Source organism: Patella vulgata, chromosome 1, assembly GCF_932274485.2.
Source record: "Patella vulgata chromosome 1, xgPatVulg1.2, whole genome shotgun sequence".
In the NCBI taxonomy this organism is placed as follows: domain Eukaryota; kingdom Metazoa; phylum Mollusca; class Gastropoda; family Patellidae; genus Patella; species Patella vulgata.
Window position 1 is genome coordinate 15,825,105 of NC_065879.2, and position 133,004 is coordinate 15,958,108.

The 133,004-nt window shown below is 37.7% G+C and overlaps 5 protein-coding genes and 3 long non-coding RNA genes across 19 annotated transcripts; 4 read left to right on the forward strand and 4 right to left on the reverse strand.

Moving 5' to 3' along the window:
- Positions 1-805: 805 nt before the first annotated feature.
- Positions 806-16,202, reverse strand: LOC126820902 (coadhesin). Of its 3 annotated transcripts, none has more exons than XM_050549115.2 (9): positions 16,104-16,202; positions 11,980-12,060; positions 11,558-11,589; positions 8,620-8,805; positions 7,161-7,349; positions 4,520-4,708; positions 3,039-3,227; positions 1,965-2,156; positions 806-1,327 (listed from the first exon to the last, which is right to left on the reverse strand). In XM_050549115.2, the coding sequence occupies exons 1-9, from the start codon at positions 16,166-16,168 to the stop codon at positions 1,005-1,007; spliced, it is 1,446 nt and encodes a 481-aa protein (XP_050405072.1). In that variant the 5' UTR covers positions 16,169-16,202; the 3' UTR covers positions 806-1,004. The 3 variants fall into 3 exon arrangements, with proteins under 3 accessions (XP_050405072.1, XP_050405157.1, XP_055954275.1); XM_050549200.2 differs by lacking the exon at positions 16,104-16,202 and adding an exon at positions 15,679-15,824; XM_056098300.1 differs by lacking the exons at positions 4,520-4,708; positions 7,161-7,349; positions 16,104-16,202 and adding an exon at positions 15,679-15,822.
- A 14,416-nt stretch (positions 16,203-30,618) lies between these two features.
- LOC126821937 (uncharacterized) lies at positions 30,619-38,775 on the forward strand. The gene is made up of 10 exons (XM_056098275.1): positions 30,619-30,712; positions 31,387-31,479; positions 32,003-32,156; positions 32,587-32,623; positions 33,310-33,468; positions 34,016-34,071; positions 35,455-35,592; positions 37,951-38,122; positions 38,528-38,632; positions 38,767-38,775. The coding sequence occupies exons 1-10, from the start codon at positions 30,688-30,690 to the stop codon at positions 38,773-38,775; spliced, it is 948 nt and encodes a 315-aa protein (XP_055954250.1). The 5' UTR covers positions 30,619-30,687.
- Positions 38,776-40,017: 1,242 nt separating this feature from the next.
- Positions 40,018-43,526, forward strand: LOC130014297 (uncharacterized). Its single transcript, XR_008789251.1, has 3 exons — positions 40,018-40,229; positions 41,557-41,770; positions 43,439-43,526. It is a non-coding gene; the product is annotated as an uncharacterized LOC130014297 (long non-coding RNA).
- A 1,617-nt stretch (positions 43,527-45,143) lies between these two features.
- LOC126821932 (uncharacterized) lies at positions 45,144-70,204 on the reverse strand. Its single transcript, XM_050550580.2, has 19 exons — positions 70,076-70,204; positions 69,711-69,847; positions 68,814-68,963; positions 67,720-67,791; positions 65,459-67,567; positions 63,662-63,749; positions 61,942-62,141; positions 56,843-56,977; positions 56,310-56,420; positions 54,252-54,575; positions 53,559-53,665; positions 53,103-53,171; positions 51,403-51,580; positions 49,753-49,863; positions 49,118-49,296; positions 48,755-48,877; positions 47,753-47,864; positions 46,646-46,742; positions 45,144-46,062 (listed from the first exon to the last, which is right to left on the reverse strand). Exons 1-19 carry the CDS (start codon positions 70,201-70,203, stop codon positions 45,882-45,884), a joined length of 4,611 nt encoding a protein of 1,536 aa, XP_050406537.2. The 5' UTR covers position 70,204; the 3' UTR covers positions 45,144-45,881.
- A 2,109-nt stretch (positions 70,205-72,313) lies between these two features.
- LOC130014299 (uncharacterized) lies at positions 72,314-79,362 on the reverse strand. The gene is made up of 3 exons (XR_008789252.1): positions 79,216-79,362; positions 76,783-76,957; positions 72,314-72,420 (listed from the first exon to the last, which is right to left on the reverse strand). It is a non-coding gene; the product is annotated as an uncharacterized LOC130014299 (long non-coding RNA).
- Positions 79,363-83,772: 4,410 nt separating this feature from the next.
- LOC126816066 (uncharacterized) lies at positions 83,773-108,006 on the forward strand. Of its 8 annotated transcripts, none has more exons than XR_007678231.2 (12): positions 83,773-83,842; positions 95,367-95,492; positions 95,680-95,793; positions 97,665-97,785; positions 98,598-98,737; positions 99,818-99,910; positions 101,028-101,166; positions 102,430-102,470; positions 103,232-103,301; positions 105,257-105,293; positions 105,668-105,725; positions 107,442-107,997. XR_007678231.2 is itself a non-coding variant. In XM_050542251.2 (11 exons), the coding sequence occupies exon 1, from the start codon at positions 93,248-93,250 to the stop codon at positions 94,205-94,207; it is 960 nt and encodes a 319-aa protein (XP_050398208.1). In that variant the 5' UTR covers positions 92,732-93,247; the 3' UTR covers positions 94,208-95,492; positions 95,680-95,793; positions 97,665-97,785; positions 98,598-98,737; positions 99,818-99,910; positions 101,028-101,166; positions 102,430-102,470; positions 103,232-103,301; positions 105,257-105,406; positions 105,668-105,725; positions 107,442-108,006. The 8 variants fall into 8 exon arrangements, 3 of the variants coding, with proteins under 3 accessions (XP_050398208.1, XP_050398199.1, XP_050398216.1); XR_007678227.2 differs by lacking the exon at positions 83,773-83,842 and adding an exon at positions 84,204-84,304; XR_007678229.2 differs by lacking the exon at positions 83,773-83,842 and adding an exon at positions 91,186-92,723.
- On the reverse strand, positions 88,328-90,415 carry LOC126816093 (uncharacterized). The gene is made up of 4 exons (XR_007678239.2): positions 90,263-90,415; positions 89,427-89,469; positions 89,106-89,270; positions 88,328-88,582 (listed from the first exon to the last, which is right to left on the reverse strand). It is a non-coding gene; the product is annotated as an uncharacterized LOC126816093 (long non-coding RNA).
- Positions 108,007-110,107: 2,101 nt separating the features above from the next.
- Positions 110,108-119,335, forward strand: LOC126819581 (uncharacterized). 3 transcript variants are annotated; one of them, XR_008788747.1, is made up of 5 exons: positions 110,116-110,137; positions 114,658-114,799; positions 115,368-115,546; positions 116,730-116,819; positions 118,044-119,335. XR_008788747.1 is itself a non-coding variant. In XM_050547708.1 (4 exons), the coding sequence occupies exons 1-4, from the start codon at positions 110,127-110,129 to the stop codon at positions 118,670-118,672; spliced, it is 909 nt and encodes a 302-aa protein (XP_050403665.1). In that variant the 5' UTR covers positions 110,108-110,126; the 3' UTR covers positions 118,673-119,335. The 3 variants fall into 3 exon arrangements, 1 of the variants encoding a protein (XP_050403665.1); XM_050547708.1 differs by lacking the exon at positions 114,658-114,799 and having other exon boundaries at positions 110,108-110,137; XR_008788746.1 differs by lacking the exon at positions 110,116-110,137 and having other exon boundaries at positions 114,289-114,799.
- The last annotated feature ends 13,669 nt before the right edge of the window (positions 119,336-133,004 follow it).

Consider the following 133,004-nt stretch of genomic DNA (forward strand, 5'->3'; position numbering starts at 1 on the left):
GGAGTCTTTAGCTGTCGGAGAAAGGCGGAAATTAAATGTGGTTTAACGTCCTACTCTTCTGTATCGAACTGGGCTAATGAAGACGGGCATACGCCATACAGTGTGCTATGAGGCAAATTTTGCCCGGACAGCGGCACTACGGCCTACTCTTATATAAAATTCGAACTGTCAAGGGATCTTTTACGTGCACGCCAATGTGTACACATACCTGACAAGGAGAACCACGCCGGAAAATCTGGATGAAGTTTCTCGGCTAATGAAAGGATCAAACACCCGACCTCCGGGCTAGCGAGCCAGCATTTTACCTGCTAAGCTAGGTGAAAGGCGGAGCAACTGGTTAACACGTACAAACTAGGAATAGAAACTACGCAACTAATTGACTCAATGGCAGCAGGAGGCTGTAGCAGTCGGAGAAAAACAGAAACCACGCCAATAAATGACTCAATGCCAGACCTTATGAAATAAAGCTTAAGCTTTAGACCATTCTGAACCAACCCGGCAACAAATTGAAATGAAATGAAATGAAGTTTAACGTATTACTGTTCTGCTCCGACTGGGTTAATGAAAACGGGCATGCGCCGGATAGCCAAGGGATCTATTTTACGTGTACGCCAATGTATACACAGGGCCGCGTTTGTTCGTCCCATCCAAACGACTATACGTTGTTTCTTGCCAGACACTCCGTCCTGAAACACTGACAAGGGGGAACCAACAGGAAATTCCTGATGAACTTATGGCCCATGCAGGGATCGAAACAGTTGCAATAAAGCCATTTAATGTCATAATACATATTAAAACTCAAAACAACAATTATTTAATTTTATTGAAACATTTCCAAAGGAATTCAACTTTAAGACTGTCATTCAATTTGGGCTTCTCGCGTATCTCGCCAAACTCAACGGAATAGAAATTACAATAAAAGAAAAAGAGTTTAAAACTGAATGTATATGTGTTTTTCTGTTCAGTTAAAATATTTTCAAAGGAATTTAACAAGATTAATTAGATTAATTACAGTCAGGGACGTTTAGCTCGTGGTCACAGGCCTTAATAGCGGCGTTAAAAGCACTACCAGACCCACATGATACTGTCTTATATTGGCCTCCGTCACATATTCTGTAGTTACGGCAATTATCTGGATCGGCAACAAGACCATTCGATGCATTACATTCCGTGGGTACAGGTAAATTAATACAAACCGTACGCTCTTGGCTCCACATGGTTCCTACAGCACAATCTCTGAGTCTAGCCACGTCGTTGTCACACTGATAGAATCTGTTCTTATTACCATTATGAGCGATGTATGTAACATGACCGGAAGGGCATTTGTCTGCAAAAAACAGTTGAACATTTTGTTTTTAGAAGTTTTAAACGCAAATTCAGTTTCTTTTGTCACTCATCATTTTTGTATATCAAAATAGTTTTGGCTCTTGGCCTTTAAATGGCAACCTGTTGATATTAAGACGGCTTTAACAAAATATTTTGAATGATACCATATTCAAAATTGCCTTTCTGTATGATAAACTCATGGGTGGATTGGGTTTCTTTTATCACGTATACATACTGTACATGCAATATACACAACTCTGTAAAATCTGTGATTGGTTATTTAAAGATACATTATGTGGGATTTAGATAACGAGCTGGCCGTTCTGACTATAATAGTGCCAAATTAGATAACAGAAAATGAATATATTGAAACTTTCAATCAAATTACGCGTTTCTGAGCGCAGTTATTAGTCTGTGAAGAACCGATTGTCAAACACCATCATTACGATAATAAACACAGTTGCGATTAATCATTTTTATACTAAATCATTGATCGTGTTTCAATCCATTAAAATTAAAAATTGCAGCCACCCGATGTTCTAGAGAGTTGATTATGGGCTTGCAATGTGAAGAAATGTCAGCCCTGTTTTTAATTCTTACATAATGCACCTTCAAGCATGAATATTGAAGCTACTTACTACCGCAAAGTTCAGTATTACAAGTCACGTTTCGTACTTGGCTTAGTTCACCATCACAGTCATCACCTCCATAAGCTGGAGTTGGATTGGTGCAGGTTCGGTCACGCTGTTCTTCCTTGATACCACCACCACAAAGGGAATCACATTCGTTGATCTCTTCCCATTCTGTGAAATCTGTCCAACCACCATTAACTGAGATAAAGATTATAACCCGTTGTAAAAAAGCAATAAGTATTCAATGAACCCGTATTTCATAACCCTAAAATCGGGTTTAATGTCCTGCTCTTCTACACAAACCGGTATATTTTGCCCGAATCTACGGCCTACTCTTTTTTTCAAATTCCAACTATCAGTGTTTCGTCCCTTACGGCTATATAGAGAATCTCCTACCAGTCTTTTTTGATATCAAAAAATATCAACACAAGTTGATAAAGTAACAAAAAACGAGGCTCTGTCGAGTTTTCTTTTTACTTTATCAACGAGTGTTGATATTTTATGATATCAAAGAAGACGAGTAGGAGATTTTATTTATCACCCAATCCCTTCTTACATGCACAAATAGATAAATATAATTCTTTGCTGTAGATTTCACTTTTACTGAAAATTACGGCGTATTAATACATCATTTTTTGACAGCAATCCAACCATTGCAAAGTACTTTATATTGACCCAGTGTTTCCATCAAGGTCAATTGAATAACAATAGTTCATTTTTAATTGTAAAAAAGTTACTTTTAATAAGAAATGAACTGTTCTTTGAAAATAAAAAAGGAGTTCCTTTTCACCTGATCAATCAAATTCACTAGATTATGAAATATATCACACAAGCGATATCGACTGTAGAATGTATTATTGGGTGATAAAAGCTGTTCCTTTCCAGACCCCAAATCCTGACATGGGGAAACCACACCAAACAATCCCGAGGAACCAAACACATCCTGCATACAATCCTTCCACCTTTCTCTCTGTCCCCTACCTCTTGCTTTTTGTCTCCCACCCCGTCTGTCTGTCTCTTTCCATAATAGACCTTAGGCTGTAACGTATATTACCATAGATATTTAACCACAAGTATTACCTGGGCAGGGATATTCATTGCAGGTCTCGGTATCAGTACTTTCGGTATCACCAACACAGTCATTGCCACCATACATAGGAGATGGGTCCGTGCATGATCTGGTAAAGGTCAGAATCTGTTCTCCTCCTCCGCATGTTGTTGAACAATCACCAGTAGCAGATAATTTATACTCGGTCCACCCTCCATGAACTTTAAAGAGAGTACGGAAGCATTCTTTAATTTACTTAACGGATAATGTAAGCTTTTAAAGTGCCCGAACAAACAACGTTGCTAGTATTCTAATGTATAAATAGGCTGACTAGATGGATATTTATCATTAACTTGAAAACGTGACCTGTATGTTTTACGAAACGTCGTTATTAAATAATAGAGAAATAGTTACATCCATCTATACCTTGTGTTGTGTTTTGTTATGAATAGTTAACCGTGCTTCTAGATGGCATTTAAAGATTTAAAGATTTAGTATTCTAATAGCAAAATCGTCCACAAAGGCTTGATCATTAAAATATATAGTTAACCGATCTGGTAATGGCTAGAATCTTTCCGCCACCTCAACATGTTGGGTAGCCGATAATACAAACTCGGACAACCCTCCGGGAACTTTACTTATACGTGGAGTGGGCGGGGCATTATTTTAGAGTAATTTACAGACGATTTAGACTATAAACATGTGCAACAAAGCATAGCCCGGGCAGCGGCACTATCGCCTACTCTTATATCGAATTCCAACTGCCAGGGGATCTTTTACGTGCATTCCAATATATACACGGGACCTCGGTTTTTCGTCTCATCCGAAGGACTAGACAGCTGTCCTTGTCAGGCCCTCCGTCCTGCATCACTGACAAGGGGGAACCATGCCGGAAAATCTGGATGAACTTTCTCGGCCAATGCAGGGATCGAACACCCGACCTCCAGGCTAGCGAGCCAGCGTCTTACCTACTTAGCCACGTGATCCCCTCTCTTGAACTAACGTCACTACCCAAAAAAATGAAAACGTTAAACAGATTTACACATTTGCATTGCACACGTGTAATAAAATGGACGCAGAATTAGCCCTTAAATCCAGCAAAATCAAGATGCCTAAAGGTCTAGAGTGTCGCGCTTCGAGCTCCAGCTGACCATTTATTTCTTACTTGCGGTCATGGTTTCGAGGTCTGATGTAAGCATATGTGGCTTTGGGATAAGGGCGCCTTGTCAACCTCGTGGACACTTGACAGATCTCGTTGTTAGTGAGCTACAATGGCTCTCCCCATTATTATTTTTGCGGGGCATTCTTTTAGAGTAATTTACAGACAATTTAGACTATAAACATGTGCAACAAAGCATAGCCAAAACAAACAACAATTGTGTATTATAACAGTCTAGACATTATCTTCCTTGACTTGAACCGAAAGCTGGTAGAGATTGAAATCTTGCCTCGTCACATAACGTAAAAATAAAATTACAAATATAAAAATAATATATTCAAGCTGATCACTCACTTGGGCAATGCTGAGTGTTGCAGGCCTCCTGTGTATCTTTAGTACTTGCGCCGTCACAATCCTCACCGCCATATTGTGGTCTGGGGTTTGAACATGTTCTGGAGTAGGACAGAGTCTTATTTCCACCTCCACAAGTTACACTACAGTCACCTGTATTATCTAAGGTATAGTCGGTCCAACCTCCATTGACTGCAAAACAAAACGAAACAAAAAGGGAAATGGGGTTAAACGCCATACTTTTTCTGCACAACATTATGAAGACTGACATAAGCCATGCAGTGTGCTGTGGTGGAAATTTTGCTTGGGCAGTGGCGTTTCCTGGCACAGACCTAGGTCTTTCGGGGTTTTTTTCGTTAGCGTCCGACGAGCAAAATTGTCATTTCATATATACATATTGCTTATCGGGTAAACCGAGACTATGAATGATATACACCACTATTAGTCAGGTTCGTATATTCAATAGTGATGGATATTAGAAATAGTCACGCTTCTACACAAGTTGTACACAATTTCTAACCACGTGTTTTATATATACTTGTACTTGGTCTACTTTAATATATATATATATATATATATATATATATATATATATATATATATATATATATATATATAAAAAACAAGCCAACAGTGAGGCTGATGTCCCCCGCCGAAATAGGAAAATAATTAGAGGACACATATAAATTTATCACAAATTATCTTTTACAAAGTATTGAACAATCAAACAGTATATCTTTACTTATAGTCTAAGCATACAATGTTTTTGATGGAATAATTATAGCATATTAAGGGGAAAACATGCTCTATGCCTACAGATCTAGAGTTTGGTTGTATCAACGGGTCTATTTTCCATCTTGCTGCAAGTTGTGCAAAGTTCACTGTTTTCTTTCTGTCATTAAATGTCAATTCATTATTGCATACTACATATTTAATTAATTTATAATAGTTTCTTTTTCAATTTGTTTTTTCCATTTATTTGTTTATTTACCTTGCCTATATTCATTGTATTGGAATTGCTCAATTGATGCTCAATTATCAAACTTAGTCAAGGTATTACTGTAATGAAACTATACACCAAGTTTCATCAATCTCACTTAATTATAACTAAAGTTATCGTGTCCCAAAGCATCAACCAATCAAATTGCTTATCTCTGCTTACCCTAAGCGGAAAATGCTCATCTTCGAACTCCATCAAGGCATTGACCTAATCAACACATACACCAAGTTTGAACATTCTAGCTCAATTAGGAAGAGAGTTATCGTGCCCCAAAGTATCAACCAATCAAATTGCTTATCTCTGCTTACCCTAAGCGGAAAATGCTCATCTTCGAACTCCATCAAGGCATTGACCTAATAAACACATACACCAAGTTTGAACATTCTAGCTCAATTAAAAGTTATCGTGTCCCAAAGCATCAACCAATCAAATTGCTTATCTCTGCTTACCCTAAGCGGAAAATGCTCATCTTCGAACTTCATCAAGGCATTGACCTAATCAACACATACACCAAGTTTGAACATTCTAGCCCAATTAGGAAGAGAGTTATCGTGTCCCAAAGCATCAACCAATCAAATTGCTTATCTCTGCTTACTCTAAGCGGAAAATGCTCATCTTCGAACTCCATCAAGGCATTGACCTAATAAACACATACATTAAGTTTGAACATTCTAGCTCAATTAGGAAGAGAGTTATTGTGTCCCAAAAAGTGTGACGGACAGACAGACGGACAGACAGACAGACAGACGGACGAACCCATTTTAATAGTCCCCTGCTTTCTTCGAAAGGCGGGGGACAATAAATATATATATATATATAAATATATATATGTATGAAGACGCCTATAGAGGACAGACAGCTAGCTTATATGATTTAATGTATGTCAGTATAAAGTAAAGTGGAGAATTTTTTTACCTAGACGTATTTTTTATTTATTCATGCATTTACCTACCGTAAACAAAGTACAAGTACTTCTTTGTTTACGGTAGATAAATGCATAAATAAATAAAAAATACGTCCAGGTAAAAAATGATCCACTTTGATCCAATTTGGAACTCTGTTTAAAGCGCAATCATTTTGTTAATCGGACTATTGACCAGTCATAATTTGGAACAGAAATTTGCTTTCGTTATAGCAGTGTTAAGTGGGATTAGCTCTAATCAAACGAAACATTGCGAGGACTATGTCACAGATAGGAAAAGTCGAAAAACTTGTTAGTGGAATAGTGACAAATGACAAAAGTGATTGGAAGTCTAATATATATTTAATAAAGATTAGTTTAAAATAATGATCATTTCTATGATTCAATGACAAATAGATCATTAACAAATTAGTAAATCCTCTTGGTTCATTGGTCAATGGTATTAGGTTAACAGTGATATGATTCAATGACAAACAATTTCATTAACAAATTAGTCAGTGGTATCAGGGCAACAATGATACGAGGTGTCCAAAAGAGAAAAGGATAAGCTGTCCAGTGTATAAAATCCATGGATATCTAAGGCTAAATGGGTTGAAGTAGGACATTAAACGCCGTTTTTTTTGCATTACACCACTTAATGGGAGATAACCTGAACCATGGAAACTTCCCAGAGATATAACCATCCAACATCAAATATGTTATTTGAAGATACTGGTACTTACTTGGGCACTGCTGTGTATTGCAAGCGCTTGGCTGGGTTTTAGTAGTTGCACCAACACAACTTCTTCCACCATATTGTGGTGCAGGATTAGAACAGGATCTTGTGTAGGTCAGTTGTTTTACTCCACCACCACAAGTCTTACTGCAAGCTCCTGTATTAGTTAATCTGTAGCTGCTGAAACCGCCATCAACTGGAAAACAACAAGTAGAAACTAGAACTGCGATGCAATGGTGACGGGTTTCACCGGTGCCACGTTACTCTTGAACTAACGAAATGAAATGAAATGAAATGGGGTTTAACGTCCTACTGTTCTGCTCCTATACTGGGCTAATGAAGACGGGCATATGCCATACAGTCTGCTATGAGGGACATTTTGCCCGGGCAGCGGCACTATCGCCTACTCTTATATCGAATTCCAACTGCCAGGGGATCTTTTACGTGCATTCCAATATATACACGGGACCTCGGTTTTTCGTCTCATCCGAAGGACTAGACAGCTGTCCTTGTCAGGCCCTCCGTCCTGCATCACTGACAAGGGGGAACCACGCCGGAAAATCTGGATGAACTTTCTCGGCCAATGCAGGGATCGAACACCCGACCTCCAGGCTAGCGAGCCAGCGTCTTACCCACTTAGCCACGTGATCCCCTCTCTTGAACTAACGTCACTACCCAAAAAAATGAAAACGTTAAACAGATTTACACATTTGCATTGCACACGTGTAATAAAATGGACGCAGAATTAGCCCTTAAATCCAGCAAAATCAAGATGCCTAAAGGTCTAGAGTGTCGCGCTTCGAGCTCCAACTGACCATTTATTTCTTACTTGCGGTCATGGTTTCGAGGTCTGATGTAAGCATATGTAGCTTTGGGATAGGGGCGCCTTGTCAACCTCGTGGACACAGGACAGATCTCGTTGTTAGTGAGCTACAATGGCTCTCCCCATTATTTTTTTGCTGATCATGTTTGGCCGATCATATTTATTTAAAAAGTCCATCCTTTTCTCACTGAGCTACAATGGCTCTCCCAATGGATGTTTTGCCGATCAGGTCCGATCATATTTATTTCAAAAGTTTACCCTTTTCTCACTGAGCTACAATGGCTCTCCCAATAGATGTTTTGCCGATCATATTTATTTAAAAAGTCCATCCTTTTCTCACGTAGCTACAATGACTCCCTAGATTGATGTTTGCGAATGTTATGCCTATCACAATTATTTTAAAAAGTCCACCCTTTTCTCATTGAGTTACAATGGCTCCCCAAATTGATGTTTGCGAATGTTATCCCTATCACAATTATTTAAAAGTCTAACCATTTCATAAAAAAATCTGTAAACACTGTATCCTGTCCATGATGGAGATCCAGATTCAATAACATTGTATCTATCTGAATAACGCCAGGGAGGGTTGTGTGGGTGTTAACGTACTTAAAACTGAAGTCTGAAAGAACCTGTATGCAATTACCTGGACACGATTGTGTGTTACAGGTTTGTGTTGTATAACTGTAGGATGACCCAGCACATGGGCGACCTCCTCCTGAAGGCGGTGGATTGGTACAGTATCGTTTCTTGGTAACACGCTGGATGCCACCACCACATGTTTGAGAACAAGTGCCATAGGTTGTGGACCAACTCGAATAGCCACCATGTGCTGTTAAGGAAATACACACAAAATTAATAAACACAGAATTCATACTAATATTATAAGAATACTAACCCATGTTAATGTAATATGTCGTCTTATTCATTATATTTCAAGTAACCATTTCCAATCTATCAAAGTAAGTATCCATTATCGAAAGTAATTATCCATTGTATGAATTATTTATCCATTTTATAAATTGGTTATCTATTATATAAAGTAGTTATTCATTTTGTCAGGTATCTCTCATTTGAAGAAGAACAAAGCATCCGCCTCTGACAATATTCCAAATGAATTTCTAATATATTGTAAGGGTGAGCTCCTACCATGTTTGGTAATATTATTTAATAATGTTCTGGAGTCAGGGCTATTTCCAACAGAATGGGCCAAAGACAATATTGTTCCACTTTTTAAGAAAGGAAATCCTTGTAACACTGACAATTACCGCGGAATAACAATAGTCTCATGTTTAGGGAAATTATTCACATCCATTCTAAATACTCGCCTCCTTGAGTTAGATAAACGCGAAAAGAAGATCTCTGATTACCAATTTGGATTTCGGAAGAACTTGTCAACTGTTGATGCCATTTTCATTTTGCAAACTATTATTAATCGATTTCTGAAGTCCAAACGTAGGATATATGTCTGTTTTGTCGATTACCGTAAAGCGCACGATTTTGTGATTTTAACAAATATATGGTACAAGCTCATCCAAGTAGGAATTGGGGGTAAAATACTAACTATAATTAGGTCATTGTATGATAAGGTTATCTGTAATGTAAAATTTAATGGCGATGTTTCTGATTATTTTGAATGCAAGACTGGCTTATTTCAAGGTGAGGTATTGTCTCCCTTGCTATTCTCGTTCTACATCAACGATTGTGAGAGGCACTTTATATCCGAGAATTGTAAACTAATAGATATGGATATGCTAAAGATATTTCTCCTGATGTACGCAGATGACAAAGTTCTATTTTCGGACTCCCCAGCGGGACTACAGGATATGCTTAATTCTTTATATACATATGCAAATAAATTGGGTCTTATTGTCAACACTGATAAAACCAAGATTTTAATTTATAGAAATGGCGGCAAATTAAAAGCATTTGAAAAATGGAGTTATAATGGTGTCAATATTGAAATTGTGAACAATTTTAGTTACTTAGGTATAAATTTCAATTTTATTAACACAAAAAACCTTAGCAGATCATGGAAGAAAAGCCTTATTTTCTGTCATGAAAACCTGTAAAGTAAACAATTTTAATCTGGTCTCTAAGCTATCTGTATTTGATACATTTGTATCTTGTATCTTTAACTATGCTTCCGAAGTATGGGGCTTCCATAGTGCCCATGATATCGAATTATTGCATCTTTATTTTTTTAAAAGAACCCTTGAAGTCAGACAAAACACGAACACGTCTATGGTTTATTTTGAAACTGGGCGATACCCTTTAACTATTCATCGAAAATTGCGAATATTTAAATATTGGTCTCGTTTAATTAACACTGACAATATTGTCCTTAAAGCTTGTTATAAAGATATGTTAACTAACAATGATAAATGGATTATTAATGTAAAGTCTGAATTATATAGTATTGGTTTGGGTTATATATGTGAGAGAAATTTTCAAGCGGGAATGTTTTTTAACTCAGATATTGTCATTATCAAACAACGACTATGTGATAACTTTAGACAGAAATGTGTGGAAAATTTAAACGAATCTTTTAAATGTATTATTTATAGAAATATTGTTAATCACTTTGTTGTCCAGTCCTATTTGACTATATGTATTGAACACAGTTAAGATTATCTAGTCATAAATTGAGGATCGAAACTGGAAGATATGAGTCAATACCGGGAGAAAAAAGAATTTGTACACTCTGTGAAAGTGATGAAATTGAAGATGAATATCACTTTGTACTTGTATGTCCATTCTTTGCTGAACTTAGGTCAAAATTTATAAAGAAATATTACTATACTAGACCAAATATGGAAAAATTAATAGAACTACTAAAAAGCCAAAATTGTTTAGAACTTTTAAAACTAGGTAAATATCTATACTTTGCTAATAAGTTAAGAGGCAATACCCTTAATAGATTGTAGTTAATATCATATTATAGTAATACTGTAATGTTTAATTCGTTTGTTTGCTCTCTATTCACTGTATATATTGTATATAATTGTATTCTTATGTTACTATGTTTACCGATGAAACAGTGGTTCAAGGTTAATAAAGATTTGATTTGATTTGATTCATTATATAAAGTAATCAGCTATAATATGAAGTAATCAGCCTTCATAGGAAGTAATTAGCCTTCATAGGAAGTAATTAGCTTTCATATGAAGTAATTAACCTTCATATGAAGTAATTAGCCTTCATATGAAGTAAATACTTATTATATAAATGAATTATCCTTTATAGAAATTAATCATTCATACATAAATTACCCATTATTTAAAACAATTATCCATAATATAAAATAATTATCTATTATATAAAATAATTATCTGTTATATAAATTAGTTATCCATTACGCAAATCAGTTATCCATTACATAAAGTAATTATCCATTATATGAAGTAATTATTCATTGCATACCGTAATGATCCATTGCATAACGTAATTATACATTATATGAAGTAATTATGCATGACATAAAGTAATTATCCATTATATAAAGTAATTATCCATTATATGAAGTAATTGTTCTTTCTATAAAGTAATAATCCATGAATGAAAGAATACAAATGATTACTTACTGCATGTTCTGTAGCACGTACCAGTACGATACCTGTAAATAAATTATATAAATTACACAAAACGTTCTGATGAAGTGTAACACATTCAAATATAGATTTTTATCATATTTTGTTTTAGCAAATTCTCACGATATCTTGCTCGTTGTTTTATCATCCTAATGATTTATGTAATGTAGAATCTCGGTTAATTATGATTCAGTATCACTTATCTTAATAGATATAATATAATTGCAATGAACCAGCAATTTTATTGACAAACAATACAAATAACAAGGGTGTAGAATTCATAAATCCTCAATTTACACTAAATTAAAAATTATGTATATCAAGAATCTTTCCATTACATTTTTTTTCACGAAATGTTCCATATTAAAATGTGCTTTCCTACGTAACATCTAAAAATTAAAATAATATTTATTTACGCTGTTGATTTACATCTACTCCATCCCCAGAAACCACATTTGTAAGAAGTTTCGTAAGATTTGCGACAGGAATACGAGCAACTGAAAAAAGAAAATAACTACTTTACAAGAAAGTTTAAAAAATGAAATGAAATGGGGTTTTACGTCCTAGCGTTTGCACCAACCGGGATAATGAAGACAGACACCCGGCATGCAGTGTGTAATTAGGGACATTTGGTCCTGACAACGGTATTTCCGTATGTTCTTCGTCGAATTCAAACTCTCATGGTTATTTCACGTACACTTGAACTTGGTTTTCGTCCCATCTGAACGACTAGACGCTGTTCCTTACCACACACTTCTTTCGGCACCACTGACAAGGATAAACTGCGCTGAAACTTTCTCAAATCTGATAGAACGGTAAATATAAATGATAAATAGTTTTTCTCGTGGTAACTTTCAATGTAGCGTAAATACGGACATAGTGTTGTCTCTCACAACTATGTCACTGTCACCAAGCTTTTTGACAGGTTCCCCGGGAATCCGCACGATAAGTTATGAAGTAAGTTCAGTATAAATAGAACTGAGTGGGTTTAAAAAATACTCGTCCAAAAACGTAGGGAATATTGAAATGCAAATACCTATGCAGGTTGTGATATGATAAATAGTCATGGACACTTAACATGCTTTAAGAGTATGTTCACAGATGAAGAACTTATCGCCTCAACAGAACCACTGAGCTGTACATGCGACACGCAATAGTGCCATACACGTGAGAGGGCTTCATTGTCAAATTTGACACTTCAAGGAAGGGTTGATAAAAACTGCCGCTTGCTGGTTTATCCTATCCATGTTTGCTTTCCTATAGGTTCTTGCATAAAATTTACTGTTTAGCGTATCTTTGCTTTAGTGTATTACGTTTAATTTGATCCGGAAACGTGTTCGTCAACGTCAACGTCAACCGACAACACTGCAAGAATTGGCCGTGGCACTGCAAGAGGAGTGGGTCAGATTGCCCCAAATCGTGATTGGACGGTTGATTAGGAGCATGCCACGACGAATTGCTGAATGTCTGAGGATTGGTGGAGCAATTACTCATTATTAGGACAAAAATCAAAAACGTCCATTTTCACTTTTGACAGTGTATCTCTTTGCGAGTGAAATGGAGCCGTCGGATAAGCCGTCCCTATGAACTGTTTATGTTCATGTGTAGGCTATTGGCCAGGTATTAACATACACCGGTTACCTCTAATAAAAACAGCAGTGCATTTTCGTAGTTTTGTATTGTTTCTGAATATCATTTGCTTGAAAACGTTGAGAGAACCCTCAACGAAACGTCGCTTTAATTAAAATAGTAATTGTGTTCCATATTATGTTTTTGTATGACGTATATCAGTTGCTAAATGCCGCCCAAAGAAGAGCATACAACCAGTTGACAACTTTTCATTGAGTCGCCGAATCAATCTATTATATTAAAGATACATTATGGGAGATTCGATAACGAGTTGGCAGTTCTCACTATAATAATTAAAAACTTGATAACGTAAAGGCAATTTGCTGAAAATTTCATCCAAATTGATCCACTATGAACCGAGAACTAAGCGAATCAAATTTCTGCCTAGCCTCGGTCATCATTACTAAAATCAGTACGATAAACAGCATAGTCTCGATTATCCAGTTAATCGTTTAATGGAGAAGGAAAGTTATGCAGTAAATCGGCTCACAATCCACCATAGATCGCAGGCTAACGATGCCATCTAGAGTTGATTATGGTCTGGATGGGTTAATTAATGTATAATTAATAATTTAGATAACATTTCAGGCCTAAAGAAAGACCTGCAATAGACAGATTTAGCTCTTGCATAATGCATGTTTAATCATAACACAATGTATCTTTGTGTCGCCCACGCATTTGTCATACTTTTTTTAAACTCTCATTTTTATCTTAAAGCGAGAGCCTCAACCGGAATGTGAACCATGTCATGTTCCTTTGACAGTTAAGCACATTCAGACTGAGTACAAGCACCCCAATCATACTAGATCAAAGTATTACCGTTGCCAATCTTGCATTGTAAAACGTTAGACTTTTTAAAGGAGACAAATTTTTATCGAAAATATTTGTATATATATATATACATTTTTATATGTTTCATATTTTAGATATTAATATAGGCCTACATTAAATTTTATGTTATATAAATCTAATTATATTGACTGTGATACATATTGATGTATATTAATGTGATATTACTATATTATATACTTTTAATTATATTGACTGTGATACATATTGATGTATATTAATGTGATATTACTATATTATATACTTTTAATTATATTGACTGTGATACATATTGATGTATATTAATGTGATATTACTATATTATATACTTTTAATTATATTGACTGTGATACATGTTTTATTGATGTAGATTAATATATTAATGTGATATTACTTAATTTGTCTCGAGATGTCACCATATTTTGGCGCAATATAGCCCGGTTGGAGCTGACGTACCATAAAACCACATGCCCTTTCATTTCATAACACAATATTTACAAAACGCACATCCTTCGCGCAAGTAGTAAAGATGCATTGTGTAAGAGTTATATCTGCCTATTACAGATCTTCTTGAAATTTTAATTTAGAGAATTATTCACATGTCAAGCCCATAATCAACTTCCTAGAACTTAGGATGGTTCATATTTTAAGTAAATTATAACACGGTCGTTATTTAAAGGTTTAACGACGTATAGATAACTGGGACAAAGTCTCGTTTGTCAAATGCCATAGTTACTATAATAAACAATCTACGCTGAATTTGACAAAACTTCAATAGCCCATAACTTCGAACAGAATAAAGTAATTTGAGTGAAATTTTTAATATATTCATTTTTCACTCTCTAGTTTTTAACTATTATAGAAAGGACGGCTATTGCTTTATCTAAATCTTACATCTTTAACGGCACTCTACAATAAAAAGAAATGAAATGAAATGAAATGGGGTTTAACGTCCTACTGTCTAGTCTAGTGTGCGACATTTTAGTAAATGAAATGGGGTTTACCGTCCTACTGTTCTGCTCCTATACTGGGCTAATGAAGACGGGCATACGCCATACAGTGTGCTGTGAGGGAAATTTTGCCTGGGCAGCGGCACTATCGCCTACTCTTATATCGAATTCCAACTGCCAGGGGATCTTTTACGTGCATTCCAATATATACACAGGACCTGGTTTTTTCGTCCCATCCGAACGGCTAGACAGCTGTCCTTGTCAGGCCCTCCGTCCTGCATTGCTGACAAGGGGGAACCACGCCGAAAAATCTGGATGAACTTTCTCGGTCAATGCAGGGATCGAATATCCGACCTCCAGGCTAGCAAGCCAGCGCCTTACCCACTTAGCCACGTGATCCCCCAAAAATAAACGAATGAAATGCCCTAACTTTAACTTACGTGTACAAAAGGTGAGTGGAAATGGAATATAAATTCGGTAAGCAAAATGTTAAATATTAAATTAAAGACGTAATTTGTCAAAAAAAATATTTAACAATAAACGCAGTTATGCACTTGCACCGAAGCAGTTCAGATGCGGTGTACAAAAATGCGTCAACTTTAAATTTCGTGTACAAAAGATGAACAGCAATGGAATATAAATCAAACACGAAAAGCTTTACGTTAAATATTAAATTATAATAAATTAAATTAGCAGTTATACACTTACGTGGAAGCAGACGATTCTTGCCACAGAATAGCAACAAGTGCGAGCACAATGAGCAAGGGCTTCATATTGTCTGAACAGCTCAGCTATCAGTGAGCGACCACCCTCCAAATCTGAGTATTTATGTCATTCTATACGCCTGCGCTAATCCCAGGTATATTAAACCTTTCAGTGACACATCTAGAGGCGTAGCCGTGAAACACGAGACTGTGCGATAGGGAGCGCGATAGGGAGAGTGTGGGAGGGTCATCCTACAATAAACGCAGTTATGCACTTGCACCGAAGCAGTTCAGCTGCGGTGTACAAAAATGCGTCAACTTTAAATTTCGTGTACAACAGATGAACAGCAATGGAATATAAATCAAACACGAAAAGCTTTACGTTAAATATTAAATTATAATAAATTAAATTAGCAGTTATACACTTACGTGGAAGCAGACGATTCTTGCCACAGAATAGCAACCAGTGCGAGCACAATGAGCAAGGGCTTCATATTGTCTGAACAGCTCAGCTATCAGTGAGCGACCACCCTCCAAATCTGAGTATTTATGTCATTCTATACGCCTGCGCTAATCCCAGGTATATTAAACCTTTCAGTGACACATCTAGAGGCGTAGCCGTGAAACACGAGACTGTGCGATAGGGAGCGCGATAGGGAGAGTGTGCTGGTGGGGGGGGGGGGCACCCCCATAAACATTTTTTTAAAGTTCCAGTCTTCTGTAAACACTGTTTTGTCATAACACCAATACAATGTTTATCATGTTTAAGTCAGAGGGTGCCGTATTCATATTTTTTTCATGACGTTTACATATTGAATGTTACGCTTGAGGACAGGCTAACTAGACACAATTTTATGGAACACAGTTACATTTTACTTCACACATGTCTCCAGGATGATTCTCTCTGTGTTTTATTTTAGCAATGTAAACCATATTAGGATATATACAGGTTTTATACAGATAGAATCTTAACTACTCGTAATAATTGTTGTAAATAAATAGGAGTTAGGGCCTACTATGTAATTTTTTTTTTGGGGGGGGGGGAATCCTAGTATATTCAGACCCCCCCTCCCGCCCCCCCCCCATGTGTGACGCCCCCCCATGTGTGACGCCCATAGACACATCACATGTAATAAATCTATGCTTTTCATATATATTATCTGAACATTTATCTAATTTTTTTTATATCATTTCTTAGAAATTTGAAACGGTTAATCTAATAAATTATAGTCTATTTACAATGCGCGGTTTCCATGACTAAGCATGGACAAAGCGCAGTCTAGAGGTTGGGTTCCCACTGTCGTGCGATGCGTTACGATTGGCAAGTGTAAATTCCTTGTCCGTATCGCGTATCCGTATGGATTTTGTGCGTGACGTCATCAATGTATGTGTATGTCTCATACGAGATACGGCACACGGATACGGCAGCACGTATCGAACAACTTTCATACGGAAAAGGTCCGTATAACATTGTCGTCTTTTCGCCGTCTTTTGTGCTACTTTTAGACGCTGAATTGTATCGTAGCGTTTTTATGAACCAAGATATATATCCTAGAACACGAAGACCTATATATGATTTGATTTAACCATGATAAAGATTGGAATTTAATCATTATTTTTATACTTCTCCTGCCTGCATGCTGGTTGATCTACATGCTAAATTTAGGGAGGTTGGACTTTGTAATCTGTAAATGATTTTATTCTATAGTAAAGGGGTATAAGGTTTCTGAAATGATACGTTAGTGAAACCCAAAATTGCTGTCGAAGATCTTTTAAAATAAGATTCGACATTAAATTTTTCTTAATAACTTAGCGACTGTCGAGAAATTGTAGGCTAGGTACTTGATTAGTACTGATGGTGATCTTGGTAGATATCTGCCATCATCCTGTAATAGAACTAGGCTCAACTCAGCGATGCATACGTATGCGACGCGAAAATCTGCCAAAACTCTAAAACTACATTGACGTAACGTATCACGTATATGTTAAGATACGTTCAGATACTTTTCGATACGAAACACGATTGCCACGACTTACCTCAATATTTGATAAGACCTGATATGATCACCACGATTAGTCCGAGATTTCAGTCGTAGCGTAAATCGTGACAGTGAGAACCTAGCATAAGTGGGCGTAGTAAACGACTGTCGTTGAATTTTGATTGTTCACGTATTTCACCAATCTGATTAAAATACAGATCTCTATTTCGTATCGTTTTTTATACTTTCGATGGCCTACACTACATGAAGATCTGACCGGTTGTTGCGATAGTTCACGTCAGAGGTCATACGAGCAGCCTTTGACCCTACGACATCAGACATTTGATTAACCAATCAGCATTGATGTTACTAGTGGGTTACCCACAGTTCCGTGCAAAACACGCCTAAAGCTGACCGTAACAGACCGTTTCATTGGCTTATACCTCACACCATTCAGAACACGTCAATAATAACAACTCTTCCAGGGCCCGATTCCTAGAAAATTCTTAAGCACTTTCTTGTGTTTAGATTTAAGTAGACTTTGCATTTAAGTAAACTTACCTTATTTTGTCTTCCCAGAAAATTCTTAAGAACGTTCTTGTGCTTAGATTTTAAGTAGACTTCATTGTAAGCACAAGAACGTTATTATGCGTTCCAAGAAAAAACTTAAGCACAACTTCGTTCTTAAACATAGTCAATCTAAGCACAAGTCCGAAGCAAGGTATACGGCTTGCTTACTAAGCTTAAGTCTGTTTCTGCTTCAAAAAGATGGCTGACCGTAGAGTTATTCGACGGCATTTCCGACACCTTTTGATACCATCGTAGTCTCAGTTTATGGTAAACTTTACCAGTCACAATGTGCTTAGACTTATACTTGACTTGTGCTTTCGTAAGAATGGTCTTGAGAATTTTCTTACGTAAGAAAAAGTGAAGCATGACTCTGTGCTTACTTTAAGAATTTTCTAGGAACCGGGCCCTGATCCTAGTGTAGTAAAGACATGTAAAACGAAATTTTGAACTATAAAAACGAAACGAAATAGGATCTGTGTTTTAATCAGATTGGTATTTCACCGAACATAAATGATTACAATATTGACAAAATTAAATGTAAATCAATATATATCAATTCATACAACATTTCATTACAAAATTGAAAACAGTGATATAAATCACTTTATATACATTCATATTACATTAATATGGACTTTTAGACAAATTTTGGTCAATTTTAAAGGAAACATCCCTGTCTGTGTACGTATGACATTTAAGCGCCACAATATTGAGGAATGGTGTATTGGCCATGTCTGAAAATTTCAGCTCAATATATTGTGTCATTTAAGGGGAAGGGGGTCACGGTGCCTAAGTGGGTAAGACACTGGCTCGCTAGCCTGGAGGTCGGGTGTTCGATCCCTGCACTGACCGAGATTTTCCGGCGTGGATGGGTCGAAAAACCGGGGTCTCGTGTACACATTGGCGTGCACGTAAAAAAATCAATTCACAGTTGGAATATGATATAAGAGTACGGCGTAGTGTTGCTGCCCGGGTAAAGTTTCTCTCATAGCACACTGTATGGCGTATCCTGGTCTTTATAATCGAGATTGGCCCTTTACGGTTCCAAAGAATAGAGCCATACGCCATTTAAAGATATTGAGATTAGGGTAAAAAACAAGACAATTGATTTGTTTCCTGGAGGAAATGGGTTTAACGCCCATTTAACACAGTCGTTTATAGACTAACATTTTGTACAATTTTATTTTGATAATGCGATTGGCCGCATGAGTCTTCAGCAGAGGGGGAACTCGAAGGTTACTCCTTGTAACGTTCAAGCTTGGGATCGAAACCACAACACTTGACTCAATGGCAGACCGTATGAGATTTAAGGCGCACGCATTAGACCACTCAGCACCCCAGCACGCACACCCATCCCCAGTCAAACCAGGTTTTAACCATATGATCTAAAGCTAACGTTTTTTCAATCTGTTTCACAGAGGATTACGAAAGTCTTCTAAGATCTCTGTAAAAGATGACTACCTTCAACACGTGACTTTTCATCACGCGGCATCAATCATTGGCTCAATGGCGCGTGCATTGTTTACATATGACCTTATTGGTTCGGGCGGAAAGGAGCCTTTTACTCATTTTAATACCCATTTACACTAAATAGGAAATAATTTTACCTACTAATACGTGAAACGTCTTTATTTATTTTTCTAATACATAAATAATGTTTTAGAATTTAATTTATCGGAGGAAAAAAGTTAATATTTGTGGCTAATTAAATCGCATCGATGTCATTCTTATCAGTGGGGGGGTGGGGGTGGATGGCTGAATGGTTAGCGTGCGCGCGCTGTATCATAAAGTCTGCCATTGAGTCGACTGGCGTGGTTTCGAATCCCCGGTTGTACGTGGCAAGGAGTAGGGTCGCCTGTCCAACCTCGTGGGTTTTCTCCGGGTCCTCCGGTTTCCTCCAACTGCTAAAGACCCCTACGCGCAAGCAGATTATGTAAATAAAATTAAACCATATGTTAGTCCCGAAATGACCTAGTTTGTGTCGAGTGGACGTTAAACCCATTTCTCTCTCTCTCTCTCTCTCTCTCTCTCTCTCTTTCTTATCAGTGATTGTCACGGCCTAGCGAATATTCACTGCTGATCAGTGTGACGTTTTTTTTATAGTAGTGAAAAATATCGGTGTTAATAATGACGTCAGAAAAAAAAATTCGGCAAAACCAACGAGTTTGATTTACCAAGAATGGATTATTTTTAAGTGAATTTATCTAGCGTATTTGGTAAACGTTGGTTACATTCTCTTGTTCACTCAACCCTACACAAAATGATATTTATATTTTTAAGGCTGTTTCCAAGAAATCCGTATTTCTAATACTGAACTTTCATTCTTAACCTGAAATTTAACAAATGCTTTCCACGACATTTTAATCTGATATTTAATATTACCGTATTTGTATAAATGGATACTGCGTACTTAACAAATGCTTTCCAATAAAACAATTTTAACAATATTTGTGGCGTAATTTAACAGTTTTATATCTTTTAATAAATTAAATGTTTAATAGAATTTCCGGGTTTTTTTTTTATAAATTTCAGGATCATAAATAATACGAATAGGAACTTCTATTTGCAAGCGGGGTTGGTGAAATAGGCTGGTGGACAATGCCCGATGGCCTTGGACTGCCATATGATAATGGCCAAAAGGATGTGAGGGACAGTTTTAAGATCCGGTCCGTTGATAAGATCTATATAGCGCTTTTCATAATTATTTAGAAAATAAATGATAAGTAGCGCCTTAGCTCGGTTAGTCCATACACTTAAGACTTAAACACCTTTGAATTTCGGGCAGTCACTGTGGAGAAGTGGTCAAGACGCTGGCTCGCTAGCCTGGAGGTCGCGGGTTCGCTCCCGGTGTTGGCCGAGAAAGTTCATAGTGATTTTCAGGCGTGCAGGTAAAAGATCCCTTGGCATTTGGAATATGATATATAAGTAGGTCTTAGCGACACAGTGCCCTAGCAAAATTTCCCTCATAGCACAGTGTATGACACATGCCCATCTTCATTATCCCAGTCGGAGCAGAACAGTAAGACATTAAACAAAATTTCATTTCATTATGTATTACAGTGATTTAGATTTTGAAATTCAAGTTTTAGGCTTTTCGACCATGTTCGCCTGGTATAAGACACAAAAAGACGTGGATCCTTGTTTTAATGGTGAATGTAGACGTTTTAGTTTCACTGGATAATTAACATTGGTGAACAATGTCCGGGTACAATTCTTTTACCTCGTACTGCTCATGTAACCATATATAGGCGTGACATTATCAAATGTATGTCATAATTACCAAAGTATTATGTTTATCGTCTACCCACAAACATATACTACATGACTTCATATTTCTTTTCATTCCTATTTATGCCCACCAGCAGACAATAACAAGTTGGTTTCGCATAGATAAATCTCAATGTCTGTACACCCTGGTGTCATATTTACTGTTATTTGTATCTACCCTACCGTTTAGACAGTAATTATGGGGACTTTATTCAGATTTTTTTATTGTTCTATATCGTTGTTAGCTTTCACTGATCCAAATAAACCACGTCTATTCATGGTATTTGGAAGTTCTTCTACTTTCACAAAGTGCCATGTGTGCATCAGGTTCATTGTATAGTCGTGGTAACTGTCTGAAGGGTAGTGTACACTTACGGTCCGTTTATACTGTGTGCGAACACGACCGCGAACTCTGCGACTATCCTCGCGAATCATCGATTGTACTGAAAGCGAAGATACGCACATGAAGGTGGTCGCGAAGCCGTCTCAAGTCTGCTAATGCCAATCGTTCTCGCGAACTTTGAGAAAAAAGAAATCGCTCTGGGGGAAATCTCTGCGGTTTTCCCCGCAAACAAACAATCGGCCGGTCAACATTGCGATCCACGGTAGATTATCAGTAGATGATGTGAAAACCCACGTTGTCGTTAACACGTGGACATGTACGTCATGGAATGCGACAAAGAGTAGGCGACAATACTGCTATCCCAGCAATAACTCCCTCATGGCCACTACACGATGTATGCCCGTCTTCATTATCCCAGTTATAATGCGTTAAACAAAACTTTATTTTTATTCTAGCTGGTGATCGAGAGTAAAATGTTATGATGTCAACAAATTTTTCAGCCCTCTTTGTCTATATTTTATATCGTAATATCACCCACCTCAAGATTAAATAAACAAAAAAATAACATTTTTCTAAAAAATAAAACATAGCTTCGTGAAACTTTAGAACTTGTTTATCGCGCGGGAGAAGGATGTAATTTATACTCACAAAAACATAGACAACCGTCATTGCACAATAATCTGTTATCTGATTCAGGTTTTTTGTTTGTTTTATTCTCTGTATAGTCTTAGTACAAACTCTAGTTCAATAGGTAAATGAAATGAAATGGGGTTTAACGTCCTACTGTTCTGCCCCAACTGGGCTAATGAAGTCATACAGTGTGCTATGATGGAAATTTCGCCCGGGCAGCGGCACTATGGCCTACTCTCATATGGAATTCCATCTGCCCAGGGAATCTTTTACGTGAATGTTAATATATACACGGTACCTCAGTTATTTGTTCCCTCCGATCCACTAGACAGCTTTTCTTGTATGGCCATCCGTCCTACACTATTGACAAGGGAAACCACGTCGGAATAAACACCCGACCTCCAGGCTAGCAAGCCAGCGTCTTACCCACTTAGCTCCCAAGTTCAAAAGCAATGAAATGCTGTTTAACATCCTACTTTTCGTTACCAGCCTAGTGTATAAGAATTGTTATACGGACGCACAAGGCAAGTCATTAAATTAATTTTGTTCTAAGTAAAAGACCTTGTGGAATGTAGTACCACACAAGTAGATAAGGGGGTCCGAAAAGAATTTTTTGATACAACATCTTGTGGAACACTTGTGGTAAGAAACACCACTGAATAAAATCTTGTAGCATATACTTTCCACACATCTTACCAGATGATATGATAATATGGGTCGCAAAAGAGCAGGACGTTAAACCACGTTTCACTTAAAAGGAACAGAGGTATACACCCCGTGGTGTTACTGGTGGGATTAGATCTAGCAATTAGTTAATTCATAACTGTGGGGGCGCCATTGTACAGGCAATAGTATCCGCTATAGCACTGTTAGTCCCACAATCTCGGACGTTTTGTGTTGCCAAGACTTTGAACTCAATTCATTTCCTAGATCTACTCTGGTGGGGGTGGGTGGCCGAATGGTTAGCACGTGCGCGCTGTATCATAAAGTCTACCATTGAGTCAACTGGAGTGGTTTCGAATCCCCGGTTGTACGTGCCAAGGAATAGGGTCGACTGTCTAACCTCGTGGGTTTTCTCCGGGTCCTCCGGTTTCCTCCTACTGCTAAAGACCCCTATGCGCAATCGAATTATTGAAATAAAATTAAACCATGTCAGTCCCGAAATGACCTAGTTTGTGTCGAGTGGACGTTAAACCCGATTTCTCTCTCTCTCTCTCTCTACTCTAGTTGTGTTCGTAACCTGCTACGAGACATGCGTGATATTTCGTGCAAAGTTGGCTAGTTGTGTGGACTACCCTAAAATAAAGCCAAACAACCCAAGATATATGTTAGACAACTGCACAACACAAATGTTGTTTGTGGGAAATTGATTAGCTGCACTGCAAACAAAATGAATACCATGGTTTTAACCAGATTATTCTTCAAAAACATTCTACCAAACCCCAAATTACATCAGAAGCACGCGTTATTCTATGGGGGTGATAGGAAATGAAATGAAATGGGGTAGTAAATAGCACAGCCGACAGCGAGCTAGTTAGATATGTGACCTAACCATACCACCCCGCCTTCGTGTAGAATGCTTGTGTTCTTTATCCATGTATTCCAAGCTGTAATGTAACAAAGGCTGAATCGTGCAAGGTAAATTTACCTGTAAGAAACAGTAACCATCCGTATAAGTAACAGCCTACAGTAACCATCCGTAGAAGTAACAGCTCAAGAAATGGAAATGAGAGAAAAAAATAAGGATTAAACGTCCACATGACAAAAAAGGGTCATTTGGGGACTATGATGCGATTCAATTATTTTTCAATAATTTCCCTTGCGCATATAAAACTTTAGCATTGAAATGAAACCGGAGGATACTCCTTATCACGTACTGAGACGCAATGACAGACCCTATGATCTGAAGCGCGCGTGTTAAATCATTCGGCCATCTATCCCCTTAACGAAGTATTATGTATGAATTAGATACATTATTCTGAGCGATTAACCACCTCATAGGAATGGAAACTACATCACCAAACCTGACCAGCGTACGAATCACAAAGCCGGACAACAGCCGATGAAATTACATCTAAGCATATGCTTGAGATTGTGGTAGTAGACGGAGTGAAATAGTGTTTAATGGTGTACGGGGGTTTTCCAGCCTGGTGCAGGTCGGGGACCTGGCGTCTTGTCAGACAGGTGGGCGAACTTCGAGATCACGTGTACACATTGGCTTGCTCTAAAAGAACTTTGTCAGTTGTCCGAAATGCCGCTTTTTGGACTAAATGTCCCTCATAGTAAACTTATTGTCTATTAATAATCATAGTCTCTGTCTCGTTAACAGTGCTTCACACTAAAATTGAAAGTGTGTCAATTGTGGATTACAGTGAAAGTAGAGACATCATAACTTACTACAAAAAAAAAACAGGACGTAGAAAGTTCATCGAACAAAGCAAAAATGGATGATCTGCGTCTTAAGGATAACCCATAAAATCCCCAAAAGTTACACAATATACAGGCAAACATTTCTTAAAATTATTATTATGAAAATTCAACTTAAAGGGTAAATAGAGTTCATATAATCCAGCTGAAAATATCACCTTCTTTCATTACAATATTGTAAATAATATTTTCATTACACGCAGGAACAAAAAAGTTAAATTTAAAAAGCTTCATGTTCAGTGTCGTATCTTATTCAAGCGTAAAACACACGAAGTCACGAAGTCACGAAGTAAAAAAAAGAAATCCAATGAATAAATTAAATTGCCACATACTTTTAAACATAGAGATCCGGGTATATCGGTACAAATTCATTCATAGATTTAATCCTTATCATTCTATTAATATAAATAATAAAGCACTTGAAGTATATGGTATACGCTCATGTGTATAGCTAATTGCGCATCGTGTCGAAAACATCTGTAGCCAAAATGTTTTGGTTTTTTTTTCATTTCTGTACATTTCCGTGTGTCGCCCTTGTCCGACCATTAAGCTACACAGGCTACAGTTTTTGTAAGGAATATAATTTTAAATTCGGTGTGAATCGTTTGGATAATGAGGGGATTAACCGTTTTGATATTCGTCGTTTTAGGATTATCCCTCATTTTCCAAAAACCTTGTTCGCAAAAGAGGCTATAAACATAATTTTTAAATTTGGCGTGAAGCAATAATGTCACGGGGAATGAACCCTATCGATTTTTAGAGTTCTGCTACCTTACGTTCTCGAGTTACGAAAACACGATAGTTGCTAAGTTTCTTTTTAAAAAGTTATCAAAGGCGGCCGATAATGTAAAAGGGATGGGGTTATTTACTTGTAGAGGTGTGAGTTCGGTGGTGGCAGCAGCTTTTGATTTGGTTTCACGAACGAATTAACCAACTTAAACCAATTTTTTTGTATCACAAAGTGTACACATGTGGTCTTTATTATGTATTTTTTAAAATCTAATTTCTTGAAGTATCTAGCTTTGCTCTGCCTTTTTAGTTATATATTTTTCAAAATAATTTTACAAAATTTGGCCCAATGAATTGAATTACCAGATAATTAAACTTTTCTAGCAAAGTTATGTCGGTTTGGTATTATTAGGTTACCACTGCTGTGCGACACTTTACGATAGAATTGTCCCTATTGGGTCCACGATCTGGTACGTGCAGATACGTTCGGATACGTTTCAATACGATCAACACGATTGCTACGACTGACCTCAATATATCCTATGTATAAGACCTGATAGGATCATCACAATTACTCCACGATTAAAACCACGATTTCAATCGTAACACCTAGCATAAGTGGTTTAGAAGCTGAGATATTGGTAGATATAGGTTTTTACATGGCGGAAATCTTGAAGATCCAAGATGGCCGCCATAATATATTTGGAGGAAGTGGCGCCTTTTCTGGATGATAAAACAGTATTTCTTGATCCTGTATATTTAAGCATCAAGATTCCGATCTAATATCGATGTTATAATGTATATGGAGGAAGTCTAGTGCCTATCTAAAATAAAAAAGCTGGGGGGTGTAAGTAGCAGTGTTTGAAAAATACGGCGCCTTTGTCAGGGAGATTCAGTTTAATCTTTCAATTCTGAATGTAACAACATCTGCCAACGACCATAAAACGTGAAAATGTTGTTTTCAAGTACTTGTAAACCTGGTGTATACAAACACTGTTTATTAAAAGCTTGCGTCAATATCAGTAGCGGATTATAGCGGAGTCCCGAAAACCAAATTAAAATCGGCTGTGTGAAGTTTAATTAGCTGGATTTTTGTTTTTCGTTACTATTCGATAATACCGAATAACAAGCTACTCGTTGTTCTATATTCAGATTTCAAAATAAAAAAACAATTTCAGTGATAAATATTGAACAACTAAGAAACACATTTTGTTAAATCAAATAATAAATAACAACATCATGTATGCAGATATCTGAGCAGTGGATTCACATGCCTCCAACTTACATAATATATGATTTAATCAGTTTTCTAAAAGGAACTAAAGATATCATACATGAGGATGGCTGTACAGTTAATTCACATTAAAACTGCACTTTCTTGTTTTATACGCCCACTTATCGTCGTCGGTCCTGTCCGTCTGTCTCGACGTCCGTGTTTGTGGACACTGTACAGGTCACAATTTTTATTCGATTTTGACGAAACTTAAAATATAGGTCTATCTCCTAACGATCTCGGTTCCTTTCGATATTGACATATATCGGACCATAACTTCATGGATTATGGCCCCTGATTGTACGAAAAGTCACGTTTTTAGTTTTTGGACACTCCAGCGGTGACAATTTTCATCCGATTTAAAAAAAGAAAAACACTTTGAATATACCACCGTTACACCCTAATGTTGACGGGGTTCGAATTTCCCGAAAATCGGACTAAAATTGCCGGACATAATGGCCGCCCCTCGTACGCAAATAGTGTAGATATATGATGGATCAAGGACAAAATGGCCGCCCCTCGTACGGACATATTGTAAATATATGACATATCAAGGTTGTGACCCTCTAGAGGCCACAATTTCTATCCGATTTTGATGAAACTTGAAATACATATTTATTACCCGACGATCTTGGTGACTTTCAATATTCGCACATAGCGAACAATATGGTCCTTGACTGTACGAAAAATCGCGTTCTTAGCTTGTCTCTCTAGAGGTCACAATTTTTATCCGATTTAAAAAAAAAAGTTTGTATATATCACCGTTACACCCTAATGATGGCTGAGTTTAAAATTCGTGAAAATCGGACCACAACTGCCGGACAAAATAGCTACCGCTCGTACGCACATAGTGTATATATGGTATATCAAGGTTGTGAACACTCTAGAGGCCACAATTTTGATCTAAATTATTTTGATGAATCTTGAAATACATGTTTATAACCCAAAGATTTTGGTTCCTTTTGATATCCGCGCATGAGATCGTAATTTCCTGAATTATGGCTCTTGATTTACAAAAAATCGCGTTTTTAGCTTGTGGTCTAGAGGTCACAATTTTTATCCTATATTGCAACCCCTCTCCCCACCCCAAAAAAAACCAAACAAACAAAAAAAAAACTTCATGGATTATGGCCCCTGATTGTACGAAAAATCACGTTTTAGCTTGTGGACACTTTAGCGGTCACAATGTTCATCGATTTAAAACCCGTTTGAATATTTCACCGTTACACCCTAATGACGGCTGAGTTCGAATTTTGTGAAAATCGGACCAAAACTGCCGGACAAAATGGCCGCCCCTCGTAGGCAAATACTGTAAATATATATCAAGGTTGTGGGCCCTCTATTAGTCACAATATGGATCCGATTTTGATGAAACTTGTAATATATCTTTATAATCCAAAGATCTTGGTTCCTGTCGATATTCGCACATATCGGGTCGTAACTTTCTGAATTATGGCCCTTGATTGTACGAAAAATCGCTTTTTGTTTAGCTTGTTCTCTATTCACCTATTGCATAACGCGGGCGTATCCTGCCTGGCAGTCGCGATTATCCAGGTATACCATCTATCACGACTAAAACATCGCTGAATTTCATTTTTATGGTAGTCTACGAGTATCGTTTTTGAATTGATGAAATGAATTTGAGAACGGTGGATAGTGCACTGAAGTAATTATATACTTTTTACATCCGAATTGCTGTATTTTAAAACTTGCTGTGGACATATTCAAAGAATATACCGAAAGTCACAAAATCTTGTTTGAAGGTAAATATTGAATAAAGATTTTAAAATACTTTGAGTAGATATTTTTTAACGTTTTTGGTCTCGAAATGTCGTTTATAACCGCTTCTAGGTCATTGCGGGACCAATATATAATTCAATGTCATTTCAATAATTCGTTTGTGCGCAGGGATCTTTAGCTGTCGGGGAAAACCCCTCCAATAAGTAAATCCGACCCTGGTTGTATACACTATATACTCTGGTACCTTCCATTGCTGGGTTGGCGGGTGGGGTGGATGTCATTTCAATAGTTCGTTTGTGCGTAGGGGCACACTGATCCGCAGTGAATATTCGCTTGGCCGCTACAATCACTGATAAGGATGACATCGATGCGACTCAATGACTACAAAATATTAACTTTTTTCTTTCGACAAATTAAATTCTGAAACATTTTTTTTTTTAGTATTAGAAAAATAAGTAAAGGTGTTTGACGTATATCTTGATAAAAAATATTCCATATTTAGCGTAAATAGGTACAGAAAATAGTACGCGGAGGCGTAAAATGGGTAAAACGATATAATTCTGCCCGTACCAGTTCATATTACTACGTTCGATGTAAACAACGCACGTGTGACCATCAATTTGACGTTTTTTTCTGTTTGTTTACTCTGAATTCTTTCAGAAGTACATTTTTTACCGTCTAATCTGATTGACCTGCTCGTGTTTGTTTTAAAACAACAAAAACATGCCACAGAAGTAATCTTTTTTGGCGTTATCGACGCCATCTTGCTTTGTTGGTAAACATTGTGATGTGACGTCACCCTTAGAACTATAGCGGTCTGACCTTTTAAAGGTCAGTCATCTTGGACAGACATAAAAGACGGATGTCGCATTAGGTCTGTAGAACAGATTGGCGTAGGGGGTGTTTAGCTGTCGAGGGGAGGGGGCCTCCAATAAGTAAATCCGGCCCTGGTGATATACACTATATACTATAGTACCTTCACCTGCTGGGTTGTGGGTGGGGGTGGATGCCATTTTAATAGCTCGTTTGTTCGTAGGGGGGAAACCCCTCCAATAAGTAAATCCGACACTGGTTATATACACTATATACTCTGGTACCTTTACCTGCTGGGTGTGGGTTCGGTGGATGGCCGAATGGTTAGCGCGTGCGCGCTTTATCATAAGGACTGTCATTGAGTCAACTTGCCTGGTTTCGATTTCCCGGTTGTGCGTGACAAGGATTGGGTTTTCTCTGGGTCCTCCGGTTTTCTCCCACTGCTAAAGACCCCTACGTGCAAGCGAATTATGGAAACACAAAAATGGCCTAGGTTGTGTCGAGTGGACGTTAAGCCCCATTTCTCCCTCTCTCTTCACCTGCTGACGAATCAAAACGATTTGGGGATATCGCGTGATACCTTGACCTGCTGAGGAATCGAAAGATATAAATAAGGTTATAGAAGTTCATCGAGAGATAAGATGACCTAGATATAACACGTGCAGCCCATTCACATGACAGATTCGACAAGAACAATGCTACTGTTCCTGTTATTGCTCCCAAATCTCCTGGTTGCCCAGAATCTTTTTAAGAACCCTGGGTTTGAGAGCTTGGATGATTGGGATTGCAGCGGATGTAATGGGTCTCTGTCCACTGACAGTCATGGCGGTTCTTACAGTTACAAAGTTACAACCAGGTAAGTTACAAAGGCGGATAATCCGTCACTAAACGTCATTTCAAATATTTATGAATATATATAAATTATATTTCTAATGATAAATCGGCTAGCCGACACATCCCGTTCTTCGGTACTTTATAATCACATTGCTAAACCGGTACCAAACATATGCCGTGGTATAGATCTTAGTTACAATTCGACTCTAGCATTTTTCACGACGCGAAAAGATTTAGTCTCTCTCTCTGTTTTATATTGTGATTTGATAAACATTTGTTTTTAGGAAAAGGAACTGGGCAGGAATTGCTCAAGTAATCACTGTGCAGCCTGGTCAAAGTTATTATTTTAAAGTCTATGTGAAATTGTTGAACACTGCGAATGGTAGACAGTACCACCACGCCCAACCGATGATTGACATCATAGACACTAGCGGTATGTAAGACATTTTTCTGGATGTGCAGTGGTAAGTGAAAATCCAACATCTAGACATAGCTAGGTAGTAAGTCATAACCAGTATGCCAGATATCAAATCGCCAAAGGTGGATGCGATAAGTCAAAATCACCACAAGTGCTCATTAGATACAGACATGTTTAGTCCAAAATCAAGTGGTTACTCAAAAATCATCATATACAGACTACAAAATCGTCACATATAGAAGTGAAGTGGTTAGTCCAGAATCCTCTTATACACAAGTGGTTAGTAAGAAATAGTCATATACACAAGGGTTTAGTCAAATATCATCACATACACAAGGGGTTAGTCGAATATCATCATATAGCAAGGGTTTAGTCAAATATCATCATATACACAAGGGGTAAGTCGAATATCATCATATAGCAAGGAGTTAGTCAAATACCATCATATACACAAGAGGTTAGTCAAAAATCATCATATACACAAGGGGTTAGTCGAAAATCATCGTATACACAAGGGGCTGGTCAAAATTCAGCATTGGAGGATTTAAAACTAAATATTTATGATTTGTTTCCTACCATACTCATATCTAAATGTTTCCTGTCGAAACACCGTAATAGTGTTCCATAATCAATTATCCATTTATAAGCCAGGAGTGGGTTGGTTAGTAAACTCAGCTTTTTATTTTCAGGAAACCATATGTACGATATCATTGGTAAATCAGATTATACCTACCCAGGTCAATGGTATGCTTTAGGCGGTGATTACAATATACCAACTAATGGTAAGTATGTGACAGTAGTACGTTTTAGGTGGTAATATATATGTGGTGATTATTTTCTAATACATTTTGGCTTCCTGTTCTAAACCATTTTTTGATTTCCACGAATTTGGTTATTCTGTTTTGTTCCATTAAACTGTCTTGACCTAATAGGTCTTGGGTAAAGTAATATTCGAGGGGAGCTGATTTCTACATTTAATCGTTATATACGCGGATGATTGGCATTATTAACTATTGATGGGCAATTAAGGTCAGTTGAGCCCTACGTATTTTATCTTCTGAAATCGAAAAAAAGGTTAGACCATAGTACCGGTGTCAGGGCAAAATTTCCCTTATAGAGTACTGCATGGCGTACGCTTCGTCTTATTAGCCGGATTGGTGCAGAAAGTAAAACGTTAACCTGGGCCTACACGTAAAGAACATTTCTCGTACGGCACAGTGTCTGGTTTATGTCGCGTCTCTGGGTTAATGCAGAACAGTAAGACGTTTATAAATCCAATTTCAGCCCATTTCATTTATTTTTCAGCTACCAGCGTTCGATTTTATGTTCAGATACCACAAGAGGGTGTGGACTACCTGGCGGATGACGCTGAATTAACTCTTATTCCGTCCATATCTGCATTCAGTACCGATGTTGATAAACAAATAGATAAACTAAGAAAGGCTGATTTATCCATAAGGTAAACTATGCCTCATCAACGTAGCCTTATTGTAACAATATTGTGTTCCTAAGCTGCCAAGAGTTCGTTTACGCCAACGGGAACACGGGACCTCGATTTTGCCTTCCAGCCGAACGATCCGCCACTTTTACGCATTATGCCATCTGCCCTGCACAACTGACAAGGGAATACCAGACTGGAAACTGGGATCGAAACCAGAACGCCTGGTTGGTGGGCCAGTGCTTTAACTACTGAGCTATATTTGATGAAGTATGTTTGGCTTGGTCCACGAACACTATCCGTGAATGGCAGATGTCTGGGTTAATCCTAATCTTGATCATAAGCCTTTCGTCATTGATCTTTCTCGAAATTCGACATGGATTAAGATCAATACACTATTGAAATGCTAAGGGGGTGATATTTTAACATTTACTTTTTTATTTAATTTTAGCTTAGAAGGATCAAATCCGAGTAATCTTGAAATCGAGGTAAGAAGGAAAAATGTCAGCAAATAAAATCGGCCCCCGTGGTTTATTATGCAGCAAATTCCATTTGCCTGGAGAGGTGTATTATGTTCATGCAGTGTGGTTTAGACCATGTTGTGACACATTATAACATTGTGACGTTCTGATATTGTTGTGAGGACCGTCATGATCTCACCCGCCCCTCCATTGTGATATTTTGCGAACTAGACCCAATTTTGACAGTTTGAACTACACCCCAATGATTAGATTCCCCCACCACCACCATCAGTTGATGTGATGTGTTATTGGTTTTGTTATGTAGATGATGAACCATTTGTTGATCACTAATATATATATAATAATTAATACTAATCGTCAGGATGGGAAAGGGTCTGGATCGTCGAATAATCATAAGGCCTGTCATTGAGTCGAGTGACGTCCCTTCGGTCCCAGGGTTGCAATGCGCAAGGCAATTATTGAAATACTGTTGCACTGTGATTTAATTCCGATAGCTAATTAATACACCCCAGACTATTGATGTAAGGGCCGGGTTGATATTGAAGTAACATTAATCCCCATTAACCACATGCTTTGAATTTCAGGTGCACATCGTAAGCCTAATTCCTCGGTTGTTAGTCGAAATAAAAAGTGCGGGCTCCACCCTTGGGATTTTGATTTCGAACATGTATTACCTTTTTGATATGTTTTAGGTTCAACAAACTAGAAGTAAATTTGGTTGGGGATCGGCTGTTAATGTACACTACCTCAGTAATTCAAAGTATGCAAATTACAGAAAGTTTTACTACGATCTATTTGAATGGGGAGTTCTGGAAAACGCTCTAAAATGGCAGTATTTAGAAAAAACACAGGTATTGACACCTCCCTTTATAAACAGCACCGAAAGTTAGCTAAATACTTAAACACTATTTGGTTGGGTTTATTTGAGAAGAATTCTAATCTGAGCAAAAATGGTCATTTAGGGACTAACATAGGTTATCTTATTTCTTTGACCACCCGTGCGTTGCTAAAGTGGAAAATTGTTTCCAAAAAGCGGCATATACTATGAGGGAAATTTTGCCTGGACAGTGGAACTAGGACCTACTTTTATTTCAAATTCAAATTGTCAAGGGATCCTTTACGTGCACCACATACAAAGGAGAAACCATGCCGGATAATCCAGAGGAACGTCGTCGACCAATTCCGGAAGTGAACCCGACACCTATTGGTCTGTGAGTCAGCATCTTACCCACTGAGTCACTGCCCCCCCACCACCACTATACTAACCCATGGTTTGAATCTTGGCGAGGATCAATATCTCTTCTCCGCTCAAGACCACGGTAAAAATTAGTGTTGGTCTTAAAATTGCTAGCATAACGTCAAGAGTTGTAACGAACACACTATTTATTTTATTTCTAGGGAAGCTTTAAACCAGATGCTGCTTTAGGGGCTGTAAATGACTTACTTTCAAACGGGTAATGTATATGAAACATGTTCATTGTAATTAAATCAAATAGTGTTTTTGGTATCGAAATTTCATACGATTATCTGATAATGTTCAAACTCCATACATGCAAGAGTAGTGGGATCAGACTGCCCCAAATCGTGATGGGACGGTTGATTAGGAGCACGCCACGACGAATTGCTGTATGTCTGAGGATTGGTGTAGCAATTACTATTTATTAAGACAAAAATCAAAAACGTCCATTTTCACTTTTGACGGTGTATCTCTTTGCGAGTGAAATGGGGCCGTCAGATAAGCCGCCCATATGAACTGTTTATGTTCATGTGTAGGCAATTGGCCTGTTATGAACATACACTGGTTATCTCTAATAAAAACAGCTGTACATTTCAGCAGTTTTGTATTGTTTCTGAATATCCCCAACCTTTTTTGAAGAATGTATATATATACAAGCTACTTTATATCCGCTTGTGCTATATATACTCGATTTAAAAACCGACTGGAAAAGGTCCTTTTGTCCTACTAATTGAAAGCTTTTTGGTAGTCATGTTATTTGTAGTTTTGGGTTTTTTTTCTTTATGTGGTGGGGCCGGATCGAGGGGGGTGGGGATAAATTATGTTGTTATATGGATTTAAAAAGAAGCTTTTGGGTTAGTAGATCGACTTAATGGTTTCCACCCTTGGTCTAGTGCTCTGTCCTTACCGTAACAAAGTACCTAGGAACTTCAAGTGCAAACTATCACTACATTTTGTTATAGAGGGGTTTGGTGGTCGAATGGTTAACGCTTGCGCGTTGCATCATACGTCCTGTCATTGAGTCAAATGGCGTGGTTTCGATTCCTTGCCTGTACGGAGTAGGGTCGCCTGTCCCACTTTAATCCACCTGTAATATTTTGGATCAGGCACTGGTTCCCGTGCGCTACACATTTTCTTCTTGGGTGGGAAGCAACGTCGTTTCAGGAAAGATATTCGCATGAAACTTGACATTCATGTTTCTTTGCCAGTTCAATTTTAAATATGACGTCACCATTCCTGGACCAAATATTTCTATCTTTATCTATAGGGCTATACTATATACCGGACAACTACCGGAAAACACTGGAAAAACTCGAAATACCGGAAAACACACGAAATACCGGAAACACCCTAAATAGGTAACTCGGAGCCTGGTCCTCTGGAAACACCGGAAAAACCTAACCGTAACCCTAACGCCCCGCAAACAGAGGACCTGGCTATTTAGTGTGTTTTCCGGTATTTAGTGGTTTCCGGTGTTTTCCGGTATTCAGTATAACATGGTGTTTTCCGGTAGTTTTCCGGTGTTTTTCGGTTGTTTTCCGGTGTTTTCCGGTATATAGTATTGTCGATATGTATATATGTTTTGTTTTCTCATCACTAGTATTAAGGTCAGAGGTCACAATATATTTTGGGATGCCGGAAAATACGTTCCAGTTTGGCAGAAGAGTCTATCACCTGTCGGTATAAAGCAATCATTAGAACAACACATCAAAGATATGACAAGTACATTCCGTGGCAAGTAAGTAATAATAATAAATAATAATGTGAGTTTTTATTGAGCGCTCATTCTACTACGTAAAGTAATTATGCTCATGGCGCATATTTGGCTCTCCACTATCAAACTGAGTCTATCTTAATACTTTAATCATAGGCTGTTAGAAATAGGTGTGTCTTTAACTTAAAACATTCTAGACTTTTTGAGTTCCTAATGTTGTATGGTAACGAGTTCCACAATTGAGGCGCACAGTGAGCAAAACATCGGTGTCCAAAGGATTTAAGTCTGAAAGTTGAAACTGCAAGTTTTTGTTCATTTTGAGATCTTAAAGATCTGGATGGCGCATAAGGAGAGATGGTTGATGATGGGTAGATAAGCGCAGCTCCTCGTAGACATTTAAATGTAATACACATTAACTTGAACTGTATCCTGCTCTCGACGGGTAGCCAATGCAGGTCTTTTAAGTGTGGAGTGATATGACAGTTTCTTGTGCTAAGAGACACAATTCTGGCAGCTGTATTTTGCACTAGTTGTAATTTAGAAATAAGGCTCTTATTTATTCCGAAAAGTAAGCTATTGCAATAATCTAGCCTTGAAAGTATTAAAGAGCGGACTAATGCGTGGGAAGATTCTCTCGATATCAAGTGGCGTATTTGACGTATAGATCGTAAGTGGAAATAGCAAATTCTGAATAGCTGGTTAACCTGATTTTCCATACTTAATTCCGAATCCAAATACACAGCATGACTTCTGTTTTATCGGTGTTAAGCTTTAACATATTGTCAGTCATCCAAGATTTAATGTCAATACAACAGTTTGTTGTTCTTTGAACGGATTCCATATGATCACGAGCTTTAAACTTGTCGATTATCTGTGTATCGTCCGCATAACAATGGTATTGGAGATTGTGATGATTTAAAATATGTGCTACACTCACAGAGTAAAGGGTAAACAGCACTGGTCCCAGGACCGAACCTTGGGGAACACCATTCGTGAGTGTTATGGGATCAGAATTGGTATTTAAGACCTGCACAAATTGTGAACGACCAGTGAGATATGTGACAAACCACGAGAGAGCTGTATTTTCAATACCGAATTCTATGTTCAATTTACGGAGAAGTACAGTTGGGTCGATAGTGTAAATGCTGATAATAGGCCGAGGAGTACAAGAGAGCAACAGTTACCCTCATCTATAGCTGATCTGATCACATGTAGAAGAGCAGTCTCAGTGAAATGATTTTCTTTATAGGCAGACTGAACATCGTCCAGTAGTGCGTTGTGGAATAGATGAAATGAAATGAAATGAAATGGGATTTAACGTCCTACTGTTTTGCTCCGAACTGGGCTAATGAAGACGGGCATACGCCATACAGTGTGCTATGAGGGAAATTTTGCCCGGACGGCGACACTACGCTACGGCCTACTCTTATATCGAATTCCAACTGTCAAGGGATCTTTTACGTGCACGCCAATGTGTACACGGTACCTCGGTTTTTCGTCCCATCCGAACGACTAGACAGCTTTCCGTGTCAGCCCTTCCGTCCTGCATCACTGACAAGGGGGGAACCACGCCGGAAAATCTGGATGAACTTTCTCGGCCAATGCAGGGATCGAACACCCGACCTCCAGGCTAGCGAGCCAGCGTCTTAGCCACATAGACACCGTGATTCCCTGTGGAATAGATGCTCTTTTCATCTTCTGTTAACTGCCTTTTCAAGAATTTTAGACACAAATGACAAATTTGAAACGGGTCGATAGTTTTTAAAAATTTCAGTGTCTACTATTGGTTTTTAAGTAATGGCTTTACTATCGCTGTTTTAAATACTTCCGGAAAAGATCCTTAAAGTACCAGGCGCGTGTCCAGGGGGGGGGGGGGGGTGGAATGGATCCGGGCCGTACACTGCTTTCACAAATCATTTCGTCTCATACATTGATTGGAATAACATGAACAAACAAACGTGCGAAGCATTGAAGCCGTTTTGACCTCGCTCCACGCTAGCCATATACATATATGCATGGGAAGAAATATTGTTTAAGGGCTTCTTATTTTGTACAATTATCGAGTAATCCTCTAGATTTCATTCCACTTACGCCATGCAGTGTGCTATGAGATAATCTTTGCCCGGATAGCGGCGCTACGGTCTACACTTATATAGAATTCCAACTGTCAACGTTTACATGGGGCCTCAGTTTTTCGTCTCATCCCAACGCTGGAAACTCTCGGGGAACTTTCTTCACCAAAACCGGGATCGAACCGCGGATGTGTTTTTTAGTGAGTCAGCGTCTTACTTACTTAGCCCCTGTGGATCTGTTCTGTGGCAAGTAAGTACATTATCGTTAAAGAACAAAATATGTTTTTAGAACACATGATACCACTTCCAGGTTTCAGCAATGGGATGTCAACAATGAAAATGTTCATCTGAAATTTTACGAAGGAAGACTGAATGATCCGAATATAACAGCGTGGATGATTCGAGAAGTTCATCGGATGGATCCGATCACAGAATGTTATCTTAATGATTATGGTGTTGTTGCTAATAAATATGAAACCATGGTTAGTATATTTTAGGGATGTGTTTATGGACTTCCTTAGTAATTCTTATAAGGACCGGGGTAGCTCAGTGAGTATAAGGCCCTTCCTCGCTGAAGAGAATATCTCGGGTTCGCTCCCGGTGTTGGCTGAGAATATTCCTCGGATTTTTTAGTATGGTTTGCTGTTATCAGTAGTGAAGGAGGAAGGGCTTGACAATGTTATTTCCCACCCCCAACCCCTGTTGTTGGTCTAGCCTGTCAAACACGACTGACTCCTCCCTCAGGCAATGTGGAAACAAACCTTAAGCCCCACAAACGAACGAACCTATATGTTATCATTTGCTTGAAAAATGTGAGCTATATAAACCAGTAATTGTTATTTTTATGTCAGTTTATTTAAATTAATTGTCTCTCTTTTTGTTACTAGGCGTATGTGAATCAAGCAGTACACTTGAAGGAATCAGGTGTACCTGTTGTTGGTATGGGGATACAAAGTCATCTACACAACCTTGTTGATGTGTCTATTATAAAGGTAAATACACATTATAGTGTTTTACTTTTGTGTAATTTGTACAACACTCAATAAATAAACTAATATCTTAAATTGATGATGTGGAACTAATAGTGAATAAAATGTTGTTTTTTTATAAACAATATTTTATTCAGGTTGTCTGAATGGCATCGGGGAACACGCTTCCCTATGTCAATCACCCATGATGTTGCATTACAATAATCTCATTCTACTATCACAACTGAAAGCCCCGCTCATTTACAAACTATTGGGCGGTAAATCTGTGTTTCTTACATTAGGGGCCGTATTTACGAGAACTTAAACTAGAATATTTTAAGGATGCAACCCTGTATATGGCTAAGAACTATACTCTCCATACAAATTTGAGCTCCTGACCAATGCAAAAGCAGCACCCTTAACTTATTTCTTGAATACGGTCTGGGTGGCTGTGTTACGTATAGGATATTAACCTATCCGAGGGAGAGTAGGTTTATATCCGACATATACAACGCCTTTCACCCTTAAATTTAATGGGCTATTCCATTAAAAGGCAATAACGATTGGATAATTGCTCGATAGTTTCCGCCAAATAGCGAAAATTACCGAGGTAATCACGTGCAATTACGTGCATGGTTTTGTTTATACGTCGCCATTTTGGACTATTGAATTGAAAGCAAAAACAAAATGGATAGTAATACGAAGTCAGACGAATAATCAATCCTTTTTAGCCAACATATTGACGATGGAATAGATGTGAATGCAAATATCGACGAGGATCTATCCAAAGCCTGCAGAAAATTTGGACCAAAAGGCATTCTTTTCCAAGAATTCTGACAGTGAACCATGATTGAAGGTTTTCGGTATGTTCAGAGAAAGATTTGACCGACTGTTTTAAGCGGACTGTACCCAAAAATACTTTACAAATGAACTCTTGGGCGATAAATACTTTCAAGTCTTGTAGTGTGTGGAGAAATAATCGCAATGTGAACGAAAAGAAAATTCTGAAAGATGTCTTAGACATGGATAACCGATCTAAATACATGTATGTCGATAAGTATGCCGTCTATTTCGGTCCTGAATGTTAGAAACTGTACCATAACAAATTTTAATTGTCAAAAGAATAAAAATTTATTTCTGTGTTTTTTTGTATTATTTCGATCATCTACGTCATCAGCGGTTGGTATGAGTCGAATATATTGACCTGAGATAACGTCATTAGCGGTTGATATAACTGCTATGGACATCAAAGTAAAAACTACCGCCAGTTGTATATGGAGATATAAAATCGAAAGCACATTGACCAAATCATAATTCCCTGTAAGTCACCTCTGCCAAAAGAAACACGAATTATTGAAATCTATGTATAAGTTTTTACTTAATCTTGTATTTTTCCCATTCTCAGGCGCGTCTGGACGCTTTGGCGAAGGCAGGACTGGATATTTGGATTACAGAATTAGACATTGACGAAGCAGACGAAACAAGAAAAAGACAGAAATACGAAGAAGTCTTGAGAGTTTACTTCAGTCACCCTGCTGTAAAAGGGGTTATGTTCTGGGGATTCTGGGATGGACGACATTGGAGACCTGCTGCTGCTCTTGCTAATGGTCCTAGCGTTACGGTATGTACTGTCGGTCTGTGGACATGGCATATATTGTAATACGTATGTGAATAAACAAGACAAATAACAAATCTCACCTTGCGTACATTAAATTTAAAAATTCCAAAGGTTTAGTATTATTAATTGGCATGAAAAGGGGGTTTAACGTTCAGTTAATTGAATACTATGATCTGAACGTCTCACAAGGTCATGGGTTTCGAATTGTGGTCGATTTCTTTTTTTAAATAGTGAAAGCAATAGAAAATAACAGACAGTTTTATAGATAACATTCACTAGATTTATTAAACATACATTATGCTAGAGGTAAATCTGCCTATTGTATGGCTTTCTTTGGGTCTGAAATGTAATATAAACTATTAAAGATACATTAGTTAAGAGTTTAATAAAGAGTTTGTCATTCTTGCTATAATAATTCAAAAATAGATGCTGAAAAAAAAATATTGAAAATTTCATTCAAATTACTTCATTCTCAGCCAAGTTATCATTGTTTGTAGCTTTGATAAGATGCGTGCACAGTGGTAACCAGGGCACTGGTATAATCGAGACTTAGCTCGCTTTCCCATTTTTAAATTTAATTTTTAAATGGCGAACCGTTTTAATCTAGTTAAAATCTCGAGTATCCGATGCCATCGAGAGTCGATTATGGTCTTGTTTTGTTAGTAAATGTCTAATTAAAAGTTTATATAACATTTCAGGCCTAACGAAAAACCTGCAATAGGCAGATTTAGCTCTTGCACAGTGTATGTATATTAACAAAACAAGTCCATAATCAACTCTTGATGGCATCGGATACTCGAGATTTTAACTAGAATAGAACGGTTCGGCATTTACAAATTTAATTTAAAAATGGGAAAGCGAGCTAAGTCCCGATTATACCAGTGCCCTGGTTACCACTGTGTACGCATCTTGTCAAAACTACAGCTAGCGATGATTTGGCGCAGAATGAAGTAATTTGAATGAAATTTTCAATATTTTCATTTTGCATCTTTTTTTTAGCTATTATAGCAAGAATGGTCAGCTCTTTATCTAAATCTTACATAATGTATCTTTAACTGTAACGTTTCAATGACCATTGCTTGATAACGGTCAGAGTACACGCATTGACACATTGCAGTTAATAAACCTAGTGAACGTTATTTCACTATTGTAAGTACATAATCAATCCATGTGCTTTATATTGGTTTGAACCTGTATGTACGCATGTGCGGGCCCTATAAAGACATGTATTAAATTTCAAAGGCTACCAATCAATGTGAGTCTGTCGAATTTATGAAAATCCACGACACCAGACCAGACACTGATGATGTAATACGTATTTATTTTACAGCCAAATGCAGCGGGGAGAAGAGTACAGAAATTACTGAAACATACGTGGAGAACAAATGAATCTCATAGTATAGCGCATGGGCAGTCAGTTAAAATACGCGGATTCATGGGATCTTATAAACTACTAGTTCGCCATGCAGGACAAGTTATTCATACAGAGGATTTTAATCTTGGAAAAGGTGGAAACAGTTTGAAAATAAACGTCAAGGGCTTGGGTACGTATATAATATATACAATGTATTTTTAAAATAGGACAATGATATATTTTTTAATAAACTTCTATACTGTAAAACGTTACATTATAATATTATAGATTTAGACAATACAGACGCCCAGTTCGCCAACTAAATCAACATTATCAAATCTTCGGCATTATCGTAATCAACTTTGATCATTTCCATAAATAATTTTACCGTAATTTGGGTATTCTACAAGATTCTTAGTGGCATGCCTCTGATTGCTCTTTGGGAACTGGGGGGGGGGGGGGGGTTGGTTGAACGACACCGAAGCTAGAAAATGATAAATTAAATGTCGGATATTATTAAATCATCGGGTCCAGCAAGCGGAAGGGGGCGGCTGGGACAAGTTTCCAGCGCCCCGGAGCCTACCGTTTTGGAAAAATTGGTGAATTAAAAACTTCATGGCATGGGGGCCCGTTTGAGACTCTCGTAACCGTGAAGGTATCCGGGCCCGGCAGGTAATCGGGCCCTAGTCCGGACCTGTAGAACGCTACTCTCGTTTTCGTTTCGTTTGGTTGCTTAAAATATCCTGTCAAAATCTTCTACATCTGATTAGTATTACTTCATATGTAGTCGCGTGCCTTGTAAATCATGAATGAAATATGTCAACATTTTCTTTCTCCGTCTGTGCGGATGGGTTGAGATCTATCCTCCGGAAATTCGTTTATACGCAGGCGGGCGGGCGGGGCGGTCATAAGGTATGTCATTGAGTCAAGTGGTGTAGTTTCCATTCCCCGTTTTTATATGACAAGGAGAAGGGTCGCCTATCCAACATCATGTGTTTTTTCCAGGTCCTCCGGTTTCCTCCCACTGCTAACGAGAGAGAAAGAGAGAGAGAGAGAGAGAGAGAGAGAGAGTTTAACGTCCACTCGACACAAACTAGGTCATTTCGGGACTAACATATGGTTTAATTTTTATTTCAATAATTCGCTTGTGCGTAGGGGTATTTAGCAATGGGAGGAAACCGGAGGACCCGGAGAAAACCCACGAAGTTGGACAGGCGACCCTAATCCTTGTCACGTACAACCGAGGATTCGAAACCTCGCCAGTTGACTCAATGACAGGCCTTATGATACAGCACGCACGTGCTAATCATTCGGCCATCCCCCCACTGCTAAAGACCCCTACGCGCAAGCGAATTATTGAAATAAAATTGAACCATGTTAGTCTCGAATTGACCTAGTTTGTGTCGAGTGGATGTTAAACCCCCACTTCTCTCTCTCCAAATACAATTTGACATCTTACCGCCTTTTATATCACGTCATTCAATCAGCAGACGATTGTCGTCGCGACAGATTGCACTCGCTCCGTTAGCTTCTTTGTATTCAGTATTGTTTTTTTTCCTCTGTTTTGTGGCAAATAGGACATATGCCCTAACTGTGTAATAAATGCACCTCAATTCTTTTGAACACTTAAAATGTGACTAACTGTTACATAGACCATTTAGTTTTAGGCTACAGTACCCCCTCTCTCTCTCACTCGTTTGGACGCGAAAGTCACTTATTAACAAATTATTGTTTTACACATGTATATAATGTCACATTATATTTTTATACATTATTCCTTGATAGAGAATCCGACTACTAAATATTAACTGCATTCCATAAAAGTGTGTCTTGTGTATGTCATAATTAATTATTTTAGGTACTCACCCACAAGTGGATCATGTTATCATTGGGTGAACAACAACATTGGACACATTTGACATAATTATTGATAAATAAAAAGATGAGAATTAGTATTTTATTGTTATTTTAAATCAAGTCACCAATCAGAAGTCATTTTTCCTCTCTTATTATGTAGAGTCTGAAAAAGCGCCTAGTTGTTCGGATAGGACAAACGCCCGAGATACCGTTTGGTGCAGAAAAGTAATAGTAAGTGCAGGTGAACTGCACCACAAACAATTACATAAACAAATCTACGGACATAACACAATACTTAGATAAAGACATGTTATTGTTTATTCTCTTGATTCTACCAGGAATTCTGACTGACACAAACGTGTTTCAAAACCCCGGTCTCACAAACACAATTCATTCTAGTCTATCCAGCTATAAATTGGTATCGATAGGGTGGCCAATGCAATAATGCAAAACGAAATTGTTGCGCTCTATGGGCAGCATAGTTTGGGGTTCATTCTCTAAGATTTAAAGAGTTTGGGGTGAAGGTGGTAATCCCCCTTTGCCTATATCCCACTGTCCGGGACGGCAATTGTATAACTAAATCGCATTATAAATGTACGTGACAAGGGGTAGGTTCGCCTGTCCAACCTCGTGGGTTTCTCCGGGTCCTCCGGTTTCCTCCCACTGCTAAAGACCCCTACGTGCAAGCGAATTATTGAAATGAAATTGAGCCATGAGTTTGTGTAGAGTGGACGTTAAACCCCATTTCTCTATCTTTTTCTCGTTGTTTGCAAGGGGTTATATATTTTTAAATCTATGCCACTTTCGGCTGGCACTATTGTAAATAAATGATGAGGTAACCATCATCTCACTCATGAAAAAAAATAACATCTTGGGAGTGAGGGGTATCGGGAATCTCTGGTGAAAACGTACTAATTAAGGAACGCAACCCTGCGCGTTATCACTTGCCAATCCAGGACATAATTTGGCCGTCACTGTTATTTTGTGTGTTTTTCAGGTTCCAATGCCCATGTCGACAATGTTTTAATCGGCTAGTGAATACATTCTATGTTTATATTCACTCATGTATAGTTAATGAAATGAAATGAAATGGGGTTTCACGTCGTACTTTTCTGCACCAACTGGACTAATGAAGACAGCGTACGCCATACAGTGCCAAGGTCTTTTACACGAAACCTCAGTACCTTCCCAAGGACTAAATTAGGATCGTCCTGCACCACAGACACGGGGAAACTTGACTGGTAAACCCCACGGGACCTTCTCGGCCATCACAGATTAACATGCACTAGTAGCAATAAATAAAATATGTTGTATGAGATATTCTACGTGCAGAGTATTATTGACGATGAAAAGAACGGAATTGGGTTTAACGTCTCGTCCACACAATACTTCGTTCATTTTGAGATCTACATACATTTGTTTTTAGGCTAAGTGTGGACGGGAATTGTGCAGTCGGGTGGAGCCTGGTTTTTAGTTTCATCAGAATGATCAGCCAACCTTTCACACTAAGACGTGACTAAACTTAAGCCCATATTCAATGTATGCATTTTCGTGGCTTTTCCACGCGTATTTTCGCTGGTTACATCGAAACAATGCCATTACATTTGCATTAGACCGACTTTTTCGCCGGCAAAACCCCACTCGAAAACGCATGTATGGGAAACTGGCTTGAGTCGTATATGAAACATAATAAACACAACACAGACTTCTACAGATAAACAACATTTTTGTCTTACAGACGAAATAACAGACACGAAATCAAATCTCTACATGGGATCAAAAATCCGACACAACGTGCTTTAAGTGTTTTGATCATGATGGCCACAGAAGGTATCGATTTCGAAGCATCCGCGCGACGCTGTTTGGTTATGACAATGCCTCCACTGATCACTGATGTCAGTCACGAATATAGTCATGCCAAATTTGACTGTGATACGATCATCAATAATAAAATCATACCACCTTGTATTTTAAAAAGGGATAATTCCAAAATATTCACCTATGCGTTTTTTAATCAATACGTGATATCAGTCCAGGATTTAAAGCTCCACACCCACAATAATATCTTACTCAGTGTCACACGAGTAAAATCTATATTCTCTGATCATGATCCCGGTCTTTATAAGTATGGAAGCCGGTTCCGGTAATGGGCTCATAGCGAAGCAGTAATTGTATTCCATAGAATTGCGACCTGTGTATTTCTAGTTCAATTACGAAATGCCACTGAAAACAATTTTAAGGCAGTCAAAATTGACTAACTCGAAACTACAAAGTTACTCGAAGTGGGTCCAATGTTTTGAGCTACTCGCGAAGAATGACCATTTATTCAGTTGACTTTTCATCCCAGGAATTCGACATTTCGTCCAAGCAGCTTTGGGCGTCTCACAACAGAGTGTTCATTTACTAAGTTCAATTTTTCACTCAATCAATCCATTGGCCATCGTTCATTTGTCTTCATCATCATCTGTAGTGGGAAATAAAGCGGCATAAAGTCCCTCCTCATAGTTTTGAAGATTGAGATAATCCGTTTGTTCTTCCAGCAGTGATTCTAATATCTGACAGATCTCGCTAAAACTTGGTCTTTGACTTGGGTTATTACCCCAGCACTGTATTATCAAACTTTGCCTTAAACCCAAAACAAAACTATTTTAAAATAAATAAACAAATAGAAAACAGAATATATAAAAGTAAACAAACCAACAAAGAAATGAACGTCAGGCACCATTCGGATAGTTTTTTTAGAAAGATAGAAAAATCTGGATTGGAATGAAATTTAATGGAATTTAACGTCCCTCCGTCTATATTAGCCCAGAACAGTAGAACTTTTAACCCCATTTTTATTTTAATTTAACGTCCTGCGTTTCTGTGCGGCCTACTTTTATTGTTTTAACGGGTTCTTTTACGTGAACCGTGAACACCAATGTGTACAATGGACCTCAGGTTTTTTCGTCCCATTCGAACGACTAGACAGGGATGGTGTCTGTCGTTGAGGTGAGGCATATTGGCGTGCGCATTAGAGAACCCTTGACAGTTCGAAATCGAAATAATTATATAGTCCATAGTGCCGCTGTCCGGGCAAAATTCCCCATCATAGCACACTATATTGCGCATAGTCGTCTTCATTATCCCGGCCGGTGCAGAGAAGTATAACGTTAAACCCCATTTTATTTTATTTTTGAGTGAGTACAGTGAGATAAACTATACATACAGATCTTTACTACAGAAGTCAGGACATTCCAACTTATCTCCCCCTACAACAGCAGCCATAACCTGTCGCGCTGACATACCAGGGTAAGGACTCGCACCTGTACAAGAATAATAAATATAAATTAGTTCTCACCGGCACCTGTACAATAATACATATTAGATTTTGGGTGTACTAGCAAATATCTATTCAGCAGTACGAATTGATGAATCCTAATCTGATTAAAACACAGATCCTATTTCGTTTCGTTTTTTATAGTTCAAAATTTTGTTGTTTGTCTGTACTACACTAGGATCTGGAAGAGTTGTTATATAACCTGCGTTCTGGATAGCGTGAGGGATTAGGACAGCGACTTCTTGGCGTACGATGCACGGAACTGTGGGTAAACCACTTGATTAATCATTGTCTGACGTCATAGGGTCAACAAGTCGCTCGTGCGACTCCTGATGTGACCTTCCAGTACAACTGGTCTGATATTTATGTAGTGTAGACAACGAAAGTATGAAAATAAAAAAAACGAAAAGAAATATTGATCTGGAAATTAATCAGATTGGGTGAAAACATTATACGGAGGTTGGTTGTATTGTTTGATTACTAATCAGAACCACCTTCATATTGTGGTTTAAGATCAGAAAATGGTTCCATACACGAGAGAGAGAGAGAGAGAGAGAGAGAGAGAGAGAGATGGGTTTAATAACGTCCACTCGACACAAACTAGGTCATTTCGGGACTAATATATTGTTCAATTTTATTTCAATAATTCGCTTGCGCGTATGGGGTCTTTAGTAGTGGGAGGAAGCCGGAGGACCCGGAGAAAACGCACGGGGTTGGACAGCAATTCAATAAGATTGACATGAATCTTGACACGCTGGTTGTTAGGATAATGGCGCTTCGTCTGACGGACTTTTCGGTTACATTACAAGATGGTTTATATAGTATCATCGTGCTTGTTTAAAGTAAGCTCAGAAGGACCGCACCACAGATAAACAGTTACTCAAGACAAATCTACGACGAGGACACAAACAACAAACGTATATATCAGACCAAGTGAATGGATCCGTGGGTTAGCTGAAAGCGCCCATTGCGTTTCTATAAAATAAAGTTTTGTACCTAAGGTAACTATTTCCCAAAGTAAAATACCAAACGACCAGACGTCCGACTTAGATGTATAAATACCATCAGTCAGAGATTCAGGTGCCATCCATCGTATTGGTAATACACCCTGTAAAATAAAACATATCGTTAATCTCATATTAATTATCATTACATTGGTGACACCCCGTACAAAAATAAAATATTGTTAATTTCAAAACAGTCATCACCATAATGGTAAAACGCCCTGTAAAAATAAAATCATTTTGTTAATCAAGATAAATTATCACCATATAGTCAAACTAGATAAACTATTACCATATTCAAAATACGCCCTGTAAAAATAAAACCAAATTGTTAATTTAGGTACATTATCACCATATGTGGTAATACACCTGATAAAATAAAACCATATTGGAAATTTAGATAAATTATCACCGTAATGTTAAAACACCCTATGAACCATATCGGAAATCGAGTTAAATTATCATCATTGGTAATCCACCCTGTAAAAATAAAAACATATTATAATCTCAAATAAATCATCCTTAAACCTCCATAAATTTTGGATTATTTTGGATATTCTTGAATTCTGGAAACAATGTGCATCCTGCCGTTGAATGCTTTACAAATACGGTTATCGCCCTTTTATTTTAAATATAAAAGTGTGTTTGTTAAAAATATGCCTTTCAAATGTGCATGATAAAATATGCGTTTAAAATATGGTAAAATCCGCCTTTCAAAGTTGTATGACAAAATACATATCTCAAACTTGTATGTTAAAAAATACGCCTTTCAAATGTTTTTTTTTTAATTTTCATATTAGTCGGCACACGTCCGGGTCATATAAGGTGCACTACTATACAAATAAATAACCTTCAAATATATGCGTAAGTATGTCACAGTAGAAACTTTGATTGTCCTAAATGTGCAATTTAGCGTCACTGGGAGTTGACATTACCTAAAGCATGTAAGTTTGAAAGCAAATATATAATAATATATCCAATATTAAATAATTACCTTAGATGCTATTTCATAAGCTCCACTGTCATGTAAATCTCTGGCCAACCCTAAATCAGCTACTTTACATACATTGTTTTCAGTAATTAAAATATTTCTAGCCGCGATATCCCGGTGAATTATCTATTAAAAATATAAAAAAAAACATATTACCTGTGAAAAATATAAATACCTCCCCCCCCCCAAAAAAAAAAACAAAACAAAAACAAACCAAGAACGATTGTTTTATGAACCATCTTGGAACGGTGACGTCATATAAATACGCAATTGTCCAAAGAACAAGTATGCTAAATACTATAATTGACGTCCCCTTTAGCCCTTTTTAAGAGAGTAACCCCAAGCTCAAGAACAATAAGTACTCACATTATGCTTACTCAGGTGCTCTAGGCCTTTCGCGATCTGATAGGCAAACGATGAAAGGTCAGAGGAATCCAGCGGTTCCAAGGCGTCTTCTCCGAGTTTAATATTAGGTCGACGTTTACGTAGAAACTGTAGAAGATTCCCCCCAGATATATACTCTAGAATCATCAAGGTTGGTTGATCTGAAAGAATCACATGTAAAATAAAATGGGGGTTTAATGTCTTACTGTACTGCTCCGACTGGGCTACTGAAGAAGGGCAAATGTCATACTGTGTCCTGCTCCGACTGGGCTATTGAAGAGGGGCAAACGTCATACTGTGTGCTATGAGATACATTTTGCGCGGACGTACTACTATTATATCAAATTCCAACTGTCAAGGGTTCTTTTACGTGCACGCCAATGTAAACACGGGGTCTCAGATTTCGACCCATCGGAACGACTATACGTTTTCCCTTGAACGGTCCTCTGTCCTGTACCACTTCCAGGGGGGAACCACACCACTGATATATATACAGCTTTGATTATTTGATTAACTGATAATAGGGGTTATCATCTTGCTTTTTTTGTACTATCCGATATTATTATGACCATCTGAAACACCCCCTCCCCCACCCCGTAGACCATAAAGGTACTTACCGGCACTTTGACAATAACCCAAATAATTAACAACATTAGAATGTTTAGGTATCTGTTTAACCAGAGCTAATTCATGGGCGAAATCTTCTTTCTGTGAATCAGTTGCTGTCTCTGTCAGTAAACACAAAAAGTAATAAAATGAAAAGGAGTTTAACGGCCTACTGTTCTCCTCCGAACTGGGCTAATGAAGACGAGCATATGCCATACTGTCTATGAAGGAAATTTTGCCTGGACAGCAGCACTACAGCCTACTCTTATATCGAATTCCAACTGCCAATGTGTACACGGGACCTCGGTTTTTCGTCCAATCCGAACGACTAGACAGCTGTCCTTGTCAGACCCTCTGACAAGGGGGAAACACGCCGGATAATCTTTCTCGGCCAATGCAGGGATCGAACACTCGACCCCCAGGCTAGCGAGCCCGCGTCTTACCCACTTAGCCAACGTGACCCCCAGTAATGAAATGATATAATATGGAGTTTAACGTTCTGCTCCGACTGGGCTAATGAAGACTGACATGCGCCATACAGAGTGATTTAAGGGACATTTTGACCAGACAGTGGCACTACAGCCTACTCATATATCGAATTCCAGCTAACAATGGTTCCTTCATGTGCATGCCAATGCGTATAAAGGACCTTTGTTTTTCGTTCCATCCTAACGACTATACGTTTTCTATTGCCATGCCCTACCCCCTGCACCACTGACAGGGATTGGCGGGGGTAGGTTTGGCTTGAAAATCCCTATGAACTTTGTCGGCCAACTACGGGATCGAACACGGAACTCCCAGTTTAGCGAGTCAATGTCTTACTCACCGAGCCACATCAGGGTGAGTTAATTAGCTAACAATGTTAACCTTTTTTCCTGCAATTTTATAAATTATTAAGAAAAAAAAAATAAATGAAATAAAATGCAATGGGGTTTAACGTCCTACCGTTCAGCTCCGACTGGGCTACTGAAGACGTGGAAAAATAAATAAATGTGTTGGATGTATATCAGAATAAAGAATATTTCCTAGTTATTGTAAACAGGTATATCAAATAGAACGCGAAGGTGTGAAATGAGTAAAAGGCACCAATTCTGCCCGGGCCAGATTCCTTTACTACGTCCGATGTAAACAACGCGCATGCTATCGGCACAATATGATTTGCCGTCCCACGTAGAACTGCAGTATCGCGGCGGAGGGGAGACTACTATCTTAATTCAGTCACTGGTGTGGGTATTGATAAGGTGTCTATTACCCTACAAATGAGGTTTAAAACATTAACAGTGACCAGAATAGAAATATTGTCCATTTACATTTTAGAAATATTATTCATCTACATTTACCCCCAGTTTGGTGATGTCTTGTGCTAACTCCCCTGAGTGTATGCACCCAAGACTGAGAAATGTAAGAACGGAAGACAACTCTAAGGCGCTCATAGATTTACCACTGCTCTATATTATATTAATTAACATTATTCGCAGATTGTCACAGGTTCTTTACCATGGCCTCGCGTATTAATTAAAACAAGGATTCGCATTTACACCATCTTGTGAAACTACTATAGGATAGATTGTACAACGGAGATGATCCGGGCCGTCGATCGCTATTCTCCCACACCCCCACACCTTTACGCCTCTGTCATCACGAATCATTACGAAACTAACCTTTACACATCTTAATAGCCACGGTTTCCCACACACCATTACCATTAATGTCCAGAGCTTCGGCCTTTACCACCTTCCCGAAGTTACCCTCGCCGAGTACTTCTAGAATTCGAAGACGTTGTCGAGGAAACCCCTCGTTTGATTTTGGAACCGACACATACCTCGATTTCATCTGGTTCTGAGGTAATAGATTTTAGAATATATTAAAAGGGCATTATGGAAGATTAGATAAAGAGCTAACAGTTCTCGCTATAATGGTTAATAACTAGATAATGAAAAGAGAATATGTTGAAAGAATCAGTCAAATTACTTTACTCTGGGCCACGATATGGTCTCTACAATAACACCGCAGCATCGATTGTCATTGCTACCGTTGTTACGATAATAAACAAAGTATCGATTATTCATTTTAATGGTAAATCATCTACCGCCGTTGAAGCGCAGATCGGATTTGAATTGGTTGAAAATGGAGACTATATGATGGCATCGAGGGTTGATTATAGTCTGGATAAGTTAGTTAATGGCTAATTAATAATTTATATAAGATTTAAGCCATAAAGAAAGACCTGCAATAGGCAGATTTAGCTTATGCATAATGCCTGTTTAACAAGCTAATTAAAAAGGTGACCTATATTCTACTTCCAGTTTTACGTATGGTTGGTCTACACTACGTGACGAACTAATTATATTTTAAACCAATTAGCTGCTCTCCTTTCAAGTTTAGCTCTAGCCACGTTAATTAGTTAAAATCGTGACTAAATTTTATGTCAGACAATAGAACACAGTTTGATAAAATATATATCTAGTTTAACATCCACTCAACACAAACTAGGTCATCATGGGACTAACATGGTCCAGTTTTTTTCAATAACTTGCTTGCGAGTAGGGATCTTTAAAAGCTGGAGGAACCGGAGAAAGTCACGATTCCTTGTCACGTTCAAGTGTGCAATCGAAACCACGCCATTTGCCCAAAAGACAGACTTTATGATCTAAAGCGGACGCCTTCGACCATTCTAACTATAAAAACAAGGCACACAAAACATCAGTACGTTCTAATTTAATGTATTTGATACTAAACATATTTACTTAATTAAACATACATTATGCAAGAGCTAGATCTGCCTATTGCAAGTCTTTCTTTAGGCCTGAAATGTTATATAAACTATTAATTAGACAATTATTAACATGAAAAGACCTTAATCAACTCCCAATGCCATTTTATGTGTCGGACTTTCACTGGATTTGAATCCGATCTGCTGCTCAACGCTCATTGATGATTAAATCAAAAAAAACAAAATGGATAATCGAGACTATGTGTTTATTATCGTACCGAATTTAGTAATGATGATCGAGGCTAGGCCTAAAATTGGATCGCTAATATCTCGGTTCAGGGTGGAGCAATTTGACAGACATTTTCTGCATATTCCCTTTACATTATCTAGTTTTTGACTACTATAAGGAAAACTGTCCGCTCTTTATCTAATCTTCCATAATGTCCCTTTAATTTAATGTATTTATTATGGTCATGTATGGTTTCATGGTTTAACTTAATTAGCTTGATCACATTGAGAGAATACTCTTCGAAATGTCGAATAAATAACTTAGTAGATCTCTTCCACAAAAATGTGTTATAGTTTATTGTGTGGCCATTTACTAAAATTTGCTAAAATCTCTAAAAGATTAAACATATATTTACTTACACTAATGGATAAACCTATCTCATCAAATTCTTTAGCTGCCATTCGCATGAGCCGCCTTTCATAAATTTTCTGTAAATTATAATATAAATCTTCCTAGGTTGGAAAAGAAGTCGAATATATTGGCGAAAGATAATCAGTAGTTTTAATCCTGTCATACGGTCATATTTGATGGATCTGCAGACATCGATGCCAAGGTGGTATTTAACGGTGGGAGGAAACCAGAATACCCGTAAAAACAACCACGAGAATACTGACGACTAAACTCAGGATCTTGTTACATGACAGAGCTAATGGTATAAACGCCCCCTTCGTCTTCTTCTTCTGAACGGTCAGCTAAGTCACCCCAACCCCCAGATCTAAACGTCCAGAAATAATGGGTAATGTAATGTCCGTAATCTCTGTCTCAGACTCTCAGATGCTTCAAACAAAATCAATCAAAGATCTAAAACTACTCACCTTTTTAAACCAACCGAACTTTCTTTTAACGATACATACAAGTATACATACAGTTAGAACGGTGACACCAGTGATTATAGGCCCTACAACCCAATTGGTATCAGTATCTATACAAACAAATGGAAGTTATTAATATAAAAGACACAAAATAATTTATATGGAAAACAATCACTCATTTATACACATATAGCACGAAGTTTTGTACTAGAAAATGATAAGAGAATACTTGTCGAAACGTCGTGCTATATGTGTATAAACCGGTGACTGTTTTCTATATAAATTGTGCTGCGTTTTTTAATGTACTCAATCGATAAATGTCACATGAGGATTAGATATTAATATAAATAAGAGATGAAATGATAAAAAGAGAGAGGGAGGGAGAGAGAGAGAGTGTTAACAGTACACATTTGAGTATCTTGTCCCATCCATGGTTATATATTTAGGATCTTCAGTTTCGAGGAAACATAGCAAGATGATACCACTCATAATTAAATATTAATTAAATGCAACCAGAAACCATAATCAAATCAACAAAAACCACAAACACACAAACACAATCGCACCAACAAAAACCACAAACCACACTAACAAACCTCTACAACCCACACAAACCACACTAATACACACAACGCGTAAAAACCACACCAATAAAAAGCTCAAACTACACAAAACAAAACAAAAAGTATATCAAACCTGCGCTGGATAGATAAGACAAAATAACTTGGGTTGTAATAACTTTCTGACCATAATCAGTTGATACATTACAACTGAAATTACCACGGTACTCCTGTAATGTTGCTGTTCCTGTTGGAATTAATTCGAACTTGATTGCGCTTATCATCTCTCCACTGAACAGCGTCTCACTTTTAGATTTCCGCATTAGATCGGTTATCCTGCTGTCCCACTCAATATCGATATTTATGAGTGGCTCTGTGGTGGCTATTACGGTGAAATCCAATTCTTTAAGATTGGATACTTTTTGCACTAGTGGTGGCTGATGGAGTATTGTTAGCTTTTCTGAAAAAATATATGGCATAGAAATGAATCAATCCCTTTTCTTTATCTATGATTCTGTAGATGTCAAATACAAGGTGAATGGCGTTGTTCCCTCTCAACTATGATAAAACACACTAGAATATCCATATGACCTTGGACACTTTATACAAATAAGGGGCTATTTCACGTAATTGTAGACTGGGGGTTATTAGTCCGAACGCAGAACAAAACATCGCCATTTAAATGCAAAATTTGTATCTAATGATGCAGCGCACACACGCTAACCAATAGGCCATCCAACCCCCCATTATATAATGTACATGTAAACACCATATTATTATCCAAGGTACGTGTAAACACCATATTGTTATATAATGTACGTGTATTGTAGTGTAAACACCATATTACTATCTAATATATGTGAAAACACCATATTATTATCTAATATACGTGTAAACACCATATTATTGTCCAAAGTACGTGTAAACACCATATTGTTATATCATGGACCGTATATAGATGGACAGGCAACGAGTGCCATTGGTTGGATTCTCTGCCGCTCGCGCGAGACACGGCGAGATCTCAATGTCAACGGCAAATCAAGCGATGTGATTTTTGACATAGCTCGATTTTATACAGATTAATTTCCCGAACTCCTCCGTAGAAGTATTCATATCCGGTAGTGACGAATATCTCCGGTTTAAAATGCAGCAGTTGGAATTTATTTAATGATCGATTTCAATATTTTCGTAGTTTTTGTACGCTTAATACTCCAAATTCCCGCATGTATGAAGGATTTTAAAATTATGAAAATAAAGTTCAGGTATAATAATTGTGCACAAGTAAAAAATAAAAGAGTGTTTTAGTAGGTTTGTTTTTAACAAAAACTCGACATGGTTTTTTTTCTGATTCACATGGGCGCGTCCGAAGTAAACAAAGACGATGTGTTGATATATTTACACCCCAATCATCATTTAGTAGTCTATCTATGTATCGATTGCAAAGAAAAAAGGAGTAGCAAGATTAATAAAAATATTATGAATTGATTTCTGTTTCTTTGCTTTTAAACTTAATACTGGTAATTGCGCGAGGGGAGGTAATTTTATTTTAGTCACGATTGTCCGGTCTATTGTTTGCCGCGGCACAGAATTCTAAAGGTTTCGTGGACGTTGCCTGTCCATCTATATACGGTCCATAGTTATGTCATGCACGTGTAAACACCATAATGTTATCCAGTGTATATGTAAACACCACATTCTTAAACAATGTATGTACAAACACCATATTATTGTCTATTGTAGTGTAAACACCATATTACTATCTAATGTACATGTAAACACAATATTATTATTCAATGTACGTGTAAACACCATACTGTTATATATGGTACGTGTAAACACCATATTCTTATCCAATGCACGTGTAAGCACCATATTGTTATCCAATATATGCGTAAACACCATATTATTATATAGTCTAGTGTAAACACCAAATTACTATCTAATGTACGTGTAAACACCACATTGTTATATAATGTACGTGTAAACATTATATTGTTATTCAATGTACGTGTGAAAATCTTATTATCAACTAATGTACGTGTAACAGAACATAACTATTGTACGTTAAACCGTTGCAGTACTCTATTAACGTGATTTCATCTATCGGCACCGCCAAATATGCCCCACGCGGGTCAAAACAGTGTTAGTTACAAGCGTTGGTTCATCTATATATTTAAACATGCTATAAACTTACTTAATTTCAAATAGCATGTCTGGTGAAAGAGGCTTATGTTTGTTGTCTTAACGTCACACTGTATACAACCAGCCTCATATTTTAAATCTCTATCACCAAACGGGGCAGCTTCTATTAAAAATAAACAAATTATAAAACATTTAAAAACCAAATCAATTTTTTTCTAAATGTTGGTCCTTTTTGTGCCATTCTTTTTTTTAATTTGCTTTACACCCAAATTGTCCTTTGAGTTAAACAGATATAAATCTGTAAAACTTGTAACAGTTCAGCGGTATTTTCCGGACTTTTTCCTCTTCCCTTGTCAGTGGTTGAGAACGGAGGGTTTAGCAAGGACAATAGTTTAGTCGTCCGGATGGGACGAAAACCCAAAGTCCCTCGTGTATACCATTTGCTAGCATACTAAAAATCATCTGGCAGTTTGAAGTCAAAATAAGTAAAAGGTGATTGTCCTTGTTGGAGCAGATAAGTAGAACATTAAACACTATTTGATGTCATTTTATTTAGCCATCACCCCCTTAAAAAATACAAATTACCTGATTTCTGGCCATTTACATACCAAGTGGTTGTGGTGTTGACCTGGTTTGTAGAACAATTATGGTAGTTTACGAAAAGTATTTCTTCTGATTCAGAATATTTAGTGGCGGAATTCACTGTAAATTGGAACTGATCTAAAAATAAAAACAAAAACGAAGCACAAACAGTAAATTATCAAATTCAATTTTACTTTAGGAATACTTTACTCTTAAAATATGAATGCGCGTAGTATGGACACGGACATGTCGTCATCGCACTCATTTGGGAATCATGGTATCATATCAAAATAAGATCCCTTAAATCGAGGCCCAATTGTCCAAGGAACAACCATGTCAAGCGTTATGAAGTGACGGAACCTTAGGCTTCTTTTAGAAAAGAGAGAGAGAATGCGAGAGAGAGAGAGGGAGCGAGGGAGAGAGAGAGAGAGAGAGGGTTAACGTCCACGCGACAAAAACGAGGTCATTTCGGGACTAACACTTTGTTTAATTTTATTTCAATTATTCGCTTGTGCGTTGGGGTCTTTAGCAGTGGAAGGAAACTGGCGACCCTTCCCCTTGTCACTTACAACCGGGGAATCGAAACCACGCCAGTTTCCTCAATGACAGACCTTATGATACAGCGCGCACGTGCTAACCATTCGGCCATCCAACCCCCCTTTCGAAAAGAGTCGCCCACAAAAAGAAAAATAACACCATGAACATCAACATAAATTGCAAAAGTTGCAAAAAAACAAAAAAACAACAAAACTATTAGGACAGATCTGAACAGTTTGCTATGAACACATGCGCAGTAATATAACTTTCATCGTCCACAATTAAACCAGTTGGGAATGTTAATCGTTATCAGTCGATGTATTGGATCGACCCATTTACGATCACTGTAATATTGATATCGTGGACTAAGCAACAAATAACTGTTATAAATGAAAATATACGATACAATAGATCAAAGTCGTCAGTTTATATACATAATGTGTATTAGTTAGTTAAAATTGTTAGTAATCAAGCAGTGGTCATTAGGTAAATGTTTTTGTCACTAAGGTGTTAAAACTGTGAATGATATACACCACTATTGTCCAGATTTGTGTATTCAATATTGATGGGTATTATAAATAGTCACGCTTTTACACCAGTAGTGACATCTTTTACAGCTAGTTACACACCTACATGTACTAATTAATGACAACTGTATAATTTCTACCCACTTTCTATACATACTATACATGATTTAAGGACAAAACTTTTCCTTACTAAAAGACCTATCTTCATTAGTCAACGGTATAAGCTTACCAGTGGATGCTAGGAAAATCTATTGAATAATATCCAAAAACAGTAATTAACTGCGAAACATTTAACACAAGGAAGTGAACGCATTTGGAGCGTCTATAGCAGCGTTTAGTAAAAGTGGGAACTTGGTTGTCGACGGCCAAGGGCATCGCTTATCTAGTATTCTAATAACATTGTTATGATTTCAACTTAAAGGGCTAATCCCGATATTTTTTGGAGAATAAAACTGCTTAATTTTGTGCTACAATCCCTTAAAATCCTCTAGCTAAAGACCGAGCAACTATCTCAATATTTGTGATAAGTTTTCAAACAACTTAAACCCGTCAGTCTTCATCTGGAAATGGAGATCGGTGTCACAAGCTGTATTATGTGGTGTCTTGATAAAACCAGAATTTTATTTGATAAAAATAATGTGTAGGTGAAATTTACCTTTCGTTATCAAGTAGATCACATGGGTCATTCACTATATAGACCTCCCAAGGAACGGGAATCGATTATCAGGTCACCCAACGAAAAAATTGACCCGAAATCTTAAAAGGGTTACGGATAAGCAGTTTTGACGTTCACGTCCAAACGACTCAATATTTTGGGCTGGAATTTTGAGAGACTGTAAATACACCATTCCTCTATATTTTGGCACTTAAATTTCATACGTACTCCGACTTTTATTTTTGAGACTCTGTTGAAATCGGGATAGTCCCTTTAAAGGTGCATTAAGAGCTCAGTCTGCCTATTGCTGGTCATTTTTTCTGGGTTGAAATATTTTATAAACTATTATTTTGAGGATTATTCACCTGACACATAATCAACACTCTAGACTATCGGGTCACTAAGTGGGGTAGACAATGCCTGCCATATCCGCGTTAAACGTTAATATGGACAACTGCTGACTAATGGACTGAAAATCGAGACAGACATTCATAACAGCGCTTAGACCATTTGCACCCACACTCCCCTATTATAGCAGGAAAACTAGCTCATTAATAGAACAAAAATTGAACATAATTTTTAAAGTGATATATTGTAAGCACAATGGGTCCTGGAAGGGTACTACGTTTGAAATTGAATAATTTTTTTTGTTGTCCCACGCCTTTCGAAGAAAACAGGGGACTATTAAATATGTCTGTCTGTCCGTCTGTCCGTCCGTCCGTCTGTCCGTCACACTTTTTGGGACACAATAACTCTCTTTCCAATTGAGCTAGAATGTTCAAACTTGATGTAGGTGTTTATTAGGTCAATGCCTTGATGGAGTTCGAAGATGAGCATTTTCTGCTTAGGGTAAGCAGAGATAAGATATTTGATTGGTTGATACTTTGGGACACGATAACTTTAGTTCTAATAAAGTGAGAGTGACGAAACTTGGTGTATTGTTTCATTACATCATTACCTTGACTAAGTTCGATAATGAGTATTTTCTGCTCAGGGTAAGCAGAGCGATAAACAATTTGATTGGTCGAGACTTTGGAACACAATCACTCTCATTCTAATTGAACTAGAATGTTCAAACTTGGCGTAGGTGTTTTTTTAGGTGAATGTCTTGATGTAGCTCGTTGAGCATTTTCTGCTTAGGATAAGCGGGGATAAGCAATTTGATTGGTTGATGCTTTGGGACACGATAACTTTAGTTCTAATTAAGTGAGAGTGAGGACACTTGGTGTGTAGTTTTATCACATTAATACCTTGTCATTCACAAAGACATTTATTTATAGCATACACGAGAACTGGACCAATCAAATATTCAAAAAATGCAAAATGTTATATACTCGATAACAAAGCCCGGTAAAATCCGATAAAACTAAACGTTTGTTTTTGTTAACGTGATTTGGCTAATGGAAGCCGGGGGGATTAATCCGTAAAAGGAATATCTCAAAACATAGAGTTAAAAAAGTAATAATGAGTTTGCTGCCCCCAGATACAAGAAAAAAAAAGTTTAAAACATAATATCGATACAACCAGCATTGTAATTAGAATGAAATATTGGTCTTGGAAGTTAAGTGAGTTTTGAGGTGAACTGGTAGCCTTGCCTTTCAGTCATGTGTTAATAAGTACACTGTATTATGTGTTTAAGGGGCGCATGGCTCTATTCCTTAGAACCTTGAAAAAGACGAAAATGGTTATAAAAGCACAGATCAATGTAAAATGAGTGCGTATAAAGTGGTTTATATTCAACGTTTTTAAAAAAAGTTCTAATAAATTAGGGATCACGTGGCTAAGTGGGTAAGACGATGGCTCGCCAGTCTGGAGGTCGGGTGTTCGATCCCTGCATTGGCCGAGAAAGTTCATCCAGATTTTCCGGCGTGGTTTCCCCTTGTCAGTGATGCAGGACGGAGGGTCTGCCAAGGACAGCTGTATAGTCATTGGGATGAGACGAAAAACCGAGGCCCCGTTTACAAATTGGCGTGCACGTAAAAGATCCCTTGGCAGTTGGAATTCGATGCCGCTGCCCGGGTAAATTTCCCTCATATCACACTGTATGGCGTATGTCCGTCTTCATTAGCCCAGTTTAGGAGCAGAACAGTAGGGCCTTAAACTCCATTTCATTTCATTTTCTAATAAATTATGATTGGTGAAATACGTGAACAGTCCAAATTGAACGACAGTCGTTTACGCCTTCTTAGTCCATTCTGCACGTTTTATTATCATTTGGGCGTTTGTGAATCAGCCTTTATTAATTACTTTCCCCGAAAATATAGTATATACGACTCGTTTAGTGATTATAAAATGTTCACGGTGTCTTAAATATTGGACAGTATGAACCCATATTTTCACGGGAACAAGAATATTGATATTGAAATGGACCAATATTGAATTATATTTCATGGTATTAATTTCGAATATTATGGAAATTATTGAGTTAGAGGTTTAGACATTTTTAAGGCTATGATTTCGTCATCTGTTATGAGGGGTTATATTTGTTTGCAAATATATCCATTACTTTACAATATTTGGCCAATAAATGGGTTAGAGGTTCAAAGCGTGGATCACACAGTGCGGTTTTGTCTTGAAAAGGAGGTATGCCATAAACGGCAACTTATCTGAATTGAAAACTTGGATGTTAACCGAATTCGATAAGGATGCCTTCGAGAAATCTGATCTATACACTACAGACCTATATCTATAACAGATAAACCTATAATGCTGAAAATCCACAGAATTCTTCTCCGACCCAAATGTTTCACACCAAATTTGAAAATCAATATGGATCCTTATTCGGCTAAAAAACAAATATGGTTTATCCTCTCACAGAGAGGGATCAAATGTTTGTGTTTTTTTTATCTAGCTAGATTGCAGGAGGGGATTGGATGTGTTTGATAACAAAATAAGTTCAGGGTAGGGAAAGTGATAACAAAATATCGAGCTCACAAATAACGATAAATCCAATGGATAAAGTTGGTTTATATTTAATTGGATTGCAGGGAAGATTGGGGAGGATTACAGCAAAGTATATAATTAACCGATAACTATAAGTCCAATGGATAAAGTTGGTTTATATTTAATTGGATTGCAGGGAAGGGGGGGGGGCTGACAGCAAAGTATATAATTAACCAATAACTATAAGTCCAATGGATAAAGTTGGTTTATATTTAATTGGATTGCAGGGAAGGGAGGGGGCTGACATCAAAGTATAGAATTTACCAATAACTATAAGCCCAATGGATAAAGTTGGATTATATTTAATTGGATTGTAAAGAGGGTGGGTGGGGAGTGATAGCAAAGTTTATAATTTACCAATAAATATAAGTCCAATGGATATAGTTGGGTTATATTTAATTAGATTGCAAGGGGGAGGGGTAGCAAAGTATATAACTTACCAGTAACTATAAGTTCAATTCTGGCCGCAGAGATTGGATCGAGTTGTCCGTCAATTAGACATGTATAATTACCCGTATCTTCACGGGTTAAATTCCAGATCTCTAAACTCCATTGATCCGGCTCTTGAAAATGATATTTATGATTACTTTTAATATCCGTGTAGTTCGAAAATTTCCAATCTATTATCACATTATGATCTCTAAAGGAAATACAAAATGGTCGATAATTACATAAATAATAAGATAAAGGCCGCACATTCCAAACAATGGGCAGCTAACAAACACAATGAGTAATGCTACCTTGGCAACATGTCATATATATATATATAACATAATGGCGAAATAGGGTTTAACTTCCACTCGACATTTTGGAACTAACAGATGGTACAATTTGATTCCAATAATATGAGTGCGCGTAGGCTCTTTAACACTGGGAGGAAACTGGAGGACCTGGACAAAATCCATGAGGTTGGACAGTCGACCCTACACCTTGTCACGTACAAGCGGGGAATCAAAACCACGCCATTTGACTCAATGACAGACCTAATTATGCAACGCGCACGCGTTATCCATTCAGCCCCCCCCCCCTTTTGCTATTCCCGAAATGACCTAGTTTGTGCCGAGTGGACGCTAAACCCCATTTCGTTCCCTCTCTCTACATTCGCAATGATTACTGACGGACGTTTTGGCTAAGTGTCTCTAGTCTTTCACAAAGCAATGGTACAGTTATAAAATATATCGTGAAAATAAATAAATTCAATATCGGTTAATAATAGCCAATGGGATAAATGCTACACTGATACACCGTCATCTTTGTATAGCATTCAGAAAGTTAGAGTGTTATATGTATGTATACATTTATCCTTCATTATCTGATCGATAAGTTTGACTGCCACTTCGCCATACTGATATCTGATAAATTCTTTCAAAGACATCTAGTAACTAAATACCATTGAAACAATTGGTAGACTTTGAGATGGAATTACCTCCACGCCCTAGTGTAACGGTTTCCCCAACTGCACCGTAGATCATGATCGAATCGTGAAACGAACTGGCGTTTAATGTCCTATTGCTCTGCTCCGACTGGGCTAATGAAGGATTTTTCTAGAGAGTCTACGCTTATATCAAATTCCAACTACCAAGAGATCTTTTACATGCACGCCAATGTGTTCGCGGGACCTCGGTTTTTCGTCACATCCGAACGTCTTTATGCTGTGCGTTGCCAGGCCACCTGTCCTACACCACTGATAAAGGCGAACCACGACGGAAACATTTCGATGAACTCTCTCGGTCAACGCAGGATTTCTAGGTTAGCAAGCCAACATCTTACTGACCCACCATGACCCCCGACCGATTCGTAGGAACCCTAGTTAGTGAGCAAACGCCGTATTCACCGAGCCACCAATAAGGCTGGTAAATATAGAACTATTTGAATGCTTTGGGTACATGTTTCCATATGTCCATAATACTTTTTTATGCTCTAAAGTGAACGTTTCAGCCGTTATTTGGATGCTAAGTTCTAAACTGGTGGCCATCTTGAATTTATGCTAATTAGACCCTTTCCAGATGTTCGATTTTTGGAGACGCTTTTACGTTCAGAATACCCAACTGAATGATAATCAAAATCTAACTTTTGCGGTGCAATTTGTTTTGGGTTATGGGTTTTTTTTGAGGTAATTGTATTAGGCTGAAAATACTGTAAGATAAACCATATACTTACTTCCACACTCTTACACACTCAAGTGTAACTTTTGCCCCAACAACACCGTATATCCGGCCCATTGTTGCTTTTATTTTTGCGCCTTGTCCTTCAAAAAATACAATTCAATACATAAGTAAAATAAAGGGATGCGGAGACCAGTCGGATGTCTCGGGGTGTTGGGGCATACCCACATGCGAGGATGCGAGGAGACTTTATGAAACCCAATATTTCTAGAGTAGTTTTTGTGTGTAGATATCAATTCTGGTGGTGATCTGACTTGTCCAAGATACGGGCAAGGGGGTCGCAATGCATAAAATTGAGTGACGTTGATAAAAGTTATGATCATCTTATAGATTAGTAAAATATGAATTGCTAGCGTTGTACATATATACATAAGATTATAGGGTGATCTGGGACAATTGTTACGCTTCGTGGGGTGGGAGGGGAGTCTTTGACGTGTGGGAACACGAAATTTTATAGTGATGACCATATTATAGATCAGTAAAATATTAATTCCAATAATGTGTAAGTCACACCTGATCACCACCCAGAATCGACGTCGACGCAACAAACCTGGTCTCATAAATTCGCCATCCCCCTTCTGCCACGGGACTAAATGAAATTAAACAGCGCTTCGTTACACGTGGATCTATACTCTTCAAAAGAAGTAGGGGATATTCAGAAACAACAGAAAACTGCGGAAATGAACTGCTGTTTTTATTAGAGGTAACCAGTGTATGTTATATAATAACAGGCCAAATGCCTACACATGAACATAAACAGTTCATATGGGCGGCTTATCTGACGGCCCCATTTCACTCGCAAAGAGATACACTGTCAAAAAGTGAAAATGGACGTTTTTGATTTTTGTCTTCATAATGAGTAATTGCTCCACCAATCATCAGACATTCAGCAATTCGTCGCGGCATGTTCCTAATCAACCGTCCAATCACGATTTGGGGCAATCTGACCCACTAATCTTGCAGTGCCACGGCCAATTCTTGCAGTGTTGTCGGTTGACGTTGGTGTCGATGAACACGTCTCCCAATCACATTAAACGTAACACACAAAGGCAAAGATACGCTAAACAGTAAATTTTATGCAAGAACCGGTCGGAAAGCAAACATGGATAGGATAAACCAGCAAACGGCAGATTTCATCAACCCTTCCTTGAAGTGTCAAATTTGACAATGAACCCCTCCCACATGTATGTCGCTATTGCGTGTCGCATGTGCAGCTCAGGGGTTCTGTTGGGGCGATAAGTTCTTTATCTGTGAACATACTCTCAAAGCATGTCAAGTGTCCATGACTATTTATCATATCACAACCTGCATAGGTATTTACATTTCAATATCCCCTACTTTTTTTTGAAGAGTATATTATGTCAAAAATGTAGGCAAATAGCGGCATATTTTCTAATTACCCATCTTGTAAGGGTTCCATTTTTTATTTCAGTAATTAGATTTTTAACAAGGGTCGTGAATGTACGCGGAGAAAATTCAAGAAAACGAGCCAAATCCTTCCCACCTACGTCCCATGGTTTTAACATGTAGCAATAGCCTCTGCTCCAACAAATAAACAGAGTTCTTCTGACAGACACGTGGACTTTAGTATCCAAACAACTCAATGCGTTGGCATAGTACTCACGACCTGTTCGTGGGCCTTTCCCGGTATGAAAGTTCCGTTCGTTCTAGTTACTAATTAATTAAAGGCCTGTTTCAAGGACATTGTAAAAGAATGAATTATTGAATGCTGTTTTCGGATTTAACTTATCTGCAAGCTTTAACACAATAAAAGATATTAGTAACAACTTACTCTTTTCTTCTACGACAAGAATTGTTGTTGGTTGCGTCACTGGTTCTTTGGTTGTGATTTTTGTGTTTTCGGTTGAACCCTTAGATGGTATGGGGTTTGCTTTTGTTGACATTGCATTTATATGTGCTGCCATTGTTGTTGTGGGTGGTGGTATTGCTGATGTATATGTTGGTATCGTGGTTGTATTTGATGGTATCGATCTGATATATGTTGACATTGTGTTGGTATATGCTGGTATCTTGTTTGAATGTGTTGGTATCGAGGTGGTATATGTTGGTGATATTGCATTTGTTTTTGTTGACATTGCGTTGGTATGTGTTGCCATTGTTGTTGTGGGTGATGGTATTGCTGATGTATGGCTCAGTATTCTATTTGTATATGTTGGTATCGTGGTTGTATTTGATGGTATCGATCTGGTATATGTTGGCATTGTGTTGGTATATGCTGGTATCGTGATTGTATGTGTTGGTATCGAGGTGGTATATGTTGATGATATTGCATTTGTTTTTGTTGACATTGTGTTTGTATACGTTGGCATTGTTGTTGTGGGTGATGGTATTGCTGATGTATGTCTTGGTATTGTGTTTGTTTTTGATGGCATCGTTTTGGTATATGTTGGTATCGTGTTTGTATTTGATGGTATCGATCTGGTATATGTTGGCACCGTGTTGGTATATGTTGGTATCGTATTGGTATGTGCTGGTATTGACGTGGTATATGTTGATGTCGCGTTTATATGGGTTACCATCGCGTTTGTATATGTTGCATTCGTATTGTTACGTGTCGTCATCGCGTGTGTATGCGTCGCAGTCATGTTTGTACCTGTTGCTATTTGCATTATATACGTTGGTGTTGCATCTAATGGTGTTAATGTTGTGTTTGTAGATGTTCGTATAATGTTTTTGGGTACCATTATTGGGTCATTGTGTGTTGATCGCTTCGTTCTGTTTGTTGCTGTCGTGTTTGTATATAAAGAAGCATGTATTGTATGTGTTGGTGTCAGTGCTGGGTTTGTAGACGTTTGTGTATTGTATTCGGACATCAGTGTTGTTTTTGTATAAGCAGATGTTGTGTCTAAAGGTGCTGTGGTTATATATGTTTGTGTCCAGGTTGTATATAATGGGTTTTGTTGTGGATATGTTGGTGTGGTAATTATAGGCGCTATGTTGGTATATGTTAATTGCATGGTTTTAAATATTGGGTTTTGTATCGCATATGTTGGTGTGGTAATTATAGGTGCTGGCATTGTATTGGTAACTTCGAATTTCGGCATTGTAAGTGTTGGTGTTATGGTTCGTTGTGTTCCCACGTCGTCAATGTATTCTGGTAGTGCGTTTATAGTTGTTGCTATTGTGTCATCGTTATCTGGTAGTTCACTTGGATATCTTGGTATTGTACTCGAATGTGTTTGTACTGGTGAATTGGTAGACATTGCTTCTGCGTCCGTATATGTTGGCATTACGTTTATAGTTGTTGATATTGTACCTTCGTATCCTGGTAATATGTCGGGATATCTTGGTTTTGTAATCGTAGGTGTTGGTATTGTATTTGGGGGTGGTAAAGTGGTTGACATTGCGTCTGTGTTTGATAAATTCGTAGATATTGCTTCTGCTTCGGTATAATATGCTGGCATTGCGTTTACAGTTGTTACTGTTGCTCCTTCGTATCCTGGTAGTATGTCGGAATATCTTGGTATTGTAATTGTAGATGTTGGTACTATGTTTGTGGGTGGTAAATTGGTTGATATTGCGCCTGTGTTTGGTGAATTCGTAGATATTGCTTCTGCGTCCGTATATGCTTGCATAGTTATTGCTATTGTACCTTTGTATCTTGATAGTATGTCGGAATATCTTGGTATTGTAATCGTTGGTGTTGGTACTGTTTTTGGGCGTGGTAAATTGGTAGATATTGTGTCTGTGTTTGTATATGTTTGGGATACATGTACATTTGTTCGTATGGTGTCGTTGTATCCTGGTGCTACGACTGGTACAGCGGTTGTATTTATTGATTTTGTAGAAGTTGCGTCTGTGCTTGTATTTATTGTCAAGGTTCTGGTTGTAAATATATACCCTGTGCTTCCATTGGTTATGTTCGGTGTGTATACAAGACCTGAAACGATTTAAAGTGTCAAATATACAAGTCTACCAGATGAATCATCTATAAAAAAATCATTTCGGTAGGTTGGGGCAAATGATATTGGCTACGGTTTGCTTGATGATAAAATTACGAATTTAAAAGAATTATAAAACACAATAACTCACTGGTTAAATGAACAAAATTTTCAACTGAGCAGGTATAATTTCCCGTCTTCGTCCACTTGATATGAAGAACACCTAAAATATATAAGGAACTAGCGTTGTTACCAAAGTGTGACACGGATGAAGGAGTCTCCGTTTTTCTATAATAGCAATCTGAGGGGGGGGGGGGGGCATTGGTTAACGCGCGTGTTGGATTAGAAGGTCTGACATTGAGTCAAGTGACGTGGGTTCAATTCTCCGCTTGTACGTTGCAAGGGTCGACTGTCAAACCTCGTGGGTTTTCTCCGGGTCCTTTCGGTTCCTCCGACTGCTAAATACGCCTATACGAACAAGCGAATTATTGAAATAAAATTAAACTATATGTAAGTCCCGAAATAATGACCTAGTTTGTGTTAAGTGGACGTTAAACCTCATTCCTCCCTTTGCCCGTGGTGTAGGGGGCAGGGTCTCGGAAGGTACGAAAAACCGAGGTCTCGTATACACATTAGCGTATAAGAGTAGGCCGTAGCGCCGCTGTCCGGGCTGCACATATTTCCTCATAACACACTGCATGAGTATGCCCATCTTCATTAGCCCAGTTGGAGTGGAACAGTAGGACGTTAATCCCCATTTCATTTCATATTAGACAGTTATTATCCTGACTTAATGGGCAACTTAAAACGGACATATTGTCCGATTGAAAAAAAAAATACATAATTGTGCAGGTATTCACCATTGCGACTCATTTTGTCAGCACCTGTCACATTTTACAATTGACAAAAAGTTTGGTTTTCATAAGTGGACACACGGACGTTCTCTTTTATATCTACATGCCGAAAGTGAAATATGGTCTAAATGACGTAAATGCGCTTGTACCATTGATAACTGTTAGTCATGTTAATATCTCGGTGCGCATACCTTAACTCCTCTGCGCTGCGATCAGTTTTTCTTTCTGGCGTCTTGTTATTCTGGGAGCACCGGTAGCTCAGTAAGTAAGTCATTTTCCGAATTTTCCGGCATGGACGAACTGACAAGCGACAATATCTAGTTGTTCGGATTGGACTTACCTAACAGATCATCATGCATATCTTCACCATGAGATTGGATATAGGACTTACCTAACAGATCCTTGTGTACTGCTGCACCTTGAGTTCTGCTATAAAACCATTGAATATCTTCATATCGCACTACACCCTTGATGCCACATTCAAGGCGAATGTATTTAGTTTGATCATATTGACTTACGTCCAAAGTTATATTTTCAGAAACTGTAATTATAAACACAGGCATTTAGTAATTAACAATCTGATAAGCAATATCGACATTTTTAAAATATTCTCGTGGAAGAAAACACCCCAACTCATTCTACTTCTACACGTGTCCCCCTCAGATCTTGACACCCCATTCATAAAGAAATCCTGACAACGGACCCGAATACAGTAGAGGTTTCTTAGATACTGGGTTATCATCATTGATTTAACCCCACCGTGTTCGCTGTTCAAATGGTGTGTACATACAGGTATCCAGGGTGGTTGAAATTTCCGTCGTTTATAGTCAGGTTGGTGTAAAAAGGAAGGACGAAGTTCAATCGCATTTTATCTTGAATTAGTCTCAAAATGATCCCATGAAAGTGTCAAGATATTAAACCACATTCCAGCCATGTTACATGTAGTTGGTCAAGTGGTCAAACGCGTTCGCTTTAGATCATAAGGTTTTCCACTGAGTTACGTGTCATGGTTTAAACCCCAAATTGATAAGTGATAAGAGGTTGTCGCCTGTCCAAACTCGTGAGGGTTTTTTCTGGGTTCTCAAGTTTCCTCCCACTGCTAACAATGTCTATGCGCAAGTGAAATATTTAAACAAAATTGTAACATATAACTTAGTTTATGTGGATTGGACCGTTAGCCCGCGTCTCTGTCTGTGCCTCGACTCCCCAGCCCCCTGCCCCATGTCCCATGTCCCCCCACACCTCTCTCTCTCTCTCTCTCCCCCACACCCCTCTCTCTGATACTCACCTGTAACATTGACCACATTAAATGTTTTTGATATCGATGTTCCATTGTAATTGTTTGACAGACATCTGTAGGTTCCCGGCATTGCGATGTTTTCTAATCTATCAGTTCTCGCATTCCCATAATTTATTACGTACAATCTAAAGTGGATAAGAATTATAACCATGGATAAGACAATAACAATACAACACAAGTACGTTAATTTTCAAGTACGTTAATTTTCGAGAGTGGGGTTGAGGTAGTGTTGTCTAAAGGTTCTACCCGTGCGCGTGAAATCATATGGTGGTGAACTGGCATAGATACTCTGTGCGTTGAAGACTACGAGGTTCTGGGTATCTGGCACAAGTTTGAATACAGTTAAAACCTACCTGTGCCCATAACTATGCTCACGATTCTTGATTTTTTCTGTATTGTCTGCACATAGTTCACTAGCGTTCATTTTATCATTATTAAGCATGTAAAACACATCCCTTCTAGGTGACGTTGACGAAAACATCATTTCTAAAATCAAAGCAAAATATCTCATACAGATGGTTAATTTACATGTAACGATAACTCGCCCTGTGAAGAACTGGACAAATGTAAGATTACGAGATGAATGATAATGATACAACGTGAAGTTGGCACGTTATTCGGGATTCGGGATTCGCCGAATACCGTGCTGGCTCGTTATTCGGGATTCGCCAATAACGAATAACGAATAACGAGCCAGCACGTTATTCGGGATTCGGGATTCGCCACTAAATCAGAACGATCTATCTTGCATCCGACCATTTCCTCGTTGAGTGACCGATTAGCATGAATGAAATGAAATGGGGTTTTACGTCCTACTGTTCTGCACCGCTATAGTATATTGTCCATATGAAAACTGTGAATTTGTGTATTATTAATATGAAAACGTAATATATATCGTATATATGAAAACAGTGAGTATGTATATTGTTCATAATGAAAACAATATGTATATTGTTCATATGAAAACAATATGTATATTGTTCATATGAAAAATTTCAATTTGTATATTGTCTCCATGAAAACAGCCAATAATAATATGTAGATTGTTTATTGTCTCTATGAAAACAGCGAATATGTCAATTGTACATTTATAAACTGTCAATTTTGTCCATATTAAAACAGTCAATTTGTATATTATATATTTATGAAACCAGCGAATATGTATATTGTCTATATGAAAACAGTCAATATTCATATGGTTCAGAGGAAAACACTCTATATGTATATTGATTATTTGAAACCAGTCAATATGGGTATTGTCCATATAAAACAGCATATGTCAATATAATTTCTCAGACGTTAAACACCAAGAACGAACGAACGAATATAATTTCTGCTTGTCTGCGATATCACCTCGGTGGAAGCGGACGTAAAATACAACTAACTAAGAAGATATAATTTCTGCATGAAAACACTCAATATTTATAATGTTTTCTTTATGTGTGCCCACATACACCACCACCACCACCATCCCAACACGCATAAAAAATATGCACACAAAAATATGGGGTATAAGATTTTCTCGGCGCAGATCTGCTCGTTCTAGGACTATCAGATCGTATGTTTCTATTTCAACAATTCGCTAAACCTGGCTATTGCCTTTATTAATAAAAAATAAACATATAAAAAGCATATCGTTTAGTAGTTGATCAACTCCACGTAGTTAGGAAAAATATATTTAAAAAAATTACTTCTTTATTCTAAACTCTTTAAATGTGACGGACGTCGTGAATACCCATGGCAAATCTACTAGGTCAGTTAAAATATATATACTGTTGGAAAAAAAGTATGGGATATTCAAAAACAATACAAAACTGCAAAAATGCACTTCTGTTTTTATTAGAGGTAACCAGTGTATGTTAATAGCAGGCCAATTGCCTACACATGAAGATAAACAGTTAATATGGGCGACTTATCTGACGGCCCCATTTCACTCGCAAAGAGATACACCGTCAAAAGTTAAAATGGGCGTTTTTGATTTTTGTCTTAATAATGAATAATTGCTCCACCAATCCTCAGACATTCAGCAATGTTCCTAATCAACCGTCCAATCACGATTTGGGGCAATCTGACCCACTCCTCTTGCAGCGCCACGGCCAATTCTTGCAGTGTTGTCGGCTGACGTTGACGTCGACGAACACGTCTCCCGATCAAATTAAACGTAACACACTAAAGCAAAGATACGCTAAACAGTAAATCTTATGCAAGAACCGATAAGAAAGCAAACATGGATAGGATAAACCAGCAAGCGGCAGTTTTCATCAATCCTTCCTTGAAGTGTCAAATTTGACAATGAAACCCTCCCACGTGTATGGCGCTATTGCAGCTCATTGGTTCTGTTGGGGCGATAAGTTCTTCATCTGTAAACATACTCTCAAAGTATGTCAAGTGTCCATGACTATTTATCATATCACAATCTGCATAGGTATTTGCATTTCAATATCTCCTACTTTTTTTGAAGAGTATATAATAGAAACGATCACTTATGTTTCAAATATGGGAGACGAAGGAGTGCACAGAGCAAACCCACGAGGTTAGGAACAAAATTAACAAGTATATTATATGAAAAAAAAACATTGACTTACCTTTTTTGTAAAGTTTTATAATAGGTAGGTCCTTGGTATTCTCAGTAGATATACGGCAGATGGCCATTAGAAAAAATATTGCGATCCATTTCACCATATTATCCATGATGTTACTATAAAGCATATTAAAATACAGAAGTAAAACATTTGTTTAAACTTCAAGTTAGAAGATCTATATACATAACGCCAAGCAAATTCATCAACATTAACATGCCTATTTTACGGGAGATAAATAATAACTTCTGTGCATGAACGAAACAGTTCCGCCCGTACACCTACACATTGGAGCACCACGCCCAACAATCGAGCAAAGCTTTGTCATTGTGTCACAAATATTAATCTAACGATGATTTCTGTTTATGATCAAATAAAGTCACTGACACATAACACACTCTATATGATTAATAGCACGCAAAAATATAATTTTCACGATACGATTTGCATTTTTAACCGATAAATGATTGGAGTACTTCATGCAATGTCGTTTCAGAGTATTGTTCCAGGGCCTCGTTTACGGAAGATTAAAAATGCCAAACTTCTTTGATCTGGTTTAAAGTAGAAATATTGATATTAATTTCAAAATGCCAATCACGTCCAATCTCTGCATGGAGTTAAAACATACTATATTGTGGTCATCTACAGACTTAATGAATCATATAGACATCCAGATTTCTCAAATTTAACGTTTGAAAACTCTAATTCTTAAACTGATAGGCTACCAAAATAACGTGTGTTTACCAATCTGATTAAAATACAGATCTTTATTTCGTTTCGATGGCCTACACTAAATAAAGATCTGACAAGTTGTACTATAAGGTCGTGTCAGGGGTCGTACGAGCGGTTTTTTACCCTATGACGGCAGACATTGATTAATCAATCAGCGTTGACGTTTCTAGTGGTTTACCCTCAGTTCCGTGCATGGCACGCCAAGAAGTCGCCGTAACAGACCGTTTCATTGGCTTATCCCTCACTTCAACCAAAACACCGGTAATATAACAACTCTTCCAGATCCTAGTATAGTCAAGGCAAGTAAAGCCAAATTTTGAACTATCAAAACCGAAACGAAATAGGATATGTGTTTTAATCAGATTGGTGTGTTTACAGTACGTGGCGTTATGGCGTGATAACACAAGTGCATTAATCATGACGCGTGGGGTCTCAAACTGTTAGAATAATTATTATGCAAATGCAACAATTGGTATTGTCGAAGACTAATTAATGTTAACAAATTATTCTGGCTTGCCGTTCATTTGATTTGATGTTGTGTATGTCTTGTCCACAGGTTTGTCTTTTCGGTTTTGCTTGCTTTTAGATTAGTTATATCAAAGGCTGATTAAAAACTATTTTGGCTTGCATAGAAAAGGTGCCTGTTTAATTAAGTTTATGATTACATATAATCATCGAAATTGTTAGATATAGCGAGAGGAGCGGGGGAAGATAAATTAGGTTTAGCGTCCACTCGACACAAACTAGGTCATTTCGGGACTAACACATACATGGTACGATTTTATTTCGCAAAAGGTTCTTTAGCATCAACATGAATCCTGAGTACCCAAGACAAATTCACGAGATTGTTACTTGGTGACTATAGGAAAGAACTTTTGACAACTCGACCCCCCCCCCCCACGGGAAATTAAAGCGAAGTTTCAGAGAATTATTGCGTTTGTTTAAATTTATTCACAATAAACTGTCCTCTTTAATTTAGATGAAAAAATAAGTTGTCTGCACTGAAATCAAACTAAATGGGGCCCTGCTTCAGTCGGGGGAAATGTGGAAGGGAATACGCCATGCAGTGTACTATATGATCGCCTTTTTCCTCGAAAATAATTGATTAGAAAATACATTAAAACATTTAAAAGTTTATATACATTCATATTACATTAATGTGTGATTTTAGATACATTTTCATCTATTTATCCAAAGAATAGAGCTATACACCCTTTAAACCTAAAACACGCTAAAATAAGTAAACAAATTTATTTCCGCTTAATATTTCGAAATGAAAAGCGATTTTGTTTTGTCTCATTCAGTAATCGTGATAATACATCATATCAACTTCGTAAATACTTTTTTTGATCTAATTCGAAGAATTTTGATTTAATGTCCATTAAATAGGCATGAAAATTAGATAAAGAGCTGACAGTTCTCGCTATAATAGTTAAAAATAGATAAAGTAAAGAGAATAAGCTGAAAATTTCAGTTAAATTACTTCACTCTGGGTCAAGAAAACCAAATTTAAAAGTCTCGATTATCCAGTTTTACGGTTAATCATGAACAGCCATTGAATCGTAGGTCGGATTCAAATCTTTTAAAATCGTGCAGATAAGATGGCATCGAGATTTGATTATGGTCTTTATATGTTAATAAATGTCTAATAAATAGAAATCTGATTAAAACACAGATACTATTTCGTTTCGTGTTTGTATAATTCAAAAATTTGTTTTACTTGTCTTCACAACACTAGGGTGAAGGCCATCGAAAGTATAAAAAAAAAACGAAACGAAATATAGATGTGTACTTTAATCAGATTGAATTAATACATTATAAAAAATTTAAGGCCTTAACAAAGACCTGCAATAGGCGGATTTAGCTCTTAACAAAACTGAACGCTCTGGGCACGATTTGAGCGATATAGTAGGAATCTCTTGAAAACTACAATAAGCTATGTTGAACTGAGATTCTATCAGTCTATGCCGTTCCCTATGTATAAAAGTCGACGGTCAGCTTTATGTAATTGAAAGGCCCGTTTTTAGTAGAAATAAATCCAACACGGGAGATTATCTAAAATTGATATTTTGATTTTGTTTTCTGAATTAACTGTTAAATAACATATCTGAGTACAAATTAAGCCGTGAGTAAGAAATGCAATATTTCCCGATAAATTCATATTATGCACTTATTCTAATTGGTTTTAAACAGTATCTATAATTACACAAAATATACAATAGATAATAAATTATATGGATTAGGAAACAAGCTGTTAGAATTGCATATTTTGGCCGTAATTAAATAGAATAGGCAATCTGATTAAAATACAGATCTATATTTCGTTTCGTTTTTTATACTTTCGATGGCCTGCACTACATGAAGATCTGACCAGTTGTACTGGAAGATCGCGTCAGGGATCATACGAGCGGCTTTTGACCCTATGACGTCAGATATTGATAAATCGATCAGCGTTGGTGTTTCTAGGGGTTTACCCACCGTTCCGTGCAGAGCACGCCAAGAACTCGCCGTAACAGACCGTTTCATTGACTAATTCCTCACATCAACTATAAACACCTAGTGAATGACAACTCTTCCAGATCCTAGTGTTGTGAAGACAAGTAAAACGAAATTTTGAACTATAAAAACGAAACGAAATAGGATCTGTGTTTTAATCAAATTGGGAGAATAGAATTCTTGGAATCATAAAAATCGAGTTAAATTCACAATAATGTAGATACTAACATAGCAAAGTTCCTGGTTAGACCATATTATAGTAACTAGTCTACTGGTTTATACGTTTACCGATTTTAGCTTTCAATCCATTTAAATGAATTCCAAATTTTATGACGAAAAGTCCCTGAATTGCCTTTTGTATTAATAAATTAAAATCTAAAAATGTAACATGACCTGGGTTATTTTTATCCATCTACCCACATCAAATCCCGGTACGAGGAGGAAGTCCATCCACTTGTTACCACATAAAAGGAAGAGATATACTTTCAGTCGATTTGAACGAATTCTAAGTTTTCGTTATTATGAGCCCAGAATTGCGTTTGCTTTTATTAAAATCTTACAATTTAGAATTACCTGGGTGGGGGGGCGGGTTAATCTTCAATCAATTTGGAAAATTCCATGTGTTCTTTATTATGAGTCCAGAATTAAAATTATTAATATTATTTTATATCATTCGCCTACATTAAATCCATGTACGAGGATGAAGTTCATTCGCTGGTAAACCACATTTACTTACCGGTTTGAACTTCAATCAATTTGAAAGAATTCTAATTTTTATCATCGTAACCCCGGAATAACCTTTTAAATTCTAAAAAAAAACGTAAATTTACCTCGTTATATTCAACCATTCGCCTAGATCAAATCCATGTAAGAATTTTAATTGTCCTGGGTTTTTTTCAACTTTCCACCGACATGAAATCCAGGTACGGGGAAAAAATCCATTCGCACATACACAATTTCTAACTTTCAATCAATTGCAAAAAATTCTAAGTTTTTATTATCATGAGCTCGGAATTACCTTTTGTATTGTTAAATTAAAATCTTAAATTGTAAATTACTTGTTCTTTTGTTTCAAGCATCCACCCACGTCAAATCCAGGTACGAGGATGAAGTCCATCCACTGGTTACCACATATACGTACCGATTTTAGTTTTCAATTAGTTTGAAAGAATTCTAAGTTTTCGTTATTATCCGGTAGGATTGCTTCTGTATTTTTTAAATTTATTAAAATAAAAAAAATATATTATTGTTACCTATTTTGTTTTCAACTTTCCACATCACACAACAAATCATTGCACGAGGAAGCCCATGTATCAACCAATCAGCAGAAAATCCTATAATCCTAGTGGATAGTCGACTCGCCAATCCATTTCACAATGAAATGTGTATTAACAATAGTCAATACATCAATAATGGAGGATGTGTAATCTGTTAAAAAGTGGATAAGATTATTGTTAAATACAGTTATGGAAGGCAAATTCATACAAAAACAATCTATTTAAACAAGAAAGGTACAATCGATCTATGGGGGGCAATGAATGATTTCATTTAAAGGCAAGTAGGCGCTCACACACAATATAGATTAATTGGGTGAAACTGACGCACTATTTCATTTAGTTTAAACGTAAATGACTACACAATGTCCAATTTCTACAAAAGTGACCAAGGCGATTTAGATTCAGAGTGGTGATGATGTGATCTATATGAATATAATTGATGTGAGTGTAATGATATGATCTATAAGTGTGTAATGATGTCATCTATATGTGTGTAATGGCGTGATCTATATGAGTGTATGATCTATATGAGTGTAATAATATGTACTATATGAGTATGAGGATGTGATTATGGGTGTAATGATGTGATCTATTTGAGTATTGGGGCCACAGTGGTTCGTTTAGTATGACCGGGTTGGGGTGGGGCGGGCGGATGGAGTCGATCTTATTACTGATGGTGTCGGAGGTTCAGAACGGATAATTTTTTTAAAGTGGGAATTCGATGAAGAGTAGGCAGAAAAAGGACCCTGTGTGGGCAAAATATCGCTCATAAAACACTGCATATCATTGTTTATCGAACTACTAACATTTCTGAAAAACTGGGAATATTGGGAATTCTCCAGGCAATAATCATAAAATATTGCACAAGAAGCTGCCCAACATACAATAGATGACCGTCCTCTACCACTGACAAGGGGGGACCAGTTTGAACAATCGCTAGCCGCTTTCTAAGCCAACACCAGAATCGAATCTAGTACCTCCTTGTTAGGTTTCGCCACCTCACTGAATTTTGACGCATCTGGTCTTCCATACAGCATAACCAAACAACCAAACCCAGATAGTGTTTTAATGTTATAGAATAAGCGTCTGTTTTTTCGGTAACCGTTTTTATTTACAGATTAAATATTACAGATCTCATCACTCCCGTATTAATCCGATCAATCCTTTTAAAATTCGACGTCTCTCCAATCAACCGATTACGAGGCCATTAACTCATTACCATTAAGTAAACAGATCTGATTTTTAGTACAAGCATTAAACAATATTATTGAATGGGTATTGTTAATGTGTGTTAGGTATAAAGCTGTCGTATGTATTGTACTGTTTGTTAGTCCGGTGCACGACACAGGGGAAGTCACAAAGCAAATATAAGAATTATTACACACCGTATTTCAGATGTCATTAGGTGCCAAGTAGACTAAGGCAATGACTCAATATCCGGGGGCGGCCAGCATCGTTTCCCCTTATCACAATGCTAATATTGGGATTAGCATCCAGTAAAGGGTTCCCCTTGTCAGTGGTACAAGAATGGGTGTCTGGTAAGGGACATACGTCATGTAGCCAGGGACGAATCCAAGAATGTTTGCAAGGGAGACTACGGGGCGGAGAAAACGTCAAGTTTGGAGTAAGGTCTCGGCTAAATCTATTTGTTAAGGCCAGCTCAATTTTCGTCAAGGTTGTTGGTGAGATTGTAGGTTAGAGTTAGGGTAAACATTAGGGCTAGTCTGAGGCGCGCCTGGAAAGTGTACTATGCGGGTAACTTGACCGAAACGTTTCTCTAGGGTCTATACTTATTTCGCGTAGGAGGGTAAGGTGTGGGGTTTGGTTTGAACTTGCCGTAAAATCGATATAGTAACCATTGGCTGTAAGTACATTTAATTAAGATTTTTAATCTTATGTGGTCTTTAAAGTATCGATGTTTCATTTTAGCGCCATCGGAGTCCCTCTAATAATCTCTAATAAGAATCTCAGTCCACAAATGGTCAATTCAGTTCAATATTTTGAAAGATATATGGGGAATTGAAATGTCATAGATATATCTTACTAGCAATGCAATATAAGCCCGCCGCATTTTTGTGAAAAGACCTGTTTTAAATCCATTTCGGGATATTTTGATTTTGTTTTCTTAATTAAATGTTAAATAATCAATCTAAGTAGTTTTATTGTGGTTTAAGCCATGATATTTTTTACATTTTAGCTAGAAATGCTCCTAACAATATAATAATCCCACGCAAATTTATAGAGGGACCGGTTTTAAATCCAGTTCAGTATATCATCTAGCGTTGGTAATTTGATTTTGTTTTCTTAATTAAATGCTAAATAATGAATCTGATTACATATTAATGTGGATTAAGCGTTGACATATTTTAGTGAGAAATGGAAGTCTGCTTGATATTTGTTTTCTCTTACCTTTTGAATTCATAAATGAAAAGTTTCCACCTGGAGAATTCAGATATTAAAAGTTTCCACACCAAAACGAACAAATCGTAAATATTTTACACTATTTACAAATAAACAATAAAACTGCAATCCCACTTTTACCAAATCAACAACTATACAAATATTGGATAATTGCGTAATGTGAAACACACAAAGAAAACTACACCGACACGCTAACAGTCTCTAAGAGTTAACCCTTTCAGCTCCATTTTTAACAAATAGGCAATAAAATTATATTATACTTCTAACAAATCAACAACTATACAAATATTGGAGAATTGCGCAATATGAAGCATGCAAAAAAAAAAAAAAAAAAAAAAAATACTACACCGACTACGATTTAACCCTTTCAACGCAGTGTGCCAACTGTTATATCCAATTCCAAATCCAAATGCCAGGGGATTTTTTACGTGCACGCCAATGTATACACAGGCGACCTCGGTTTTGTTTTTCGCCCTCCTTTTAGCACCACTGACAAGGGGAAACCACGTCGGACACGCGACCTGCAAGCCAGTGAGTCAGCGTCTAATCCACTTAGCCACCGTGGCCCAACATTCATTAGTGAGAGGGTAAGTTCTATGAAGATAACACATTTAAAGTAACAATACGTCATTTGCTAAAGTGCACTCAGACTGATTCTTTAATATTTGATTAAGACAAAAATAAATAAAATAATAAAAAAAGACCAACGCCACATATCCGAGTTCATTACATAGCGAGTAGCATAGATCGATGAAATTTCAATTGACCATATCTTTGTAACTACTAAACGGAACTGGACCACTTTTGGACCGATATTCATATCAGCGTTTCGGAAGCCGCATTGACTCAGTGAGTAAGTCGTTGTCTCGTTAACCTCGAGAAAGTTCATCAGGACTTTCCGGCGTGGTTCCCCCGTGTCAATTTTGAAGAACTGTTGATCTAGTAAGGGACAATGCATATTCGTTCGGATGGGACAAAAAACCGTGGTCCTGCGTACACATTGAAGAGTATGTAAAAGTTGAAATTCGAAAAAAGAGTATACCGAGCTACGCTGTCCGGACCAAGTTCACCCCATTGCACATTGTGCGGCGTAAGCCTGGTCGATGCAGCTAAATAGGCCCTTAAGCCCAATTTCGTTTCATTCCAAACCATCATTTATCAAGCATTAGCAGGGTTAATTGATATCCAGAAAGCACACTGCATGGCGTAAGCCCACCTTCATTAGCCCGAGCTATGGAGAAAAGTAGGACAAATCGGGTTCTTTTCCGGTGTTGACCGACAATCTTCCTCGGAGAGAGAGAACTGAAGTTTAACGCCCACTCGATACAAACTAGGTCATTTCGGGACTAACATATGGTTCAATTTTATTTCAATAATTCGCAGGTCTTTTGCAGTGGGAGGGAACCGGAGGACCCGGAGAAAATCCACGAGGTTGGACAGGCGACCCTACTCCTTGTCACGTACAACCGGGGAATCGAAACTACGCCAGTTGACTCAACGAAAGACCTTATGATACAGCGCGCACGCGCTAACCATTCGGCAATCCAACACCCATCTTCCTCGGGATTTTTCCGAAGCGTTACTCCTCTTGTCATAGCACAGTGTGTGGCGTAATCCCGTTCGGTGGCAGAAAATAGTTCGTTAAACTCAATTTCATATCGACTCATCCTTTATCAAGCGTTAATAGGGTTAATTTATATCCAGATAAATTAAAAATAAAAATAAATAAATAATATCATGTAAATCTTTGTGTGTTATGATTTTTATCTTTAATCTTTTTAGAAAAAATAAAATAAAAAATAATAACACACTATTGTGAATTAACGCCATCGGTCGTCAAGTGGTCGTTTAATAATAACAATGCACCAAAACGCCTGGGGTTCACACGGAAGTGACGGAAAATATCGAAGATGGCCGCCTGGTGGGAATATGACGCAGGACAGTTCAATGAACTATTCAATATTTTATCTCAAATAATATAATTGCCCGTCAATATGGATGAAAAAAAATGATATTGTTATTTTATTTTCTATACATATAGTATCGATAGATTACAATAAATAGCGTTTCTAAACCTGTACCATTTTTGTTTTTTTCTGAATATCGTTAAAAGAGAGAAAGAAGGAGAAATTGGGTTTAACGTCCAGTCGACACATACTAATTCATTTCGGGACTAACATATGGCTCAATTTCAATAATAAGTCGCTTGTGCGCGGGGGTCTTTAGTATTGGGACGAAACCGGAGAAATCAAACAAACGATGTTTGAAAGGCGAATCTGTTCCTAATCACTTACGAGTGGGGAATCGAAACCATGCCACTTGACAGACCATGTGATCTACCCCCCCCCCCCCGACACACACACCCACACACACTCACCAACACCAACCCGTTGAATGTTGTTAGAGGAATGTTTGTGTAGTTAAGGAAATATTATTTTAGCTGAAGGGTTAGATGAGTGCGGTGCAGTAGGAATTTTGTTGCTGTTTATTCAGAATATCGTTAACGTAATGTTATTGCAGTTAAGGGGGTTTAATGGGTGTTGTGCACTAGACATATATGCTTCCTTATTTAGTAGATACCAGAAACAAATTAACATTGGATTCATTTTCGGGAGCACGGCTGTTTTGTTGTGAGTTTAACTAACAGCCTGGTTGACTTCGTACATGTTGGACCTTTTGTACTTCCTGGTACATGCTTCCGTATTCACGAGGGAGCCATTGCCATGGTGATTAAGTGAGTAAGACGCCGGCTCGCTATTCGGGGGTCGCGGGTTCGCTCCCGATGTTGGCCGAGAAAGTTCGTCGGGATTTTTCGGCGTGGTTTCCCCTTGCCTGTGGCACGTAAAAGATCCCTTGACAGTTGGAATTCGATATAAGAGTAGGCCGTAGCGCCGCTGTCCGGGCAAAATTTTTGTCATGGCACACTGTATTATCTCCATTAGCCCAGTCGGAGCCGAACAGTAGGACGATAAACCCTATTTGATTTCATTCCATATCCTTACAATTATTCAAGAACACTTAAAGGGACTATCCCGATTTCAACAGAGTCTCAAAAATAAAAGTCCGAGTACGTTTGAAATTTAAATATAGGGAATGGTGTGTTTACCTTGTCTCAAAACCCCAGCTCACAATATTTAGTCGTTTGGACGTGAACATCATAAATGCTTATCCGGACACGTAACCCTTTTAAGATTTCTGGTCAATTTTTCGTTGGGTGATCTGATAATCGATCCCCATTCCTTTAGAGGTCTACACAAATAAATGACCCATGTGCTGTACTTGATAACGAAAGGTAAATTTCACCTACACATGATTTTTATAAGTAAAGATCTGGTTTATCCATAAGCCGCATAATACAGTTTGTGACACCGTTCTCCATTTCCAGATGAAAACTGATAGGTTTAAGTTGTTTGAAAAAGTATCACAAATATTGGGTTAGTTGCTCGGCCCTTTGATAGAGGATTTTAAGGGATTTTAACACAAAATTAAGCAGTTTTATTCTCCAACATATTATCGGGATTGGCCCTTTAACACTGGATTCATCTTCAGGGGAAAAGCGGTTTTGTTGGGGTTCAATTATCTTGAATGTAGGACGTTTCGATCAGTTGACATATCGGCCTAGGATATTTCGTTGTAGGACTTTTCGGCCACTTAATTTTAAAGATAGAGTACATTTCGGCCAATTCTTCAATAGATTCATTTGGGGTAAAAATGCAAGTGCATCAAGTTGTAAGAAAGGTTATGGATTGTCGCCTGTTGTCATGAACCAAGAACCATCTATGTTAAGTTCTTGTAGTATCTGGGGTTCCCTCGGTCTATGTTGGGCACGAAATCTTCTTAAAGGACGCTTACAAGTTTCGGTACTTGGTAGATATGCTTTGGTCTCATCTAGAAGCTTGGAATTTGCATGAGTGAAACTCTGGTTGGGCTTGTCGAGTGTTGAATGCTTTTCTTTTCATGTTTGGGGGTGGAGGGGGTGGATGGCCAAATAGTTGGCGTTGAGGTCTGTCATTGAGTAAGCTGGCATGGTTTCGATTCCCCGGTTGTACATGACAAGGAGTAGGGTCGCCTGTCCCGTTTTCTCCGGGTCCTCCGGTTTCCTCCCACAGCTAAAGACCCCTACGCGCAAGCGAATTATTGAAATAAAATTGAACCATATGTTAGTCCCGAAATGACCTAGTGTGTGTGTCGAGTGGACGTTAAACCTCATTTCTCCCTCTCTCTCTCTTTTCATGTTTTGTCTGCATTTGTCGATGATAATATATAGCATTCTCGTCTGGCTCGTGGTTATGTGTTTTTGTATATATGTTATGTGTCAGGATTGTCCATGTTTTTGGGGTGCGGATTATTGCTGTGCATTTGACTACATCGTCACTTGTTTTTGTAAAATTGGCCGAAACGTCCACTGACCGAAACATCCTAGGCCGATATGTCGATTCACGTGCACACATAGGACGCATCATGATAATCCAAATTCCGATTCGACAGATTAAATCAATATTTTATGTATATTAGCTGAATGTAAGCCAAGCATGTGTCGAGGGATATCTAGCTGTTTGTTTATAGAGCTTGCCTGTAGATATTTAATAGCACAGTTAAACTCAATTGATGTAAGGTTAGTGTAAACGTGTGTTATCTGATATGAAAGATCGGATATCCTTTGTGTCTCCGATGTTCCGGTGTTATTGATTTCTGGACAACGTTGGTGTCTTTGGTATCCCAGGCAACGTTGCGGTGTCTTTGTTGTCCCTCTGAACTATGATGACCTTGGCTATGATGTACGTAAAAGAATCTTTGACAGATGGAATTCGGAATAAGAGTAGACTGTAGAAACTCTGTCAAATGTCACTCATAGCGAACGACATGACGTATGCTCATCTTTTTAATATTTGTACCTACTGTTACGGCAGAATGCCGTTTCCTTTCTTATTTAGTCCAAGTCTGTAATTTGAACGTAACGTAATCCAAATCCGAGTTTCATACTCAACCGGTATTAGCGAACGCCATTGATGTGTAGAAAAACGGCATGTGTTTTAGAGACCATGCATTTCTAACGCCTGTTACCCTCTCACAAGTTGTAAGTTTACTTGAGAATTATGTAAAAGTGTAAACAGATATCGCAGATCATTTTCATATTATTTTTATTCACTGTCAAGTCATAATTCTGTCAAATTTAACGATTTACTTTCGGGTGTTTTTTTCCCCACGCAAAACCGATATTGCTTGTGTCACGTGAGTGCAATTTCCTCGTCTGCTACATGTTACTGTCTGATTCATCGTAAATTTTAAACGGATTTCTTCGATTATGAACAAACTACTTAACTTTGGTTATTATAAACTTACCTGTGTGTTTGTAATGAACTCCCGTTCGATAAAATCCATTGCACAACTAATTATCACAACGATGAGAACAATTTCTCTCTTGAAAAATTTGAAAATTTACTTGTAATTTCGACAGAGTCGATGTCAACAATGTCTTCGTGACGTATTGGTCGATTCCAATATACCTGTTGCGGGGGTTGGTTAACATTGAAAGATAGTTTGACAGCGCGATCATTTTGAACGTATATGGGTTTGGGCGACGAAAAATATCAATTGAAGGCAATTACATAGGAGATTTATATGGAAACCATTGATCGCCAGTCTATCAAATTTTCTTCACAATCAAAATATCACTGATTGCACGGATACTCGTAAAAATAAAGTCATGTATAAACTATAAATATCCTATCTTCTTTATGTTATAAATAATTTAACAAGGATCATGAAGCTTACCTCCGAATTCTCTGAGTGTATTTTTAATTTTATACGCATTCTTTCGATCGAATAATAACCGCTTCAGTAACATCTTTAAGCGTGTTGCGGCAGCCCTCAGCGTGTCTATTGGGTGGGTATATAATGCTACTAAGCCCGTATGACCCCGTAAGAAGCGGAACATTAATTCTCGATTCGACAGTTTTGACCGAAGTGTGATAAAGCCCGTAAAACGAATGTATAGTTGTGTTTGTGCGGCATGCGTGTTCAAAAGTAAATATTCCCATCCGAGTCGCTAATCAAATAATTAGAACAAAATATTTCAAAAAGTAAAGCTATAAAATTTGCAGAGATTTTACTAGAATGTAAAAGACGGTAACTAAATACAGGAATGCGGGTAGTTATGTGTGCGAACGCTCAAACTCAATGCCAATTGTCGTAGGTATCCAGACCACTCGGACCAAAGACTACTCGGACTAAGACCAGTCGGACCAAAACAAGACCAGTCGGACCAATTAAATTATATTATAAGGCTAGACAATATGCTATTTATTTATTATTAAATCACAATACAAAGAAGCAAATAATTCTTATACGGAATTCTTATATTTAGAGTTGTTTGGTTCAATTTTGTGTACGTAAATAAATCAACGATTAGTTTTAAAATTAATTAATAATGGTGCCAAAAAGAAATATCAATCTAATTTTTCTTTACTCTTGCAATGAGACTCGGTATGTCCAGACTTTTGACAGTTTCTACATATACGGGTATACTGTTCTTGTCTGATAGCCTAATTTTACTTTTTCCACATTCGCGGTATCCCCAGTGGTTTCATTCCGTTCTACCCCACTAACCCCTGGGTTACTATATATGGGGGGGGGGGGGAGACACGTTTTCAAGTTATCCGCCCTTGATGCGTTAATATAAACAGCACATAATAATACGAAGACCGGACGTTTATATGCCCCTTTTTAAACGTGACTACAAGTGTGGTTCTCGATATTTTGCGATTTGGAATACAATTATCAATTTATTCAAACAACACGTTATTATTAGTTCGAGTAGTCATATTAAAACACACACAATTATCAATTTATTCAAATAACACTTTATTATTGGTTCGAGTAGTCATATTAAAATAAACACAATTATCAATTTATTAAAATAACACTTTATTATTGGTTCAAGTAATTATATTAAAACAAACGCAATTATCAATTTATTAAAACAACATTTTATTATTGGTCCGAGTCGTCTTTCTGTTGGGTCCGAATAGTCTTTTTGTATGGTCCGAGTAGTCTATATGTTTGGGCTGAGTGGTCTATCACTTGGTCCGACTGGTCTTGAACCGAGTGATCTTTGGTCCGAGTGGTCATGGATTCTTGTCGTAATTGTACTTGAATTTCCTATGCTGTCACCCCTAATACGAAATGACATCTTCCGCAGAGTGACGTAACCATCTTCCATATTGGTATTTTTCTCTGGGAAAAGTTTGTGATATTTCAATTTTTCAAGAGAGAACTTGTTTTCATCGTTGTGATAATTATTTGTGCAATGGATTTTATCGAACGGGAGTTCATTACAAACACACAGGTAAGTTTATAATAACCAACGTTAAGTAGTTTGTTCATAATCGAAGAAATCCGTTTAAAATTTACGATGAATCAGACAGTAGTTTGTATTCCTTGATAGGTGATGCATTCCATATTATGAGTCGTTTTAGTGCCAGCATCACTCATCAATACTTATTATTTATTAGTTATGTAGAACGTATATGTTATAGAGTTTATTGTAAACACATGCATGTGTATTTTTATCTTTTCAGTGAAACCGTTCTTCGTTCTTCGTTCTCTCTTTCATCACACAATCATTCAACGTTCATGTATTCAGTAACGTATATATACCTACCTTCATTGTCATCATAATGAACGAGTTTATCAAACATGGGTACAGGAATAAACGAATAAGGATTGATTTTTCTACTTCGTTTTTTTATTTTAACGAACCGTCATTGCAGGAACAATACCTACATTTAATTTAAGTTATTTTCTTTGTTGCGGCGTCTTTCATAATAAGGGAAGCGATCCATGTATCATAAAGGGAGTACAACAGGGTTCAGACTAGCAATTATTTGCCCATTCACTTCAATTTTAAATGACTGTAACATCGCAGGCTGTAGCTTTTTGCTCAACATTCCGTTGGTTCCAACTTTTATAGGCACAATGGGGACTACATTTGGCAATCTTCTCATCATAATTTTGTATGGGGTTGACCATTTAGATTTTTTGCTACGGGGATTTGGTGTTGACTGGGGTGAAAATCTCACTTCTGACACAATGATTACTCTGCAGAAAGACACTTTACACCCCCTATCCTTCCGCTGTAATATCATCAGTATTACCCAAAACTGCTATGAAATTGCAAATTTGATCCCTTTTCTCCAAATTTAGACCACAAAGTCACCCCAAAAATGCAGGAAGAGGGCAGAAAAAAATTAATGGAAAATTGTCTATTCATAACTCGCACTACATTCGTAGCATCATGAAATAAGTGGAATTAATTACTAGTCTGAGACCAACAGCAATTGCTAAATGTTAAATTGCTGTAGCATTCCGTTGGTTCCAAACTTTATAGTCACATACGGGACGGCATATGTTTATATGGGCGTGACAGTTTAGATTCTTTGCTAGGAGGAATTGATGTTGACTGTGGTCTAAATGTCACTAATCTGCAAGTTAGGGTTAGGATTATTGTGGTGTCTAGCCTTTGACTTTGACCTTTGACAAAATGCCTAAAACCTTCAGTAGGTCAGTAGGACTTTCTGGTTCCTTTGATACCCATATCCTGTATATAGCTGCGGGCCAGTGAATCCTTTTCGCCCCTTTTAATAAAAAGACCGTCGTGCCGCTGTCTGGGCAAAATTCCACTCATGAAATGAAATGGGGTTTAACGTCCTACTGTTCTGCTCCGAACTGGGCTATTGGAGACGGGCTTCGCCATACAGTGAGCTATGAGAGAAATTTTGCCCGGACAGCGGCACTACGGCCTACTCTTATGTCGAATTCCAACTGTCAAGGGATCTTTTACGTGCATGCCAATGTGTACACGGGACCTCGGTTTTTCGTCCCATCCAAACGACTAGACAGCTGTCCTTATCAGGCCCTCCATCCTGCATCATTCACAAGGGAGAACCACGCCGGAAAATTTGGATGAACTTTCTTGACAATGCAGGAATCGAACACCCGACATCCAGGCCAGCGATCCCCTAATTTTACTCACAGAATACTACATTGTGTATGACCATCTTCATCGACCCAGTAGAAGAAGAAAAATAGGACGTTAAAGTCCATTTCATTTCATTTTATTTCTTACGTTTTCATTCTATACATATTGATATTTGTTTATTGCCTGGAAGGGTAGATGAATCAATTATTTCTAAAACAACGATATTTTATCAGTTTTTCTTCGCGGCATCGATTTTATTTTGTTCCTGTACCCTCTGTTGATATCTTATTTCACCTAGATGTTCAATACAATCCTGCTTACTCTGTACCACATCACCGAATATACAATCACCATTGTCCATCATAAGTCCGTTTCCTGAAATAAATATTGAAACATACTACTAACAAAACAGCTTTAAAAGACATTACAGGATAACTACTGCACAGAGTCGCTTGATTAAACATGCATTATGCAAGAACTAAATCTGCCTACTGCAGGTCTTTTTTTTTAGGTCTGAAATGTTACCTAAATAATTAATTAGATATGACATCAATTAACTTATCCAGACCATAATCAACCCTCGATGTCATCGCTAGCCTGTGATATTTACCGGATTTGAATCCGATCTGCTGCTCAACGCTCATTGATGATTAAATCCAAAAATGGACAATCGAGACTATGTTTTTATGAAATTCACTTTACATTATCTAGTATTTAGCTATTATAGTGAGAACTGCCAGCTCTTTACCTAATCTCCCATAATGCCCCTAAAACCGCGTGTGTCTTTGTCGGGTCCTCTCCGAAATCCCCCAGCTATACACGCGAATTGTAATTAGTTTGTGTCGAGTTTGTGTGTGCCCCCCCCCCCCCCTCTCTCTCTCTCTTATACAATTTTTACCATCTAGTTCTATATGATCATCAGCATCATATCTGTCAGCCTCAAGACGTAAATATTGATCCAGACCGAGTTCTTCAATGCAGTCGTGTTTAGGTATAACAATATGCGAACTTGTGTCTAAACAATCACCATCCCCCATAACACTAATACTGTTATCGTTTGACGCTGAAAAATAAACAAATAAATAAATAAATATACCACTGCCTTGGTGGAGTAGGGGATCGAATGCGGGTCATGCCGACATAAAAATAAATAAATAAATAGATGTTTATGGACCCCGTGGGCCCTCTTCCTTGGGCTTGTATATAATGCTATGCTTACCTTGACCGTCTGAGATTCCTGTGTACATGAACGAAATGAAAACCTGATAAAAAAAACAACAAAAAAGTGATATTTAAAATAATCACATTGAAAAATAAAATAAATATCGTTGCCATACTCATTTAAAGTAAAGGCTCGGGACTTACGGCTGATTCCCAGTTTCATCCACATGATTTGGTATTCATTGCTTACAATGTCTGTGTAGTTGTGTCTTGTCCACAGTTTTGTCTTTTCGATTTTTGTTGCGGCCCCCATGCATTTATTATTGGGATCATAAACTTATCAACGACAAATGCGAACTTTTAGTCACTCATAACAAAATGAAATAAAATGAAATGGGGTTAAACGTCCTACTGTTCTTCTCCGGGTTACTAAAGACGGGGGAATTTTGTCCGGAGAGTGACACTACGGGCTACTTTTATTTCGAATTCCAACTGTCATGGGATCTTTTACGCGCACGCCAATGTGTACACGGGGCCCCGGTTTTTCGTCCCATCCGAACGACTATACGTTTTCCCTTGTCACGCCCTCTGCCCTGGCCCACTATAACATATGTGTCAAATATTGCTAAAGACATTGTAAGCGATCTTATTGAGAAGTGTAAGATGGAAACAAAATAACGATATCTAGGATATTTCTGCAAATCTTCTCGATCGGTCCTAAGAATCAATGTAAGTGCGTTTTTGTCCAAGTATTACAAAGGGCAACCGGAGTGTTATAGACATGCGTAATCATATCCAAAATTTAATTAAGCGCAAGAGTCCCGAAATGACATTGTTTATGCCGAGTGGACGTTAAATCACATCTCCAATAGAGTAAAACATGATACAACTTACCATTAAAGCTATGCACACAACCATTTTTGATGATGTCTACACAAACTACGCTATGATGATGACTGGAAGATAACGTGCGCTTCGACCAGAGTAATATCGCATACGAAACTTACGTATACAATATTCATCTGTTATATGTAATAGCCAACCAATTAGAAATTAGTAAAACGCCTACCAATTTAACACCTATTAACATCTCAATATAATTTTCTTTCAAATTTACTAAATAGCCAGACTGATAAAAATACAGAAATTTTAATTTCTAATCAAACGGGAATAATGATTCCAAAATATTTAAATTAGTTTCTTTATGGGATATTTATATATTTTTTCACTAACCGATTAAATAGGCGTTGTCTAATATTAGGCCTTTTGGGGGAGATCGGGTCGGTTGGAGGAAGTCCATTTCCATACGAAACATTCATATACAGTGAATTCTGAGTTAGGTTAGGGTTATTGCTACGGTTACCTACCTCTATTATAAATCCCTAACACCAGACACTTGAAATATCAAATTCGGCATGTGGAAATTTCCAACCTGCCAAACCCGCCTTGAAAATAGACTCCCCTATTCAATATTGTGCAACACCTAATTACCTTATCAATTTTGGTCAATGAATGCATATTAAAGCCGTATTAACGAATAATGATCAAAATGGGAAAAAAGTTTTATTTGAATTATGTTGACCTACGGTCACAGCTGTAGTGAGGTCAGTGATAATTTGTATTGGGAGGCTGTACTTATTTCATGATTATAGATTTATTTCATGAATATTATACTGCATTTCTTTGTCAGGATAGCGCACATGTTATTCGGTATCTTTCAAATTTATGTAAAGTGTCTGGTAAAACAGTATGCTAAACCTTCACTGGCTTAAAGGGGGGGGGGGGGGTTGGACGGCCGAATGGTTAACACGTGCGCGCTGTATAATAAGGTCTTTCATTGGATCAACTGGCGTTGTTTCGATTCTCCGGTTGTACGTGACAAGGAGTAGGGTCGCCTGTTCTACCTTGTGGGTTTTCTCCGGGTCCTCCGGTTTCCCCCCGCTGCTAAAAACCCCTACGCGCAAGCGATTTATTGAAATAAAACTGAACCATGTGTTAGTTCCGAAATGACCTAATTTGTGTCGAGTGGACGTTAAATCTCTCTCTCTCTCTCTCTCTCTCTCTCTCCGATTCCCCGCTTGTACGGGTGCCGTCGGTTTTCTTCTGGTCATCCAGTTTCCTCTCACTTCTAAAGACCTCTACGGGCAACTGAATGATTGTAATGATATTGAACCATATGTTAGTCCTGAATTAATGACGTAGTGGTCTTTACCCCCCTCCCCTTCCCCTTCTCCCCTCTCTCTCTCTCTCTCTCTCTCTCTCTCTCTCGCTCTCTCTCTCTCCACCGGACTTTTGAAAATAGGTATACGTCATGTAGTGTGATATAACCCTTATATTATTAAGTCTTATTTAGATTCCCAAAAGTCTGGGGATCTTTATAAAATGTTGCCATTGTTATACATGAGTTTTCGTACCTGCCGATCGACTAAACGCTTTGACTTGCAATTCCCGGTTGTATGTGACAAGGAGTAGGGTCGCCTGTCCAACCTCGTGGTTTTTCTCCGGGTCCTCCGGTTTCCTCCCACTGCTTAAGACCCCTACGCGCAGGTGAATTATTGAAATAAAATTAAACCATGTGTTTGTCTCTCTCACTCTCTCCCTCTCTCTCTCTCTCTCTTGCTTTGACTTGCCAGACCCTCGTCCTGCGTCCTGATCCGAAACCAGACTGAAAAATCCATACCAACTTTCTCGGCAAAACACATGGCTCGACCTTCTGTAAAGTGAACCCGTTTTAAGTGGTTGGATATTGACTACATATATGCAAAGCTCATATACATCTTAATAGGTCAGTATCGAGTAATCAATGCGTCAGTCGACCTGCTTAGATAATGTGGCGTCTGCTAAGATTTTTCTATACAGAGTTATCTCACCGAAATTATACAGGTAGCGGTTATTTTACACTCGGCAAACCTCGGCAGATTCCGGTACCCTACATCTAGCCCCGGCTGTATGACAGTAAGTGACATGTACCTACGCCTATACATTTGCGATGCGGCACCGGTTTACTTACAAGGGGAAACTTGCCCGCGTTTAGAAAGAAGTTCTCAAAATTGCGTCGTTCGAAGAGTGTGTAGAATTTTCAGTGCAATTTTGTCCTTGTCTAAAGAAAATCGGATAAACTTAAAGAAAAACAGCTTCAAACTTTGAAAATTTTGTAAGATAAAACATTCTTCAAATACGTCGTCATCAATGACGTCATTGGTCGTCATGGACAACGCCATTGTAATCCGGGAACTTGAAAGTAGTTCTAATGGCCGACTTTGTCATACAGCCGAGATTAGATGTAGGGTACTGGAATCTGTTGAGGTTTGCCGTGTGGGTTATTTTAGTGAGTTAAACACTAAACAGCATGCAGGTCAGTTCATTGAATATTATATGGTGTTCTGTGCGATGACCGTTACGTAACGACATTCGTATGAATCAGGTATACGTCACAAATTTGGTAAAATTGTTCAAACGAACAGAGATTATCAATAGTTGGATCTAGATACAAAATGATTGGTATGATTGGCAGAACAGTAGGACGTTTAACCCCATTTCATTTCACTACTTTGACTTGGTATTGTATATATTTTACTTATTTTTACTGTTAGTTCTAATTAGGTCTATTAGGTGTTGTAACACAAATCTGAGAATGCATGACCACTCGGACCATAGACCACTCGGACCAAGACCACTCGGACCAATTGATAGACCACTCGGACCAATTGATAGAATCCGCAAAGACCCAACAAACGCGCACAGGGACAGCCATGAAAACTTGCTTAAAAAAACTAAAAGAAGACAAACAGATCTCTGAAGCTCTCTATTACAAGCTCAGACCAAACCACCCTCGACCACCTTATGCCAGGGCTACTATAAAAATCCATAAAAAAACCCATGAAAGCCCGTCTGCTGGTGTGTTCTCGAGATTCAGTCTTCTACAACACAGCCCAATATTTATCAAAACTACTTTCCTCACTTGGCACAACTGCATCGTCCTTCATCAAAGATTCAGGTGAATTCTGTGAGAAACTGCAGAATATTCCAAACCCCGGGAGGATGGTCTCATATGATGTTGTAGATTTGTTTACAAATGTACCCAGGGAAGAGGCCCTGAAGATTCTACGCAAGCGCATAGATAGTTTAGACAACCCACTAGAGACTTATCTATCAACAGACAACATCATACTCTTGTTGAAACAATGCATCAGTTCAACATATTTCTCCTGGGGTGACGATTTCTACGAACAGACCAATGGATTACCCATGGGAAGCCCCCTCTCCCCTTTAATTTCAGAAATATTTTTAACTGATTTAGAAGAGAAGGCGCTTCAAACATCCACCGTAACCCCAACATGCTTCTTTAGGCAAGTGGATGATACCTTTGTTATTATCAATCAACAAGATGATCCAGAAACACTGTTACAACACCTCAACAGGCAACACCCACGTATAAAATTCACAATGGAAACCGAAAATGATAACCAACTACCCTTCCTCGATGTTTGTGTATCTAAAACCAACAACTCGATCCGTACCGGTGTCTATAGGAAACCAACCCACACCGACCAATACATTCACTTCAAATCTAATCACCCGAATAGCGTAAAATCGGCCACAATTTCAACTCTGGTGAACCGTGCGAAAAAGATATGTGATCCTGAGAGCCTCTCCAAGGAAATTGATCATCTCAAACATGTCTTCACAAATTTCAACGGCTATCCAGAGAAGTTTGTGACAAACACCATCAACAAGACCCTGTCGGCGAGTGCAGCTAAACCCAAAACCCCACTGCCCCAGTCAGAATCTTCCTTCCTTTCAACGGCAAAGTCTCCTACCAAATCAAAAGGCTACTAATGCAACAACCAGAAATAGATGTAACTTTCACAAAAAGCTACAGCACTAAAGATATATTAAGAGCCAATGGTAAACAAAATCCTACACAACCACCACAACCAAAGGGATGTGTGTATCAAATAGTATGCAATTGTGGGATTGCATACATCGGGGAGACAAAGCGACCATTAAATAAAACGATAGATGACCACAAGTCGAAAGCAGCAACCAACAACTCAGCTGTAGCTGAACATTTGAACTCCAACCCTCGCCACAGAGTCCAATGGTCCAACGTAAAACCACTATGCAAGAATATAAGCAACAAGAGAGCGCGCCGATTGCATGAAGCCATTCAAATACGACGACACAAACCAACGATGAACAGTGATCAAGGATTGTTCCTCCCCAGGGCGTATGATATTCTTATCACATAATCAAGGCTAAGCATAATTCTTCTATTTTCTTTTTGAATCATATATAATACTTATCAATATTCCAGTAATAATTTTAAGTTTTTATAATTTTAATAATTTTAACCATCATAATTTGCAAAAATGATAACTAATAATTCCCAACTATTTTTGCTTTTCAGGCATTTTTGCTTTTCAGGCCTGCGGTTATTGTAATTTAATGCACTCAATAGTTCTAACCCTGCCTTTCTTCATCTCTATAACACCCAGTGAAGTACCACTCAATATTTTAAATTGTCAGCCTTCAGGGGACTATTGATCATTAGTGCAGTCATTGTTCTAAGGGTTTTTCGTTTTTCGTATATTAATTATTTTTGTCATAACACCAATCAAATCTCATCTTATTGGGATGTTGTCATTATCGAAACCTCATCAAATCGTTGTAAATACTCCACAACAATCTATTTCTTTTATCATTTGTGTTTATTTCAGTGAAAGGGGTCGTTGATAACATTTCATCAATTTTCATTTTCTTTCAACGTTTGTATTATTAAAACCCACTAATCATTGTGTATACTCCACAAGAACTTATCCATTAATCAATTAGTCAATTTTTAGGTTAATTGGTATTATTACTTATTAGCGTTTAATTTAATCAGATTACCATTAGGTACACGTCATTAAGTTAGATCCCTGGTTTGTCAGCATTAACTAAGCATTGTTGTGTACATGTATATATTGTCCTGTCATATTTTCATTTTTTATCATAGCTTGAAAATGACTAGAGAAGCCTAGTCGAAACGTCGCTCAGTAAAAAGCAGTAATTGTATTCCATAGAATTGTGACCTGTATATTTCGTAATGATGTCTGGAAAAAGAAGGAAAGACTACAAGAGGGTATGTACATATGTGTATATATATATATATATATATATATATACACAGATATCCTGTAATATAACATTTATTATACAATTATATAATTTTGTATTTTATATAATTCATATAAATTTGTATTTTATATAATTCATATAAATTTGTATTTTATATAATTCATATAATTTTGTATTTTCAATTTTTGCAGGTTTTCCAGGCAATCTTAGAGCTGTTACCTACTGCACCAGCTGTAAAATCGTTTGTTGTCGACTTTTACTGGGGACAGGCCGTATGGCGAAAGGTGCAGGAAAATGGTCTTCAGGTATGTAAACTATTAGTAAATTAGTAACACAAATTTCATAAGTTAATTAGTAACATAAATTTCATTAGTAAATTAGTAACATAAATTTCATTAGTAAATTAGTAACATAAATTTCATTAGTAACATAAATTTATTTCATTAGTAACATAAATTTCATTAGTAACATAAATTTCATTAGAAAGCTCATTGCCTTGCCATCGGAGCATATTTTGCCGGCTTTTACAAAACTGGAGGAAAAGGCCGACAACGAACACATTAGATCCGTGTTAAATTACGTGAAAGACACTTGGATAGAAAATACTGTGTGGCCAATTTCTTCGTGGTGTGTGTTCGGTCTTACCATCAGGACAACAACGATGTCGAAGGGTGGCATAATCACATCAACCAGAAAGCTAAAAAAGGAAATCTACAATTTTATTTGTTGACAAGTCTACTTTACAAAGAAGCCAGCCAACTGCCTCAACAGATGAAAATGATATCAGAAGGGAAATTAAAAAGACACCAAATAAAACGGACCCGTTCAATACAGGGAAAACTTTTTGCGATTTGGAAACTTTACAATGAAGAAGCAATCAGCACAAGCCAACTATTAAAGAAATGTGGGTTGATTTACGGTCCAAGCGAATAGGTCACTAGACATATCACGAGCATATCAAAAACTAAAAAAAAAAAAAAAATTAATAAATTGTACCATATGTCACGGGCATATTAAAAATAAATTTTTTTTGGATAAATTGTTGATGTAATAAATATGAATATTTGCTCTTATGTAAGGAAGGATGACATTTTTAAATTATGTATAGATTCACCTATAAATTATTCGCTTCTTTGTATTGTTTTTTTTTAATAAATAATATTTATTTAATTTAAAATCTGTATTTTATTTCTTAAGTGAATAATTGGATCGAGAAGCGATCCTTTGGGTTGGTCCGAGTGGTCTTCCAACATAAATTAATTGGTCCGAGAGGCAACATAAATATTGGTCCGAGTGATCTTCCAACATAAATTAATTGGTCCGAGAGGCAACATAAATATTGGTCCGAGTGGTCTTCCAACATAAATTGACTGGTCCGAGAGACAACATAAATATTGGTCCGGGTGGCCTTCCAACATAAATTGTTATTGGTCCGAGGGGCAACATAAATATTGGTCCGAGTGGTCTTCCAACTTAAATTGATTGGTCCAAGTGGTCTCCGTTTTGGTCCGAGTGGTCTTTTTTTTGGGTCGACTGGTCTTAGTCCGAGTGGACTTTGGTCCGAGTGGTCTGGGTACCAAATCGAATTTTTGCGATTCTGATTGTCTGAACATGGACTATCTATTGGACAATAACACTCCTCCGTTTTTGAGGTGATTCACATCGAACTAATATAATACCTTAGCATCGATGTTAGCCTCCAAATAGTAAACGTCCAAACTATTAAGTACTGTATTATATGTTATACGTGTTACTTTTACTTGCAAATATATCACGTCCTCATTAGCCAAGTCGGTGCAGGTTAAAACCCATGTCATTGCAAATACATCAGGGCTAAAGTCCATCTATATATGGTCCTTGGTCAAATCGGGTACCACGCCAACCCGCCACATATAGGTGGTCACAGTGTCAATGCACTATCAACTGATAAAGATCAGTAACAGTAGCACTCTATATGTGTGATTTAACCGGTCATTTTGTAAGATAACCTTCATGTGATTATATTATTTGATGACTGATACAAATACGGTACAGTAAAGTCTGTTTGCTACGTTTGACGGGGGACTTTTGTTATTTCCATGTTATATCAGTGTCACGAGTGTGGTTGAGTGTTATAAATTATAAAGGAATAAGAGGAAAGTCATAATTTATTAAACTTTCAATTAATCCATTCCAGTATTTGAGAGAACGATTATATCCGTGAAATACCTATCCAAGTTTAAGCAGGACTGCCTTCTGATATTAAGATAAAGTACAGATTATGACGTCATTAGAAAATAAAGTTGTCATCATAACTGGTATATCTTTTTAAATACTATTAAATTCCTTTTAAATACTATTAAATTCCCTTAAGATTATATTAAACTCCTTTTAAATACTAGTAAGTAATTTCCTTTAATTCATATGCTAGTAAATTATGTTTAGATGCTGGTAATTTCCTTTTAAAAATGCTAGTAAATCTTTTTTTTAAAACATGCTTGTAAATGCCTTTTAAATATTAGAAAATTCCTCTCAAATTATAGCAAAGTTCTTATTAAATTCCTTTTAAATACGAGTAAATGTCTTTTAAATTATAGTAAATTTATTTTAAATTATAGTAAATTTATTTTAAATTATAGTAAATTTATTTTAAATTATAGTAAATTTATTTTAAATTATAATAAATTCCATTTAAATTATAGTAAATTCCATTTAAATTATAGTAAATTGCTTTTAAATACTATTAAATTCCTTTTGAATTATATTAAATTCCTTTTGAATTGTAGTTACTCGTAATTCCTTTTAAATTATAGTAAATTTCATGAAAATTACAGTCAAGTCTTTTTAACTTATAGTAAATCCCTTTTGAATACACGCAAATTCCTTTTAAATACGAGTAAATTCCTTTTAGACACTAGTAAATTCCTTTTAATTAAGAGTAAATTTCTTTTAGATACTAGTAAATTTCTTTTAGATACTAGTAAATTCATTTTATATACGAGTAAATTCGTTTGAAATACAAGTAAATTCGTTTGAAGTACGAGTAAATGCCATTTAAAACTGCTATATCAATTATCAGATTAACTTTTCCTAGAAATAATGATATCCCCGTTTGTTTTGTCTTTGATAGGTTCCGGTGCTGGAATAGGACAGGGTATAGCTCTTCATCTTGCTCAGTTCAACGTTAAACTCGTTCTAGTTGATATAAAAGTGGACAAAAATGAAGAAACGAGTCAACAATGTCAGGCCATCGGTCTCAATACAGACAAGGTACAAGTAACACATTAAAGATGCATTATGTAAGATTTAGATCATGAAAATTCCAATCAAAATTATTGTATTCTAAGCAAATTTATAACAGCAAATAGCCGATTGTTAGGTACCGTACCATTGCCATGATAATAAACTAATTCTCGTTGATCGGCCCTTTAAAGTCAACCGATTATGAGGCGCAGACAGCCTATTCCATTCAATACCTCAGACTATGTATCGTTCAGACAATACTATTCAAGGTAGTCTTCCCAAATAATCTGGGTGGTCGGATGGATGAATGATTAGCGCGTATGCGTTGTATCATAAATTCTGTCATTGAATCAAATGTCGTGGTTTCGATTCCCGATTCCCCGGTTGTACGTGACAAGGAATAGGGTCGCCTGTCCAACCTAGTGGGTTTCTCCGGATCGTCCGGTTACCTCCCACTACTAAAGACCCCTACACGGAAGGGAATTATTGAAATAAAATAGAACCATATGTTACTCCCGAAATGACCTGGTTGTGTCTAGTGACCGTTAGCCCCCCCCCCCCCCTCACACACACACACACTCTCTCTCTCTCTCTCTCTCATTCTCTCTCTCTCTCTCATTCTCTCATTCTCTCTCTCTCTCTCATTCTCTCTCTCTTAAACATGTAAATTTCACACTGTTTCTATTAATTATAGTCTCTCTAGTGTTTCCTCGATAACATCGTTATCGGAGCACAGAACGATATTTGATTTCCACCCACCGCTTTAAAATTCCCATTACTTTCTATTGCTTTCAATAATTATTGGGTAATATATTGGCCATAGTAAATAAAAGAAGACTTGTTATTAGCCGGTATAACCAAAGGATAACTCATTGCCAGTATAACAAAGGGATAACTCATTCCCTAAATGTTGGGTCTAACTGGCCGGTATAACAAAGGCATAACTCAATTCTATCCTTTAACATCTGAGACCAAAACATTTTTCAATCATTATGGTTTTAGGAATAAGGATATAATTATTGATATTCTAACTGCAACGAATCAAAAGAATTGACGAACTCCACAAGATTGTGCAGAGTTTTAGTGAAATCAATGACTATATTTCAGATATTAACGTTGGGCTGTGATGTACGAAAAGAAGAAGACCTTCAAAATGTGGTCGATACAACCATTAAAACATTTGGTTCCATTTATGGCCTTGTAAGTTACATTGTCGTCGTTGCTATGAAATGAAATTGAATGGGGTTTAACGTCCTACTGATTTGTCCCGACTGGGCTAACTAAGTAGGGCATACGCCATACTGCGTGCTATGAGGGAAAGTTTTTGTCCTGAAATGGGGTTTAACGTCCTACGGATCTGCATCGACTGGGCTTATCAAGGAGGGCATATGGCATACAGTGTGCTGTGAGGGAAATGTCCGGACACGGCCTTCTCTTATTTCGAATTCTAACTGTCAAGTGTTCTTTTACGGGCACGCCAATATGAACCCTTGACCTGGGTTTTTCTCTTACCATCCGAAAGGCTAGACAATGTCCTTGGTAGGCCTTCCGTCCTGCACCTCTGACAAAGGGGATTCGTTGCACCTTACTGGATAAAGAATTACGATTATAATAGGCATCCAAACACATCATAATAATGCATTACGGTTCCAACCAGGACCAGTCTCGCATTACTGACAAAGGAACATGTTTTAGACACGACAAAACACATGTCATTGGATGTGCACTTGAAGAATTAAAGAATTATAAGGAACGTGTTTAAGCCACGACAAAACACATGTCATTGGATGTGCACTTGAAGAATTATAAGGAACGTGTTTAAGCCACGACAAAACATGTCATTAGACATGACAAAACATAGGTCTAAGACATAATAACACTGCTTCTGTCCAAACCAGAATGTTCAAGTGTAGTGTAGGTGTGTGTATTATCTGAATGCCGTATCTGAATTCGATTATGAACATTTTCTGCTTAGGCTAAGCAAAGATAAGCAATTTGACTGGTCGATCCCTAGAAACACGATAACTTTGATTCTAATTGATGTAATGTACTGTATAGTTTTATTGACTAAGTTTGATAATGAGCATGTTCTGCACAGGTTAAAGAGTGGTGAAACTGCGTGTATAGTTTCACTATAATCGAAAACATGACTAGGTTTGATGAGGAGCATAAACTATTTGATCGCTCCACGCTTTACAAAAAAAAAAAATAATGCAAGTAATTAATAACGTGTAATCTAAGTATTTTGGGAGTTACGGGGACATTAGCCTTGTTGGTTTCAATTCGTTTCGTACTTAATACACTTTGTTTCCCCTAGGTTAATAATGCTGGGGTTGGTATACAACAGAATATTGAGAATTTAGATATGGATAATTATGATAATACAATGAGAGTTAATCTCCGAGCACCTGTTCACCTGTCTAAGTTGTGTATACCATATTTAAAACAGAGTAAAGGTGAGACTTATGTGCTTTGTTATCTACACCGAATGGCCGAATGGTTAGCACGTACGTTCTGTATCAATATCATGGGGTCTGTCATTGAGTCAGCTGGCGTGGTTTCAATACCCGGGTTGTACGTGACAGGGAGTAGGGCCGCCTGTCCAACCTCCGGTTTCCTCCCACTGTTAAAACCCCTACGCGCAAGCGAATTATTGAAATAAAATTGAACCATGTGTTTGTCCCGAAATGACCTGGTTTGTGTCACCGACAAGAATCGGTAACAGCGTTTCTTTTGTCAATAGCAGTCAAAGCAGTGGAAAACATGACCGAGGATCAAAGATAATGTAACAGATATTCACGTTTCTACACACAGTATAACCAAAATTTAAGTGATTTCGCATATTACACCAGCACTCAAAGAACTTCATAGCAGATCTTTTATCATCATATTTTCCTGGGCGTGCACTCCGTTTTCAATTAGAACACCTTCTTATAATTCCAAGATATAAACTCAAATCATTTTGGATACAGATATGTTTATTCACATTGTGCCTGTTCTGTGGGATTCGTTACCCAGATCATTAAACTGTCATCCTTAAAACGTTCAAAACTAATTTAAAAACGCATCTGGTTATTGTCTATTATGACACTTGTGCCTTGAACAAATGCACACTAGCATGAACATGTGTGCGGTATAAATGTACATATTTATTATTACATGCATTAAATATTGACAAGAACGATCTTGTTAATCACCGACAACTGCAGTCTATTGTCAATAGCGCCGAAAGTATTGCAAACAGTGACAGGAAAGGAAAGATGTGTTTATACATGTATGTATATTCTAAACATCATATCCATTACCGCTTTGGAGGTTTTGATAGGTTTGTAAAAATATTAATTTTCAATTTTACGTGATTAGACGGTTCAACTACATTCTGCTTGTGAGAACTGGACTTTATAAAAACTGGAGACACGCCTGTCGCACCATTGCCGAGATATATACGTTTCAGCTGCCAATTTACGAGTCGAAACGCAATTCCACGAACTCTCACACAAAATATGATAACATTTAACTCTGACTCAGCTTACACCGTGATCGAACCCGGGACCTCCTAGTTTGTGAGCCTAGAATCCCTAGCCATCCAACCCCCAGTGAGGGGTACGAACGACTTGGGTACAATAGTGTGGTCGGTCGGTCCTGACGTTTAACGTCCACTTCCACCATTGTGATATGGTAGACAAGAACAATAGTATATTTTTGTTGTACTTTTATAGGTTCAGTTGTCAACATGTCCAGTATTTTAAGTCAGAGAGGGGTAAGAATATTTCATGTATATATAATTACATATATGTCTCCTATTCCCAGGGGCAGACTTAGTAGCTCTGGACCCTTGGACAAACTGGTTTCCTTGGGCCCGCATAGTGGTGAAAAATAGGGGGCATGACGAGAAAACGAAACTACTGTCATCCACCTTTCCCGAAGCCCACTCATTTTTCTTTTCGGATTTAGGTCGTTATAATTTTCAGTTGATGCGAAGATTAATTTTATTTATTTTGAAAACAATACATGCCATTTTGTTTTACATTCCGGGCCGATGGACCCCTAGCCCCTCTAGGACGTTGTACCAAGTCCGTCTGTCCGAGGCCCAGCCAGCTATACAAAGTCTGTTTTCTGTGAAGAATTGCTATGCGTCATCATTGGGGGTATTTTATCTGGAAGACAACAAATTAACTTTGGGAACACAGTTATGTTTATGACTATTGTCAGAGTCAGCTCGGCTTAAAGGCTTGTTCCTGGAAATATTTATGTTGTGTATTTTAATGTCTAAACGCTTAAATCTATTTCTTAAGACCAGCTCAATTTTTGTTAAGGTCGCTGAGATGTAAATAAGGTTAGGGCACGTGATTGTTGGCGAAATGCAGGTTAGGGGTATGGTAAGCATTGGGATAGGTCCAGGGCTAGGGTTAGGGATGGGATTAGCACTAGCCCTATTTACATCTCGTGACCTATGACGAAAAATTGAGCTGGCCTTAACATATAGAACTAACCATGTCTAAACCATATTTATAATTGTAGTACCCCTTACTTCCGGTGTATTCCATGACGAAAGCAGCCCTGAACCATTTTACACATTTATTTGCTGCGGGTATGTGAATAAAAATTATTGCATATGATAGTCAATGATATCGCTAATAACAGACTGCTTTGTGGATAACAATCACTAGGTTTATTAACTGCAACGTTCAATGATTAATTAATGATTATCATTAATTAATTGTTGTTTTTAATATGAATTGTAGATTTCCATCTCTTTAAGGGTTTCCTAATGATTAATAGTTTCTTAGGTATGAGGTCTAACTAATGGTTAACACCATTTCACCATGTCTTTGAACGGCTTCGGTCTGTAGATAGTTAAACATACATTAAATGCCTGAGCTAAATCTGTCTATTGTAGGTCTTTCTTTAGGCCTAAAATGTTATCTAAATTATTAATTAAACAGTAATTAACTTATCCAGACCATAATCAACTCTCGGTTTCATCGCTAGCCTGTGATATTTACTGGATTTGAATACATTTGGTGATGGATGACTTAACGTCGAAGTGGATAATCTAGCCTTTGTTTTTTTATCGTACCGACTGTAGTAATGATGATCAACACTAGGCCTAAAATTCAATCGCTAATATCTTGGTTCAAAGTGGGGCACTTGACTGAGATTTTCAACATATTCTCTTTACGTTATCTATTTTTTAACTATTATAGCGAGAACTGTCAACTCTTTATCTAATCTTACATAATGCCTCTTTAATTAGTTTATTGTTACCCGTCTGTAACGTTCTCCTCATTGAAACGTTGCAGTTAATAAACCTAGTGAAAGTTATCCATAAAGCTGCTTGTTATTACAGATACCGCTTTCACCAAATGCCTTCTAAAGATATGAAATGATATCGCTGTTTGTGAATGAGAGGTCTAAGTGAAGGATGCAATCACATGCAACCTGGGGTTCAGACCCAAGGAGAGAGGGCCACAGCTGATACATCACTCGGGGACCATAATTAATCGCTAGGGGGTGGGGGCATAAATATAATGGAGCTGTATTGGTGCCGCAGAGACTCGATACGATCCCCGACAGTATTTTCTATGAGACGTTCACCCAATGTCCATAATGTATTGTGTAGTAGTACATTCAGAGACCCCAAACCAAACAGAACACCAAAAGTGTTACCAAGATGGCGACACTTTATTAACTATTGTGGTATACAGTGTATTGCATGCGTTTCAATGTGCATGCTTTATATGCAGGGGCGTTGCTAGAAGATTTTAATATAGCCTCCCTTTAACACTACTAAATATACTATATATTATATTGTAATGTATTTCATGGTCTTACTGTACTTAAACAGGTGTGGGGCAGGTGGGGGGGGGGGGGAATGCAAAATCTGTCTTGCTTCGGCACATAGGCCTACAAATTATCTAGGTGGCCCTGTTGCGGTTAGAGTTGTGGCTATAGCCATTGGCAGATTCTGATCTTCATTACTTCGTAATCATATTGCCGAACCATTTCGCGACTCAGACCACATTTCGATTCTAGCATGTTCCACACCACCCTAAACTAAAAAAATCGGGGACGTCCGGATCCGGAACATTATAGCCAAGAAGAAAGAGAGAGAGGAGGGTTAACGTCCACTCAACACAAACTAGGTCATGCCGGGACTAACATAGGGAGGAAACTGGAAAACACGAAAAAAAACACGAAGTTGGTCAGGCGACCCTGCTCCTTGTCACGTACAAGCTGGGAATCTCATCACGCCACTTGATTCAATAAAAGACCTAATGGTCTGAAGCGCACGTGTCCCCACCCCCATTTATACTGTAATCTGGGCCCTGTTTCTCGAAATCTTAATTAAAGATAAAATCCAAAATTTAGTAGATACTTCAATTTTGATTATCAATCTAATATTATCCAATCAAATTACTAAAATTTGGATTTTATCTTAGTTAAAAATTTCGTGAAACAGGCCCCTGTAGAGTAGTTACGTTGAATCTATATTCATTCAGTTTCTGTTTTGGTGATATCGTAAAATCTTGTTTGTTTTTTTAGAAACGGCAGAATATGGTATAAGATGTAACTGTATTTGGTAAGAGTAGCACCTTTGACTTCCACTCCCTAACTAACAAGGGCTAAAACAATATGTAAAGAGAAATTTGTTATTTATAACCTTACCAACTCAATTTGGGCGCCTAGCAATAGGTAATGATGACACTATGTTGTGAATGAATGTTCTTTTACGTTTACGCAAGAGAGGGAGATAGAGGGGGGGGGGGGGGTCCGGAGAAAAAACGTGATGTTGGACAAGCGACTCTACGTCTTGTGATATTCAAGCTGGGATTCGAAACCACGGCAGTTGACTCATTGACAGACCTTATATTGTAAAACACACGCGTTAAAATTCTTCCCCACTTCTATTTCATTAGGTGAAATCTCTCTATTTGGTGTCTTCAATTATTTCAGCCCGGGATATACAAGGTCTGAATTTCGAGCAAATGCTGGAATAGAGGAACCACCGGATGTAAGTATGACAATAGGGCCACCCGTCATCCTCGACTGTAAAAAGTCGTATTTGTCTAGCAATGAAATAATCTGGGGATAAACGCACTAGCCTACCTTTCAGTACCTACCAGAATAATACATCATGCAGTGTGCTATGGGGGTACTTTACTCTTCATCGGATCATGTTACGTCCAATTATACAGAGTATACGGGTGGGTCTTGATTTTCGTCCCATCTCAACGACACTATAATAGGTCCCTGCCAGGTCCTTCCTCCTACGCTACTGAACCCAGATCGAGAATTCCCAAGACTTTCTTTTGATTAACACCAAGATCCAACAGCCAGGAGAGTTTAATGTACACCCATCACAAATGGCCATATCATTTCTACCACTATTTGGCATGCGGTTAGGATATTTAGCGTGGTAGGAAACCTATGAAGCCTGGGAAAACCATATTCCTGAAGCAATGGCCCGAGAAATCCCCCTCTGGCCATTGCTGGATTAGCTTCTGATACTTGCGCTTTTGAGGGGGTGTGTCTATTCTTCCCGTTCAATCAAATCTATCCAAAAGCACAGCAGCATGACAGCCCTTCTTTTAATCTGGGGCCTTTCCTAAAACTTTGGACAGTGATTTAAGGTATTAAAAGCGGTGAAAGTGTTGTTCGTCTCAAAACAATATTGTTTACATGATATACACAGTTTAAAAATCGTGCTGACAGTTGATAGCCTTGTTTGTCACACAATTAGTTTTTCTGCAATATTCTGCTATGCACTGGTTAATTGGGAATATTAAAATCGTGAGTCATGACGTAACGTTATGTAAACATATTTGGTCCAATGTGGAGCTATGTTTAAATCGTAATGATATTGTTACGCAGTAAGCTTTTGGTTGTTAATCGGACTATTGACCAGTCATAATTTAGAACAAGAATTTGCACTCTGTACAGCAGTGAGTAGTGGGATTAGTTCTAATCAAACGAAACACTGCGAGGAGTATGGGGAAAACCTGGGCAACCCTACTCCTTGTCACGTGGGACCAAACTCACACTACATGACTCTATAACAAAACATATGAATTAAGCACAGTTGGTGCCCTAACAGAAATGAAATGAAATTGGATTTAACGTCCAACTTTTCTGCTCAGACTGGGATAATGAAGACGGACATACGCCATGTGCTATGATGGACATCTCACCCAATGAGCCACCGTGGCCACCCGCTCTATAGTTTCCATTGATATTCTGTATTATTTCTCACTTATCAGGTCATAATTATATGGAATACAATTTACTATTTATTAATAATTCAGCTTTATATTTGATCACTACCAGATAAAGACTAGAGAAGCCTAGACAACCAAGCGTTGCTTAGTAATAAACAGTAGCTATACTCCATAGGATTCTGTATATAATTGTTACTTGTTTTGTGTATATGGTTTGATAAGATTTATTTCCCTTTGATCGGTGACTTTACTCAATATTAATGGTTTCCCGACTAATTATTGGTTAATATTAATTATAATTTGCTTGATAATGTTGAGAGAACCCTCAACAAAATTTCGCTTTAATTATAATAGTAATTGTGTGCCATATACTATTTTTGAGCGCATTACGCGTGTCAATTGTTTGATGCCGCTCAAAGAAAATATGTGAAATGCTGTTCAATTATTCAATGTCATTGGAACAATTTGTAGTCACCTTAATGGTATTGATTATTTATTATCTATTTTTTAAGATAAATGCAACCCAGAGCTCTATAATACCATTGAAAAGAATAGGTGAACCAGAAGACGTGGCTAAACTCGTTAAATTTCTTCTCTCGGAGGAATCATCTTATATAACGGGGGAGGAAATCAGAATAGATGGCGGAAGAGCGAATCCAGTGTTTCCAATAATATCGAAGTAAACAATAAAATACACCTTTTTAAATGCTGATATTGAAATTAAATGGGGTCCTTACATTGCCAATGACTTCGTTTGTGCGCTAGGTAACACAGCTAGTGTATAAAAAAAAACAGTGATTATATCACATATAAATTGCTCAATCGATAAATTGTAAATGGTTTTCAACGATTACAATTGGATTTTGCTATTGCAAAAAAACATTTGTTTTATTTTACGGCTCCTCTAGAAAAAAAATGCTATAGTGTATTTATTAGGTTGCCCGACAACTCATGTTTTTTTATTGTTGAATATTATCTTTGATATAGTCTGTTGCATTTGTTAACAATTCAATGTACAGATGATTGATATATTTAAAAAAAAATTGGTTTAAATATGTGATCATAATAAAAATTAATACGTTTTTATAAATTTAATTCATTTATTATAATTATTTAACGCAACTGGTCATTATTTGGGGAAGTTGATTGGACCAGACACTACAATAAAACACAACCATCTAATCCGGTGCAGGAGGTGTCCAGGCATTTGAACAGGAGGGTGTTGGTGGTGCAGACAACGTCAAGTTTGGCGTGAAGTCTGGGGATTTAACGATAATTTGATGAAAACAGAAACTTTGAGACAATAGTACTGTCCATTTGCGTGCGAGAATACCTGTAAAACCTTGTTGTGGAGATGGGTCAAAACTGTGTGAAGACTGCGGAATTAAACGAGAATTTGATCAAATCAGAAACTTTGAGACAATAGTATATAGCCTACTGTTTATTTAGGTGCATGTAGGCCTATACATGTACATGTATAACATTATTGTGGAGTGAGGTCAAAACGGCGTTATTTATTATGTGTAGGATAAAGCACTAGACTGAGGTTATGCTGGGGAAAGAAAGCCTGAAGAAAATAACCCGAGAAAAAGAAACACCGAGGCTGGCAGGCCGAGGTTTTTCTGTCGAGGGTTTTTTCTGAAGTCTTTCTTCCCCTGCAGCATGAGCGAAGTCGAGGACTTTATCTTGCTTATAAACCGTCTATGATTACATGTACGCAAGATGAGAATATCCCAGAATTACCGTAAGAAAAACCGTATATCAAGTTTTCTTATGGAAAAAAAACCTACCAGGAAGAATAACCCGGTACAGGTTTAAAGAAAAACTTTCAGAAGAATAACCCCAAATTTCCCGGTATATATCCAAAGCCGCCCACGACTTTCAGACCGCAAGTTATTCCGAGCTAAGAATATACCCCAAAGATCAAAGAGATTTACCGTTACAGGTTTATATTGGACGTTATTACCGCAGAGAAATATAACATGCCCTGTGCGAGTCATCGATAGTGTCAAAGGCAGTCGACAGGTCAACCATCTGTATTAAAACTGATAGGCTACAATTGCCCCGGAAGTATCCCATTACACATCATGATTTGTTAATTTAAGATTGTTCTATGTCACGAAAGGTTTTAGTAAAGGATCCGTTTTAAACAAGTTTCCTGAACATCAGGTCACTGAAATACCAAATATCTCGTCAAAAACTTGCGTGCGTCGAAATACCGCACATAGGTTGACGAACGCATTTGGTTCACAACCCAGAATAGCCGCGGCATTAGTTCAGTGAGTAAGGAGCTAGATTCCTAGGCAAGAGATCCTGTGATTTCCAAGCTTTGTATATCCTTGGTAGTGGTTTGCTATGTGGGTACATCGGTGTTGACCGAGAAGGTAGGCCTCCATCGGGATTTCCCGGCGTGGTTTTCCCTTGTCAGTGGTGCCGGACGGGACGAAAAACCGAGGTCTCGTGTACACATTGGCGTGCACGTAAAAGATTCCTTGACAATTGTAATTCGATATAAAAGTAGGCCGTAGCGCCGCTGTCCGGTAAAAATTTCCCTCAAAGCATACTGTATGGCGTATGCCCGTCTTCATTAGCCCAGTTCGATACAGAAGAGTAGGACGTTAAACCACATTTAATTTCCGTCTTTCTCCGACAGCTAAAGACTCCTATGCGCAACCGAATGATTGAAATAAAACGTAACTATACGTTTATCTAGAAATTGCATAGTTTGTGTCGAGTGGGCGTTAAATAATGCTTCAGAATTATAGCGGACGTGGGGGGGACATTAAACCCCATTTCATTTTATTTATACTATTTCGTCGTATGTGTTCAAAAATCTCCGTTTCTGTGTTTTAGCAAAATGACCCTCATTTACTCCAGATATATGTGCCAAAATGACTCTAGAGACCATGTATCTTTCAAAAATTTGAACCCAGACCTCTCCCCCTCTCGTCCAGTTGCTTGTCTCAGGGCCCGGTTCGAGGGTACTGTCGCGGTCCTGGGCTACGAAGGCCATCTTGAAACTAGTCTTACCCATATTGCGTCTAATATTTCATTCATTTAATCGTGCATCTACCTTCAAACCTTCAATTTTCCACCTGTTCATCACACCTATTACAGGTGTGTGTCGTCTGCTATGACCTAATTAGAAATGGAGTTATCTTACCGGAAATTATTCATTTTGTTTAGAAATTTCAAACATGGCAGGCAGGTAATAATATTGTCGATTTAATTACGTTTAATTACGTTTAGAATATGTACATACTACTACATTGTATATCACTTATTTAATTATTGGACCGGCGTGCCCCGATACCGGTGGTGTATGGGCCTTATTCCCTCATTCAGTTATGCCTTTTATGTTATGGGAGGCTCAGAGTCATTTGAATCATACGGTACGATACTTGTAGTTTTACATTTACGCCGTATGGGACCTCGTAAACTCATGAATCACGCGTATAAAAAGTCTAGTTATACGGTCACGGCGTACACCGTGAAATCGGTTGCATTTCCCATGTTTAAAAAAAATGATTACTGTGTGAACCATCGTAAATTTTAAACGGATTTCTTCGATTATGAACAAACTACTTAACTTTGGTTATTATAAACTTACCTGTGTGTTTGTAATGAACTCCTGTTCGATAAAATCCATTGCAAAACTAATTATCACAACGATGAGAACAAGTTCTCTCTTGAAAAATTTGAAAATTTACTTGTAATTTCGACAGAGTCGATGTCAACAATGTTTTCGTGACGTATTGGTCGAATCCAATATACCTGTTGCGGGGGTTGGTTAACATTGAAAGATAGTTTGACAGCGCGATCATTTTGATCGTATACGGGTTTGGGCGACGAAAAATATCAATTGAAGGCAATTACATAGGAGATTTATATGGAAACCATTGATCGCCAGTCTATCAAATTCTCTTCACAATTAAAATATCACTGATTGCACTGATACTCGTAAAAATAAAGTCATGTATAAACTATAAATATCCTATCTTCTTTATGTTATAAATAATTTAACAAAGATCATGAAGCTCACCTCCGAATTCTCTGAGTGTATTTTTGATTTTATACGCATTCTTTCGATCGAACAATAACCGCTTCAGTAACATCTTTAAGCATGTTGCGGCAGACCTCAGCGTGCTTATTGGGTGCCCGGGTGGGTATATAATGCTACTAAGCCTGTATGACCCCGTAAGAAGCGGAACATTAATTCTCGATTCGACAGTTTTGACCGAAGTGTGATAAAGCCCGTAAAACGAATGTATAGTTGTGTTTGTGCGGCATGCGTGTTCAAAAGTAAATTATCCCATCCGAGTCGCTAATCAAATAATTAGAACAAAATATTTCAAAAAGTAAAGCTATAAAATTTGCAGAGACTTTACTAGACTGTAAAAGACGGTAACTAAATACAGGAATCCGGGTAGTTATGTGTGCGAACGCTCAAACTCAATGCCAATTGTCGTAGGTATCCAGACCACTCGGACCAAAGACTACTCGGACTAAGACCAGTCGGACCAAAACAAGACCAGTCGGACCAATTAAATTATATTATAAGGCTAGACAATATGCTATTATTTATTATTAAATCACAATACAAAGAAGCAAATAATTCTTATACGGAATTCTTATATTTAGAGTTGTTTAGTTCAATTTTGTGTACGGAAAATAAATCAACGATTAGTTTTAAAATTAATTAATAATGGTGTCAAAAAAAAATATCAATCTAATTTTTCTTGTTTACTCTTGCAATGAGACTCGGTATGTCCAGACTTTTGACAGTTTCTGCATATACGGGTATACTGTTCTTGTCTGATAGCCTAATTTTACTTTTTCCACATTCGCGGTATCCCCAGTGGTTTCATTCCGTTCTACCCCACTAACCCCTGGGTTACTATATATGGGGGGGGGGGGAGACACGTTTTCAAGTTATCCGCCCTTGATGCGTTAATATAAACAGCACATAATAATACGAAGACCGGACGTTTATATGCCCCTTTTTAAACGTGACTACAAGTGTGGTTCTCGATATTTTGCGATTTGGGATACAATTATCAATTTATTCAAACAACACATTATTATTAGTTCGAGTAGTCATATTAAAACACACACAATAATCAATTTATTCAAATAACACTTTATTATTGGTTCGAGTAGTCATATTAAAATAAACACAATTATCAATTTATTAAAATAACACTTTATTATTGGTTCGAGTAATCATATTAAAACAAACGCACTTGTCAATTTATTAAAACAACACTTTATTATTGGTCCGAGTCGTCTTTCTGTTGGGTCCGAATAGTCTTTTTGTATGGTCCGAGTAGTCTATTTGTTTGGGCTGAGTGGTGTATCAGTTGGTCCGACTGGTCTTGAACCGAGTGGTCTTTGGTCCGAGTGGTCATGGATTCTTGTCGTAATTGACTTGAATTTCCTATGCTGTCACCCCTAATACGAAATGATATCTTCCGCAGAGCGACGTAACCATCTTCCATATTGGTATTTTTCTTTGGGAAAAGTTTGTGATATTTCAATTTTTCAAGAGAGAACTTGTTTTCATCGTTGTGATAATTAGTTGTGCAATGGATTTTATCGAATGGGAGTTGATTACAAACACACAGGTAAGTTTATAATAACCAAAGTTAAGTAGTTTGTTCATAATCGAAGAAATCCGTTTAAAATTTACCAAGACTCAGACAGTAATCAAGTGCAGGTAAGGCCTACTAATAATGCCTATTGAACCTTGATAGACTAAATTGGAGTTATTTCCCTTTAGGGGAGGGTTGGGGGTTAATGGCCGAATGGTTAGCGCGTGTGGGCAGTATCGTAAGGTCTGTCAGAGAGAGAGAGAGAGAGAGCACTCAACACAAACTAAGTCATTCTGGGACTAACATATGGTTCAATTTTATATCAATTATTCGCTTGCGCGTTGGCTTTTTAGCAGTGGGAGGAAACCGGAGGACCCAGAGAAAACTCACGGGATTGGACAGGCGACCCTACTCCTTGTCATGTACAACCGGTGAATCGAAACCACGCCAGTTGACTCAATGACAGACCTTATGATGCAGCGCGCACGTGCTAACCATTCAGCCATCCAACCCCCCGTCTATCATTGAGTCAACAAACATGGTTTCGATTCCCCGGTTAATGCATGTGACAAGGAGTAGGCCTAGGGTGGCATGTCCAACCTCGTGGGTTTTCTCTGGGTTACAATATTATATCAATATGAGTAAGATCCCTGCATTGGCCAAGAAAGTTCATCCAGATTTTCCGGTGTGGTTTCCCCTTGTCAGTGATGCAGGACGGAGGGCCAGACAAGGATTGGACGAAAAACCGAGGTCCAGTGTACATATTGGCGTGCACGTAAAAGATCCCCTGGCAGTTGGAATTCGATAGCACACTGTATGGCGTATGCCTGTCTTCATTAGCCTAGTTTAGGAGCAAAACAGTAGGACGTTAAACCCCATTTCATTTCATTTCATTTATTTGGTTAAAGGGCATATGGCTCTATTTTTTAAACCATAAACGGGTCTAAAAACATATATTAATGTAATATGAGTGTATAATGTGATTTATATTCAATTTTTTAAAAAATAGTGTAATTTATAATCAATTATGATCGGTGAAATATGCGAACAGTCCAAATTGAACGCCAATTTCTTTATTATTATTTTATCATTTGTGAATCAGCCATTAATATATGTAATTTACGATATGTTTTTCTTTGTTCAATGGTTTTGCGCCCGAAACGATGTGGTGTACCATATTTGAAAACCTTCATTGTGTCTTAAATAAGGATCCCACATTTTCACGGCAACATAACAACATCAGTATGGATTGAAATAGACCAATATTGAATTCCAATTTTTTTTTTAATTTTGAATATTATGGAAAATATTGAGTTAGAGACTTAACTCCTTTAAGGTATTCAATATTTATTTATTTATTTATTTATTGTCATGGATAATCTGCTTCTTAATGATAACCCATGAAAACCAGCAAAAATTACACAAGTACGTATATATGGATATTCTGATGTATGAACATCTCCTTGACCGTGAGCTTTAGTTGTAGGCTATAATAAGCTATATATATTTTATTATCATCATTTACAGACCGTATAGGCCTTTTTATCAGTGAACAATAGTCCTACATGTACATGTATTTATCAACACATTTTTTTCTTAATTCACTGACTTTTTATTTTCCTTTAAAATGGCTAAGTGTTTCTGATTTGAATCAAAAATATAATTTATATTGGATATACATGTAGGCTAATCTGATTGAACTTAAACTTATTTTCATAGTATATTGGAAGAAGAATTCTGATTCCTATTGATCTGCCCAGACCCCACCCAACCCCCCTCTGCCTGGTACAAAAATTGCCTGATATTTTTCCTGTAGTAAATCTGGGGTTGGGTGACTGAATGCAGTATGCTTTAGGTTTGTCATCGAGTACATGTATGTTGGTGTTGTTTCAATTCCCAGCTTATATGTGCCCATTTTAAGGAGTAGAGTTGTCTGTCAAACCTCATGGTATTTCTGCTGTCCACTGCTAAAGACGCCTATGCGCAAGCAAATTATTGAATTAGAATTTAACCATATGTTAGTCCCAAAACAACAGTTTGTGTCGAGTGTACGTTATACATGTACCCCATTTATCTCTTTCTCTCCGACCCCTAGTAAGTAGTAAATATGAACGAGTTGGTTTATTTATTGCTGTAGGTATTGAAACTAATAACCTGTACCAGAAGCCTACATTGTACAATTTTATAACAGAGAAGACCAACCAAGTCTAGAATTGATGAAAGACAGATGTGAAGTCATTAGGCTGTCTATATTTCATTTCTTCACAACTTTACTTAAGGTTTAATTATTGTGAACAAGTTATCTTTAGATTTATTTAAATAACAGAAACTTTATTGTTAAAGTTATTTATTTGTTAGTGCTATGCTCCATATTTATGCTGGATTCCCTTGCTGTTTTGGGTTCGATCCCAGTGTTGGCCAAGAAAGTTCATCAGGATTTTCCGGCATGGTTTCCCCTTGTCAGTAGTGCAGGATGAAGGGCTTGACATTGACAAAGACATCTATCTAGTCATTCGGATGGGATGAAAAAAACGAGGTCCTGTGTACACATTGGCGTGCACGTAAAAGATTCCTTGGCACTTGTATTTAAGAGTAGGCCAAGGACCGCTGTCTGGGGAAAATTTCTGTCATAGCACACGGTATGGTGTATGCCTGTCCTCATTATCCCAGTTGGAGCAGAACAGTAGGATGTTAAACCCCATTTCATTTCATATCTTATGCTGTTTTGTATAAATTTTAAAGTGGAGTTAACTCTTTGTAGATCTGTTTGTTCCGGTATAAAGTTGCCTATAAAAGTTGCCTATTTCAGATTTTATTTAATTTATTATTATTACTATGATTTTGCAGACAAAAGGACGCGTGGCCACGCCCGCGACAAAGACAGCCCGATATGTCAATCAAAGATTACATGGAGAAACAGTTAACCAGCCTTCATTATACTTCATCAGATTTTAACCTGATCGACAAAACACAGGGCTTCTTGCTTGGTGCCTTAATTCTTATATTCTTACCATTTCTTCACATAGGTTAGTATTCATTTTATTTTAGAAAGAAGGAGGGAGAGAGAGATTTAATGCCCACTTGACACAAACTAGGCCATTTTGTCACTAATATGTGGTAAATCTTTTTGCATGTAGGGAGTAGGACGTTAAACCCCATTTCATTTCATTTCATTTCATTTTGCATGTAGGGGTCTTCAGTAGTAGGACCTGGGAAAAAAACCCACAAGGTTCGAAAGGCAACCCTACTTGTTGGGGGGGGGGAATTGGTTACGTCATAAGGTCTGTCATTGAGTCAAGTGGCGTTGTTTTGATTCCCCACTTGTACGTCACAAGGAGTAGGGTCACCTGACCAACCTTGTGGATTTTCTCTGGATCCTCCGGTTTCCTCCAACTGCTAAAGATCCCTATGCACAAGCGAATTATTGAAATAGAAATGAACCATATCTTAGTCCTGAAATGACCTAGTTGTGTCGAGTGGATGTTAAACTCCCATTTCTCTCTTTCTCTCTCCTCCTTTTTGTAGTTGAGTCAATGACAGGCCATATGATCTACAACATGCACCGATCTAAATCGTACCTGTTCTTAGATCGTACCTGTTCGACACCCCACACACCTACCTTCCTTTATTTTGTAACATCTCTAAACATATAGCAGACAATTTAAGTAAAATTTGGATCTGCATTTTAAGATCTAACTACTTCTTTATCAGTTCAATGGCCAAGAATGTTCTTCAGTATTTCCGGTGAGCAAGCGCTATACCCCTGTTATCATTGGTGCAGAATGGTGTGTCTGGGAAGGAACTACAAGTGTCTAATCATTTGTATGGGACAATAAGACACCCCTTATAAAAGAATGCGTGTCAGTCGACATTCAGAGAAGAGCAGACAAAAATGTTGCTGTTAGGGCAAAATTACCCTTAGGCTAATAGCTCAAAGCATAGTGTATGCCCATCTGTAGTAGTCCCCATTTAATGTCATTATGTCTAGGTCAACCAAAGAAGTCATTATCACTATCCCCCTGGATCCATTCACTTGATTTGATATTTGTTGCTTGCAATGTGTGTGTAGTTTATGTCTTGTTCGCAGGTTTGTCTTAACTGTTTTGTTTGCGTGTATAATGCAGCCCTCCTGCACTAACTATTAAAAACCCACCATTTGCAGGGGGATGGTTCTATGTAGATATAAAGATGTGTTTGGTTATTTTTTAGGTGTATTTTATTCCATGATTTGGGTACCAGATAAACCACCAATTGATAGATCCAGTTGTACGTGTTCCTGTTTTGATACTATTTTTAGAGGTAAGACTTCTTCATGACAGCATGGAACCACAGTGGTTCAGTGAGTAAGGCACTGGGTCGCCAACTGGAGGTCTCGTGTTACGCTTCCGGTGTTGGCCAAAACATTCATCAGGATTTTCCAGTGCGGATTCCCCTTGTCAATGGCGCAAGACGAAGGGCCTGGCAAGGACAGTGTCTAATCTTGGGAATGGGTGAAAAACCAAGGTTTAACTTCATTTCATTTCTACATGACCTAAATTTAAAATAGGACTAGGAGTTCTCTAAGTCAATATTGAATGAGAAAGTTTCTTAAGATTTTTCTGTCTGATTTTCTGTTGTCAGTATTGCTGTTTGGGGGACTACCAAGGAAAAGCATCTAGTCGTTCGGAAGGAACGGAAAACGGAGGTTCACCCATGTACTCAAGGGAATTGGACGAAGAGTTGTGTGCTTGTGGCACACAGCTTGGGGTATGACTGTCTTTACTAGTCTTGTTGGTGTCACTAAGTAGGATGAGCAACCCCATTTACTTTCATTTTCATAACAAGTGATTGAAAATCTGAGAACTAAACAAAGAAAATACCCAGTTTCGGACAGGGGTACAAATATCTGAATTTCATAATCTTAATATTATTGTTTATTTCTGAAAATTTCAAGACCCACAACAATGAAATCCTAAATGTTTAACACAAATCCCTGCACTATATAGTTTTAATTGATATTGCATGAAAAGGCACTGGGTCACTAATAAGGAGGTCCAAGTTTCGATCCCGGTGTTGGCCGAGAAAGTTGTCTGGGGTTTTCCAGGGTAGCCTCCCTTTGTCAGTGGCTGAGTGAGTATGGCACTGGCTCACTAACCTAGTGGAGGGGGAGGGAGCTGGCATTGAATCAACTGGCATGTGATTTTTTCCAGTCCTCCAGTTTCCTCCCACTGCTAAAAACCCCTTTCTCTCACTCACTCTCTCTCTCTCTCTCTCTATCTAAACTAGAGATCCCAGATTTGGTCCCAATGCAGGAAAAGTATACTAGACAAAAACAAGTCCACCTATCTATAACAACAAGTGCTATCTATAACAACCTTTTTCATTTAAGAGCATGTGTAAACACTGCTGTCTGGGCGAAATTCCATGCTTAGCCCATTGCACGGCTTAAATCCCATCTTCATTAGCCTCATTGTTTAGAAAAGTAGGATATTAAACCCCATTTCATTCACTCATTGCATAAATATATCTTCTTTTTTTTTACAGGGCGATATGAAGCTCCTGGTGCAGTCAGTTACAAACATGTATATTTCAATGCTACGAAGGAGACTTTTAAAATCTGGATCTTCACAGTTTTATTTGTGTTAATGACCTACGAAAGTATAAAATATTTATATAAACTCTGTAGAGTAGGGAAGGTTCGAAAGACAATGTTTGTTTTATATCTGGCCAACATTTATCCACATTATTACAGCTGGTGGTCATTTTTCAGTTATTACAACGAAGAAATATTCCAGTTCTATTCCAATCATTTTTATTTCATGATGACAGAAATAATCGTGACTGTTGTTGTTCTGAATCTGTGTAACGCCGAGAGCGAGATAGCATCCTGGAAGATTCTACTTATAATAACGATTAACAGCATGCATATCATGATCAGTCTGTCCAATCAGTTTATAACCCACGTAATCCACGGTCGAGGTCAACAGTTCCAGAATGCCAGGAATATTGGGTTGATGATACCAGATGTTTTGCATATACTGATCCCCGTGTTTGATCTGTATAGATATAGCAAGGCAAACAGAATGGGGATAACAGATCTGTTTCATAAGGAGGAACTAATGTTGTGTGTTATGGCTGCAACATTCGGAACACTTATTGGGTTTGTGTTATAATAAAAATGATAACATATTTCGACAAAAATAGGTCTGTCATTGATTCAAGTGGTGTGGTTTCAAAATGGAGTAGGGTTGTGTGCTGAAACATGGGTTTTCTTTGGGATGTCCGTCCCCTTCCCTCCCCTCTGCTGAAGCATACTATTGTATCAAGTGGATGTTAATTAAAGATACATTATGGGAGATTAGTTAAAGAGGTTAGTTAAAGAGCTAGCAGTTCTCACTATAATAGTTAAAAACTAGATAATGTAAAGGGGATTTGCTGAAAATTTCAGTCAAATTGATCCACTTTGAACCAAGATTTTAGTGATTGAATTTTCAGCCTAGCCTCGATCATCATTACTAAAGTTGGTATGATAAAAAACATAGTCTTGATTATCCGTTTCATGATTTATTTATGAATGGAAGTCGAACAGGAAATCAGAACCTAATCCAATAAACATCGCATGCTAGCGATGACACCGAGAGTTAATTAATGTCTAATTAATAATTTAGATAACATTTAAGGCCTAAAGAAAGACGTGCAGTAGGCAGATTTAGCTCTTGCATAATGTATGTTTAAACCCCATTTTCCTCACACTCTCTGTCAACAAAAATAAATGTCCATTTCTTTATGTGCCTTTCTGTCCGCAACATTTGTTTAAAATAAATACATGTATTCATTTTATGGTTCTTTCTTTATCATTGTACATGTTATAATATGAATTAATTATTGTTATGGCAGCAAAATATGAATTTTTAAGTGGATTTGTCTTATGTAAGAAGTGGTGGAGGGGGCCGTGGATGACCGAATGGTTAGCACGTGCGCACTGTGTCATAAGGCCTGTCATTGAGTCAACTGGCATGGTTTCGAATCCCCGGTTATACGTGACATTGAAAAACAGATATAAATTGAAATAATTTAAGATAATGTTTGGATGTATAAATTACAGATAACATTTGGTTGTATAAATTACAGATAATGTTTGGTTGTATAAAATACAGATAATGTTTGGTTATATAAATTACAGATAATGTCATATAGAAAAACATATAATCTCAATTGGTATTAATTACAGATATTGTTAATTGGTATTAATTACAGATATTGTTAATTAGTATTAATTACAGATATTGTTAATTAGTATTAATTAGATATTGTTAATTGGTATTAATTAAAGATAATGTTAATTAGTATTAATTACAGATTTTGTTAATTGGTATTAATTACAGATATTGTAATGTCTGTGGGCCATCTTAAATCTAAACTCAAGACATTCTTGTTTCAAAACCCTGATCTGTAAATAATCATTGAATATAACAACCAACAGTACATTACAAACTTTTCTTCAGTATCAAAGCGCTTTATAAATGACCTCACAGGTTTTCCCAGGTTTCCTCCGGTTCCCTCCCACTGTTAAAGACCCCTATGCACAAGCAAATTATTGAAATAAAATTGAACCATATGTTAGTCCCAAAATGACCTAGTTTGTGTCGCGTGGACGTTAAAGTCCATTTCTCTAACTCCCTCGCTTTATAAATGATGATATTATTATTATTATTAGTTGATATAAATTACAGATTGTGTCGATTGATATCAATTAAAGATTATGTTGGTTGATATAAATTACAGATAATGTTAATTGGGATAAATTTTAGTACTTATACATTCCATTAGTATATACAGCCAGAGCAATATTTAAATACTTATATTATTATGATTTGTAAACAGTGATAAATTAAATTTATTACCCTTTATTTGTTTATTTTTGATACGTGTGTCTGAAATAAACTGATTATGTAAGATTAACAATTTATTCATATATATTTAAAAAATTTAAAATTGGACATTTTTTTACTTTCTTTCTTATTGTATTCCGCCTTTTAGGGGAGGGTTGTAGTCAAATGGCTTTAACGCATACGCTTTTGATCATAAGGTCTGTTATTGTTTCAAGTGTTGTGGTTTCGATTCCTTGCAACCGTTTCCCCCAACCATTTCCCCGTAGGGTTTCTAGGTGTTCTTAGGTTTCCTCTCATTGCTAAAGATCCCTACTGAAAGCGAATTTAGCCCCGAAATGACCTAGTTCATATTGAGTAAACATTCAAACCCCATGTCTCCCCCTCCCCCTTATTTTGATCGTACTTAAATTATGCCCTTTTGTAGAGTTTGGCCCCCAAGAAAAGAGCCACAAGATTAGTAAGGTATCAAACAATATTCCAAAGTCGTAATATAAATAAATTATTATTGTGTTTATTTAACTAATTTACAGTAAATAATATTCTTATATATTCTTTATAGGATATTAGTACCAGGGCAGACATAACTATTAAATGGGGCCATCTGACTTAACCACCACTCATAGGAAATGGTGGATAACATTTAGTATTTATTTATTGACAGCATGTCACTACAGCATACATAGATTAGCAGGGTGGGGTGAGGTGAGGTGAGTGAGGGCTTTGATTGTCGATAAAATTAAAAGTACATATATTGTTACTTCCAATAGTATTTTATAATCAAAACATACGTATAGGTTAGCATTCTCGTGAGGCGCCAGGGCAACTGCCAAACTTGAGTGTGAATCGATCACCCGGTCACCCGCCATAATTTTCTGCTCGCTTTCCTTTGCTTCCAAGACCGGTAACCCTAAATAGAGATCCAGCATACTCGTCTATTACTCCATAGTGACCGGATGTGACGTAAAGTTCATCAAAACCCTTACCACCCCAACAACATGAAGTGATTTGACTTGTGGGAAAGTCTATTTGAGTAATCTGTTGTCCTGAAATGGAAACCGTGGAATATCTTATTTTCATTAAAAAAACTGAAACTGTAGACTCAGGCATACCAACTGGAGCATATCCAGAAAGTGTCGGATTTAGCCCATTTATAGGTGTTTGATGGTGTGTTGGGGGGGGGGGGGGGGGTTAACGCGTACGTGTGTGATCACAAGGTCTGTGATTGAGCCAAGTGGTGTGGTTTCGATTTCCCGTTTGTACGTGGCAAGGAGTAGGGTCGCCTGTGCAACCTCATAGGTTTCCCCCGGTTTCCTCCCACTGCTAAAGATCCCTATACGTGCAAGTGAATTATTGGTATAAAATTGAACAATATGTTAGTCCCGAAATGACCTAGTTTGTGTCGAGTGGACATTAAACCCGATTTCTCTCTCACCATATTGTGTTTAAAGACATTCTCATCTTCCTCTAGCCAGTGGAGGGAGGGGTTGGGGTGGATGGCTGAATTGTTAGCATGTGCACGCTGTATCATAAGGTCTGTTATTGAGTCAAGTGGTGTGGTTTCGATTTTCCGTTTGTACTTGACAAGGAGTAGGGTTGCCTGGCCAACCTCATGGGGTCCTCCGGTTTGCTCCCACTGCTTAAGATCCCTATGCGCAAGCGAATTATTAGAATAAAATTGAACCACATGTTAGTCCCGAGTAGACGTTAAACCCATTTCTTTCACACTCTCCTCTACCCACTAGTACTGGGGACTGGGATGATCTAAAAATGGAATTAGCCTAGGGCCTCTCTTCATCTGTTAGTCCCGAAATGACCTAGTTTGCTAGTTTGTGTCGAGTAGACGTTAAACCCCATTTCTTTCCCTCCCTCCTAGAGCCACTAGTACTGGGGACTCGTTGCTCGGAGCTAGTTACGGCCCTGTTCAGTGTACTATAATTTTGCCCGGGCATCGGTGCTACGACCTACACTTACATGTATATCAAATTCCAACTGCCAAGGGGAACCACAATATCACACAACCATCTAGTATTTTACGTGTACACGGGACTTCGGTTTTAGTCCCATTTAAACGACTACACGTTGTCAACACCGGGAGCGAAAACAGGACCACCAGGTTAGGGAGCCAACTCCTTACTCACCGCGGCGCCGCCAAAAAACGCACACCATAATTTACCGTCAACATCTGACGTCATACCATCTGGACCACCCGATGTTTCTGTAGGTGATTTGATAAATTCTTGTTTGTTGCCTAAGTTACGAAATAAACCAATTAATTTGGATTGAATTATAATTATATTATGAACATTTTGAGATATATTACATTTAGGTGAAACTGTTAAGGAGTTATGAAGGCTTCTCCGACTCGCACTATTTCAAATAAGAAAAAAACGGCGGCCATTTTTAAAGATTGCCACCAATCTGACATTTGGCAAAGACCCGGAAGTCCATCAACCAATTTTGGACACTTTAGACCTAAGGCTAACTGAAAAGAAAATCATAGTTAAACCGATTCATCAAATTGGTAAAGAATATCTGCCTGTCACATGGACTACATACACACCAATGTATAAACAAGACCTCGGTTTTTAGTCCCATGTGAACGACTAGACAGCTGTCCTTGCAAGGCCCTATTTCCTGCACCAATAACAAGGGAAAACCACTTTCTCGGTCAATGTAGGGATCGAGAGAGAGTGAGAGAAATGGGGTTTAACGTCCACTCGACACAAACTAGGTCATTTCGGGACTAACATATGGTTTTTAATTTTATTTACATAATTCGCTTGCGCGTAGGGGTCTTTAGCAGTGGGAGGAAACCGGAGGACCCGGAGAAAACCCACGAGGTTGGACAGGCGACCCTATTCCTTGCCACGTACAACCGGGGATTCGAAACCACGCCAGTCGACTCAATGACAGATTTTATGATACAGCGCGCATACGCTAACCATTCAGCCATCCAACCCCCGATGTAGGGATCGAACAAGCGACCTCCAGGCTAGTAAGCGTGCGTCTCACCCACTAAGCCACCATGGTTCCAATAAATTAAAGGACATCTTTGATATCGAACAGAATTATAAGGATGACCGTCTCATTGAATGTGATATATTGAGTAGTTGATAACCACAGCTGTCAAACCACAAAAGGGGGGTGGGGGTGGGTGGCGGTGGGTGGGTCATCAAGACAACAAAAATGGGCATTTCAAGATTCTGAATGTTTACATCACATTGGTCTAACACATGCGCTTTATATCATAAGGGTTGTTCTTGAGTCAAGCTGCGCGGTTCCGATTCCTCGTTAGTACGTGACAAGGATTCGCCTACTGCTAAAGACCCCTACACAAGTTAGTCAAGTGGCTGTTAAACTCTCACTCTTTCCCTCTCCCCCTTCCTCTATAAGACAGTATGTCTTGCATTCTATAGAAGAGACGAGTTTAAAATAAACGTAGCCAGCAGGATGAAATTATAACAACTTGTTCCTAAACTTATTGTTTAAATATGCAAGAATAAAAGTGTCGTTATGTGTATTTGTAGAGAATATCTCCTCATATGTAACCCCCTTATGGTACCTCTTTGACAGGTTATCCCTGTCGCACGATCACATGTTTGGTCATGTGACCTGTTACTATGGTAAGCGGGATTCCCTCGTGCTCTTTTGGGTGAGGTTGGTAGCCTGGATTTGGTTTGGAATAAAATGTTGTATGTCCGATTGCTGTCTGCTTTATAATACGATGAGATCCCGACCCCCCGGGCTGTGTTTACACCAATACACGCCACATATTTGTTGATCTCGCACTGTGCTGGCTAAAAGCATGTTGAAGTTATATAAATTGATATTGGATGGAAATGTTGATAGGAAATTGTGAAAGTACCCCAGATCTGGGTATTTATTTTGTTTTCAGAGCGAATTTATGTATGAGGTTGTCAATGATTTAAATCCATTGTAGTTATATTGCATTTTATGGCTGGTCTTTGACCTTGAATATTTATTTTAAGTAAATCCTGTATCACTACTGACCTCGGGTTGAAAAGCGCCGCGGATGTTTATCCCCGGATACATTCCCTGGATCTGATATATACGTCTGTTGTTTATTGTTGGAAATGTCTGCGTATTTTTTGTGTCCTGTCCGTGGATTTGTCTTGAGTAATTATTTGTGTTTGGTGCGGTCCTCTAGAACTTACAACTACATGAATAAACAATACTTTCTCAGGGTTCCATTGGCCAGATCAAAATCAAAGGAAGAAATTATCTTTGGGCGGGAATCAATATAATACATTTTGGTATTATTGTTGGTCCACGCCATTCCATTAGATACTGTCATTTTATCCATGTGCTGTTTTACAGAATGATTTTTATTTACACTGTACAGAAAACCCCCTTCCGGTGTAAACTGTCCTGGTCCAATGCTTGCACCAAGTGTCCCTGAAAAACACGACATTTGTTGACATGAAATGTAATGGGGTTTAACGTTCTACTTTTTTTAACCGCCCGGGAAAATGAAGACGGGTATAGGCCATAATATGGTGTACTGTGAGCTAATTCCAACAATACAGACGGAGTGGGATTTAACGTCCTAATATTCTGCTGTACGGTTTAAGGGTTAATGAAGATAGCCATACGCCTTGCAGGGAAATTGTACTCGAACAGTGACGTTTCGAGCGGTCTATTATCGAATTCCAACTGTCACAGGTCCTTTGCGCCCACGCCTAAGGGTACATCGGCGCACCTCGATTTTTCGTCCAATACGAACGCCTTGTCCTTGCCATAGACTCTATACTGCATCAGCGCCACTGACAAGGGGGGGGGGGGGGGGTCTAGTCCAGAAACACTCAAGGGACTTTCTATCCAACACTTGGACATCCTGGTTGTTGAGCCAGTTAATAATACGGTCTACAAGACGCAATGCAATGAAATTGAGGATCTGGTCCGAAAAGAATGACGGGCACACTTTCCGCAACAGCCCACCAGGTGCTACCTATAACAAGTGAACACGGAGCTTGAATAGACCTAAAGGTTCTTCCCGGCATACGCTGGTTTTATCTATGGCTAGATCTATTTGACAAGGCCAAATACATATTTCCCCAAGGTCACGAGATGTAAACAGGGTTAGGGCACGTGATTCTTGTCGAGGATTGTGGGTTAGGGTTAGTGTATGTCCAACAGAGGATTTTGCGGGGTATCTCATTGAGGGCGTAGGGCTAGGTTGAGGATGTAGGGTTAGGTCTTGGGTTATATTTTAGGGTTAGGGTTAGAGCTAGCATTGTTTACATCTCGTAACCTTGAGGAAATTGTGCTTTTGGCCTTGTCAAATAGATTTAACTGTATTAATGGACGTTGAGATTGATTGAGGTTGAGGATCGATAGTACTACTTATTATTATCATTCTAAAGGAACTGACTTATGCACAGACGCCTCGATTTTATCATTATGTTAGAAACACTGGCCTATACCTACAGACGTCCGCATTCATCACATTTTGTGATTATTTTAAAGGCTCTGACCTATCCACAGACGTCCAGATTCGTCACATTTTCCATCGTTAAGAAAACCACCCTGTTCTTGGTTAATAGTTGCCATTGTAGTCATTTGACCAGATGACCAATCTAGGTGTGTGATGTTCAATCCTGAAGCTACTACATAACCTCCACACTTTCTGGGTACAACTATTGATACATGTTCACCTGCAAGACAATTTCCATGAAATTCAAATATATCTAATTCACCTCCATATGGATGCAGAATTGTTCAAAGAACAAGTATGCCAATTTTCATTTTGATCGGAATTGAACTGACGGAGGCTTGGGCTTTTTCGAAGAGCGTCACCACAAGGAGAACAACAACAAGAAAAAGGACAACATGAGTAGCGGTCAGCTACCAGTTCCTGGTCCAAAAAGTGAATTAAATGAAATAGATGTTAACGTCCCTCTTTTCTGCGCCAAAAAGACTCATATGCGTCGTGCAGTTTTCTATGAGAGGAATTTTTATCCGACACGGGGCTTCTGTTATAGAGTCAGTTTAAGGGAACCTAAAACTAGCGAAACTAGGTATACCACTATGGAAGACCACGCAAACAGCTTTATATTCTTAGTTCTTATTTCTTAATTCATAGTCCTTAATTCTTTTACAAGTCAGACATTTCCCATACCAGATTTGTAAAATGTATGTTTGTTTAACTTCATTATATTTTAATATAAAAATAAAATTTATTTTAGTAAATCAAAAAAATAATCTACAAATATTTTGATTTTAAGATACAAATGTTAAGATACAAATGTTAATTTTAGTGTACAAATGTCGAAATACGACAACACATTTAATGAAGAAATAAGAATTAAGGACTATGAATCAAAAACACTGATTAACGAGCTTCCATATATCACGCATACAGGACAGTCGAGAGAAGTCCACAAAATGAAAACCGAGCCTAAAACATACCATAAGACACGCATATTCTTTATGTATAATGGATGTCATAAATTTACCGAACGGTAAAAACGGATTGCCCTTTACATTCTTATAGGCCGATTTATTTCTTTATTATTATCCCCCCCCCCCTTCTAGGTCGTAATAATATTGGAACGGGTGATATGTATATTAACAATTTCTTACCAACGTGTCTTTTATCTTCTATTTTAGTTAACGTATTATATCGATGTACATTTCCATTTAGGATATCCACAAACAGTACGGTTTGGGTATTTTCATCCCAATGCGGACCTTCACCGATAGTTTCAGCAGCATTTTTACTCACAGTTTCAACTTTGTACGACATATTTGATGGCTAAGAAAAATTAAAACTGAAATAAACAACAAATATCAAATCAAATGAATAGAACCGGTGGTCAACCGTGACCGCCCACTACGCTATACAGCCTCAGTCCTGTAATGATAAAAAGAAATGAAATGGGGTTTAACGTCCTACTGCGCTAACGAAGACGGACATTTTGTCCGGACAGCGGCGCTACGGCCTACTCTTATATTGAATTCCAACTGCCACGGGATCTTTTACGTGCTCGCCAATGTGAACACGGGGCCTCGGTTTTTAGTCCAATCCTAACGACGAGTCAGCTGTCCGTCTCAGGCTCTCCATCCTGCACCATCAACAAGGGGAAGCCACATCGGAAAACCCCGATGAACTTTCTAGGTCAACACTGGGGTCGAACCCGCGACCTCCAGGCTAGCGAGCCAGTGTCTTACTCACTTAGCCACAGTGGCTCCCCTGTAATTTACAGGGCTTCACTCAAATGAAATATAAAACAATGAATGATTTATATATCGATGAATCATACCTACTAACCGGCATATAGCTCAATAGTCAAGTATACATCCACGGGGTTGGACGGGCGACCCTACTCCTTGTCACGTACAACCAGGGATTCGAAACCACGCTAGTTGACTCAATGGAAGGCCTTATGATACAGCGTGCACGTGTTAACCATTCGCCCCCCCCCCCCCGCTATAGCCTAGTTATCACACGTAAACACACACACCCACACACACACACATATATATATATATCCAAAATTATTAGCACAACCGCAAAGCTGCACTACTTTGTTTCACGGTAAATGATGAAAAGATAAAAAAAAAGGTATGCCGACACAAAGTGATTTCAACACTGGTTTAATAACATTTTAACATTTTAAAGTACTTTTCGTCATTGTATAAAGATGGACAGTATAGTATATTTATACATATTTACATAGTAACACTGTGGTTTTAATTGGCTATAGTTACCATTGTCTATGGTTACATAGTATATCGTTAACTAATAGAAACATGTACACACATGTGTTAATCTGTAGTATATGGGGTTCAATTTATGAACAATGAGTTTAAGATAATCATGGGATAGATTTAAGAAAATTAATGAAGCTAATGGCCAATTGTTACTTATTGACTATTAAGTCGAGGAACATATTTTTTTAATAAAATGGTTTTCCATTAATTTCCTTTTCGTGGTGTCATCGACTTTCATTTTATAAAAAGGGAAAATTTGGAATTTTACTTGTAGGTGTTGTGCACATTCAAAAATATGTCTATTTACAAATAAGGGCCCATTTTCAATATTACAATCCCGTCGATGGTTGCGTACTCTATCCCGTAGATGCGTGGACGTCTCCCCTATGTAAAAATTTAGACACCCATTGCAAGTCAAGACATATATGAGATTTTTTGTGTCACAATTCATATTGCCGTTGACACTAAATGTAAACTTAGGAAAATTATATTTGCTATTTGGCGTAATATGGTCGCAACATTTACATCGAAGATCCGGGCATTTAGATACATAAAAGCCGGTCCTTGTGATAGATGAATTGAATTTTGCTTTTTGCTTTATATATATATATATCTGCTCATATTGAGACATGCATCATTTATAATTGTATATCTATATTTACTGATTGGTTTATAGCCTCGTAATCACCACGTAAACATATATACACGGACTTACCTGTATCTCTTTTACTTTAGAAAAACTACAACCAAGTTTTAATACTTGAAGATTAAAAGTTTGCTAAGTCATACTATATTATATCACTGCTGTGTTTAATGTAAATATTATATATGAATGTTTGCTTTGTATATATTTCCCTGGTCATTCGTCGTCGTATCTATTCCTTCAATATTAGAATAAAGTTTGAATAGGAATAGACCTTGAATGTTTGCTTTCTACGGCCCAGTGACCATTCGTCGCCGTATCCACTCGTTAAATACGTCTACATTAGAATATCATTAGAATGGCAATTGACCTTGGATGTTTACTTTCTACGTCGTGTATGTTTTGTTCAGTACCTCAACATTAGAAACAAAATATACGATGTGACATGATATGGGAAAGGGGGTTTAAAGTCCTATTTGTCTGCACCAATCCAAGTTGTGAGAACAGACTGAATAAAACACAGATCCTATTTCGTTTCGTTTTTTTATAGTTCAAAATGTCGTTTTACTTGTCTTTACTACACTAGGATCTGGAAGCACAGACGCCGGCAACGTGGAAAATATTTCAAAAATAACATTAAACTCTGACTAAGTATAATGTCTAAAGTCTGTTACGTCCATGTTCTTAAGCAAGATTATTGAATAACTGGTCTGATTCCGTTTTCTAACTGAGGGGCAAATAACTTGTCTGAAACCCATTCTCGGTAGTTGAGAAACGTGTTGGAATAAAATAATTGGAATCAAAGTTCACTACTCTAGATTCCGTCCATCAGTGGCGATGACGTTTTAAAATTGTCCACGAACATGGACGTAACAGACTTTAGACATATACTTAGTCATAACTTGATATTATTTTAGAAATATTTTTCACGTTACAGATGTCTGTGTCTGGAAAAGTTGTTATATAACCCGCGTTCTGGATGATGTGCGGGATTAGCCAATGAAACAGTTTGTTATGGCGAGTTTTTGATGTGAGGTGCACTGAACTTTGGGTAAACCACTAGAGACGTCAACGCTAATTGATTAATCAACGTCAGGCGTCATAAGGTAAAAACACCCGACACGACCTTGCACTAGAACTGGTCAGATTTCCATGTAGTGTGGCCATCGAAAGTATAAAAAACGAAACGAAATATAGATCTGTATAAATGTTATTGTGCTTGATAACGATAAGAGGATACTTGTCGAAACGTCGTGCTTTAAGAATAAAACCAGTCATTGTTTGCCATTAAAATTGTGTACTACTGGGTTTTTTTACGTGCAAGCCAACCGTACAATATCCCTTGGATTTGAATGACTAGGCACTGTTTCGTGCCAGTCCCACCCGCCCTACACATGGGGGAACTCGTTCAACGCCGGGATCGAATCCGGCTGGCGAGCCATCGCCTTACTCACTGAGCCACCGTGGCTCCTCAGTCGAACAACAGACAGATTTAATTTGAATGAAATAGGGTTTAACATCCTACCTTTCTGCACGCTTTGGGCTAACTAAGACGGGCATATACCTTGCAGTGTGATACTCGGACAATTTTGCCAGGATAGCAGTATTTCTGCCTAGTCCTAATCGATTATTTTACGTGGGAGGGTAGTCCCTAACTCCTATTTATTTACAACAATTATTAGGATTAGTTAAGATTCTATCTGTATAAAACAATGTACAAATTAAAACACAAACACTTATGTTTACTTTTTGAAATCCATTTATAATACACAAAATGTGATCAAGTTTTGTTTCATTTGGATCCTCCTCATAAAAATTCCCCTACTAAACTCTCTTTGTCGTGTTGTTCATAATTCAAGCGTAACATTCAATATGTAAAAGTCATGAAAAAAATAGCACCCCCTGACTTAAACATGATAAACATTGTATTGGTGTGATGTTTTAGTTTAACCCCGTAAAATATGTCAAAACAGTGTTTACAGAAGATTGAAATTTTTTTATGGGCCCCACAGTGGGAGGGTGACCCTCCCACACTCTCCCTATCACTCTCCGGCGTCACAGATTGTCAACATTTTATATAATTTCATTTGCGGACCCCCCACCCCCCAATATATATTTCACGGCTACACCTCTGCCTATTGAGTCCACGACCTAATGGCCCCTTAACCCCCCCCCCCCCCCTCGCGCTACATCGGCTGCGTGACTCCGGCGTCACAGATTGTCAACATTTTATATAATTTCATTTGCGGACCCCCCCCCCCCCCCAATATATATTTCACGGCTACGCCTCTGTTATTGAGTCCACGATCTGGTGCGCGCAGATACGTTCGGATACGTCTCGTTACGATGAACACGATTGCGACGACTGATCACCACGATTAAAACCTCGATTTCATTCGCAACACTAATCGTGATAGTGGGAACATACCATTAGGTGGCTGACCAAACAATCGTCGCGGAGTATGGAGGCCTCACCCTCCCGGAGATAATTTTGAAAATTTAACTGCCGCAAATGAGTTTTTCTGCTATTCTATTTTGGCAACTAAATGAATTTTTTTTCACCTTACCCGTCTGCTCGAAAAGTAAGATTGCCTGAAAGTGAGGAGGGAGCTGCCACCCCTGCCCCCCCCCCCTGGCTCGTATGCCTATGCATGTACTCAAATTATAGCCACACATGTGAACGCCTGAGTGCTTGTGTCTTTCTTTGCTTATTTGTTTATTGAATTTGATGTATTCAGTGGCGCTGTGCATGAACAATACATGTATGTATGCATGTATAACCACAGTCATACATGAAGTAAATGACATAAACACATAATACAAATTGTTATTTTCAGAATGTTCTTTGAAAGAGATAAGTTTTCACTCATAAAAGGTTTATTTACATTTTTGATTTCGGTTTCCAGAGAACTTTTCCTAATAACTTTGACCCTAACTACCAATTGCCGTTTGCTAAAAACTCTTTTATTTTAGCGATCCGTTAAACGCTAAAGGATCTTTATCTTGCTAATGGCCCCAGAACGACTTATTATTTCAGTAATGTTAAATTTCGTATGGTCTATTAATATTGGAAATTGAATCTAAATATTTCTCACAATATTTAGTTTAATTTTTAATCTCAGCGTTTTAGTGAATATACTTCTCTGAAATTGTACCAATTCTAAGAATATCAACTTTCAGTTTAATTCGCGGAAAAGTAATTACTCATAAAAGGTTTATTTACATTTTTGATTTCGGTTTCCAGAGAACTTTTCCTAATAACTTTGACCCTAACTACCAATTGCCGTTTGCTAAAAACTCTTTTATTTTAGCGATCCGTTAAACGCTAAAGGATCGTTATCTTGCTAATGGCCCCAGAACGACTTATTATTTCAGTAATGTTAAATTTCGTATGGTCTATTAATATTGGAAATTGAATCTAAATATTTCTCACAATTTAGTTTAATTTTTAATCTCAGCGTTTTAGTGAATATACTTCTCTGAAATTGTACCAATTCTAAGAATATCAACTTTCAGTTTAATTCGCGGAAAAGTAATTAAAATTACTGCATACTGGTTGATCTAGATAGGCAGTAGCCACCTTTGTGAAAGAGTATATATTTAATCCAAAATTGAACATAAACATTTGTCAGAATATCTACTTTCCTTTTTAGTGAATATATTTCGCTTAAATTTGATCATGTCTAAGAATATTGATAATTCATTCAAGTCCTTTGTAAATAAAAAGATCCGTGTTTAGTGTATAACTATTATTGAAAAACTTGACCTAGATACCTAGAAGATTATATAAGTTTAGAGAGACGGATATAAAAAGCGCAGACAGTAGTTCCTTCTATTTATACTTATACCCATACTTTTTCTCGACTCTTTGATGAAAATGGGATGGTATACATCGATACACAGCCACTTTTCAACTGATACACGGCCACTCAGTTGAAAAGTGGCCGTGCATCAGTTGAAAAGGGACAAAAATAACAAAATCATGATTTACATATTTATTTGAACATCTACAACCCGTTTTGAACATGTTATGGTAAAAGAGTCATCATTTTCAACTGTCTCAGCACTTTTCGAATGTGCGTCACTCTCAGTCATATTCTTACATTTTGTCTCACATTTCTTTACATTTTGATATCTAGTCGCACTTTCACATTTTTTCGCACTTTCACATTTTGTCGCGGCTTATGCTCATCCGCAGTACATAATCCAAATATTTTACTATAATAAATTAATCTC

Excerpts from the sequence above, each read along its gene's own strand:
- LOC126820902 (XM_050549115.2), bottom strand. The coding sequence starts at position 16,168 with ATGAAGCCCTTGCTCATTGTGCTCGCACTGGTTGCTATTCTGTGGCAA. Across the intron at positions 8,806-11,557 it reads TACGTGCTACAGAACATGCA|CACATGGTGGCTATTCGAGT; the intron begins GTAAGTAATCAT and ends TTTCCTTAACAG. Across the intron at positions 2,157-3,038 it reads CAATGAATATCCCTGCCCAG|TTAATGGTGGTTGGACAGAT; the intron begins GTAATACTTGTG and ends TCTTTATCTCAG.
- LOC126821937 (XM_056098275.1), top strand. The coding sequence starts at position 30,688 with ATGATTGACATCATAGACACTAGCG. Across the intron at positions 31,480-32,002 it reads TTACAATATACCAACTAATG|CTACCAGCGTTCGATTTTAT; the intron begins GTAAGTATGTGA and ends TTTATTTTTCAG. Across the intron at positions 38,123-38,527 it reads CTAATAAATATGAAACCATG|GCGTATGTGAATCAAGCAGT; the intron begins GTTAGTATATTT and ends TTTTGTTACTAG.
- LOC126821932 (XM_050550580.2), bottom strand. The coding sequence starts at position 70,203 with ATGTTTTCGTCAACGTCACCTAGAAGGGATGTGTTTTACATGCTTAAT. Across the intron at positions 51,581-53,102 it reads AGATAGGTTTATCCATTAGT|AACCAGATGAAATCGAGGTA; the intron begins GTAAGTAAATAT and ends CTATTACCTCAG. Across the intron at positions 49,297-49,752 it reads GGGTTATTGTCAAAGTGCCG|ATCAACCAACCTTGATGATT; the intron begins GTAAGTACCTTT and ends TGATTCTTTCAG.
- LOC126816066 (XM_050542251.2), top strand. The coding sequence starts at position 93,248 with ATGAAAGCCCGTCTGCTGGTGTGTTCTCGAGATTCAGTCTTCTACAAC.
- LOC126819581 (XM_050547708.1), top strand. Across the intron at positions 115,547-116,729 it reads CTTACCATTTCTTCACATAG|GTGTATTTTATTCCATGATT; the intron begins GTTAGTATTCAT and ends GTTATTTTTTAG. Across the intron at positions 116,820-118,043 it reads TTTTGATACTATTTTTAGAG|GGCGATATGAAGCTCCTGGT; the intron begins GTAAGACTTCTT and ends TTTTTTTTACAG.